Here is a 144,179-nt window from a genome sequence, read left to right as displayed (position 1 = left end):
GTACATGTGATTTCACAGTTTTACTAAGGATTCAACTAAGCAGCCAGAAATGTCTCAAGGAATGTGAATATAGTTTTTTCCTCATAAAACTACAGAAGCTGGGGCTCTGAAGCAATCCAAGGATTTGAGGGTTCCCATTCCTAAAGTGAGATCTCCAATGGTTGTTCCTACTTCTTCCCCATAACTATAAAGATAGAGAATATTTCAGAAAGAAATTAAGAGTTTATCGCCAGCCATCTTTCCTTCTATGTCCTCCCTGTGTTTTTTCTTCCTCCTAAGCAGAACACTTTATAGATGGGTGGCATTGCAAAGTGCCTTCTCTTATTTCCTCATCTATATATTGGGGATAAAACTACCCACCATATAGGATTGTTATATGAATTAAGTAAAAAATGTGTCTGGCATCTCCTTGTGGTGGTGGTGGCGGCGGGGGGGCTCAGTTAATAGTTCCTTCCTGCTCAAAATCTTTCTCTATGACCAAAATAATAATAATAATAATAATAATAGTAATAATAACAACAACCACAACCACAACAACAACAATTTCATGTGTTTTCTGAAGGATTACTTCATGTTTCAAATCAACTTAATATTAGAAGATTAAATATTTAAACTCTCTTCAAATCATAAAGTTGTAGAAAGTGACAATATATTTTTGTTTTAGAAACTAATTTCTGAGCACAGTCTATCCTCTAAAGAGTTTTATAATGCTGATGAAACTGCTCTATTTTCGTAACTATGATCACTTTCTACTCTGGCAGATGCTGGTTAATTAAATGCTCACACCCACCCCTCACCCCATCCCCCACCCAGGTTGAATCAGAATAAGGCCAGGCAGACTATAATGCAAATGATATAAATGCATATTCCCCAAACGAAAAAATTTTTTGATGCCTTGAATATTGTCTGTCCTAAAGTTTTCAAAATAGTGACACAATTTTCCTATACTTGGATATGGTAAAGGTATGGATACATAAATACATGTTTTCTGACTTATTCTATTATCTTTTGGTATATTGGAGAATTTTCTCCCATTATTAAAAAGACACTGGCCAAAGTTGGAAGAAAACAAAAGCATGATTCCCTAGGGTTTAAAAAACGGGGTAGGGGGAGGAGCGGGGAGTGGACTGTGGCCAGTAGTTGTGCACTCCTCTTTTCTTCTGCCTAGTTTTCAGTCTAATAGTAGAATTACTCCTGAGTGCTCATTTTAAGTACATTCTAAATCCAATATATCTAAATTTTTTATTAAACTTAGTTTCATTTTTATCAACTGACTGAAAAAAAAAAATAAGAGTTGGGCATGGTTACAGCCTAAGCATTTATATACCAAATTGAAAATTACTAACTTACCTGGACGATTACTTCTATTTTATGTGAGCTATTACTGAAGTTTCTTGGGTTCCACTTGAGTGTGAAAATAGGACCAGACAAATGAATAGCTTGCCCTAAATGAACTCCATCAATTTTAACTGTGACAGAAGTAATGGAGGATAATGAAAAGGCCAAGACTCTAAAATAAGAGCATATATAAAACACATAGTTTTAGGTATTTATCACTGTTTTTATAAAGGAGAATAACCCTATAATAACCCAAAAAGATATAAGTACAGGCAGAACCATCACACTGTACAACTGTAGGGACCACTATTCTATATGATCTGATTTCTTTCTGAATGGTGGCTTTTGAAATTATATAATTCAGCAAACCTGAATTAGTGAGAAATTAGGAACTATTCTTTTACTTTTTAGAAAGGAAAATCTATTTTCTTTTGACAAATCAAGTTGGAGTAGATCCAAAGTCCTTTCTGAAGAAACTCCTAAAGTCCTGGTTTTTCTCATAGGAAGAGAATATAGGTTAGACGTCTCACTTTGTTAATCTAATATCAAGCCTACCATCTACTCATTTGGTTCTTCTATCTATCTGGAAGAAGCAATGCCACAAACAAGGCTAAGGCTATCAGGCCCCAGAGAATATAAAGCCTAATCTCATATACAGCTCCTATCAAAAAACCTGACTGAGAGATGAATGTTTCACTTTACTAGTCATCAAAAAACATATATTAAAACAGCTTGATACCATTTTTTCCAGATTAAGTAGTAAATCTTTTTTTAAAATACAATATCTAATTATGGTAAGAGAGCTATGAAACTGGCATTCATATTGCCTGGTAACATATAAACTAGTATCCATTTTAAAAAGTATTTGGGGACCTTATCCACTGCTGGTGGGAATATAAAATGGTACAGTGCTATGGAAAACAATATGGCGGTTCCTCAAAATTTTAAACTTATAATTACCGTATGATCCGGCAAGCCCACTTCTAGATTTATACCCAAAAGAAGTAAATACAGGGATTCTAACAAATATTTGTACACCCATGTTTGTAGTATTGTTCATTGCTTCTTGGCCTTTTGGCTAAGATCAAGTGTAGTATCTGCACTTATCAACATAGTAGTATTGCTCATAGTAGCATTATTCAAATTAGTCAAAAGATAGAAGCACAAGTGTCTATTGACAGATGAATTGATAAACAAAATGTGGCATATACAATGGAATATTATTTAGCATTAAAAAGAAAGGAAATTCTGACACATGCTACAACATAGAGGAATCTCGAGCACATTATGCTAAATGAAAGAAGCCAGTCACAGAAGGACAAAGGATTCCACTTATATGAGGTACTTAGAGTAGTCAAATTCATAGAGACAGACAGTAGAATACTGGTTGCCAGAGGCAGGGGGGAGGTGGGTAGGGAGTTATTGTTGAATGGGTACAGAGTTTGTTTTGGAAGATGCAAGTTCTGGTGATGGATAGTGGTGACAGTTGCACAATATGGATGCATTTAATGCCATTGAACTGTCTACCTAAAAATAGTTAAAATGGTAAATTTTATGTTATGTATATTTTACCACAATTTTAAAAAAAGGAATAATGCTTTTAGCTACAAAAAAAAAGGAATTGAACAATCTTTATCAAGTCATATAGGAATTCAAACTCTTTAACTTAGAATCCCACTTCTAGAACTCTATCTAAAGAAATTATTCAAATTAAGGAAGAATCTATATATACCAGATGCTTATCCCTAAATTAGAAAAAAATCTAAAAGGTCACCAAAAAGATACGAAAATGGTTAGGTAAATTGTGGTACATTTTCTCTGTTGAAGTTTAAAAAAAAGTAGAAATTAGAATAGACTGTGCCTTAAGATTACAACTATGTAAAAACATAACAAAAAGAGGTTGCCTGAAAAGGAAAACTCAGAAATGTTATGTTCTGTTGGGGGGTGGGGAGATGAGGAGAAAATACACATATAATCCCATACCCTATTTTCTAAAGGTGGTGGTTGCATTTACTTTTCGAAATAAAATTTTAAAAACTATATATATTAAAAAGAGTGCCCTTATGTTTGAAAAAGGCTGTAAGTCTCTTTAATTCATATTGTCAAATTCAACATGGCAACTGAACATTCAATTCTATAAGGTTTATATAGCTTTTGCTTTTCTGGAAGGCTATGTAGCAAAATGAAAAAAATATTTCTGATATAAAACATAAATTTTTAAAAGTAGGATATAAAAGAATATGTACGTTGTGATTATAGCAATGTAACAACATGCAAATAAAAAGGTGGAATACACAAAAGTAATAATATTACAATTTCTGGAATTTTTTTTAAATTTCAGCATCTTATGAAAACATTTTTTAAACTGAATTAGAATAAAACAGTAAGCAATTTATCTTTATATGTTTAAATTGTTGAAACAACTGAAGGGCATCTCATAGCTGTCACATGGGAATGCAGTGACAATGATGATGTATTCTCCATTAATATCAAACTAAAAGTAAATTCTGAAAATGTGCTACTTACCTGATGTGTGTTGAGTGAAGGAGTCTTTCAAGAGGCTCGTGTTTAGCACAACTATAGAGGAGTGACTTAGGATTGGTGATAAGAACCACAGGCCACTCATCAAAGATCAAATCTGCAAAGCTAAAGAGGTCATGATCAAAAGCAAAGATGCGGTACCTAGAGACCAGAGGACAAGGAGGCAATTTAGTCAGTTCATATTTTAAGAGGTATGAAGGTTATATACAGAATATAAAAATATAAAACTATACTTTCTGAGATCATGAATTTGAATGCAGAGTAAATAATATTGTTTTTCTGTCTTCTTCCCTTGCCCTTATTACTTTATACTTCACATTTGTCACAACAACTGAGATTTCACTGAAGCAATGAATTTAACTGTACCCTACAATGTCTGGTACATAGCATGCACTCTGATTTTTAAATAAATGTTTGTTGAATTAATTCATTTGATTTTTATGCTTTAAGACTATTTTTAACCTAAGACATTCATCATAAAGCTAATACCTGACAGTCTTCATCTCATCAAAAATGCTACATAAAATATTAAAATAAACACAATTAGAAACCTTTCAATCATCTTTTAAATCTTTATTTCTATAATTTCAAAGAAATTAACAAAAGTTAACTTGTCTTGATTTTCTAAATGCACAATGAGAGTTATAAATACTCATTAAAGAATAACCAAAGTTTTGTATTTTCTAACTTTTAGAACTGAGAAATGATTAACTATGGCAGAAACAATAGGGCTCTCCAAATATTCCATGTGCTCCCCTGCATTTCCCAATCTCCCTGATACTAGGTTGAGACCATGTGACTGGTTCTGGCCAATGAGCTGTGAATAGAAGTAACATGTATCACACTTCTGGTCCAAAGTATTTAAGAGTGGGTGTGAGTTCTCCATGCTCTCTTCCCTGACCTGGAATTGAGGTATCAAAATAGTAGCCTTTTAAGATGAAAGAAGTCTGAATCCCTGTCACTCTGTGGAATACAGTTGCCCTGACTCATACCAGATTTACAGACATGAAAAATTAGACGTCTGTTTTGTTAAGCCACTGATATTTCTACATTTGTTGCATCCACAACAAAGCCTAGCCTATTATTACTAATATATTGTTTTTAAAAACTCTTCTATTTCACTAATACAACTCAAACGTATAATAAAGGCAGGTAAAGGTTAGGTCCTTTCAGTAAAGCCCCAGATAAAACCCCAGGGTTGGAACACAAGAGAGCAGGTGGAAAGAGAAAGAAAGAAAATGGTTTTATAATTAACATTGCTTAACTTGAAACTGCATTGTAAGAAATAAAGAGGTTGATCAAGGGTTAGGAAGGCTATCTGGTAAGAGGCAATCCCAGCCCAGCCCACACCCTCACAATCATGGAGAGATAGGTCTTAGCTCAAAGTAATTACAGTAGCCAACTAATTACAGGCTTTAAGCATAGCTTTTACAGATTCTAGAAAAGCCAACCGAAATGACCAAGCTGCTTTCTAATTAATGGAAGTAGTTAAAAATGGAAAGAAAAACATAGTCAGCTCAACGAATATTTATTGGGTGCCTAATATCTTCACTTTGGGTTTTAATTCAATAGCAATTGATAATAGTTATCAATTGAAACAATGAAATGATACTCATCTATACTTAAACTATTTCACTTAAATAGTTCCCTCAAAATGTATAAGGAGATGATACTCATCTATACTTAAACTATTTCATTTAAATAGTTACTATCAAAATATATATTTAGTTTCTTCTCTATATATTAACTACACTGTATGCTTTTGACAGATAAATTGTTTTTTCTTAGAAAAATTTTAACCTTAATAAAATTATCATCTATTTGAAGAGTTTAAATCACTAATATCTTATAGCAATAACTAGAAAAGTAGATATAAGAGTCAAGGGGGTGGGGACATATTTCTAGTCTTAATGTTTCTCAAATGTGGTCCATAGAGCACCTGGTGTGCTTTTTCAAAACTGCAGTTTCTTGGCTCCTACCCTAGACCAATACAATCAAAATCCCTAGAAGTAAGACCTGGAAATTTTTATTTTTAATAAGCTCTTCCATAATTCTTGTGCACACTAGAGTTTGAGAACTATTTCCTAATGGATATGTCTTGAAAATCCAACATAACATAGTGATAGCAAACGTGTAACTGTTGCAACAGTGTTTTTGCATAACAACAAAGATTGCCAGGTACATACATTACTTCAAAAACAGAGATATCACAAGTTTTTCCTTAACTGGGATCACTGATGATAGCAATAAGAACGCTATCATTGCTTTAGCAAAACTTAACATGTATAAGTTTTATTTTGTGGGGTAGTTCCCTTACCTTCTGTTTTGCTTCCAGTCTCCCACCTCAAGTTCCAAAGTGCCCTGGAAGTGACGAGTGTGCAAAACAGGCATCAGTCCACCGAGTGTATGGAGATGCCCACACAAATAAGCTGTAGCCGAACTAACCAATAAAAAATAAATGGAATAATGAACAAAGATAACTTGTGTTGCCATACTAATAAAAACATCTCTTCAGGAAAGCAAGATAGGTAGTACAACAAAAAAGAATTAAAAACAACTAATTTTGTTTTTGGAACCCTGCCTCACCTCATTATTGATCGAATTCCTGGTGATGGAGAAAGAATAGTGGATGTTGTAAAATGCCCAAACCAAATACTGTGGTTGCTCTGACTACTTTCCTTGGCCAGTATTGAAAGCTCCTTCATCCGTTTCTGAAATGGAAGAAAAATAGAAGGATCTTTAATTAGGGCTCAGGCTGAAATTTGATGTCAACAGATTAAACAACTCCCTTGAAGTTTTATAATAATAAGTACATTACGCCTAGGGATTAAACCCTACTAATTAATGACCTGTATGGACATCTGTAAGTTTCAAACTGTTTTCACATACATTATAATTCACTTGATCTTAAAAATAACTGTGCTAAGTAGGGCAGGTATTATCCCCATTTGATAGATAAGGAAACTGAGAAATAAAAAATCTTTAAATTACATAAATTTCTTTATTTATAAATTTTTTTTATTAAAAAGAGCCAGTAATCTTTTCAGCCCTGTATACCACAATGCAATGAATAAAGAAGATACTAAAACTAAATTTCTAGAATAAGAGGAACACATGTCTACAGAAAGCCTATACCTAAATGTTCTTAACAGTTCTACACATAATAGCCAAAAATTAGAAACCATCGACAAATTGCAGTATATTCATTAATGGAATACTACGCAGCAATAAAAAGGGAAGAACACAATAAAATGGATGAATTTCAGAAACATTATACCGAGCAAAAGAAGATAGACATAAGAGTATATACTGTATGATTTCAAATATATAAAATTCTAGAACAAACAAAACTAATCTATGCTGACAGAAAAACTAATCGGTGGTCCCCTGGAACTGGGGCTGGAGACTGACTGCACAAGAGAACTTTGTGGGGTAATGGAATGTTCTGCCTTGATTGTGGTGACAGTTACATCATTTATCAAAATACATTTATCAAAACTCTTCAAACAGTTGAAACAAGTGCATTTTATTGTCTATAAATCATCCCTCAAGAAGCTGATTTCAAAAATAACTTGTGCATATATAAATATACATTAATATTATCAGTGAAGTGCTTATAGCAATAAATTCTTGGGACCCACCCTCAGGATTTCTAATTTGATAAGTCTCAGGTGAATCCTGGGAATCTGCATTTTATAAGACTCCAGCTAATTTTCATGCGGACGATCCTTAAATCACACCTTACTGTTTTGAAGAGTACATTTTAAGACAATAAGTTAATCAACTCCATCTAAAGACACTTGATAGGAAACAAAATATACCTTCGTTAAATAAAATGTCTAACATAACACAATGCATCTAACAACAGTCTGTTCACTTGATTTGGAGCTCCTATGAACCCTCAGATCACTTAGAATCTCATTTAGCACTTAGCAAATTCTGCCTTTTATTATAGTTAACTCTGCATTGGTTGTATGTCCTGTCACTAGATTAAATATTCTAAGAGGCCAGTGTTTGATCTTATCGCTTTTGTATTCTTATATATGGGCATATATGTCACGCATATGGGCATGTGCTCATTAAAAATGTATGAGTTGATACAGTGTAAATATATATATACCTTACTGTTAAAGTGTACAGCTGAAACGTTGGATTACGTTAACCAATGTCACTATAAAAAAATAAATTAAAAAAAATAAAGAAAAAAAATTTATGAGTTGACATTTATTGTACCAAGAAACAATGAGCAGTTCTCAGATGGGACTTTCCAGACAGTTTTAATCCAGCAAGAGTTTCACCTAGCTTACAATAAGTACTTTAAAAGAAATTTATTTACTTCAATGGTTGCCCTTCTCTTACAAAAAAAAAATACAGATCTTTAGTTAAAAATGGCAACTGTGGGGATTTAGGAATATACTATATAGTATACAAAGCTGTATGCCCAGTAGTATATATTTAATACATTTTTATTGAATAAATATAAAATGTGAGGTACTTCTTTCCCAGATTTTAGTACAAGAATAGGGATAGCAATAACAGTGCTGAAGTAGCCAGTGATTTCTTCTAGCCATACTTGTAACTACAGTAAAAATTTTTCTCAAGCATTTCTAGATAAGAACTTGTTTACCTAGGATAACTTTAAGTAAGCTACATGTATCTGAGAAAAAAATAAAATAGGTTAGCTACAAAGGGAAGTGAGATTTTTACTGTACCTCATCTAAAATTCCGAAGAAATTATAGGGTCTTTTAGGCCCTGGATTTGGGGTGGCATCCAAAGAGATGAAAGAATAGTTGCCAAAGGGAGTACTGTGGACATAATGGAAAGAGCCATCCCTATGTACAGCAGAATATTTCCTAAAAAATATAAGGCAGGAAAATTTTAGTGCAATCATAAAAGAATAAGTTCAAATTCCTTCCCTAATATCACACTACATTTTGCCTCCTTTGAAAAGGAAATTTCCTAATTTGACAGAGAAATACACTAAACTAGATCCATAATGGATAAATTGATTAAAAGAAAATTTAAAGATCCTCTCCCATTGTCTCTGAAGACTCAGGCTAATTCATCAGTAACCAAAACACAAGGTTGTCAAGTAAAGCAGAGAAGTAAGGGTGCTATTTTAAGCAACCCACTAAACATTTCAAAAGATATCAATCAGAATCCAGTAAATGATACTTACCAATCATTAAAAAAAGTGAAATCCTACTAAGTACCTACTAGAATTCTTGGTGCAGTGAGATACAAAAGGTGTTTACTTCTTGAAACAGGACTACAAAGGCTTAACTCACAATAAAGCCTTGTAAAGATGATGTAAGTCATCAAGCCAGGAGGAAAATGATAATCTAAGTCGAGGTAAATAAATCTTTTTCAGTTCCTAAAAATATATGGATAACATAACAGAGTCCACGTTCAATAATGAAAGTCCTCCCTACCTTAAGAGTCAATAGTGTTCAGTGTCCATAAAGTGGGAGCATGAAGAATAGAGAGAAAGAATGGGTAATACAGTATACAGAGTAGGCGCTCTTTAAGCATTTGCTGAATAAATGTGAAGGAAAGTATAGATTACATTGGGGTTTGCCTAGGATAATTTTAAGTGAGCTACATGTCAAATGTCAGAACATTAAAAGAAAATATCTAAGGGTCTTATATGATGTTTTACCTAGAAGCATATGTAAAAAAATACAAATAAACTTCTGAAACTTAATGTGCTACCAGGGAGCTGTATTTAAGCCACAACAGCCATCAAATATATCATAAAATAAATATATTATCACAGATATTACAATTAATAGGCAATTAATTCTATAGCCTCCTTTCTTGGTATTTTTAAATTTTCTCTTTCAGGGCTTTTTCCTCATCAAAATTTTTATTTACATTTTTCCTGCTCAATTTGTTTTCAGAGTTATTGCTCAAGGTTTTATAACCTCACGTATTGTTTCCTTTCCTATATTTTTCACACATTAAAATCTATCTAAAAACAAATCCAACTATTTAAAAGCAGAGGCTAAAATATATGATAGTAACATTTTTGAATTCTGGATTTTGGCATTCTTTGGGGCATTCTTAAGATCAAGATGTTTTTTTCCCTCAGGTTGATATCTCTGTAATATCTACATCTTTAGCAAAAATGCCATTTATTAAATTCAGATAGTTTAAGTGGTTAGAAACAAAATTATAAAGGTAAGAAATTTTAGTGACTAACAACTTTGCTTTCTCAATAACCAGTCAGACTCTAAGTACTGTTAATTCTTCTTTGAAAATGTTTCTTAACTCCATTCTCATAGTTACCATCAAAGATAAACAGTTAACAGGGAGTGAAAGATTGTCATCACTGGCCTTTTCTTTTTGCACATTAACAAAAGAGGACGACATCCTTTTCCAAATTATGGTGACTCTAATTATATCTTAGTTAAAATCTTTTACCTATCACCCCCAAATTGATGTCACCATCCCCATACCCGGGAACTTTGTACAGACAAGTCTGTCCTCTATTCATTTCAGGCTCTTTTCATATTATGACTGGACTACTGCAAGACTCTCCTATTTGATCTACCTAACTCCAATCTCTCCCTTTTTTCTTTTTTATTCCTATCTTTATTTTTTGTGCAATCGCCTTTATAAAATACTATTTTCACTATGTTATTTGTCACCTTGGGAACCCATACTGGATTATGAACTACTACCCATCACATCTAAATTTCTATGCTTATCACTTAAGACATTCATAAATTGGCCCCAGGCTACCTATCCAACATCATGTCAGTACTCAATATGAACCTTTATTTTAGTGATACCAGTTTCCTTACTGCCCCCAAAAGCTCATTCTAGCTTTTAAAGCTGTTTTCCTTTTTGCCCAAATATACCCCACAATATTTATTACTTGTCTAAATCCTACTCATCTTTTAAAACTGGATGCAATTTTCACTTCTTTTATAGCATCTTCTCTAATTTGCTACTAGTAGATAAGTTCTGGAGATCTAATGCACAGCATAATAATTATAGTCAACAATACTGTATTATAAACTTTAAAGTTGCAAAGAGACTAGATCTTAATTGTTCTCACCACAAAAAAAGAAATGATAATTATGTGACCTAAGTTTTTAGCTATGGTGATAATCATATTGCAATATATGTGTATCACATGAACATACTGTACACCTTAAACTTACACAATACTATATGTCAATTATACCAAATTAAAAAACGTTTTAGCTAAAAATAAAGTCTTTTCTATGTCCATCCCAAGCTGATCTCTTCCTTTTCTAATTTTCAGAGTGATGATCATATGTAACAAATAATCCAGCATTTCACCAGCCATTCCTTCATGTTCTTTTCTAATTATTTCCTAAATAATTTGTATCTCCCTTAGCTAGACTTCCTTGAAGGTAGATGCTGTATTTTTTAATATTAACTCTTCTTGTATCTCTCATACTATCTAACTAATTATGGGCTCTCAATAAATACTTGCTACTTGATCGGCAACGCAGAACAAAGCTACTGAATACCCTGAAATTGAAAGTGAAATTACAAGCAAAAGAAGAATCTCAACACACTGAAATTAGAGAATTGGTTTTCTAACTCAAAGATCCTTTCACATCCATAGCCTTTTTCATATTCATGGCACATAGAGAAAATTTTCATATTTGTGTGACATACTAGGATGAAAGGACAAAGCAGCCAGGGGTGACCAGTTGGACTCTTCAACCACCCTAGAGGCTGAGAGAATCAGTATCTCAGCATTCCTAAAAACCATAGTACTCTAGTTGACAAGCTCTGATCTAAATGACTTCTGCTATGCATCAATGGGGAAAAAAAAGTCTGTATAGAATATTAATAGTACCATTAGAAAACAAAAAGTATTAAAGTTAATGAAATAAAAAAATTAAAGGAAAATGTCCTGAAACAAAACCAAAAAAACTGAATCTGTCACACATACACACAGAGTCTCCTTTTCTAAATTACCAGAGTTTCTATATATAGAAATCTTATCTGTTAAAAAATGTTTTCACCCATTTATTGAATTGTCTGCACCCTCCTTGTAACACATCATGGTCTGTCTTCTGTTTGTTATAGTACCTGTAATAATTCTCGACACTCTCCAGACTTGGAATGTTGAATGCATCTAATTAAAAAGAGCGAAGAAGAAAAAAAAGAGCAAATATCATCTATATTAAAAAGAAAAATGAAAACATGTTAATGACTAAATAAAAATGACAAATCTTTCAATAACACTTTAAATAGTAGGATGGCAATTAATTAGATTTTTAAAACTTGATAATAGAATTAAGATTATCTGGAAACTTATTTAAGGCATCTAGTAGAATAATAAATACTTTGAATTATATACTATTCAGAATATAAATCAATTTGAAGTTACAAGATTGGACAGTTGTTGCTGCTGTTTTAATCATGTGATTCTGGAAGCCAGCAAAGACTAGAATCTTGCCTAAGTAGATTTATGCCTCATGCTTCTAAACAGCATAGCACTTTGAAAACAGGGTCAAAGCCCCTCTCTTCTTAAATCACAAAGAAGATCTGGTAAGAAGCGAATTATATAATGGTAAAGGTTAAGATTCAGGATGTCACAGAACACTTACCTGGAAATATAATGATTTCCTAGAGTTTGACTGACTGGTTATAATAGTTAAAATTGTTTGACTTCCAAGAATCCACTATATTTCTAATAACCTTAGAAAGTAAGCTGTAAGCCCAATTTAGGCCAAAAGAAATATTAATATGTATATAATCCTCTTGCTCAGTAAGAAGATAACTCTGTTATAGTTCAATTTTAGTAAAGATTAGTTTCCGCTCTTAATACAACATACAAGTATATATACCCATAGCAGAAGCATTCATGCTTATGCAAGTCCAATCAGATTATTATGAACACCAAAGGACTATCCAAATTATTTCATCACAAGAGTCTGTTTGATATTTATTACTTGAAATAAGTCAGCAGCTTGACTTGAAAAACTTTTTTAAAAATACACACATATTTGCCACTTATTGCAAAAGAATTTGACTTGTATCACTAATTAGGATCAGGAAATAAAAGAAATGTAAATATAGCAGAGAAAGTTGTAAGCCAGATATCCTATTTTCAATTTATAATTCCTAGTTGCTTTGTAAAAGGGCAGTTCTATCTGTATTTAACCAGATAGAATTATTGGTTTAAAATGTTATTTAAAAATAAATATAATTAGGGGGTGGAGTCAAGATGGCTGAGGAGAGATTCGAAAGGAGAACTCAGTTTCCTGCATCTGCTGAATCTCAAAAACCCCAGCTAAAAAAAGCTCCAGAGTTCCCTAATTTAGAGAAGCAGAGCTGGTTGATACATCTCCACTATATCCGGAAAGATTATGCAGTGTGCAAGGTTGTTATCAAAGAACAGCTTCAGGAGACCCAGAGGCTATGTGAAAATGCTATCTATGTCCAAGCACTGATATTTCATCTAGAAGGAAATATCCAAGAATCTCTAGAACTCTTTCAGACGTGTGCTGTTCTCATCCCTCAGTGTGTGATAACCTCAAGCAGGTGGCCAGGTCTTTCTTTCTTTTGGGAAAACATAAAGCTGCTACTGAAGTATATAATGAAGCAGCTAAACTTAACCAGAAAGATTGGGAGATCTGTCATGACCTAGGAGTTTCCTACATTTATCTGAAACAGTTCAACAAGCCATAAGACCAGTTGTACAATGCCCTACACCTTAAAAGGCATGATCTGACTTACGTAATACTGGGGAAGATTCATTTGCTGGAGGGAGACTTGGATAAGGCCATCAAAATTTACAAGAAAGCAAATACAGAACTTTAGGATTACTCTACTTACAGCTCAGCATTTAACAGAAGGCATTTGAAAATCTTGAGAATGTAATGACTTATGACCCTACCAACTATAAGGCCATTTTGGCAGGAGGCAGCATGATGCAGACCCACAGAGACTTTGATGTCGCCCTCACCAAATACAGAGTTGTAGGTTGTGCTGTTCCAGAGAGTCTTCCACTCTGGAATTACATTGGAATGTGTTTCTTGGAAAGAAGAAATATGTAGCTCCTATCGGCTGCCTGAAATGAGCCAACTACTTGGCACCCATCGATTGGAAGATTCTCTATTATTTGGGCCTTGTCCACTTGACCATGCAGCGGTATGCATCAGCTTTCCACTTTCTCAGTGCAGCCATCAACTTCCAGCCAAAGATGGGGGAGCTCTACATGCTCTTGGCTGTGGCTCTGACCAATCTGGAAGATACAGAAAATGCCAAGAGAGCCTATGCAGAAGCTGTCCACCTGGATAAGTGTAATCCTTTAGTCAACCTGAACTACGCTGTGCTGCTGTACAACCAAGGTGAGAAGCGGGGACCCTGGCCCAATATCAGGAGATGGAGAAGAAAGTCAACCTACTCAAGGAGAGTAGCTTTCTGGAATTTCACTCTGAGATGGTGGAGATGGCCCAGAAGTTGGGAGCTGCTCTCCAGGTTGGAGAGGCACTGGTCTGGACTAAACCAGTTAAAGATCCCAAATCAAAGCACTGGACCACTTCAGCAAAGCTGCCAGTTTCCAGCAGCCTCTGGGCTCTAATCAAGCTCTAGGACAGGCAATATCTTCCACGGCCACACACAGGAAGCTCCCCTCAGGTATTGGAGGAACATCCCAGCCCACAAAGCCACCGCCTCGTCCTCTGGAGCCAGAGCCTGCTGTGGAAGCAAGTCCAGCTGAAGCACCAGCACAAATAAGGAAAATATAGGGGTTTCTTTGGTAAGGAAGTATCAGATTAGGAACAGTGACATGACATAGGCAAGGTGGAAGCCAGCACCTTCCCTGGGCACCACAGAACACAGAGTGTGTTGTAATGATCACGAGGAGCCTGAGGCCTGTGCAGCCCCCCATTGGCTCCATCACCCAGTAAATAGAAGACAGCCCAGACTGGTCTTCTAAGAATTGAGAGCAAGGCTTATGGCTCGATGTATGTAGCTTCAAGAGCCAGCAGGGTACATGATGCTGTTTGCTTTTGAAAGGAATTTATCTCCTGGCTGGCTGACCCCTCTTCTATGGAAGGACAGTCAGAGGCAGACAGCTCTGCTCTCGGGTGAAGCCTCAGCTTAGCTGAGGTGACCCTCAGGCTGTGGGGAATATCAGCCTCCAAGATACACACAAATCTCCAATTCATAATTGAGCACCAATAGCCTAAATTTAAGAGAAAAAAACAATGATGAAATAAACCTCTGTAAATTGAAGCTGAGGCTGTTGAGTATCCTAGCTGCAGTTGCCCAAGGGATTCCAGAACAAGTTCTTGTGTCTTGTTCTTGAGGGAGGTCAGAGTATAGAGCCAGATCATGTCAGTATGATAAGAAGTAGGACTGAAGGGCGGTCTGATATCAGCACCAAGGATTTAAAGAAAAGGAATTTTCTTAACCAAGGAATTTTTACTTAAGACAATCAATAATACACTGAGGAGATGCTATAATATGTTACATGTACTTTTTAGAATATGATTATGCAACATCGCCCCTTGGAGGAATGTTGTAATTCAAGTACGAAAATGAGAGATCACAATAAAAACTTTTTTAAAAGAAAAAATATATATATAATTAGGTACTCATCAGCAACGAATAATCAAATGAATAGACAAATGAAGTAATCAATAAGAAAAGTCAACCTTCGTAAAACAAACAAACCTACTACCATCAGGATACTTTGGAAGAAGAGTTCATTCCCTTACCAATATGACAAAGATAATCTGAAGAATGGAAAGGGATTATCCATTTCTCTCCCCATGCATTTGGGGATTTATTTGCAATTTTAATTCAGTAAAATTCACTCTCTGTGATGTGCAGTTCTATGGGTTTTGATAATTATATAGTTATATATCTACCACCACAATGGGAACAGTTCCATCACCCCCCAAAATTCTCTCAGGATATCTCTTTGTAGTCAACCTCTCCCTGCATCTCCAACCCCTAGCAACCACAATCTGTTATCTGTCTATAGTTTTGCCTTTTCTTGAATGTCACAGAACTGGAATCATACAGTTTGTAGACTACAAGTTTGGCTTCTTTCATTTAGCAAAATGTATATATTTTTAAACATCCACCTGCATCGGTTTTGGTAGAAGCTTTTCTTCCATGTAAAGAAGAAAGGACCATACCAACTTTCTCCTCAAAAGCCAACAGTGACATCAGAAGTTTTAAAATCACATGTTATAGTTATATTTTTGAGTTGTGGCCTTCAGTATATCTAAACCTATGATACAATGTCTCAATTAATAATTTTACAATCTAAAGCTGCAGAATCTAGGGTACTGAAGGAAATAAAAACATAGTCTTAATCATATGTGGGTCTTGACTCTTACCATGATTTCCTTTGATATCAAGCCACTTGGTTTTTTCCATGACCCTTGTCTTCTTCAGAATACTGTAGTAGGTTTGCCATTCTACCTCATGCTGCATAGATCCCAACATGTCTTTTGTTTTGGCATCTGTCAGATCTCCTGTAGATTTACATAAGAATTGAATCACAATGCAAAATAAACCCCAGAGCATCAATGTTTTTTAATGCACACGGAAGGAACAAAGATCTTAAATTACTCAACATGTATAAGCATAGCTACTTATGAGTCCATTTATGTCCAAAGCAAGCCATCTAGATTTTCTCAGCAAGTGCCTATTTAATCTCCTATGATATTAGAAATGGGCTGGGGAAAAAAATATATATCTTTCAAGAGAGCATGAGACTCTGATAAAATGAAAACTCTATATAAGACAACAGTCTGGGAAGGTGCCTGATATCTATGGCAACCATATTTTCCAAGCCCAATATCAAGATATATAATCTTACCAAGTACTTTGTTTTACAGCAAGAAGCAATCTGGAAGGTGTATTTGGACAATGAGATACCAACATTGCTAGAAAACTAGACAGACACGTGAAATCAAGGGTTTTCCATAAAATGAGGACTGCTACTCCATCATATAAGCAGAGGTGTTTCAGTAGATGAGTGGGATGAATTTCCCAGTAGACAGGACAGATGCTCCTTTAGCTTCTTCTCCAACATAGCTCAGGAGTAAATGGTTAGGGGTTAGAAGACTCTACGGAACCCAAGTCACAGAAGTACCAAGGGATGAGAAAAAGTATCCTGAGTCATTTGAAGCCTCTGATGATTGACAGTATAAGATTAATACTGTAAAGACATGGAAAAGTTAGGTTTTTTTAACCTTTTGATTTGTGGTTAAAAGATTTTCCTTAATTCTCTCTCAAATTCAGAATTGCAACAACAAAAAGATACAAACAGCCGACATTAAGATGAAAACAGTGAGTTGCTTTAAACAAAACCTTGCCACGGCAGGTCTTTTAGCCAGGATCTTGACTCAGTTATCCATAGGCAAAGGGATTTGTAATGTGTTTCTCTACAGGAGGAGGACTCACTTGGGGCTGTGGCTATAGTGTTCCCAAGGTCCCCAAAGAGAAAGCTGAAGCCCTGGCTAGCATTCTACCTTCTGGACCACAGAACAACATGACAGCACAGCAATCTTCCCTACCTGTTGCTAGGACGAGAGCTGGTTGAATGATGTCAATAGTTTCAGAACAGAACTTCTCTAAGTCTATAGCTCTGCCTGGATCACGAAACCTGCTCAGGTGAATGTCGGATATCTGCCGAAAGCAGGTATTAAACAGTGATATCTGAGTCAGGAAGAGGCAGCACTGGCAGAGCAACCCAGCAGCTCTCTCGGGGTGGAAGGGTGGGGGGTAGGAAAAGGTAAAGATGCAGTGCATCAACGAACACCCCCCCTCCCCCGGGAAGGGCCGAGCCCCCCAACTCCGAGCGTGGGAACTAAACATGCACAGGTGGCGCCCCCGCGGAAACTGCCCGCGTCTCACCGTGTGGTGCCAGCTCTGGACCGGGACCGACCCCCACCCCCGCCGGGCTCCCGCTGCGTCACCTGCAGGCCCCAGAAGATGTTGGTGGCTCCAAGACCCGGCGCCGGGTGCGGCCTCCGGGGGACGCGGGGCTGGGGTAGTGGCGAGGGCGAACCGGCCAGGCCGTAGTGTTCCAAGAGCACGGCCGCCAACGACGCGGCTGCCAGCCCCACGACCACCCTGATGGCCAGTGCTGCGGCCATTCCGCCTGCCCGGGCGCGGCCCTCGCCAGTCCCGGGCAGGGACCAGGGACCGCGCAGCGTCCCGCGGAGCGGCTCGGGCGGCACTTCCGGACTCTATGGTCGCGCGATCTCTGCGCAGCGCTGGCACCTGCGCCTGCTCGCGCACCTGCCCCCTCCCAGGGTTCTGGGCTCTGTTTGCTAAAGTAACGCGGACGCGGAGAAGCAAACCGATACCTCCAACGCCAGTCACGGTTGTTGAGGGGTGGCAAGGATAGAGACCTACCCTGGGGGGCGGAGGCTAGAATTCCGGCTCCTCCTTATTCAATCATTCCTGACCTCCATTGAGTCGGTTTCTTACCGGTAAAGGAAAGTTAATACTTCCCATGCATACTTCACAGGGTTGTTGTGAGAATCAAAGTATGTATGAGGACGCCTTTTAAATTTCAGTGCAAATGTGACAGGTGGCTTTCTCTGGCCCCTTCTGGTTATTATCAATGTGCTTCTACAGGTTTTTCCATAGATGTAATAGGGATGTTTTGTTAAAGTTATTTTTTCCTGAACCCGATTTCATGTGCACTTGGTTACATAATATTCCAATACCATTTATTCAATACAATTTAAATACTTCTTATGGGCCAGACACAGGAGATTAATTAGAATTGGCCTGGGGAAAAGAATGAAGAAATAAAATGGAGTCACTGATTAAGCTGCTAAATTATAAAAATCAAATAGGCTCAGGCAGAGGAAACAATTCTGTCTTTGCTTTAACTAGCCTGGGAACTTAAACTTTTGAATTTTTTCAGTTGTGCATCAGTGCCTATATGTACCTAAATTCCATAGGTAAACCTCTGAAGGACTTTAAGAATGTTCATGCCCTGGAGGGTGGGTGGGTGGGTGGGTGTGTGTGTGTGTGTCTGCCTCTGAGAGGAGACCACACTCTATTGAGTGTTACCTCTTTTCCAATAAACTTTCCTATTGACTCTAAATTTGGCATGTGTGTTGAATTCTTTCTTCACTCTCTACCAAAGGACCCTCTTCTCTCTATGCAGGGCTTGGTCTCCCCACCCCCACACCCTCCCTGCGTCACTTGGACTAAGAATGAAGGACTGACTTTTCTAAGACATGTGCTCTTTACTACGAAAACTCCCACCCTTTCTTTTTCCTTTGGAACACTCTGGATATTGCCTACCTGTGTTTTCAATTTACAAATCCTAAGCCGCTTGAACAAAACATTGTCATTTTTAATTTTAGCAAAGCCTCCTGTTTCATTTATGCTTGGTTGGCGGGGCCCTGTCCTTAATTTATCCAACCATTCCCTTTTTGTTGAACTTTCAAATTGTTCGTTACATTCTAAATGTTCCGAATAAACATTTTTATATAAATAGCACTCTTTATTAAACCTCTCTTTTTTGTTTTCATGGGCTATGTTGCCAGTATTGGAGTTATGCCAATTTCAATTCATAAAATACATTTTTAAGTACCATTGGAAGCAAGACATTGATCTAAGCAGAAAACATAAAGAAACAATGGTAAGTAGCTAAAGAGCCATGGTTCGTTATCTTAGAAGTTTATTGAGGAGAGAGAAATACACAAATAAGTTTAATATAAGACTAAAATGCCATTTGCCACAAGACAACCTTATATAAAAGGCTAGAGGAACGTTAAAACCAGAAGAGATTACATCTTTGGTGAGGATCAGGAAAAGTTTAATTAAGAAGGTAGCATACAAAGGATGAATAATATTTTTGAGTGACAGAAATTGGGGGTGGGGTAGGGAGAAGCACTTTCCACTAGGACCTAACAATATGAACCAAAGCATTAAGGTGAGAAAATGCAGGACGTGTTGAGGAGACAATGAGTATTTCATTTGGCTAGGCCTGAGTTATGCCTAGAGGAATAGTAGGAATTGGACCAGACTCTTGGTTTGAGCCACATTGTGGAAGTCCTCTGTAAATGCCAAGAGTGAAGAGAGATCTGGCAACAGCATAGGCAACCGATTGGACAGAGGAGAGTTGTAACAGAGAATTCTGTTAGAAAAATATTGGAATAATACAGTGCTATGATCAGAAAGTATCCCCACAAAATTCGTATATTGAAATCTTAATACCCGATGTGATGGTATTTTAAAGGTGAGGCCTTTGACCCCTTTCTCCCACCTTCATGAATGGAATTAGTGCCCTTATAAAAGAGACTCTAGAGATCACTACCACTTTCACCATATGAGCACACTGACAAGTTAATAGTCTGTAACCCAGAAGAGGGCCTATCCAAACCCAACCATGTTGGCACTCTGATCTTAGACTTCCAGCTTCCAGAACTGAGAGAAATAAATTTCTGTTGTTTAAAAGCATTATACGGTCTGTAATACTTTGCTAATGAATAGACTAAACATACAGATAGTGGGCAATTACAATGGTCTGAATAAGAAAGATAGGAGAGTGTGACATTGAGATTAGAAAGGAAGAAACAGATGTAAAATAATTTTAAAGAAAGAAACCACAGAATTTGATAGCTGATTAGATATTTTAAGGAAGAAAAAAAGATAGTTAAAAGTTAGTGTCAAAATTTGGAACCCTAGTGACAAAAAAAACTAGGGGCTGTGATATATGTGTGGAGAGCACTGTCCCTATAAATAAAGTTTTTGGTTTTGTCTAACATTGCACCACTGGAAAACATCTGGATGGATATCCTTAAACCAGATTTGGAAGATATGGTTGAGATTATCTCGTTTAAAACACAGTGGCATATATGTGGCATATATAAAATACATTTGGGAAGACCTTGCAGAAACCTCAAAGATATGTGAATCGTTTTCCAGAAATGGAATACCACAAGAAGTAGTGTGCTAGATAATAAGAACAGATACACTGTTAAGACATTTTTGACAGAGACACATGGTTTAAAGTCACACGGGCTAGCAGTCTGAATCGAAGACCTCAATTGTAACCAAGCTGCTTTACTCATGGTGCTCAAAGCAAATAGAAATAGAAATTTATTTAAGGATAGTTAATGATTCTCCAGGGAAATACTGGTTTGTCCAGCTGATAACTACAAATCAGCATAAAAAATGGTTCTCAGTTCCTGACAGTCAAAGGAGAAAGGTAGGTTTCTTAATATTTCATAAAGAGAGCAAGCAGCAATTCACCATGAAAACAAACTTTCCTAGAACTAAAGACAAGGGAGAATTGATCAATTTGACATTTCACAAACAAGTAACATTGTCATCAATAGTCATAAATTGAACTATGTGTGACTTCTAAACATGAGATGTAGAAATTATCTTCGGATCACTATTTCTTATACTAACCTTATTCTAGATACCTTGTATAAGTGGAATCACAATATTTGTCCTTTTGCATCTGGCTTATTTCACTTAACATGTTTTCAAGGTTCATTGTATAAATATACCACATTTTCTTTATTCATTCAGCTATTGACAGACATGTGGATTATTTCCACCTTTTGGCTACTCTGAATAATGCTGCTATGAACATAAATATATATCAGACATTTTTAAAGCTTTTACTCCTTAGGAAAACAGAAATTTGAGGAGAATTTTACCTAGGTAGTTAAGGCTCTGTACTAATGAGGGAGACTGAGACACCTGCAAAAAGTAAGAAATCACAAATCAAGAAAATTCTGACACATTCTACAATGTGGATGAAACTTGAGGACATTTTGTCAGTAAAATAAGCCAGGCACAAAAGGGCAAACACTGCTCGATTCCACTTATGTGAGGTACAAAGAGCAGTCAAGTTAACAGAGAAAGAAAGGAGAATGGTGTTTGCCAGGAGCTAGGAGGAGAGGGAAACAAAGAGTTAATGTTTAATAGGTACACATTTTCAGTTTTGCAAGATGAGAAATGTTCTGGAGATGGATGGTTGCACAACAATGTGAATGTACATAATGCCACTGTACACTTAAAATGTATACAATGTACATTTTTAAATGGTCAATTTTATGTTATGTATATTTAACCACACTTTTTAAAATAAAAATAATAAATGAGAAAATAAAGGTAGAAGACTTGCTCTTATGTCACTATTAAATGATCACATTTTTAATTCTATTTTATGAGTGAGTAAAAGAGACAAGAGCCATATAGCCGCAGCCACTTTGGTAAGTCAATCAAGGCAAGTTTGGATAACATCAAATCCATTGTTTACATGTATTTAAATGTATGGGACAGATGGAAAAACAATTATCAGCTTGTCAACTTGTCGGCTTTCACATTCCTGTGATACAAATGCCACTCTGCCATCCTTGCAATGAAGCATGAATCCACAAGCCTTAAAAAAAATGCAGAGGACTGATGCCCTCATCAAAAATTTTAAAAAGCACCAAACTCAGCAATTAAAACCAAAAACTATCAGAAAAATATTTTGGAAACTTTATTTATTTATGTATTTACTATTTAGAAGTTAGCCTTCCAAGAAAAGCTTCTCTCTTAGAATTGTGTGAGGTCACAGTTCTGTCACATAAGCCAAAATTCTCTCCTGAGAGCAGGATGCTGAGAGCTTACAGTTACTGAGTACAGACAGTGAATAAGCTTCATTCTATATGCAGACTGTATTTTTTAGCTTCTGGTCTTCTCCGTGACCAGTGGTCTCGATAGGAGTTTTATGGCCAGAAATTTTTATGTAACTTATATTTTTGAAGAACCTATTGTACATCTTTATCAAATAGAATCCTGGGCTTTAGCCCCCATTAAAAAAAAGTTAGCCTTTATTTCTTAAGCTGGTTGTGGATACACTGGTATTCATTTTATTGTTATTCTTTAACTTGTACATGTGTTAATGTAATCATTAGTAGTATAAAATATTTAGTACAAGATTCTTATAAGAAACATTTAATAAAAAATATAATCCATCTAAGTATTTATCCAAAAACCCCACAATAATTCATGAAGATCTATGCACTCCTATGTTCATGGCAGCACAATTTACAATAGCCAAGATATGGAAGCAACCTAAATGCCCATCAACAGACGACTGGTTAAAGAAGTTATGGGTCATATATACAATGGAATACTACTCAGCCATTAAAAAATATGAAATCCTACCATTTGCAATGATATGGATGGACCTAGTGGTTATCATGCTGAGTGAAATAAGTCAGAGAAAGATAAATTCCATATGATTTCGCTTATATACAGAATCTAAAGAACCAAAAGATCAAACTGATCAAAAACAGACTCATAGATATAGAGGACAATCTGGTGACAGCCAGAGAGGTGGGGGGTTGGGGGACTGGGAGAACGGGGTGAAGGGTTAAAGAAGTACAAATTAGTAGTTGATAGATAGTCACAGGAGATGGGGAGCATAGCACAGGGAATGCAGTTAGCATCAATGCAATGGGTAGGTAGAGAGCCAGAGGAGAAAAAGAGCAAGTAGGGGGATCATTTTATAAACTATATAAATGTCTAACCAATGTACTGTATATTTGAAACTAATAATACAATCAGAAAAAATATATATAATTCATATTTTATTTTAGCCATTAAAAATGAAAAATATTAAAATATGCACTCTATTCGACTTGGTATTTTCTACTTACAATAACTTATCCTAAGGAAAAATATGGATATTTACAGATATTTACCAATAAGTATGTTTGTTAAAACAAAGTTTAGAATAGGAGAAAATTAGATACAAACTACAGTAAATGGACCACAATGTCTTAAAAATAGAATGACACAGCCATGTAAGGGAATACCATGCAGTAATCTTTATTAATATTGAAGAAAATATTACTATATACAGAAATATGTTAATATAATGAGTTTTTGCCAGTAAAACGCCATTTTGTTCACAGACATACATACACATACAAATACACAGAAAAAAGCCTGGAAGCATATGTACTAAACTTAATAATGGTTATTTTGGGAAAGTGAGACTATATGAGATTATAGGTTATTTGTATTTTCTTCTCTTTGCTTACCCATAGATTATGAGTTTTCAACAATGACCATGTAAAGAGGGGAAAAAAACTTTTTGTTTTGCTTCCCTTCTAAGATTTCAAGAATTCTCCCTAATAAACCCTATGTTAAACTCTGCTTCAGAGTCAGCTTCTTTTGAAACTCAACCTCTATATCATGTACAATCCCGTCATCTGTTAAACTAATCCTCATTAAAAGGTAATCTGATAAGACATTATACCCCCTAAACATAACTTGCATTTTAATGAGGTCTCAAACTGAAAACTCTGGTTTTAGAAATTATGTGAGACCAATGCATATTCTGTGAATTGAATTTTTAAGACTGTATTTTAAGAATCATTTATAAATTTTGATTACAATAATTTGTATCTGTGTAGTATTTTAGGTTTTTCCCCTCCCCCCCAGAAATATTGAACATCCATTATCTGGTAGGCAGCCACTATGAACTATGGCTAGAAAGCTGAGACTGCATTCTTGCTCTCAAGAAGCTCACAGTCTAGCAGGTTCAACAGGCATCTAAATAATTAACTCTAGTGACACGTGTGTAGGCCAGAGCCATTTAATGTGCAGTGAAATCACAAAGGGAACAATTCTGCCTGTTGGAGAATAAGAGAATCCAAAAATTTCTCAGAGGGAGTTGTATAAAAACTAATCTTTAGAGTTTAAAGAATAACCATAAATCCTTTATAGAAAGAGGTGTGGGGTGAGAAGGGGGCTCTCTAGGCCAAAGGACTGATGAACCTATGCAAAAGCATGGAAGTATGAGACTGTATGGTATAGGTGAGAAATACAGCGTGGATAGTTTAAGGTGAGGGGTGGCAAGGGAGATTAGAATAGCAAAAATTGTTTCAAACTAAATTGTTAAGGGCTTTGAATGACATGCTTAAGTATTAAATTTTATCTTATAAAGCAGTCATCAATACATTTAGGTAAGAGTCACATGACCAGATTTATATTTAAGAATAATTCTGGTAGGAGAATAGAGGATGAGTATGAGCAAGAGAGTGGAAATAGGGAGACTGATTAGGAAATAGGGAGACTGATTAAGTATTAAATTTTATCTTATAAAGCAGTCATCAATACATTTAGGTAAGAGTCACATGACCAGATTTATATTTAAGAATAATTCTGGTAGGAGAATAGAGGATGAGTATGAGCAAGAGAGTGGAAATAGGGAGACTGATTAGGAAATAGGGAGACTGATTAAGTATTAAATTTTATCTTATAAAGCAGTCATCAATACATTTAGGTAAGAGTCACATGACCAGATTTATATTTAAGAATAATTCTGGTAGGAGAATAGAGGATGAGTATGAGCAAGAGAGTGGAAATAGGGAGACTGATTAGGAAAAAAAACATTTAATACAAGTAATAAATACTAATCAGATTAGGGTGCTCTTCCCTAATCTGGATGAGGGATATCAAGGATTCTTCCAGGCAGGAGGAATCATGTAGGCACTACTATCATCCCATATAAGAAAATATCTCAGAGAAAGAGGTCAGCTGAAATGGAGTCACCCACGGGTTCTCAATTCTTGATTGCTCACTAGGATCTCTTGAGATTAAAAAAAAAAAATACACACATGCGTGAGCACACACACACATACATATACACTTCTTTCTAATTAAATCAAAATCACTAGACTGAGGCCTGACATTGGAATTTTTAAAAAGTTCTAGATAATCCTAATGTGTAATCAAGGTTGAAAACCTCCAATAAAACCCAAAAATGAAGAGTCTAAGGAAAACATAATTCTGAGCATGACTTTTCCAACTGTCATTCAGGGGTGTCAAGAAAGCTAATTAATGTATATTAGTTGTTAATAATACTTTGAACAGTAAAATGGCACTTGCAAAATGACCATGTAGCATATTTACTCAGAAAGATTACTGTGAACTAATGCTAATTAAAAAGAGAAGTATGTCTTTGCATAAGAATTAAACAAATTTATATTCTTGTTCTAAACTAGGCCAACCCATACCTTGGTCTAAATCAGAAAGGAGCAATGATCATTCATGTTTTTATCTATTTTATTTGATTAATGCCCTATAAAAAATGTCTTACATAAATGTACTAGGATATTAAATGTGTACCAAATACCTGATGAATATTTTTATTTAACAATAGACATTACAACATACGAAGTAGTAAAATAGACTTAAAATTTCTTTATAGGAAGTAGGAGAGTGAAGTGGTTAAAGGCACAAATTTTAAATCCAGACAGACCTAGATTTTGAATCCAGGTTTTGTCACTTAGTAATTGTAGTTCTTTAAACAAGCAACCTCACTTATTCAAGCTATAATTTCCTTGTCTGCATAATGATAATAATAGGAACTACATCACAGGATTGTTCTGAGAGTCATTCTTTAAAATGCTTCTAAAGTCCTTAACATGTTAGTTGACATTTCTATGTATACGTCTTGGTTCTTGCACTCAAGGAACAAAGAAATTAGAGAGCAAGATAAGGTAGGGCCATGACAAACTGTAACAAAAGACAGTATTAATACATCATCTAGGAATCTTTCAGTTTCAAAAAATAAAACCCCCCTCTAGCTATTTTAAGCAAAAAGAAAATCTATTTAAAGAATATCAGGGACTCACAGATTCTGCAGGAGGCTGGGGACAGGCTTAGAAAGCAAAGTGTAGAAACCCAATGAACTGCAGAGGATCAAGCAGGAGGCAAAATTATCTTTTATCAAGAATAGTCTGAACGGGCATTGCTGCCTGCGGATAACAAGGAATGAATTCTAACCACGTATATGGGGGCACTTTCTCCTGGAAACAAGACTTCCAGCAATGGAAAGACCTCCCCTCTCTCCTACTAAATTGAGAAAGTGCCACTGGATGCAGGACAGTCAGAAAAACAAAAAACAAAAACATCCATCCTGAATACTATCAGGCATTCTACTGAACACTGCCAGGCATTGAGGGCTTTAGGTAGAGAGTTTTATTAACCTTGACAACAATTATTTGAGGAAAATGGTCTCATTACCACATCTATTTTATAGATTAGGAAGCAAAATCTCAGAGAAGTTATTCGGTAAGGTTACATAACCATCAGTGGTTATGTAAAAGAAATTCAAATCCAGAAAGTTTGATCCCAGAGGCTAGGTATGCAGCTACTAGTTTCTCCCAGAGGAAGGAAAGATCCCTCCACATCTGGCTAGATCAAGGATGCCATTATCAAGGAGGCTTTTTGAGCTGGATAGATTGAGTATCTATCTATCTATCTATCTATCTATCTATCTATCTATCTATCTATCTATCTATCATCCATCCATCCACCCACCAGTTATTTTATCTATCTTAAAAAATGGGTAGATTAAAAAAAACATTTAATACAAGTAATAAATACTTATTGTAAGAAAAACCAGAAAATGCAGTTATGTAGAAAGTAGAAAAAAATTTTCATGATTCTGCAACCTAGGGATAAGCAAAAATAGAATCATACTGTTTTAGTAACTTGCTTTTTCCACCCAATAATATATAATGACTATCTTCCAAAGTCAATAAGAATATCTCTACAATAGCAGCTCTTAAATTATATGGTCTCAGGATTCTTTTTATACTCTTAAAAATTATTGGAGCCCTCAAAGATCTTCTTTTTATGTGAGTTATATCTATTGTTATTTACTGCATTAGAAACAAAAGCAGAAAAAAATTTAAATCAATTTGTTTAAAATAACAATTATAAACCCAATGTATGTTAACATAAATAACATTTTAAAGTAAAAAATTAGTTTTCTAAAACAAAAAGAAATAGTGAAAAGTGTGGCAATGTTTTACATTTTTGCAAATCTCTTTAATGTCTAGCTTAATAGAAGACAACTGAGTTCTCATATCTGCTTCTGCATTCAACCTATATGTTATGCTTCAGTTGAAGTATATGAAGAAAATCTGGCCTCGCACAGATACATAGTTGGAAAAGGGAAGAGTTCTTTAATAGCGTTTTCAGATAGTAGATATTCCTCTTTGAAACTACAGATAGTAGATATTCCTCTTTAAAACTACACCAGAACTGGGCAAATAGTAAAATCTTAAAGATTACTTCCATGTGGAATCTGAAACCCCATCAGTGAAATTTTTGTACTCTCTAACATTAAAATTTATTGATCTATTTAGCAATGTGAAAGGATCTTTTACGCATGTTTGGTTTTATAACACCCTAAATTTGTGATTTGGAAAATATTGTTTTATTAAGTTAAACAAGTCTTCCCAATGTCAACACATTTCATTATAAAATATTTCCCCCTCCAAAAATCACATGTTAATACCACAACCAATTTCATTAGGACTTTGTCAAACTTATAGTGGCAGAAACGAGTTCTCCAGAAAATGTTCACTTGAAAGCTCAAACTCTTTCATAGACAACAAAAGCGTTTTCTTTGAAGAGAAAATTTATTGCTCATATTTAAGAAAATGCCTGCCAAATACCTAAGTCTGAATAACCGTAGGGTATTTGTCAATTGTTCTTTTAAAAATGGTATTCCATAAAAAAAGTGGCTGGTACAGCTAGCAACTCAGTCACAGAAGTGTTTCTGCTCAAGTCAACCATCATACTTTTGTACACAGCAGTAAAGCTTTACATATGCTTCTCATTGCATCGTATGGAATTTTTAAAACTCACAGTTTGAGATTTGATGACATTAATAATTTTTACTCCTTTAGGGAAACAACCTTTTCCTCCTCCTTTTCTTTTAACTTCAAGAGCATGATGGTGAACAAACTACCTCCAGTCTCACTTTGGTGACTAGTTTGCTGCCACTGCCTTGATTTTGTGCTAAGACGCCAGCAGTTTCACCCATCATGACTTCTGCGCCAGTAAGTACAAACACCAACATAATTAAAAGAAAAAAAGGTACATTACTACTTTGTATCGCTATTACCTTGTATTACTATAAAGTTTTATTTCAGTCTTTCTGAGTCTTGGAAACTCACAGGGGATCTATGGACCACACTTTGAGAATCACTGTTCTACAATATTTTTAATAACTGCAGAGTATTACATTGTATAAGTGACCATAGTTTATTTGGCCACTGTCCTTTATTGTTGGACATCTGAGTTCTTTCTAATTTTTCTCCACTACCAATAATGATATAGTTAAAATTTCACTTGCATCCTGAATTATTTCTCTAGGATACAGCCTTACAAATAGAATTGCCGAGGAATATGCATTTTTAAAGAATGGCTTCTGAATATTGCCACATCGCCTTCCAGTAGTTTTACCAGCTTACACTTGCATTTTACATAACAATGAGTATCCTTCCAGCTTACCAACAATGGTTATTATTTTTAGGAAAAACTTACTAAATTTACAGACAATAAATGGTACCCTATTTTTAATTTGCATTTGTTTGCTAGTCAAAACTAGTTTTTCATGTATTTATAAAAATCAGTAAGTTAAATATTTATGAATTTTGCCCATTTTTCTTAGTCTTCTTTGGGATTTTATCTTTTAGTCTGTCATATATGCTGCAAATATTTATATTCTAGTTTTTTAGATTTGTGTTAATGTTTTAAATTTTAATGAAATTACATATAAATCTTTTTATATTTTCTGCCTTTCATGTTTTAAAAAGCCCTCTCCATCCCAATATTATACAAATATTTACTTCTTTACTTTTTTTAGTATACTCTTAAATTCATTGTTATTTTGATATATTTTGAGGTAAAGATCCGACTTAATCTATTCCTGGTTAACTATTATTTCCCAAGTGTTGTTTTATTATTTTTCCCTTTGTTAAAAATACATGTTTAAATGATGTTTTGTAAGCAATTTAAAACAATACAGATGAAGTTAAAGTAGTTCTTGACCACCTTATTCTCCTCGTCCTCAGAGTTTACTATTGGTTTAGTCTCTTCCCTTTGACTGTTTCCTTCGTATTTAAACGTAAGTGTAAATATATAGTTTGTGGCAACTTGATTGTTGTTTTTCCCTCACTTATCTTTACCTTTTCATAAGCTCTACCTTATTCTTTTTAAAGAGCTGCATGGTGTTACATGATGCGGATTAACATGTTTATTCTGTCTTCCTTCTACTGATGAATGACTAGGTTTCCAATTTTTCGATATTTCTTCACTACCACCCCCCAAAAGAAATGCGGCCCGAGTGTTATTGTGCGCATGTGCAAGTGCTCACGGGCTACACTTCTAAAGATGGAATAGTTTTCAGTGCTTTTTCATTTTGTGGGCTCTGGGGAACCACTGCAGGTACGTTGAGAGACACTAGACACCCACACCAAAAGACCCAGAACGGGTTCTCACTTAGCCCCTGACAGTTTTCTTCCTTTTATAATGGACGCTGAATTTGCTTTTTACCTTCTAGACACAACAGTTCCCAGAACCGAAACCAGATATACAAGGAGTCACCCACCAAGCACTATGACTAAGAACTACGGAAGTAAAACCCTACGGGCCGTAACACTTGCTTCCGGGAAATGGACCGGAAGCCGCTGCTCGAGTCTGCGTCAAATTCGACTTCAGGGGCCGTCGTAAAAGTGTCGTCCCTCGTCTCTTGGACCGGCTACAGGTTTCCGCTTGTCTCCGGCCGGGGGTCTGCAACTGCGAGCGTCAGTTTCCCTCAAGATGGCGGACGAGGAGGCTGGGGGTTCGGAGAGGATGGAAGTCAGCCCGGAGTTGCCCCAGACCCCTCAGCGACTGGCGTCTGTAAGTCCTTCTGGGCAAGTTCCTTTTGTACCCGCTAGCCCCTCCCTGCCGCGCTCAGTAGGATGTGGGGTTTTTCCCCTTATGGCGGCTCTAGGGAGGGGGTGTCGTATGGATTGATCTGGAAGGAAGCCACCAAATAAAAAAGTTAGTCATCACCCACATTCCTGCCGGCCAAGTCTATGGAGTATAATGATTTTGTCATTTATTAGTGGTGACGGGCTCAAGCATGTCTCTATCCCGAAGTAGAAAGAGCCGGTGATGTTAGATGGTCTGGTGTGGGGGCTGAGGCGGGGTTGGAGGAAGAGCCATTTTCCGAGAGACGCAGTGCTAACCGCCCCCTTGACGATGGGAGTACGGGTCTCAGCACCAAGTGTTGTATTGCATAGCTGGCTGGAGCCTGATAGTGTCAGGGTGTGCTGCCACTGTCAACTCATGTCAAGGTATGGGGTGTGGGAATTAATGTCCTTCATTCTAGTATCTTGAGAACCCAGGCCTAATTCTCAGTGGAGGAACCTGTCATCTGTCGTTGCTTTTTAAAGGTGAAGAAGAGACTTCCAGACATTTCAAGTTAGTGATACCATTAATTAATATCGGAATCTGTATGTTGTCCTTGCATTTTGAAAGAATAGGAAGACAGAGATAGCAAATTGGAGTCAATTGTCTGGCTACAGGGAGAAAGCTAGCTGAGGAGGATAAGAAGTAGATAACATTAGGTAATATTCTGGATGTCCCTGGGCATCTTAGTGGGGAGATATATAGGAAATATTCAAATATTGATCACTGCATGATGTTGAGTTTCATTAGTTTATCTTTATTCTTGCATATAGAAGAGTGTAGGATATACACCTCTTTCTGGAGTTCCTTTGGTTTGTAGTTTTGATAAAAGCATTCTTGAAGTATTTTAACCTTGCATTGTTTTATGAGAGAGCAGAGTGAGCTCCAGAAATGAGTTGGCCCCAGGGACTGGTGAGACTGACTGGGAGATAGAAACCAGGTGGAGAGGGAGTTGGAATAAGGGTTTGGCCACCAGCTAGGGCAGTGCTTGCAGCTGTCTACCCCAAATAGTAAGGCAACCTCACTTCACTATTTGAGATAAGAAATGAGAAGATAGGGAAAGTTTAGAAGCAGCTGAAACATCTGGTCTTAATGGTAGCTTGTGCTTTTTACATCTTTGAAGGAGTGGAGAAAACTGCGCTGTGGGCAGAAGTGTTATTGTAATTTTGTATTGCCAGAGTTGGATGGAGTTTGTTTAAAGCTTTGATATATTAATTCTCTCAAGGTGGTACAGTAAAACCTCATCAATCTGGATATCACTTACTTGGGATTGGAGATAATGGTATAGGAATCAAGCTAGAATTATGTTGCAGACTCTTCATTTCAAGAAATAATAAATTTCATTGGGTAAGGCTTTCAGTTTTGCAAAGTAGTAGATAGATGCTAAGAGAAGTGTAATAGCCTCAGGGAACTCACAGTCCAGCGACACAGATAAGACAAGTGCTCAAATAATTTTAATACAAGATAGGGTGATGTAAGTGGATGAAGACCTGTGACTGTTAGCCTCATGATCACTTTTTTTTTTTGGCTTGGATTCCTCTATCTACTTGAGGACCCCAGATATCATCCTACTTTCGTCTTCTTTTTAAGCTACCAACTTCCTGACAGTGGAGTAAGATGCTGGCTTTCCAGTTTACTTTTTCTTTGCTGTTAAGCAAAACAAACTCAGAGAATCTTTAATATTTGAATGATTTGTATTTTAAATCACTATTGAGAGGCAAGGAAAACAAAAATAATAAATATGGGACAGTTACAGAGGTTTAAGAAGTCTTACCAACTTCACTAGAGTCTCGTCCCTGGTTATAGTTTCTGCTATCCTTAAATCAAACTTCCTTTTAAGTCTCCAGGTCATTTTTCTGTCATACTTCTATCAACAACTGTGAAGGCTCTCAAATTCCTAACGTCACCTAACATGCAAGTAGGGTGAAATAATAGGTATGAATTATTGGACATTTATAAAAGTCATTGCTTAAGAATAATTAGGGGAATTGATTTTGTAGGTCTGGGGTGGGGTCCAAGAATTTGCATTTTCACAAGCATCCTCTGCTGATTCTGAAGTCCTGGTCTGTGGGCCACACTTTGAATAAGACTTAGCTAGGCATTTGGAAGTTCTCAGTATAGAGTTGACAGTTGAGGTTGTAGTAATGGATAAGATCTTTGAAGAAGAAAGAGTGAGTGTGTGTGTGTCTGTGTGTGTATATATATGTATGTATGTATGTGTATACAGAGAGAGACACACACACATGGAGGGAGGGAGGAGAGACAAATGATTGAATTTCAGCGGCAGAAGATGGAGGAAGAACCAGGGAAGGTCCTAGAAAGGGAATAGCCAAGCCCATAGAATATGAGAGTAGTACAGTGTCATAGGGTGTAGTTTCTAGGAGAAGGTAGTTTATTGGGTATAGGAAGAGGAGGACTGAGAAAAATTGGGAATCAGACAGTATATGGAATGGTCTGACAGAACTTTGACCTTTTCTGTCTTTGACTGGATTTTCTAAAGTCCATCTCAGAAGATTTCTCCTGGCACGGTACAAAGCTCTTTTCTTTTTCCTGTCAACATCCTTTGTCTACGTGATTTTGTTCAGTCCTGTGGCTTTAAATACCATCTGTCTGTGTTCAGTTCCCAAATTTATATGTCTAGGTCATTTCACTTCTGAGTTCCAGAATCAGAAATTCAACTGCCTACTTGACATATCCACTTGGATGTCTGATAAGTGTTTCAAACAGGGGGAGCAATTAGGAAGCTACTGCAGTAACCCAAGTCATATCGTTGGTGGCTTGTACTAGAGAGGTCACTGGATGGTAGAAGCAAAAAGATTTGCTTTTGGATTAGGCATGAAAAGGGAAGAAACATGACATCTGGATCTCCACTTTTTGGCTTAATCATTCAAGGCTGTGGTTGTGTCATATACTAAGAGGAAAGACCTGGTTTGGGGAGAGAGAGAGGCAGAGCAAGAGTTTTTTTATCCCTGTCTCAGTGATGACACTTCCGTAATAGCTCTTGAACACAAACGAATCTCTGTCTCCACTCTACTTCTCCAGTCCTAGCCACCATCTGTTACCTAGGCAACTGCAGTGGCTTCTTAACTGGTCTCTGCTTCCATTTTGTCCTCTTCCAGTTCATTCTCCTCATAGTAACCATAGTAATCTTTAAAACCAAATCACATAATGCCAATTTCCTGCCTAAATTCTTCAGTGGTTTCCCATTGTACTTGGAATAAAATCTAAACTCATTACAAGTCATTCATTACCCTGCCCGATCTGGCCTCTACATCTCCCCTCAAGTATTGTTACTTTCTCCTCATTCAGTTTTAGCCACCCTGACCTGTTATCTTCTAAAACAATCCCACACTCTATCTTGCTTCAGGGCCTGTGCCTTTGTTTGCTGTTTTGTTTTTCCTAGAGTGTTTTCTTCTGCTTTTTTTTTTTTGATATTTATCTTGTTTAAGAGATAGGGTTCTTGTATTCTTTGTCAGAGCAAGCATCCTGTTTATTTCTTTTACTGCACTTATTACAATATGTGATTATTATATTGTCTTTATTTACTTATTTTAATGTCTTTCTCCTACCAGAATGTAAGCTCCATGAAGGCAAGGATCAGACTTGTCACTGATATATCCCAGTATGCACTGATACAGCAGACAATTTACATACTCTTAATGAATAACTGAGGATCAACATCAGTGATTTCTTTTAGCAAGGTTGGTAGTGATTGGGGGAGGGAGGATGTGGATAGAGCGAGAGAGGAGAGAATGAGGGAGCATATTAAGGTAACAGCTAACCTTGGAGTCCAGGCTGAACAGGGAGATAAGAAAAGCCAAGGGAATTGGTGGGATTTGAGGTATTAAAGGTTATGATGTTGACATAAGTGGAAGGACTGAATGTTATGGTCAGAAAGGGGAATTTTGGAATGTTAGAACATGGAGGCACATCAGGTGTTTGTGATGGTAGAGCTAGGTGAGATGTGCCTTTGTGTGTTCCTGTGTACCCCTTTCATACTTTTGTCCTATGTGGCATGTCTTAGGCTATACTTAGCATTGCTGTCTGTCTTTTCTTTTAGACAGTAAACTCTTCGATGGTATGAACTGTTTCCTGTTCACATCTTTATCTCTAGCACTTAATATGTTGCTTCAAAATTTTTATTGAATGTATGAATGAAAGAAAATGAGGAGACATCCGCTAAGGTAAAGTGGAGGTGGAGGCAATAGGAATTGAGGAGGTTAAGAGATAATAAGGCTAAAGAGTTTAAATTGAACAGGGAGGATTTTAAAAACATCATTGAGATATAATTTATGTACAATAAGAATCATCCATTTTAAGCATTTGGTTGATTAGTTTTGACAAATGTATATACCTGTGTAACTACCACCAAATCAGCATATAGAACATTTCCATATCTCTCCAAAGTTATCTTATAACCAAATGGGGAGATTTTAGTTTTTTTAAAAGTTTAATATTTTTTTGTTCGCACAATAATCATGAAAATCAAGGAGAAACAATGAAAATATCTACAATCTCATATAGGCAATATAATATAATCTTTTTGATAGTTAACTCTAAAATACTGAGATAAAGAGGAAGGAGTAAGAAGTTATGTGCTAATTTCAGTGGAGGTGATTTTCTTTAGAAATTTGAATCTATATCATTTTAGACCAGAGCACAGCTTTTAGTAGTAAGGACACACTGAGAGTGAGAAAACTAGGATGAAAACCAAGGTCTCTTGAGTCCTAACTAAAGTGCTTTGTCACCAGATTATAGCAGGGCCTAGTTCCTGTTGTTTTTTCCTCATCATCTCCCAATTTCTGTTGTAAGCAGCTAGGAAAAATTCTGGTTTTCATTACCAAATTCTGTTGCGTCAGATATGAAGTTAGGTTTTACAACTGCAAATCAGAGTGACAGATTATGTCTCACTATCTGTAAGAAGCTAAGGAAGAGTAGTAACAGTGTAGATGAATTGGTGCTGGAGACTGACTGCTTACGTTTAGTAACACATCGTCCTGCAAGTAAAGAGGTTTTTGTCCTCAGTACTATGCAGAGAGTGTCTAGTTAGGTATGTATACAAATCAATGACACAGGATGAACCTGTGCAGTATCCTGCACATCCTTCATGTGTGCTGGCTTTGAGGGTTACCTCAGATTTCCCTTGCCATCATTTTACCCATTTCTTTAAATGTGTTAATCATATGCTATGCTCTGCGAAAGTTTTTTTAAAGTTTTTAACCCATTGTCTTAGATGGCTTAAGACAAAATATTAAGACCTCTTTAGTCTCAGATGATTTATTATGAACTCCTATGTGTTCTAAGGTATTTTGAGTTAACGTGCCTCCTGTTGAAGAAACTGTAGTTATTTGATGAGTTTGGTTTTTAAAAGCATTTGGTACAGCCTTTTTTTTTTTAATGTTAAGTTACACCACTGTAATAAGCTAAGTGCTTATGGAAATATGCTGTACTAAATAAATGTTACTGAAAGACTCCAGAAGAGTTATTATACTCACCAAAGTGCCTACTTACTATCCGGAAATGACATAGGCCCTGTCCAGATGGAGTCTACTGTTAATCACTTGAATGTAATTCACCTTCTAATAGTTTACTTAATGCCATTCTTCAGAACAAAGTTTACTCGACTTGTTTGGAAGAGTAGGGCTATAACCACTTAATACGTCTTTTTGGACTACCTTTGAAAATGCCTTTGAACTTTTGGTATTTATGGGAAAGCTAGAAATACCTTTAGCCACAGAAAGAAAAATGTATTAATTTATCCTTTTTTTTTTTTGTACACACATACTCTGCCTTGTAGTCTAAGGATTGATCTAAGGATTTTAATTGTCTGCAACTAAAGTACTTTAGTTTGTTTGCAAATATATATTCAATACAGTAAAAAGAGATATGTATCCCAGAGTTTAAGAAAGCAGATTTCATTCATCCAAATACTTCAAGGAAAGTTTAGAAAATTGAAGCATGAACCTATGGTCAGAGGAGAAAAAGGAAGAGAATGATTTAGGAAGGACAGGATGTTTTCAAAGCCAAATTCTGACACATGTTTATATATTTTAACAGGAAAGAAAAGAGAGGGGCCTTGTCTGTCACATGACCCTATATTTGACCCAGCCTATTTTATCAATGCCATGAAGACATAGTAGGCTTTCTTATCATACTTACAAACACAAGGCTGGCAGGGATAACAAATTTATTAGAGGACAAAACAAATCTTAGGCTGAATATTGCATTGAAACTAATAAGGTAAAACAATCGCGATGAAAGTAAAGCCTTATACCTAGAATCATTTGTATATAGGACTAGGTCTCTTATGTGTGATTGATATAAAGGTTTTAGTTGTTTACAGCTCACTAAGTCATAAAGGGATATGGCTGCCAAAAAAAGAATGTGATCTTTTAAAACAATTTAGTGCCCTGGATAAGGAAGGTAATAAATAGTTCTATTTCCCTGTATGGAGGCATATTGTATATGTTCTATAAAAGAGTAATCAGATGGAGTGGTCTGGATACCATATCATTTAGGGATGGCCAAATTTCTTTAGTTTCTATGTTCCAGTTTAGCTCCAGAATGAAGAGACTAATGAGAGATAAAATGGTTATCTTAATTTATTTGAAAGGATTTTGGGTGAAAGAGCAGAGTAAATTATATTGGATTATTTCAGGCAGCATAGGATAAAAGTTACAGGAAAGTCGTTTTGGGTTTAATTGTGAGCTATAAGAATGGAAGTTGGCTGAGAGGAAGTGTTCAGACAGACTTAGGGAGCTAACTATCAGATGCATTATGTATAGGATTTCCCTGTGGGGTAACCTAAAGATTTCTTGGTGCCTAAAGATGCTCCAATTACTAATCCAGTACTTGTTATGACCAATTCTAGAGCTTCCAGATTTTGTTACCACTTTTTAAAACAGAAGAATTAGAAAGAGAATTATACACTATACTTAAAGTAAATTTCTTTTTCAGAATGATGTTCCCAAACAGGCATCCAAGTCCCTGGGGATGAGGGGAATGTTTGGAATGTTTGGAAATTTAAATGCTGTGAGAACTTGTTTTCAGAGAACAATAAGGAAAGCCTTCTCTTAACTCCAAATGCTGGAAAAAAGTATTTTGTTTTTCTGGATATTGATACTAAAAATTCTTAATTTTATTCTTGTCTCAAATTGAGGAAAACGAAAAGCAACCAAGCAGAAGAAAAGCAACCTGCTTCAATCACCAACAGTTCCTGAACATGTCACCCAGTAAAATGTATCTGTGTGGTTTTTCTTATCTTGAAAAAAAAGAGAAATTTTAATTAAAAAAAAATTTTTTTTGTGGTTGTGGCAATCATCTAGGAATAATTTTGTGAAAGAGTATAATTGTATTTTATCTCCTATACAAATTCTATAAACAAAGTTTTAGAAAGCTTAATGTCATCAACATTTACTTTGTTTTCTCTGGCTGGAATTCTATAACATTCATCAGTGATTGAGGACTATTGTTAAGTATTTGTGTTAGGCCTGTGGGAATACAGGAATGTGGAAGGCAAAGGTCCTTCCCTCAGGGAGCTGACAATCTGGTTGAAGGTACTAGATGTACTATATGTACACATTTAAAGGTAACTAATACTATCTGGCAGAAGTATAGGTACTGTATGAGTACCTCCTTCATATTGATGTTATGGGAAGAGAAATTTTCTTAGACTGATCAGTGCAATGTTCAGGGAGGTGAGCCTTGAGCTAAATAAATAGACCTTGTGGATTAGTCAAGTGGGATGGGGATGGAAGGACAAAGAGCTACTGGTAAGATCAGTGGAAAGGGCATTTAAGCTATTAACACCCAGACATTCTGCCCAAATCAACCAACTAGTATAAAGATAACATTTTAAACTATCAGTTCTTCACACATGTAATGACAGATATAATTTTTAGTAGTATCCAGGAATGTTAGGCAGTTGTTAGCTAAGAGGCTTCATCTGGAGGAAAAAATTAAAAATAAGGCAAAGCTTTGTTTTATGTTTTGTTTTAGTAATAAAGTGAAAATGAACAAATCTTAAGGGTAAATTTGAAAGAAATGTATGTTTATATTTGGTTAAATAGTATGAGCACTGAACTCTAGGAGTTAGGATACCTAAGTTCTGTTCCTGACTCTGATACTAATTGCATATTGGATCTTGGGCAAGCCAATTTACTTCTTTCCTGTGATTCAGTTTTCTCATCTCTACAATGAGGGGCTTGAACCAGAAGGTCCCTTAGGTTTTTGGCTTTCTTAGGTTTTGACTCTCAAGTTTCTCCTGAAAAGAACTAGTTCTATGCCTTCCATAATTAGGTAGAACAGAAAAGTTTTTTGTTTGTTATATAGCACTGAATATACAGATTTTTTTTTTTTTTCATTTAGTGCTGTTTGAAGAAAAGAACCTTGGGTATACCATAGATCATTAGATATTATATATCTGTTGGTTAAAGTTGTTGCCAGATATGTGGAGAAAACAAGTTACTGGTTTGTGAGTACCCTAGAGAAGTTGGAATTAGAATACTGGAAGACATAGTTTTTAAAAAAAGATTTAAATAAAATATTTTTAATTGTATAATAAAAAAGTTATCCCCAAAATATGAAATCACTGTAAGGATGTTATTCACATTAGATAAGCAAATATATTCCATGAAAATATGCTAAAATCTCTCTACCCACCACTGTTAACATTTTGATATATATTCCTCTTGATTTTTTCCCCATGTAAATACGTATAATATTTAACCAGAATGAGATTTTATACATACTGCTTTGTAAACTGCTTTACTGAACTGTATGTTATTAATGCCTTTCCATATTAGTAAATAAGCATCTTCTATGTCAGTTTTTTTAAACTTTTTATTTAGAACACATTATAGACTTAACAAAAAACTTGCAAAAATAGTGCAAACAGTTCTCTTATCCCTCAAGCCTCTATCCCCTAATGTTAACATCTTACATAACCATACTGCAATTATTAGGGGCAGGAAATTAATATTGATACTAACTAAACTACAGTTCTTATTTTAATTCTACCAGTTTTCCTACTAATGTCCTACTAATGTCCTCTTTTATAAACTGTTACAGTCCCACACTGCATTTAGTTATTTCTCCTTTGTCTCTTCCAGTCTGTAACAATGTATCAATTCTCTTTAGTCCTTTCCAGTTTTTAACAGTGTCATGGTCTTTCCTTGTTTTTGATGACTTTGACACTTGAAGAGTGTTGAGCAGTTATTTTGTACAATGTTCCTCAATTTGGGTTTGATGTTTTCTCTTGATTGGAATGAAGTTATACATTTTTGGCAAGAGTAGTACACACAAAGAAATGGTACCATATTTTTCTCAGTGCATCATATTAAAGGATTCTTGATATCAATATTTCTTTTTACTGTGGTGATATTTATTTAAATCACTTCATTAACATGGTATTAGTAGGGTTTCTCTATTTTATAATTACTATCTTTTCCCTTTGTAGTTAATAAGTATCTTCAGGGAGATACTTTGAGATATTTGTATCATTTTAATTGGGTACACTATATCTTAACAATTTTTTAAAGAGTTCTTTTCCCCTTAATTACAAAAATGTTGACACTTGTTATGTTGTTTGTCTAAGTCAAACAGTATAATATTTTTTCAAATAAAATACGGGCATTCCTAGACCTTCCCCCCAGCTCCTCCTTTCCATGTAACCAACTGTTAACAGTTTGATGCTTCTTCCAGACCCTTATTTTCCACTTAGGAGAGCATATGTTTAGATGTACATATGTTGAATTAGGAAATTCAGATGTGTAGAAATTTTAAAAATATACATAATTTAGTTTTCTTCTTTACAAAAATGAAAATTTTAAAACTTAATTTTTCCAATCTATAGTATTTTATGACATTCTAACTGCATGGAATGATGTAGATGTACCTTTATTGATTGACATTTAGGTCAACTTTATTTTTTCATGGTTACAAGTGACATTATAGTGAATACACTGGAATACATATCTGCATAGTTGGGCTTCAAGTATCGCTAAATGATGATAGATTCCACACTTTTTAAAACTATTTCCTTATTGATGGACATTCATTTTTTTGCTGCTATGAATAACTTAGTACTTTAAATGTATAGATTGGAAAACTTTAAAATGATTTTCAATAGAGTCCATACCCATCTATTCATATATAGATAGATAAATTTTAACACATTTTACATAAAGTTTTGTCTATACACATACATACAGTTACATATAGACATAGTAAAAAAGGGTATACAGCGAAAAATAAGTTCTTTCCAGGGCTTTTCCCACTATTAACATTTTATTTGAATCCTTTCAGAGATTTTCTATTCAAATGGAAATATTTACAGATATATCCCTTTCTCTTCCTCCTGTTTTTCTAAATGGGAGTACACTATACTCATTATTCTTTGCCTTTTCTTTATTAACAATATAACTTGAAGAATGTCATGTATCAGTACATATAGATTTGTGCTCTCTCCTTTTTTATAATGGCTGTATTGAATTTATGTACCATGATTTAGTCAACTCTTGTGGAACATTTAGGTTGTTTGCAGTCTTTTACTATTATAAATAATTGCTATTATAAAAAATTATCTACATTCTAATAGGTTGCATAGGGTTATGTCACTGTCACTTTAATTTTCATTTCCCTAATGACTAATGGTGTTGAGCACGTTTTCATGTGCAAATAAAATACTTGTATATATTTCTTTTTATACATTTATCTATCTGACGAATAAATTCCTAGAAGTGGGAATTTCTGGGTCAAAGGATATATAAATTTAAAATTTTAATAACTCAAAATTACCTTCAGAGAAAACAATCCAATTTAATTCTACAATAATGCCTAATTTTAACGTAATATTTTACGTAAAGTTTTATTAAGTTGAACTTATTGAACTTCAGGAGAGCAAGTCAGAAAGTCTTATATATAAACAAATATTTGTAACTTTCCTTAAAGTTACCTGTTATGGAACTTTATGTAAATTCTTAATTCTAACTTAATTATGTAAACTCTTATACAAGTCAGTTTATAAAACTCCCTGGACAAGTTTTTTGAGTTTATCATAGCTAAACAGAATTCTAATTCCTTTTCTTTGCCCTGAATATTGTTTTTAACACTTCAAGGAGGGTACCTCCTAATTTACTGTAAGATATAGTGAACAAGTATATGTATAGATTGGAAAGCTATCAAAACTTTTCAAAACTTTTAATGATTTTATAAACATCTAGCCTTTATTATTATAAACCAAAGAGTTCTGATTTTCTATCCCTATTACTTTTGCTAGAGTTCCTTCATTCTCTTGATAATTTTTTGCCTAGGTAACACTTTCCATTGACCTGCAGTCAGTCTCCTAGCTTGGGACAGGTTGTTCCTGTGCCAAAAGAGCCAGTGCCTTAGCTATATAATTTGTGGGTTGGTACCCTTTGCCCTATTGGTAAGTTGGGTTAGTGTATGATAAGTATACATCTTAGTTGCCTCCATTTCTTTGTAATTTCATAGAAGGTATAGCTAGATTCAGAAAGCGGAGGCATGTTCATTTTAACATGTCCATTTCAAAATTCATCTTCATTATTTGGTTATATGAAATTTTGAAAAATGCATAATGAGTAGCAGAATTGGATATCAGTTACTCATTTATTTTGAAGATCAAAAGGTTTTAATTTTGATAAAGTTCATTTTATCCATTTTTTTCCCATGGTTAGTGCTTTTTGTGCCCTGTCTAAGAAATCTTGGCCTTCTTCAAGGATGTTAAGAATTTTCTATGTTTTTGTTCAGAAGTTTCAGAGTTTTAGCTTTTATATTTAAGTCTATGATTCATTTCAAATTAATTTTTGTGTATGGTGTGACATATGAGTTGAAGTTCATTTTTTTAAATAAGGATATCTAATTACTCTTTTATCATTTTTTGAAAATACTGTCTTTGAATTGTTTTCCTTTTCAAAAATCACTTGACTATACATATGTGGATTCATTTTTACACTCTCTTCTGTTTCATTGATAAATATATCTATCTTAATGTTAATACCACCCTGTCTCAATTAGTATAGTTTTATAATAAGTCCTGAAATCAGGTAGTGGAAGCCTCTTCTAAGTCCTTTATATTTCCATATTCACTTTAGAATCAGCTTATCAGTTTCTATAAAAAACTTGTTGAGTTTATGTAGATTCCATAGATAATATTTGAGAAATATAGACATCTTAACATTATTAAACATTATAATCAATGAACATGATGTAGCACATCATTTACTAAGATGTTTTAGAAATTTCTTTCAGTGTTTTGTATTTTCAGTGTAGAGATGTTACACATATTTTATTAATTTTATTAAATTAATGCCCAAATATTTTGGTTTTTGATGCTATTATTAACACTTTTTTTTAAATTTCATTTTCCGATTGTTTGTTGCCAGTATATAGAAATACAGTCGATTTTTATATATTGATCTAGTAAGCTTGCTCAATTCACTTGCAATTCTTATATGTGTGTTTTTAAATTAATTCCTTATGATTTTCTAAGAAGGTAATCATATTTTTTGTGAATAGAGACAGTTTTAATTCTTCCTTTTCAGTTGTCATGCCTTTTATTATTTTCTTCTTGTCTTATTATACTAGCTAAAATCTCCAGCACAATATTGAATAGGAAAGAATAGACATCCTTGCCTTGTTCACATCTTTGGGGGGAAGTATTCAGTCTATTATTGCAAATATTTCCTCTCAATCTGTAGCTCTCCTTTTCATCTTTTAAATTATGTCCTTTTAAAATTTACTTTAAAAATTTACGTAAAGTAAATAACTTTTTATTGTACAGTTCTATGAGTTTTGACAATTGCCAACAGTTGTGTAACCATCACCACAATACAGATACAGAATAGTTTCATTGCTTTGAAAAATTCCATCACTGCCACTTTATAGTCAACCTCTGGCAACCACTGTGTTGTCCTCCATCTCTAAAGTTTTGCCCTTTCCTGAATGTTATATAAATGGAATCATATAGTACAAAGCTTTAATTTTTTTTTAAATTTTAGACTATTTAAATGTGTAAAAATATAAAACTTGCTATAAATGTAACTATAAAACGTATGAAATACTAATAAAACCAGAAAGTCAACCCATTTCAAATGAACCATATTAATTTAATTGTAAAGATGTTAACTGCAACTAAATTGCCAGTGTTGGTTTGATAGTAGAGAGTTATGCCCTCCATCTTCTTGTTTTCCCTGCTTCTGTTCATTTAAGCCTGCTTTTATAAGTGACATTAAAAATGTTTGGTTTGTTGGATGGTTTGGGGTAATCAGACCTCACATTTAAGCCCAGATTGCCAGTGAGTAATCCCCAAATGTTTATTTAAATGGGGCATTTTTTGATACTTGTAAAGCTGTCTTATTTGATTGAAGATAAGAGTGGAATGGCAATGTTACTGAAGTTTGCAGATAATGTCTGTTAAACCCACTTAGCTTGAGAATCAGATATTTGGCACAGAAGATGGGTTTTGCTCTATTCACATAGATGCTTTCAACATGAACATGGTTCTAACTGCTAAGAGACAGTACATAGCCTTTTGTGCTTGACTTCTTTTGATGCATTTTGATGCCTCATGTATTGATAATTCATTCCTTTTATGGCTGAGTAGTATTCCTGGTTCGGATGTACCATAGTTTATAATTCACCATTTCCAGTTTTTGGTGATTGTGCATAAAATTGCTGTATTATTCATGTACAAGTTTTTGTGTGAACATAAATTTTCATTTCTTTGGTAGATACCTAAGAGTTTGATTGCTGGGTCATATGGTAAGTTTAACTTTATAAGAAACTGCTAAATTCTTATAAAGTGGCTCTACCATTTTGAATTCCTACTAGCACTTTCCTTTTCCAGTTTTCTGCATCCTTATTGATATCAGTTTTTTATTTTCATTTTTTATTTTTTTACCTACATTCTAATAGGTTGCGTATGGTTATCTTACTGCCATTTTAATTTGCATTTCCTTCAAGACTGATGATGTTGAGCATGTTTTCATGTGCAAATAAGCATGGCAAATAAGCCATCTGTAACAGTTTTTTTTGAAGAGCAGAAGGTTTTACTTTTGATGAGGTTTAATTTATCCATTTTTTTTTTCTTTTTGTATTCTAAAAGCTCTTTGTCACTCATTCATTTTGGTCTCTGCTTAAATGCTTTGATTCCTTAAGACAATTAAACTTAACAGTATAGGGAATTCTTTGGACAGCCTCTGACTGATAATGAAGTCACCTTTACACTGTAAGACTTGGCCATTCCAGAAGGGAAAGGTAATTCTCATCCACCATAGCTGGTCTTCTTTTTCTAGATACCTGTGGTATGTGTCAGCAGCCATTATTTCCAAGGCTTTTTTTAAAAAAAAAATTACCCACTTTGCTTTTGTATTGGTGAAGGATAAAATAAGAATATATTGTAAATCACTTTCTCTAAAATTACAGAATTGTGCCTTTACTAGTGCCTATAAATTTTTAAGAAGGAGCTTGTAACAAAGTCTATTCATTTTTTTTTTCCAGTGGTGGGATCAGCAAGTTGATTTTTATGTTACTTTCTTGCACCATTTGGCACAATGGGTGCCAGAAATTTATTTTGCTGAAATGGACCCAGACTTGGAAAAGCAGGAGGAGAGTATACAAACGTCAGTATTCACTCCACTGGAATGGTACTTATTTGGAGAAGATCCAGATATTTGTCTAGAGAAATTAAAACATAGTGGAGCATTTCAACTCTGTGGAAAAGTTTTCAAAAGTGGAGAGACAACATATTCTTGTAGGTAAGAATTAGAAATTTATGTGATTGGTTATGATTACAGTCTTGGTACTTTGTACCTATTTCATTGGTTTATTACTGTTTATAGTATATTTAATCCTACTTAATTAACTTCCTTTTATTACGCACTTATAAGTATGTTTTTGCCAATATAGCTTGTTTCTGAACATGACTTAACCAATTCTCTCACTTTTTCTTCCTATTCTCCAAAAGTATATGTGACAGATTTTTGCCTTGTTTATTACGTAGTCTCATACTCTTAATTTGAAACCCTTAGGGCCAGATATATTTCAGAATTCTGAATGCTTCCCCAGCAGAGCAAGGCACAATCGTAAAATCAAACACAGCATTTCTGTAAGAAATCTGTGAATATTCACAGCAAATGTATAAGTAAGATCTATAATCTCATGTCATTTCAGGTCATTTTTTGCCACCAAGCAAGATTTGGTGCCAAAGGATTATGGACCTGTGGAGACAGCTGGAATTTTGTTGGATAGAAGAAACCAATGATAGGGAAATTTTAGGGTTTTTGTCCTTTGTGAAAGCAGTTGCCTTAAAACATCATGATAGCACAGAAAGCTTTTTACTCCCTACTTCTGCCTGAAATGTTCAACTTTTAGATCCTAGCAGCACTTTTAGTTTTCTTCTTTTATTAGAGGTAGCTTAGGTTAAGAGTGTTAATTTTCAGACTTTATAAATACAAAGAATTGTTTTTTGCTTCACTATAATTCTAGGTTTTACTGGTTGATGTATAGTTAATATTTCTTTAGGACATACTGCCTTTATCCTATTCTTAGGAAAAAGCCATCTTTGGGCACAATTTTGATATAGAGCATAGTAAGTTTCATTTATCAGCTTAGGTGATAAATGAAAGCTTAATCAGTTTCAAGTAAAGCATAGTAGACATTTGTAGACCTCATTTTTCCAAACGTGTCATAGAGACATTTTTAATTGTCACAACTGAGAGAATGGTACTGGCATCTATTGGGTAGAGGCCAGGATTGCTGCTTAAACATTCTACAATGCACAGGACAGTCTTCTCTATGCCCATCAGATAACCATTTCATTCAAAGTGTCAATACTTCTGATATTTAGAAATCCTACTAAGTAGGTCAGTAGATCTTATGTACTTTAGGCAATCTATATTTCCTATTAGCCTTTTAAAATTCATTTCTTAAACTTCGCAATTCCACACTTACTGTATATTATTCTTAATGTTTCCCTGAAAATGATCGATAAAATAGTACATTTTGAAGGTTGTTATTAGTGAAGAGATTAAAAGAGATTGCATTTCATTCATTCACTATTTGTTGAATACTTACCATTTGCCAGACACTGTTCTAGATGCTTAGAACATATTAATATATCAAATAAATAGAAATCCGTGCCCTTATGATGCTACATTAATGAATTTTGTCTTTATCCAAGCTTTATTTACCAGTGAACGATCAGTATTTATAGGATATATTTATAAATGTAATAGGGTAAGATGATGGTAGATATAAAAAAAGTTGGTCATTTTTCACAAAATGAATTTTTAATTGTAACAACAGTTTGAAACCATATGTAAGCTCAAAGTAATGAGGACAATTTAAGAAACAAAACCAAATACCCAAATTTATACATTCAAATATGGCTAAAATGAGGCTAAAATTATTTGGAATTCAGTTTTTGAAGCATTTTTATATTCAGTTTGTGTACCATTCAGGAAAATCATTCATATTATTAAAGTCATACCTTAAGCATCAGTGGGAATAGTAAATTTTGGAATCTAATTTTTAATCTTTTTCAGGGACTGTGCAATTGATCCAACATGTGTACTTTGTATGGACTGCTTCCAGAATAGTGTTCATAAGAATCATCGTTACAAGGTATGAAAATAGAGCCATAAAATATCTGGATTCATAGGATTCTGTTGGCCATCTACTTAAAATTCCTGACCAGTACTTGAATTCCTGCTATAACAGCTCTGATATGTGAACCTTTAGCTCTGGTTAAACATATCATGTGATAGGACATCTATCACCTCAGGAGGTAGCCTCTTACAATTTTTTTGTGAGATATAATATTTTTATACAAAAGATTATATAAAGTATTTACACAGCTTAAAAAATAACTGTAAAGTGAACACCTGTGTAACCGCTGCTTAGGTCAAGAAATAAGACATTGCCATTTCTCAGAGGCCTCCCACTTGTCTCTTCGGGATCAGAGTCCTCTCACCTCTCTTGATCACCTCTCTCTGTGTTTTGTGATAATGATTTCCTTGATTTCCACTTTAGCTTATAATTCAAATCATATTGAATAATTTTATCTGTTTTTAAGCTTTACATAAATGGAGTCATACTGTATCTTTTGTTGAATAACTGCTTTCACTCGGCATTATGTTTGTAGCAGTAGTTTGTCCATTGACCTTAATAGTGTTCAATAATCCATATTGTCTTTTTTCATTGTGCTGTATATGGATATGTAGATTGTTTCCAATTTGAGGCTATTCTAAACAATTCTGTGAACATTCTTATTTGTATGTTTTGGTATACTGTACACTGATTGTGTACACTGATCGTGTACAGTATTCCTCATTCTTTGGGGTATGTATCTGGAACATATGCATTCTATGGGGTATGTATCTGGAACATATGCATTCTATGGGGTATGTATCTGGAACATATACAGAATTTCTGAGTTCCAGGGTATAGTTCTTTCGTCATAGTATATAATGTAAGACTGTTTTCTAAAGTAGTTATAACAATTTGTAAGCTCTCCAGCAGTATATGAGCGTTCCCATTACTTCACATTCTTGGAAGATTTGGTATTGTCTGTCTTTTTAATTTAAGCCAATCTGGTGGGTAAATTATAGTATCACATTGTAGTCTTAATTTACTTTTCCTAATTACTAATGAGTTTGAGGGCTTTTTACTTTCCTGTTACATTTTTAGGCAACCTTGTTATTTTAAGCTGAAATTTATTTCTCAAATAATAGTATTGGTTCTGTGCTCTGGGCCGAGACAGACATAATAATTGATGTTTCTCTTTGTACATATAACATGCCTAAATTTTTGTGTAAATGTACATAGTATCTTGAAGTTAGGTAGACTGTGTCTTCTGTAGAGTCGAAAGTGCTATTCATGTTTTTGCTGGCCTCAACATTATTGTGCCTATCTCGGGAAGTGATGGGCTTTAAGTATAGGTTATAGGTATTACTATTATTATGATTATTATTATGCACAAGGAAAAACATATTGAGGAGCCTCTGATATAGTGTGGTTAAAATGGTTTCCCAAGATTTCAAAGCTAATCACTGATGGAATTTTAAAATTTGATATTTGGTTATATTCCATATTTCCCAGTCATCTCCATTAATTATAGTTTTTATTATGCTAGAGAATTCAAGAAAGAATGCCAGAAGTAGGGATAAGGAAGAAGTTGTTAATTTCTTCTCATTTTTACTTTGGGAGACTAATGGGGAGAAATGGCGAAGGCTCAAGATCAGAGTTTTCCCAGTTCCTCAGAGTTTTAAAGGCTCTTAATCTTAAGTTTCCCAAACTTTGGGATTTTGTGGGCCAGTACAATTTCAGAAAACTTAGGGTTTTCAAAATTTTATTTGGCCAGGTAAGTTCGATTTTAATTTTTAAAAGGGCACATGAACAGCAACCAAAAAATACCTGCCATCTCCTATCATTTTATAAAGTAAAAGACATTTTAATTTCAAGAAAGTAGGATAATCTCAGAATAAAGAACAGTCCTTTAACCCATTTCCCATTTGCCCTGAGATTACTTGCTGATGGCACTTGTGGTTTGCAGATAACTTGCAGATTATAGTCCTAACCTTACCCCCAAAGTTTGCCATGAAATATCTCACTTTTATTATTATTTTCACATCACTCTTTGGAAACAAATGGCATCATTCTCTTCATATCATTCTGTTTTTAGTAGTGGTACTTCTATTTACAAAATATAGTAATTCTCGATCACTGAAAGTGTCAAATCCTAGAAAACATAGCATCCTACACATGACGTTAAATGAATGCTGGCAGTGAGCTGCACTTTTTTTTTCTAAATGGGAAATGGGTTAAATTCCATACATGTAGTTCTATAAAAGAGCTCACCACATTCTCTCCTTTTCTGACGTTTCTGTGGACCCATAATAACTTGTCTGTTAATTTTTGGGAAACTCTTCACTAAACTACTTTCAAGTATTTAAAGCCTACTAGTCTACATCACCATCACAAAGCACTCTTTAATGATAAGCAATGTTGCTGTAAGCATCTTTATGTGTAAATCACTTTTGCTTACGTGGGATTATTTCCTTAGGATAAGGTTCTCAGAAGTGGAATTACTGGATTCAGAAACATGAACCTTTCAGAGAATAAAAAGACAAGCCACAGACTAGGTGAAAGTTTTTGTATCTGATAAAGAACTGGTATCCAAAATATATAAAGAACTCTTAAAACTCAACGATAAGAAAATGAACAAGCCAATTTAAAAAATGGGCAAAAGATCTAAAACAGACACTTAGCAAGAAGATACATAAATGGCCAATAAACCCTTGAAAAGATGCTCCACATCATATTTCATTAGGGAATTGCAAATTCAGACAACAATGAGATACCACTTCACACCTATTAGAATGGCCAGAATCCAAATGCTGGTGTGGGTGTGGAGCAACAGGAATTTTTATTTATTACTGGTGAGAATGCAAAATGGTACAGCTACTTTGGAAGACAGTTTGGCAGTTTCTTACAGAAGTAAGTGTACTCAAACTATAAAATCCCTTAGTCGTGCTTCTAGATGTTTACCCAAGTGAACTGAAAACTTACGTCCACACAAAAATAATGCACGAGAATGTTTATAGTAACTTTATTCATGTTTGCCAAAACTTAGAATCAATAGGTGAATGGATAAAAAAACTTTGGTATACCAATATAATGGATTGTTATTCAGCAATAAAAAGAAATGAGCTACCAAACCACAAAAACACATGGCTGGGCTTTACATGCATTTTGCCAAGTGAAAGAAGCCATTGTGAAAGGCTAAATACTCTGATTCCAGCAATATGACATTCTGGAAAAGGCAACACTATGGACATAGTAAGATCAGTGGTTGCCAGGGGCTGGGGGAAGGTGGTAGGAAGGATGGAAGGATGAATAGATGGAGCATAGGGGATTTTTAGGGCAGTTAGACCATCCTGTATGATGTTGGTAATGATATATAGATGTTATTATACATTTGTTAAAACCCCCCAAATGTACAATAAAGAGAACTCTACTGTAAATTATGGACTTTAGTTAATAATAATGTATAAACATTGACTCTTCACTTGAAATAGATATACCACACTAATATAAAATGTTAATAATAGGGAAAACGCTGTGGGATGGGGGAAGAAGTGGTATATATGAACTCTGCTATTTTCTGCTCAGTTTTTCTTTAAACAAACTGCTCTAAAAATAAAGTCGATTAAATTTTTAAAGTGGACTTTCAAAGGTTCTTAGTACATTTTGCCAAATTGCTTTAGGAAAGAATTATACCAAATGTACTACAACCAGGAGTGCAGAATCCTGCAGAACCTGCAGAAACCTTTTATAGAAACTTTTTAACTGAAACCTTTCAACTGACCCGATTTTTAAAATAATTTTCCCATTGCTATTGAAATGAAAATTTTCAATTGTTCTTAATGTTGTTTGTATTTGCTTATTTTGGAATGATGAATGTAGAATACTCTTGCATTGCTACTTTGCCATCTTTCTGGATAATAAGAACAAGGTCTTTGGCTGTTTATTTTGCTGTCATCCTTGCTGATAGGATGAAGGTCTTTGTTGTGATGAGTAAATTCTAACAAGTAAAGATCAGAGTAATATAACTTTGATCAACTAGAACCAAAATAGAGGCTGAGTTCACCTAACCGAGAGTTTTCTTGTATCTTAGAAGCTGATATCAAAAACCAGGCCAGCTTGTAACCTTGGTACTCTTATTAAATACATTCTAGAGTCACTTAGAATAAACCTGGAGAGGAAACAAAACCCACTAACAATCTTCTTTTTCTCTATTCTTTTTCTGTGTATGCCTCTATCTTCATTTACTAAATTGCAATGATTTATTTATATTTGTGTGTCTTTGATCCCCATCTCCAGAACAAAGTCCAAGTCTCATATACTTGATGCCTCCTCTGTCTGTTATACTACCTGGGGTAGAGACCTTTCAACAAACATTTGTTGAAGTGTTGGGATCAAAAGGGCTAAATCATAGACAGAATTGATCTAAGATTTAATCGTAGATATAACTATCAGGGTTTATTTTTAACATCAGCTTGCTGTAATCTTACATGATGAGAATTTATATACATATATTGTCTTTGAAACACAATAGCATTAAAAAATGTTTGTTTAGGTAAGCAATGCAATAAAACTTATCTTTTAAAAAATTCAAATAATACAGAAAATATAAATAAAAATTATAGTTTCCTTTCTGCCTCATTGTACTTCCATTGTTAAACTAAACACACTTTAGTGTATGTCCTTACAGATCTTTTTTAAGGTATTTACAAACATGCACACATGTACATGTATTTATACGTTTAGAAGGGGTGCGTATGTGTATATAGGTGGGATCCTACTGTATATTCTTTTTTGTAACTTGTTTTTAACTTAACAGTATATCATAGGAATAATTCTGTGTTGATGCATATAACTCTCTTGCCATACTTAATTACTGTATGTATTCCTTTGTGGAATATATCATATATTTAACCCATCCCCTTTTTCTAGACAATTATGTTCTTTCCAATTTTTCACTGATCAACAAATATTGGAATAGATACACATCTTTGTTTTAATATACACCAGCATTTATATTCAGGAATGCCTAAGTCTAGATTTAGAGTCAGATTTTCTGAATTGAACAGTATATGCATTTAAAATTTTGTTAGATTTTTGCCAAATGTTGTTCTTGAATTGCTGTGCAAATTTATATTGCCATTGAAAGGATAGGAGAATGTTCTTTTTCCACACCTGTCCCCAAACTTTATTTAGTCTTTTTACTTTTGACAACCTGTTAGTCAAATATATTTTACATTATTAAAATAATCTGATTATTTTAATTAGCATTTCTCTTATTACCAGTATTGTCAACATCTTTTTATATTTTAATTGTATGTTTAATTTCTTCTGTGTATTGCCTGTTTCTTTTACTCATTTTTCTATTGTCTTTTTCTTACAACTATGTTATATACCTTACAAATATTTTTTCTTTTACTTGGCTTTTAAATTCTTTTATTTTTAAGTCACATTTATTGAGGTATAATTTATATACAATAAAATCTGTCCTTTTAAATATACAGTTTCATGAGGTTTTGCAAACATATACAGTTCAGTTACCACTACCACAATCAGGACATAAAACATTTACATTATCCCCTAAAATTCTCTAGAGTCTCTTTGCGATCAGTTTCCTGTCCCTTTACCCCCAGCTCCTAGCAGTCTCTGATCTGACCTCTGTCCCTATAGTTTTGCGTTGTTCAGAATGTCACATAAATGTAATTATATAGTATGTAATATTTTCTGTCTGACTTTTTTTACTTAGCATAATGCCTTTGAGATCCTCTCATGCGTCAACAGTTTGTTCCTTTTTATTGCTGAGTAGTATGCCATTGTATGGATGTACCACAATTTATTATCTATTCATCAGTTAATGAACATTTGGATTGTTTCAAGCTTTTAAATAAAGCTGCTGGAAGCATTCAAGTACAATTCTTGGTGTGGGCATTTGTTTCATTTCTATTGGGTAACCTGGGAGTAAGATAGCTGGACCATAAGTTAAGTATATGTTTAAGTTTATAAGATCTATTTTCTGCCTTTTTAACTTGATTTATGCTGTCATTTATCTTACTGAAATTTTAAATTTGTGTGTTGTTAAATTTGCCAGATTTTTTTGTGCTCCTGGATTTTGTACCTTCTGTGGTATTCTGTATTCAAAATTTACGCTTTTACTAAATTTACACCTATATTTTTAGTAATTATGAATGAGTCTAGATTTCTTTAGTTTACTATGTATATGAAGGAAGAAAAATTGATTTGTACATTCTAATTTAGTGCTTTTCTAGTGGTTACCTCTGTATTAATTTTTATAGTGCCCTTAGTTTCCTTGTATTCCCTTAGATAACTTTTTATATCTCGTCTCAGTTTTAGTGGTATCTTTGACTCCCTCCTATTACCTGTATAATAATTGAAGATCTTATGTTACTTTCTCGTTCCTTCTCTTTTTAGTTGTAGTTTTTCTGATCATGAGATTATATAATGTTTACATTTTTCTATTTGTGTCCTCACCCGGGATTTATTCTTAGCTCTACAATTAAATATATAAAATGTTCACCATCTGTCCATTTTCTGAAGTTTCTCCAGTCACCTCTTGGTCAGATGAACCTTATCCTCTAGGGGTTGGTAAACTGCAGTTTGTGGGTCAGATTTGGCTTACTGACTTTTCGTGTGGCCCAAAAGTTAAGCGAGGATTTTACATTTCTAGATGTTTGGGATAAAAGATAAGAAAAGTAACATTTTATGATATATGAAAATTACTTGAAATTACTTTTAGTGCCCATAAAGTTTTACTGAAACATAGCCATGCTCATTCATTTATTGTTTATAGTTGCTTCTGCGCTACTACAGAATTGACTAATTCAGCAGAGATTTATGACCTGAAAGCCTAAAATTTTACTCTCTGTTCTTTCATATAGAAAGTTTGCTGATCTCTGCTCAAGTAGATTCCTTAGGAAGGGCACATGTATACATCGTTCCATAGGTTAACATGTTCAGAATTGTATTTTTATAGATTGGTTGGAAATAATGTCTTTGGTTTGCATTTTCTTTCTTTGAAAATGCTGCTCTGCTGTTGTCTTGTTTATATGTTATTGAGAGAAGTCTGACGTCATTCCAATTTTCTTGACGTTGTGTCATTTCATCTTTTTGCTTGAAGGACTCAACTTTTATCTTTAAAGTCCAATAATTTTAGTAGGATATATTCCTGAGTTGCTCATACTGGGTAAGTTTTTTCTCAGTTACTCATAGGCCATTTTAGTGTGTATATTTAGGTCTTCTTCTTTTTTTTTTCCAGGAAGTTTTTTTAGATTACAGTTTTAAATATGAACTCTGTTCCAATGTTTTGATTTTCTTTTTTGGTGACTGATTATAATTATGTTGGTTCTCTTATGCTTATCTTCTATGTAAACCACTTTTTCTCTGAACTTGTATTTATTTACTTCATCTCTTAAATCCTGCTTTGTTTCAATGCTATTTATTAACTTTTCCATTCAAGTCTATTATCTTGGGCATCTTATAATTTAGAATTAATTTCTGATATGATTTTCTTGTTTTCTAATTTTTTTCCTGAGTTCAATAGAATTTCATTTTATTTAACCTGGTTATTTTGATCCACTTCTGTTCTTAGTTTCTATATTTCTGATTAAAGGTGTTTTAATCTTATTAAGGGTTTTCATATCCCCAAATGCTTGTGCGAGGCAATGTAATTTAGTTTGGAATATTACATTACAGTTTTATTCAGCTTTGTGAATGGATTTTGGCTATTTGCATTTTTTGCCCTTTTTTTTGGTAATAGTTTTGTATGGATATGGTCTACTTTTTCTCTTCTTTTTTATTTCATGGACAGGTTTCACAAATGTTCTCTTCTATCAGATGATGGTGGTAGTGGTGAAACGAGGGGAGGGTTTGGCATGTGTTGTTTCTCTCATTTCTATAGGATTCGTAATTTTACCTTATTTTCTTTTTTACTTACTGCCACATCTCTTAAGGCTTACCATCTTTTTAAGTGTATTCGATTTTCTTCCAAAAGCAATGCTTCTCTGAGGTTGCCACTTCTGGTTCTGCTTACTTTTGGTCTCTTTTCCTACGAACCACCAAGTCTCAACGTGTGTTAAGTATTTGTCTCTTAGCATTGGGTTTTCTCTTTTTGGATGTAATTTTGTCTGTGCTTCATCTAAGCCCTCTGTACCCCTCTGCTTTTTTGTGGAGTCTCTTAAGCTCCCCTCTCTAGTTGTCTACATTCACAAGCCTGAAGTGATAAGCAGTGGGAACTCTGATGGAACAAGTCATTTGAAGGTCATGGTATTTATTTTTTTGTCTCCTAGTAGTGCTGCAAACATGGATAATGTGTGGTTTTATTGCTTTCCTGTTCATTGTATGTTTTGGAGGGGAAAGTTTTGGGGAATATTCAAAATCAGGCCATTGTCATCTTTCTGTATCAGAATTAGTATACTTTAGATTTATTTTCATAAGATCCCTCAAAGGAGAAGTGTTATAAATACTTTTTGTTGCTGTTAGATATCAAATAGATGGAAATACTTTATACATTTCTTAAGTACTATATATCATCATAATGATTTTTATAAGTGTTTAATCAGAAAATCTCGTTACTCAAGTGTTCTGGGTATTGTATAGATTATTTTTTGCACACTTCACAATTTCTTGTTCTCTATTAGTACAAAACTTTAAAAATTATTTAAAAATTAGCATGTTTCAAAATTTTATCATTTTTGAAGGTCCATTTGTATTGCGATTAAGTATTCAGGACTTTTGTTTGGGGTTAACTAACCAAAATGATTTTTGATATATCCAGCTTATTACACTAAAGGCAATTAAGGTTGAAATATTGGGGTGCACTTATTATTTGAATCATCTTTATCATTCTTCTTTGCCTTGTAATGTTTTGAAATCAAGACAAACTTATTTTTCATTTATTAGATGCATACTTCTACTGGAGGAGGATTTTGTGACTGCGGAGACACAGAGGCATGGAAAACTGGCCCTTTTTGTGTAAGTCACGAACCTGGAAGAGCAGGTACTACAAAAGAGGTAAGAATATTAGTTTTTAAAAATTGCTAACTATTTTAAACATGATGAAATTAGAAATAAATGTTATGTGTATGGGTGAACTGAATTCCTTTGCAAACCCTGATTTTTATGTTCTATTGTTTAAATGTAAGGTGTTTTATTCCAATCTAGAAAAGTTAAAGACTTGATAATTTTTTATTTCTCTAAGGAAGAAATGAATTCACAGTGAAAAGATGAACTCAGAATGCTTTTTGCTAAGCAGTCAATTTGATAAGTAAAAGTATTTATGTAAGCCTTAAAGAGCAAATGGAGGTAATTATTGATAGAAGCAGAATATGATAACTTAGAAAACAGCAGAAATCATGCATAAATTTAATCATTGCTTTTCTTAAAGAAAAAAGTCAACGAATTGATTATCTACTATACATCCTAATCAAGAAAAAAAAGTGAGGAAACCTAGATATAGACAATTATTAATGAGAACGAGGAAATAATCATAGCTAAAGAAGGAATTAAAACAATTATAAACTTTTTATATGACTGTGCAAATACATTTGAAAATGGATTATTTTATCAAACAGTATAAAGTGCCATGGCTTATTCAAAAACAGAAAACTTGAACAACAAATAACCATTGAAGAAATTCAGAAAATTGTCACAAGAAGTACTTTCTAAAAAATGCTATGTTCAAATACTTTCACAGAAGAATTCTTTTCGAAATTTCAAGGAATAAAGAGTTTTTGTACCTTTTAAACTGTTCTGGTTAACCTTTAGCAGTGAACACCCATAGGGCCTAGATTTTGATCTCTTAAGTACCATTTCTCACTAAAAGAAATCAGGGATTGCTGTAAAAATACCAGATTCCAGATCTGTCAGGGAATAGTTAAGCTTGTAAGGATGGATTTGTGTCAAAAGGGCCTAGGACCCAGCTTGACCAGAGTTGGACAGTAGGAGCATCAAAAAAATTATAATCGCTATATTTGATACACTTATACTGAATATATAAAAATTCATGAGTTCCTAATAAAACTCCCATGAAAACTAAAATGAATAAATGAATGTTGTTACCATGGTTGTGGTTATTATATCAATTCTTTACTCTAAAAATTGGTAATTAAAGGGAATAAACTAAGCATTGATTCTGCCTTTTAAGTAGGAATTGTGTTTCATGGTAAACAAGTATTTCCAGTTTAAGAGGTAAAGCTCTTTTTTCTAGACGAATGCTAGCTAAGAGAGAAGGGATAATAGAATTAGAAAAATCAACATTTTGCAAACCCTTGGGAAATATATGATTTAGACAAGATCATTAATGGATGCTAAAACCATTAATAACTCTAGTTGATGAGGAACAATATTTACATGGTTCTAAATTGTCATCTCACAGATTACTTGCTAGTCATAAGGGGAAAAAAGTGAAACTTTACAATGGAAGTATCATACTATCATCATTTGCAACCAGTCATTAATATCAGCGTCATTACTAATAATGAGATGATGTGGCATAATGAACTTCATATGTTGTAAAATGAAGTACGTAGTTTAACATCTGAAAATCGATTAATATAATATACCATATAAATAGAATAACAAAACCACATGATCATCACAGTAGATGCAAGAGCATTTGACTAAATCCAACACACTTTCAAGATAAAAAGACTTAACAAACTTACCATAGAAGGGAACTTCTTCAACCTGATATAGGGCATCTGTGAAAAACTCACTGGAAAGTACTAGATACTCTCCCTCTAAGATCAAAAACAAGACAAAGATTCTGCTCTTCCTAAATCTATTCAGTATTGTATTGGAGGTTCTATCCAGGGCAGTAGGCAAGAAAAAGGAAGAAAAGGCATCCAGATTGGAAAGGCAGACGTAAAACTAGCTTTATTTGCAAATGACATGATGTTGTGTATAGAAAATCCTAAGGAATCCACTAAAAAAATTGTTAGAACTAGTAAATGTTCAGCAAGATTATAGATGCAAGATGATTATACAAAAATTACTTTTATTTCTATACATTGTAATGAACACAATCTGAAGATGAAATTAAGGAAGAAATTCCATTCATTAGACTATCAAAGAGAATAAAATATTTAGAAATGCATTTAACAAAAGAAGCATAAAATTGATATTCTGAAAACTAAAACATTACTGAAAGAAATTAAAGATCTAAATAAATGGAAAAACATTTTATTTCTGGATCAGAGAAGTTACTATTTTTAACGTGGCAGCTCATTGTTTTTTGTTTTTTTTTTCTCCCTAAACTGCCAAGGCATTAACTCACTTCTTCGCCAGCACTGATCACGTGTCCCACAAATTTATACTGGATTTTTTTTCTTTTTTGCCTTAAGGAGCGACTATGGTTTTTTTTTCCTGTTTACGCCTTTGTTTAAACAGCTTATTGAGCTATAAGTTACATTCCATTTAAAGTGTACAAATCAGTGCTTTTTTAGTATAGTCATGGAGTTGTGCAGCTTTCACCACAATCAATTATAGAACATTTTCATCACCCCAAAAGAAACCCTATACCCATTAGCAGTCATTCCCTATTTCTTCCAAACTCCCCAACTTTAGGCAATCACTAATTGAATTTCTATCACTATAGAGTTGCCTTTCCTAGACATTTTATATAAATGGGATCATATAATATGTGGTCTTTTTGATTGGCTTCTTTCACCTCAAGGTTCGTCCATGTTATAGCATGCATTTCATTCCTTTTTATGGCCAAATCATGTTCCATTTTATAGATATTTACTACATTTTATTTATCCATTTATCAGTTGATGGACATTTGGGTTATTTCCACTTTTCGCTGTTATGAATAATACCTGCTGTGAACATTTGTGTATAAGTTTTTGTGTGGACATGTTTTTATCTTGGATAGATAGATATTTAGGAGTGGAACGGTGGGTTCATATGGTAACTATACTTAACATTTTGAGCATCTGTCAGACTGTTTCCAACTTGGCTGCACATTTTACATTTCTACCATTAATGCATGAGTTCAGATTTCTCCACATATGCAACACTTGTTATTATCTGACTTTTTGAGTATAGTCACCCTAGCAGATGTGCAGCAATATCTCATTGTGGTTTCAATTTCCATTTTTTAGCTGATAGGTTTGAACAAGCCTTCTATTAAAGAGGTCGTTCTAATGAAAAGAACTGTTTTTATAGGTGTCAGAAGATCCAGGTTTTAGTCTTGCTTCTACTATTTATAGGTACTTTGACCATGGATAGGTTCCTTATCCTTTAAATGTCATTAATTCTCTGCCTTTCTTACAGAGTAGCTATGAGAATCAGTTGAAAGAAATTATGAAAAGATTTTGGTAAGCTATCAGAGATGACCAGTAGTTCTCTAATATTATCCTAAATAGGTTACTCAGAAAGGCGGAGAACATTCATAAGGGAGAACATTACTAAAAGGTTCTGTCTCCTTATCTTTCTGTTATCTCTAGCACCAACTTGGCCACAGGAATTAAGCTAAACTGATATGAATAGCAACCCTATTGAGGTCAACTTGTTTCATTCCTGGAAGATGATGTAATGAGCAAAACAATTATAAATTAATAACATTATCATCCTCATTCACTTATTTGTATACAGTGTTAGTAGTATATTTTTCTCTACTTTCTTACAGAATTTACGTTGTCCATTGAATGAAGAGATAATTGCCCAAGCCAGGAAAATATTCCCATCAGTGATAAAATACATTGTGGAAATGACTATATGGGAAGAAGAGAAAGAATTGCCTCCCGAACTCCAGATAAGGTGGAGAGATATTTCAAAAATTAGAAGTTTTAGCAGTGATTGTTTATATTGCAAAATAAGTTTTGGAAAAATGTTTTTTGTTGTTATTTACTGCTTAATTTATTATCATTATGAAAACTTTATAGAGAATTATCTCTTGGAAATACTTCCAAAATGTCCATTTATATGAGATACTCTTCTAGGCACTATACAGAAGTTAAGCCAAAAGAGCATAATCTGGAGCTTCTGATTTTTAAGAAAAAAACATTTTTGATGTCTTGTTCTAAATAATTTATAAGGACCTAACAGCCACTTATGCCAGTAGGGAACTAATTGCCCAGTTCAATACTGGCCTGGACCAACTTTGAGGTTCTCCAGAACAGTGTGTCTTTAGCCCAGGTCTTTATGATAAAAGTTTGATGGTGGAAACGAGGAGATAGCCCTTAGCCCTGTGCTTTCATATCTAGGATTATTTCAGTTGGAGGTATTTAACACTTTTAAGCCAAAACCCAGCAATTCCTAACAGTCGTGAATAAGTCTTTGAATGACCACAATATTTGCTCTTAACTTACAAATGCAAAAGGGAATTCCAGACCTCATATGAAGATACAGTTTGGGCCTTGTGGGAATTTTTTTTTATCAGTGTAACCTTAGGTCACAAAATTGCATCAGCAATATAAATACCATTTTTCTTTGAGTTTACTGGGTTTTTTGGTTTTATTTTAGAAGGAGAGAGAATTAAGACATTCAGTTTATGAAGACATTAAATGTGTTGTTTTGACTCTTGCTAGGTCAAACTGCTTGGGGAAATAAAGGTCATCAATGATTGTGTCCACAAAGGTTTTAATTTCAAATACGCGATAACATCAGTTAAATCCTTTAAGAAACTTTGTGTTGGTAACATAATTTGGTTAGCAATCTGCCTGTCTAAAAAGAGAGATTTGCTTGACTGTGCCTGTGTATGTAGGCAACATTGGACTTCAGATTCACAGATCTGAATTCTAGTCTTTCTCGTGGCATTGGAGAAGTCTTTTTGAGCTTCTTTATCCTAAGCTATAGGAGTTCCAAGAAAATCTGCCTCTTACAGTTATATGAGGATCGATAATTTTATTATAAAAGCATATCGTAAACTGTTTGATAATAACATCTAAATTTGTGTAGCCCATGACAGCTGTTTTCACATATTTTATAAGATCCTCACTCTACTTTCAAATGTAGATATTATACTCTTCTTAAAGATGGAAGACACACTGTCATCTCAATAAGATTAAAAGCTTAAGTGACCTACGTGTTTATAAGGTCCCTCAGTTAAATGGTAGTTCTGGCCCTCTAAATTTATACACTTTTAAAAAAACTTACATGCACTATAAAACCAGAAATATAAGATAAAACAAAGAAGACATAAAGGTAATTTTTAAATTCAATAAAAACTAACGGTTAATAAAATCTTACTATTTTTCATTGCCCGCTTGAAGGTTCTGAGTCTGAGGCCTATGTCCCTTTGTCATAAAGACACATGTGAGCTAAAGACACAATGTTCTGGAAAACCTTGAAGTAGGTCCAGGCCAATATTGAACTGGGCAATTAGTTCCCTACTGGGATAAGTGGCTGCTAGGTCCTTATAAATTATTTAGAACAAGACCCCAAAAATGTTTGGAGATTAGCAAGAGTTAAGCATAGTATTAGAAACATCCTGTCAGTAAATTGAGAGTAATAATTTACATCTAGAAGTAATTCTTAAAATAAGGGGAAAAACATAGAAAAGCTAATACTTTTATCAGGGTTTTTAAAATTTCATGGCACTATATCACTTAAAATAATTTCCTATTTCAGTATTACATTGGTATTTTCTTATATGTAAGAAAATACACAGTGCTGCTTCAGTATAGGTCTTATATTATTTTAGCCTATTTTTCACATTTTCCTTTGTTTATTTGTTGCAGTGTCTAAGTGTATATCTTTTTTTCAAATAGGGAGAAAAATGAAAGATACTATTGTGTCCTTTTTAATGATGAACACCATTCATATGACCATGTCATATACAGTCTACAAAGAGCTCTTGACTGTGAGCTTGCAGAGGCCCAGTTGCACACTACTGCCATAGATAAAGAGGTTTGTGAGCTTCACTTGATTTGTTGTGCTGTCTTACATCAACTTCCTGGAAGTCAGATGTTAAAAGAGCCCTTGCTAAGTGCCTTAGTATTGTGTTAGGTCCAGCCGTCCTCTTTACTTATTCATTATAGCCTAGGTAAATTGGTTAAAACTTGATTTTTCTGGCGTATATCATAGTTGTAGATAACTATAACTTTCCTCTTTTATTCTAAATAATTAGAAAGTTAATGTATTTGGCAAAGAATGATTAAGAATGTCAGCTCAACTTTAGTCTGTGTCTGTAATTATTTATTGAATAAATGAATAAATGCATGAATTACGAAAAGTTTATCATATCTGAGGTTTTAACATTATTAAAACTATTTTTAGAATATTATTGATTTATGGCTCAGCTTTTATTTAATATCCATCCAAAGCAAAATGTGTTCCTAGGTATATAGAAGGAATATTTAACCTAATTCTGTTCTTGAGAGGAATATAGTATAGTGGAAGAAGCAGTATGGTGTTAGTAATTAATATTGTAATCCTAAGGCTTGAGGAATCAATATCCTGGCCATACCTCTGACCCACTAGTGGACCTCAAGTGTGTTATAGAACAAGTGCTGAGGAACTTTAGGTTCGTTCATGAGAAGTATTTAAAACATATAGCAGACGCTTAGTAAACCTAAGTTGTTATTATCAGGCAGGAAATCCAAAATCTTAAAGTATAGAAATTCTCTGCTAGTGGTATTGAATGTTCTGAAGCTACATATAGGTGTTAAACATTTGTTTATTTTCCAGGTATTTCCCAACTTTTGACTTTTAGGTAATCGACAAATGATTAATAATTAAGAGCTGATTAGGTCTCTGGGCTATATGTTACTTATTGATTGGGATTGTCATTCTACTACTTAATTCTCATGTTTGTCTATAATTAGGGTCGTCGAGCTGTTAAAGCAGGTGCTTTTTCTGCTTGCCAGGAAGCAAAGGAAGACATAAAGGTAATTTTCTGGATTAGGGACAGAGAAAATTTAAGAAAAATGCACATTATTAGAGCCTAGGTAGAATAACTACATTGTTGAAGTGGTTTGACATACTAAGTAAAGATAGGATTGAGGCATGTAGAGCCAGAGATTTGGAATTGCAAGGTTTTTTGTTTTTGTTTTTTTAAATATACTTTCATTTATAGAGTCATTCAGAAAATGTCTCTCAACATCCACTTCATGTAGAAGTATTACATTCTGAGGTTATGGCTCATCAGAAATTTGCTTTGCGTCTTGGCTCCTGGATGAACAAAATTATGAGCTATTCAAGTAAGCATATAGCCTGTTTTTCTTATTTCTCATAAAATGCTTTTAAAAAAAAATTTTTTAAATGTCATTGCATATAAAATAAGATTTCTCTCTTTTTCTGGTTTATTATACCTTTTGATTAATTTTCAGGAGTGTATTTCAAGTGCTGTAAATAATATTGGCTTTTGACTCTGATGTTGACAGAATTATTCTTGACATCAAGTGTGGGAAGATTAATGTTAATTCTTCTTATATGTTATAGGAAACATACTTTTAGGAGAAATTATAAGAATAAAAATTATGTGGCTTCATTTTTTTATAGGTGACTTTCGACAGATCTTTTGCCAAGCATGCCTTAGAGAAGAACCTGGCTCTGAGAATCCCTGTCTCATAAGCAGGTTAATGCTTTGGGATGCCAAGCTTTATAAAGGTAGGTAGATATTTGCTAATGCTGCTTGCCATTAAGCAAAGGGAGATTATGACCTTAAAGTAGAGTCATAATCTCCTTTGTTTATTAAGTCAGCAATCTTGATTATATTTTAAGGTAAGGTTAGCCAATCAATATGTATTCTTCTGTGTTAAAACCAGGGGTATTGCCTTTTTAATTACAGTTCCTTTTCATTTAGTCAGGGCAGGTAAAAAGAGTATATATATACACATATATATTTTATATACTTACATACATATATATATGTATTAATGTAATAGTACCCTTCTTAAAGCTATGCTAATTTTCATTTTTAAAATCTAAACAAAGAACAAAAAGTAAAAGATGAAAGGAAGGCTAAAGGAGATGGAAAAGGGAAGATACAGAGTAAGAGTAGTTTTGAGTGAACTGGAATGAAAAGGATTAAAGGAAGGTTGAGAGAAGTAGAAAGAAATAAGATAAAGTGGTGATGGGGCACAGAAAAAGGGAAAAAGACCATATATATGTATTTTATATTATATTAAGGTAATAAATGCTACTCATATTTGAGTCCTTGAGGTCTACCAGCATGTGAAATATTTTTATAATATTCGGCCACTTGTAATCACTGTAATGTTTGTTTGTTTGTTTGTTTGTTTTGCCTTGATGATACTCCCGTCTTCCCCCCAAAATGATCTATAGGTGCCCGTAAGATCCTTCACGAATTGATCTTCAGCAGTTTTTTTATGGAGCTGGAATACAAAAAATTCTTTGCTATGGAATTTGTGAAGGTAATTGTTTTTTATAAGTAGATATCAACAAACCAAAATAGAAAATGTTTTTGTAAATGAAGTAATGAAACAACAAGGATAATTTTGAGTCAAGAATTTAATTTTATGATTCATTTCTTTGTCAAACATTCTTTTATTTTCGCATTCAGTAGTAGGAAACTGGTCTGGAAGAGGAGATAGGTTAAAAATGACCTATTATTTGTCTACATAGAGCAATAGGATATCACATTTATTCATTCTTCCTAATTATTTTCCTGTTAGTAAAATTATTACAAGAGTAGAAGTGACTAGTAGAAAGGCATAGCAGGGAAAAAGAACATATATAAATACTAAAGGGAGGCAGGAATTAGATTGTCAAGAGTTATACTAAACTGAGGCTGAAACGTAAAGATAAAACTTAGAGCTTTTATATATTGTTTTATTGATCTATTGTGTATTCTTTACATTGTTATATATTTTCTGTCTATCAAGTTAGTTTGCAAGATTACATAGAACAGGGACTTCTTTGAATCTCCCACTTTGCCTTATATAGTATATTCAATAAGTATTTGTTGGTTTTCTCTGATTTTGAGTTGCACGCAGTTTTTGTAAAACTGAAGACAGTACAAAGGTAGGACCCAGGATCGAACTGGAAGCTGAGAGTGACATAGTGATTATTGAAGGCATATGATACTGTGGCATAAGATACCTGCACTCCCTGGATTTTAGAAGTAATTTGTTAAAAGTAAATAAGATATGTGGTTTCTCGAAAGGTGATGACAAATCAAGTTGTCAACTCTATTTTAAAACTTCTAAGAGGTGTAATATTGGATTATATGTAGGATCTGAAATGAAATTTTTTTCATGTACAAAATCCGTTCTCCTTACTAAAATGATATTTTTCTGTATACTATGGTTACCTCTTAAACTTTGTGGTAATTCCGGTGGATAAAATTAAATACATAGCTTAAGGATCCAGCACTGTGCTTGATATATGACTGAATGTATTATTTTTGTTCTCCCAACATGTCAGAGTTGATTTTCAACTGGTATTCACCAATATGGATAAGAAGTTATGTACAGCCAGGATCTATTCTGTTTAAGGCTGGATTGAATCTGACTGCTTGGTTTTCTTAGTCATCAGTTTTTAAATACTTGGAATATAGTCCCTGCCCTATATCGTTGGGATAGAATTTGCTAATGATTGCCCCAGATTCTGTTTGGAGAAAGGATATAACTGCACCATTTCAGTCCTCTCACTTTTACTTGTTTGTGTGTTTTGTACATTTTGGCTTTTTTGTACTTCTCACAGATCTAGATTGGGTAGCTGAGTTCATGTTTGGTCTTTTGTTCATTATTCTCTTTCTAAAATATTTTTGTTGACCATATTATTTCCCTTAAGAACTGGAAATTATAACACTTTTCATCTTATACATAGAAACAAATTTGCAGCAGCTGTTAAAATTGAGATTTTAAGTTTTCAGTAGTCATTTATAATTGATTCTCGATTTATTTATTATATCTTTCAGTATTATAAACAGTTGCAGAAAGAATATATCAGTGATGATCATGACAGAAGTATCTCTGTAACTGCACTCTCTGTTCAGATGTTTACTGTTCCTACACTGGTATGTATTAATAATTTTTTTGTAATCTTTCTAAGTAAAACTTGTTTTGCTTTTTAAGTATTTTGCTTAGTATTGAATCAAAATAATGTCAGAATCACTATGTTGGGCTAATTCCATTTGGGAAGTTGAATAATACTTAAGTAGTATCTGCGTGTGAATGATACATTAGTGGTATCCCAAGACTAGATAACTTATGAATTGGGAATGATTGGCACTACCTTTGTCCTAAAGTTCTGATCCCCGCAAGTGAATTCCAGAGCTGGTTTCTCAGTTTCTAGAGTAATTTAGGAAGAACAGGGCCTTTTCAATACCAAAATAATTTTTTTACGATTTTTTGTTCTTTAGTTTTTGGTTCGTGGTTGGGGGGTAGGTGGGAGGGGGTGTGTGTGTGTGTGTGTGTGTGTGTGTGTGTGTGTGTGTGTGTGTGTGACGGAGTAGATAGATTAAGGTGAAACAAAGCAGCAAGAGAGTATGACTGTCAAGCATTTGCGTGAGATATGGTGCTGCATGGGAATGGGAGGAAAGTGGAGGATTCTGTTTTGTTGTTGTTGTTGTTGTTGGGAGGAGAGTGGAGGATTCTGTGTGGTGTTGTTGTTGTTGTTTTGTATACTTTTCCAATTTCTTCTGGACAGTTTGGCTAACTATTTCTGCTTTCCTGTTTCCAAGTCCAGAGAAAAGGATGGGGAAGAGACATTGGATTGGGAGTGAGGGGAAGGTGCAAGAATAAATAATAATGTTATAGAAGTCATGAAGTATATCTATGTTTGTTCTACTTTTGCTCATTGTGTGCTTACTGAAGGCAAACATTGTAGATAATCTGTGTAATAGGCTTGGGGTGTCCAGACAGATGTTTTCTAGTTACTGAGGTATAAGGAATTTTTACTAGAAAATAATTTCTCAGAAATTGCTTTTCTGTGAAAATGAGGACTGTGATGTTCAGTAAACATATTAGAAATTACTTACTGACCAACTGAATGAACGAATATTGTAAGTTAATACTATAATGAGTTAAAACTAAAGACAATATTCTTGAAATACTATACAGGCTCGACATCTTATTGAAGAGCAGAATGTTATTTCTGTCATTACTGAAACTCTGCTAGAAGTTTTGCCTGAGTACTTGGATAGGAACAACAAATTCAACTTCCAGGGTTATAGCCAGGACAAATTGGGAAGAGTATATGCTGTAATATGTGATCTAAAGTAAGTCATTGGAGACAAAAGGTGAGGGTACCTATTAAATACAGTGTACTTATTTGTTCTGTCTTATAAATAAACTTCTGATCTTTTTGATTAGATAGGATTCTCTTTATAATGAAAAGAAGTACAAAGAACTGTAAACTAATGTCAATAAGTGTTTTAAGCAGAGGCTTCTTATAGAGTTAAAACCAAGTTAATAAAGAAGGCACTGAGGAACTTAGGGTCTGTTGGAGTCACTAAATGAATCTCCATCATAATTACAACGTCTTCCACTCACTTCCACTCATGCACTTTGGTTCTTTTGTTCTTGTATAGATAGTCTCTTTGTGCATCATTTCAGATAATCTGCTTGGTTTGAATTATTTTTTAACTCCCTTTTTCATACATATAAACCAAGTTATTTATATTCATCAGGGATTTCTTAAGTTTTTCTCCCTGCAGAGAATGGAGAGTTTCCTTTTAAACTAAAGTGGGAATCACATGATAGATCACATTTGAGATTGTTGGACCTAAAAGGAAATAAATTTCTATTTATTTTAGAAATCGATAGTGAATATTATAAGGGTTATGATAGCAATTCTTCAATAAAACATAAACTTAAAATTATTTTCTTTTAAGAATATATTAGGATGAAATATATTTCATTTTGTTTGTTATTTAAAATAAAGAGCTCCAAGATATATATAATTATTTATTTCTAGCACTTAGAGGAACAAAAATCAATCTAATTTTGTCTACTTCCTCTACTGAGCATGTAGAGTATAGAGAGGTAGAAACAAATAGGCTTCCAAACCAACCTAGAAATATATTTAAAAAATACATTTGATTTCTAGAAGTATGCATTGGATCCTTGATATTACTGAGGAAAATGCTTCCAGACCGTTTCAAATTCCTCAATTTCTAAATATGATTTTGACATATAAATTAAAATTCTGCAAATTGTTTTATCGCATCTTTAGTACAAGTAGAAATGGTGACTGAATTCTGTAGTAAGTCAGCATTTAGCAAGTGGGAGTCATAAATTATACATAAATTACATGTTATGCAAAACAGACAAACAAAATACACAAAACTCCAAGTGGCAGTATTTATTTATTTATAATTATATATTATATTATAGAGACATTGGTTAACGAATGTCTCTATAATATAATATATAATTATAAATAAATAAGTTTCAGGTGTACAATTCAACAGTAAGGCAAATGGCAGTATTTAAATTATCAGTGTAGTCATTTACAAATCTCTGGCCATTGCACACACAGCAGCAACAACAAAGGGATTGAGTCTTCTTAAGACCAAACTACTTTACGCGTTGCAAATTTTCTAGAATTCTCATGCCTGCACGCCTTTGAGGGGAAAAATGTATAATTTTAGTGTACAATAAATATTTTATAGTTTATAAAATATTCTGAAAGAGTTGGTTTATAGAAACAGCATACATCCTGCATATGCAGTTTTTTAAATTAATTAATTAATTCTTTTTATGGTGACATTGGTTAACGAAATCCAATAAGTTTCAGCTGTACGACATATGCAGTTTTGAGGCTGAAGGTATTTCAGCTGGCCCTTTGGGCAAAGTCGTAGAAAATCTGTACTATGGTTATCCAATTGTGACAGGCTAAGTTGCTTCTAGGTTCACTTAATCAGACTAACTACTGAGTAGGGAAGTCAAGCTTAGTTTTGACTTCTGCCTCTTTTAGAGAGTTCACATTTTGCTGGTATAGTTTCTAGCTCTTCCCAGAGCTTCTAATTATTGTAAGAAATTAGAATCTCTAATTTTGATGCATTAACATTGTTTATAGCCCTTGAGAACCTTAAAATTATCTCAAAATAAGTAAAATATTTCTTTGTCTCTTAAAATTATAGGTATATCCTGATCAGCAAGCCCACAGTATGGACGGAAAGATTAAGAATGCAGTTTCTTGAAGGTTTTCGATCTTTTTTGAAGATTCTTACCTGTATGCAGGTATGATATAGTTCTTCTGTATATCAGTAAGATATATTTATTTTTAAAAATGTAACCCCCAGTCTTTAATTTTTTTTTAGCAAATTGTGGATTTTATTTGAAGAAAGATATATCTAGCAAAGTGGAAATAAAATTTAAAAACTGCCTGATCCTGCTTTAATAGATCTTTCTATCTACCTTAGTTAAGTATGGCTATTGTTATTAATGTTATTGATTGCTTACCATGTGATACTGTAGTAAGCATGCATTATCATGCATTATCTCTTGAGCCTCATAGCAATCTTATGAGATACTTACTATTACTATTCCCCTTTATACATATAAAGGAATTGCAGCTTAGCAATAATTTGACCAGAGACACACAGTGAGAAAATGACAGAGCTGGGATTTGAACCCATGCATTCTGACTAGTATAACAGCCATGTTAAAAAGCTGTGCATATATGTGTGTGAATCTTGACAATTTTTTATATATTTTACCAGTGGAGGAGCAAAGAAAGAGTGCCCATATGTGCCCACTCTTTTTTTGCAGGGAATGGAAGAAATTAGAAGGCAGGTTGGGCAACACATAGAAGTGGATCCTGACTGGGAGGCTGCTATTGCTATACAGATGCAATTGAAGAATATTTTACTCATGTTTCAAGAGTGGTGTGCTTGTGATGTAAGTAAAAGTTTTAGTAGGGGCAGTGCCTTTTAAAGTGCTCTTATAGTTAATAATGTAGTTTTATGTTGCAACTTTCTTGATGTGAAGTTTTATTCCTTAAGTAGTTTCTTATATATTTGAATTTGTCTCAATAAATTTAGGAGAAAAATACAGTTTTTCACACTTAATTCGAAAATATGCTCTATGGTAGTTTAATTTACCTTTGGGAATATAGGGGTTTAAATAATATAACACATTTATTTATTTATGTATGTATTATTTCCTTGGACATAAATATAAATAATATGAAAATTAGGACCACATAGATTTTTAAATATTCCAGCAATGGAGAGGGGTGGTTATTTATTCAATTAAGTGCTTTGTTATATGTTAAACCATTAAAATTAATTTCAAAATATAGAACCAATGTATTTCCTTAAGCATTAGTTTTAGAGCATAACTCTCTTTAAACACACAATCCTACCTACTCTAGATTCTCTTTTGTGAATATTCTATTCTGATAAAATTGACATTATCTGAGTCAAATTTTTTCCTCTTCTCCAGTTTCTCTCTACCTCTCACCATAGTCTTTTCACTAAGTTTCTCCATATCTTCATTATTGGTCTCTTTCTTTTCATCTTTTTCTTTCTGAAACTAATGTCTCTACCTAGGCGCTTTGTCTCAATCCATATTACTTATTACTGTATTCTCTCTCTTTTTTGCTTTATTCCATCACCAGCAGTATGTCACAGGTTCAGAGTGGCAGTCTTACTCACAGACACAAAAGACCTTAATGTAGCACAGTAGCTTTAAAGAACAATAAGGACAGGAAATATTGTCCAGCAACTAGCCACAGCACATATTTTTTGGCTCCCCTCATTCTTCTGGAGGACATACATAATTGTTGGAAGTAAGGGCAGAGTGTCTGTTGTTTATCTTTACATCTTCCAAACCTTCTTTATTTACTATTGTTACTCTTTAGCTTTTAAAACCTCTTTAGAGTCTGGAGTCCGCACTTACCAATTGACAGGAACTGCTTTTTGAATTTCAAAGGATCTATTTAGTAACCAAATTCAGAGGTCTTCTCTAAGTACCAATCTTCTGTAAAAAAATGTCTGTAGCATTGTATTTTGTTGAATATCTTAACCTTTTTGAAATTTTCTTTCCTTCTGATTTTCACAAACCTGTATTATCCTAGGATTTCTATTGTGACTATTCATTTCACAATAGTGATTGCCACTTTCCTCCCAATTCCTTTTGCCTACTAAATGAGACATCCCCAATATACTCTTCTCTTTCTTACAGATCTTTTATTTCTGCCACCTCAATTAAAACTTCATAGAGATGACTGTCCCAAGCTATAATATCACTTTTGTTTGTGTGCTAGACTTTCTAGCTTAGATCTTACACTTATATTTCAAACTCAGAATATATAAAATTGATTTGTCATCATTTCCTTCTACTTCCAACTTGCATTTTCTCTTCTTGACTTCCCTTGTTTTATTAATGATACTCTGATTCATGCATACATCCATATAGGAAGTCTCAGAGTCATTACATTCTCTGTTAAATTTTAACAGATCTTTGGATAGGAAAATAAGTTCTATGTTCATATAAGATTGGGAAATGCTAGGTTGAACAAAATAAAGCAGGAATTTTTTAAGACACAACTTCTCAAACCCTTTAATTATGTGCAGCTTTCTAAGACAGCATTACTTTTTCAAGATAAAATCAGTATGATAAACACTGTCTTAAAAAGTGACCTTTGACTCCTCCCTTCCTGCCACACTCACGCAGATTTGGATCTTTCTTATCCTAAATTTTTTTCAATAATCCTCTTATTTCCTATGGGTTCATTCTTTTTTGCCCTGACTTCCCCTACTCTATAAAAGTTAAGACTTTTATCACCTTACACTTCAACTTTGTGGTAATCTTATTGGTTTCCTTGGTTCCTAATATTACCTTCTCTACTCTGTCATCATCAGTGACACCCTGAAGAAGTGCATTGAGACACTATCAGTGTATTCACATGCCAATGTCAAGGCATGCTTCTAGTTTAATTGTGCATTAATCTCATCCGTAAACCTTTTGATTTATCTAATTTTATTCCTCTCCACTGCCTGAACAGGAGTTGTACTTCCCTTTATTTCTTTATCTTTGTTTACAGTGCCACCATTTCCTTATATTTTCCCCACTTAAATTCTGCATATTCTTTAGACCCCAGTCAAAAGTTGCTTTCACAAATGTCTTCTCAGTTATTTGTGATTCTTTTTTTTTTTTTTTTTTTGCCCTCTTAGGGTAATTTCTATTATTTACGTGGTACTTGCAATTTTTCACTTTGATTGTGTTTGTGTGTGTGTGTCTGTCCATCCGTCTGTCTGTCTTTTTGATAGTCTGGTATTTCCTACTGGTTTGCAGATCCTGTAGAAGTAGCCCTAGTAATACATATAACAATTTCGTGCTTATATTTAGTATTTACTGAATGAGGCAGTAAAGTAGATAATTTGTCAATTTATTCACATTTTTATTTTCCTTTTAGGAAGAACTCTTACTAGTGGCTTATAAGGAATGTCACAAAGCTGTGATGAGGTGTAGTACAAGTTTTATGTCTAGTAGCAAGATAGTAGTACAATTATGTGGTCATACTTTGGAAACTAAGTCCTACAGAGTATCTGAAGATCTTGTAAGCATACATCTGCCACTCTCTAGGACTCTTGCTGGTGAGTGTTTATGTTTTGCCTGTTTCTATTAACTTTGTTTTCTAGATGTTAGAGTAGTAGAATCATTTCTATTTTTGTTGTGTGCTCAATATGTATGGACATACTCAGATCCTGCAGTTAAGAGCTGTCACCAGAACATCTAAGGATGCTTATTTACCCAGGTCTTTTTATCTGGGTCAAGTAATGGATTCTTATAATACACACTTAAAGACTAACTTGGTTACTCCTCTTCGACTCAAATTTAATTATAGTAAAATCTTGCTGCTGATTTTTACTCTTTTCTGCATGATTTTCAGCATGTTGTATGTCACTGTTTCATTCACCACTGAAAGAAAAAAATAATAGATTTTCTTTAATCATTTTTTGATTTGCATTTTCATGTAAATTGGTCCTGTCAAATTTTTTTTTTTTTTTTAGCAATTTTATGGAAATATATGTATTTATATTTTAATTGTGGTAAAGTATACATAACAGAAAATTTACCATTTTAACTATTTTAAGTGTACAGTTTTGTGACATTAAGTACATTGTTATTGTGCAGTATTACTACCATCCACCTCCAGAATTTTTTTCATCTTCCCAAATTGAAATTCTGTACCTATTTGACACAACTCCTCATTCCCCACTCTTGCAGTCTCTGGCAACCACCATTCTACTTCCTATCTCTATGACTTGACAAGTCTAGGTACCTCATGTAAGTGAAATCATACACATATCCTTTTATAACTGACTTTTTTCACTTAGCATAATGTTCTCAGAAGTTATCCATATGGTAATATGTATCAAAATTTTCTTCCTTTTTAAAGTCGAGTAATACTCCATAATATGTATGTACCACATTTTGTTTATCCATTTATTCACCAATGGATGCTTCTGTTTCCACCTTTTGGCTATTATGAATAATGTTGGTATGAACACAATGTAGATATATCTGTTTGAGCCCTTGTTTTCAATTCTTTGTGGTATATACCCGTAAGTGGAATTGCTGAATTTTAAGATAATTCTCCTTTTTAATTTTTTGAGGAACTGCCATACTGTTATTCATATCAGCAGCTGTACCATTTTACATTGCCATCAAGCACAAAAATTCCAATTTCTCCATATCCTCACCAACACCTGTTATTTTTTGTGTTTTTAATAGCCTTCCCGAGTATGAAATGGTATTCCATTGTGGTTTTGATTTGCATTTCCCTAGTTATTTGTGATATTGAGCATCTTTTCCTGTGCTTATAGACCATGTAGATATCTTCTTTGGAGAAATGTCTATTCAAGTTCTTTGTCTTTTTATTTTTGTATTTTTTTCCTTTGTCTTTTTAAATCAGATGTATTTGTTGTGGTTGAGTTGTTGGAGTTCTTTATATATTCTAGGTTTTAGCTGCTTATTAGATACACAAGTTACAAATATTTTCACCCATCCTGTTCATAGGGTCCTTTTATGAGCAAAAGTTTTTGATTTTGTTGTAGTCTAATTTATTTTTTCTTTGGTGATTTGTGCTTTGGTGTTACATATCCAATAAATTATTGTCAAATCTAATATCATGAAGCCTTTTCCCTATGTTTTCTTGTAAGAGTTTTATAATTTTAGCTCATGTGTTTAGGTCTTTGGTTCATTTTTAATTTTTGTAAATGGTATAATTGACGTGCGATTTAATGTTGCTTCTTTTTTTATAAAAAAAATACTTAGATAAGCTTTCATTTCTTTTGATGCTTGGTTAAGAGCAGAATAAGCATATCTTGAGAGACAACATATTTTATATAATGTACAAGCACACCTCGTAAAGTGTAGGATCTTAAATATGTTAATAACACTTTCAAAATGAGAAATCAAAAGTTTGCATTCTAAGTTATCATTTCTAAAATGTATATTTAAATCTAGCAAGTTTCCAAACTTGATGAATTAAACTAGGCAACAAATTAACTGGGTTTATTGCTTTCTCATTTTTCTTCTTTTTTTTTAACCTTTAGGTCTTCATGTGCGTTTAAGCAGGTTGGGTGCTGTTTCAAGATTGCATGAATTTGTGCCTTTTGTAAGTGACTCTCTCTTAAATGTGGATTTGCTTATACCCTATTCCAACCATCTCTTGGTTGATTAGTGGGAAGAAAAGTAACATTTTGAAACCCACCTGAATAATTCCCATTTACTAATTTTACATATATATGTGTGTGTGTGTGTGTGTGTGTATATATGTTACATTGAAATCTGAATCACAGGGACTTAAGAGTCATCTAGTGCAAGCCCTTCCATTTTACAGATTTGAAAAATGAGGAGTATATAGTACCATAATTTTGAGACACATCGAAACCTAAGAATTAATGAAATTGACTTCACCCTATTTCAGGAGGACTTTCAAGTAGAGGTTCTAGTGGAATATCCTTTGCGTTGTCTGGTATTGGTTGCCCAGGTTGTTGCTGAGATGTGGCGAAGAAATGGGCTTTCTCTCATTAGCCAGGTATGGCAAGGCCGATTATTCATTTATGAATGTGTTCATTTTCTGATTGTTTTTTCTTTTATATAATTTTACTTTAAGTGCCTGGATTTTGCTGACTATATGCTTTCTGTTTTCTTGTATAAAATCGGAAATGAAAGTTCTATTTTTTATCCTATTGAGTGGATAGATTAGGTGAAAGCTGGTAGTACTACTAGAAACCTGCCTATGAAGATAGGTCTTTTCTGAAGATTACCTCCCTTGGGAACCTGTAATCTTTCTACCACCTGACTTAGTTGAAGGCCACTTTATAATTTTTCCTTCTGTTTTAGAGCAAATAAGAAGTGCTTGTTCTTCTTCTGGACTTGTAAATGTACTCCTTGGGGGGAAAATGGTATTATGATTGATTGTAGAAATTGATTTACTTTATTGAAGTGGGTATTTTAAACTTAGAGGAAATATTTTTGTTACACATGTTGAGAGTAATAACTAGAGCATTTTTAACTCTGAAGTATTTTCTTGCCATATTATCTTACTTTATGCTTATAAGTCCCTTAAAATGATTTGTAGAGTAACAACTTTTTTAATACTAAGGAGTTCTTGAGTTTTCTGGTGCAGAGAAAGTTTTAAGAATAGGTTTTGTTGAGAATTCTGTTCAAAATAAAATAATTCTTTTAGCTTCCATCCTATCTTTTATTTTATAGGTGTTTTATTACCAAGATGTTAAGTGCAGAGAAGAAATGTACGACAAAGATATCATCATGCTTCAGGTACCTATTTAAATTACTTCTGATAGTTATGTCTTAACCCTTCTCCTTAGATTCATCGTAAAAAGAGAAAATATTGTAATTATTTTTAAGTTTATTAAATTTTTCTCATTGTTAAAATATGGTATTATAGAAATGGAAGAGACTACTATATTATCTTCTATAAACCTAATGTTTCTTCATTTAATACACTAGAACCATGATGCTGTATTTCTTTCATAGATTGGTGCATCTTTGATGGATCCCAACAAATTCTTGTTATTAGTACTTCAGAGGTATGAACTTGCTGATGCTTTCAACAAGACCATATCCATAAAAGACCAGGTAAGTAACATAAACTGATATGCAAATCAATTCCAAAGGAAATATTGTTAACAATTTTAATCATATTTAAGATTTTTATTCTCTTCGTCTATCTACAAAAATAACAGATACATATAATATGCATATGTATTTACATATATATACATATATTCTTTTTACTCTATAAAAATTAGAATATATAGATTAACAAAAAGGAAAAATATGAAACACTGCCTCCTAGAAGTGATCATTGAAAGTTTTGGTGTCTTATTTTTAAAGAAAAATTGGTTCATTCGTATATACTATTTAGTAATTTGCTTCCTGTGCTTAATGAAATATTCTGATAGATTTTTTTATCACTAAATAAATGCACAATTACATCATCACTTTTTACATGATCATTTTTAATGGCTGTATAGTATTACACTGTATCAGTATATTTGTACTTTAGTCCCTTATTGCTGAAGAGGTTTTTCTAGTTTTTTGGTTTTATAACATCTCTGTACATCAAGGTTTAACACTTACAAATTATTTTGTTAAGATAAATTCTTACAAGTGGATTTGCTGGAGGAAAGAATCTATTCTTAAGACTCTCAATACATGTCAGAATGCTCTCAGAAAAGTTACTCTGATTTAAGCTCTCTCTAGCAGTGTATATATCTTTTTTTGCCTTTCTGGACTGTGTACTTATTAAGGCATATATTCAGATGTTCTGAATTATCTTTTAACACTGCACTGCACATAATTTGGCACCCACAAAAAACAAACTGCAAGAATGGAATGCTTTAGTAACAGTCAACTGCGACAAAAGAAATTTAACAAACAGGCTAAAAATGTGAGCTTCCTTTGAAAATGCAAAACAGCAATCACAATTAAAAAAAAACTTTGGCAAATAAATATGAATTTCAAAAATGATACTACAAAATAGCATTCTTAAATTACATATAAAGTTAGAATTGGTAACACAGTAATTGTTTCCTTTTTAACAATAGTACCAATTGACCTTTGTATGGGCCAAGAGGTTAAATTGAATATAATAAGTAGGTACTTAGATAGCAAATAGAAAATAAATTTCTACTATTTTATTGATGAAATTAAAAATAATAATAATGGTGTATACTTTTTTGGTAATAAAAGTCTAAGGGAAAGAATGGATTTTTTTTTGTTGTTATAATATGTTACTTAATTTTGAGGTTCGATGTTAGTGTTCCCTAACATCCAATTGATTGCAAATGTTTTTTTATAAAAACCCTTAGCTACTAGAGCCATACAAAGATAGGCTGTTGGCTGGATTTTGCCCGCTAGCTACGTAGAGATTGCTAATCATTGTATTAGATCCTTGAGAGAAGACTAGCAAAGCACTGTCCATGAAAGAGCAAATAATAGTTAACCAGTAATATCCCTTGATTACTGCTTTCCATGTGTCGTTACTGGGTCCTGGTACTGAGTTAGATGGCACTGGTATTTTTTATTCTTTGTTGATCTGATAGGTGAAAGATGGTGTTTCATTTTCATTTGTAGTTCTTTAATTATCAGTGGAGTTGACCATGTTTTTATGATTTATTAGCCTTCCCCACTTTTTGTTAATGAATCGTTTGTTCCTACCTTTTACCCTTTTTCTGTTTTTATAAGAGTTTCCTATTTAGTATTTATTGTATTTGTTACATTTTTCACAGTTTGTAATTTGTCTCATGGAGTTTTGTCACATCTTCATTGTTTTAATATTTGATACCAGTTTAAAAATTAGCTCTTACGAAAAAAAATTATAGAGGCTTTGTTCATTCCTCTTGCGACCAAATCAAAGTTGTGATGGAAACATGGAGCAAACAGCAAGCAGAGTTGCCTGGGATCTAGATGAACAGAAGCATTACAACTAGGGAGAAAAATAAGAAATCACCCTGCAATGGTAGAAGGTAGAAGAGGATGAAGACGTGAGGCTGCCCTCCCAAGAGACTGAGTGGGTCAGAAGCTATGGCAGCACAACCGGCAGCTGCAGACACCTCTGAAAGGGGCCGAGTCTGCGAGCAGAATTTCATGGTAATGGACCTGCTCGCTCTGAGCACCAGCTCCGGGTCAGCTGCTTGGAGGACACCAGGGACTTACAGGGGAACAGTGAGTTGTCATTTGCCAGAGGCGACGCGCTCTCCCAGGCAGAAGTCCTGGTGGTATCCATTGTTCCTCTCTCACACCCCCAACCCTCCCAGTGTGTGGACGCAGCGCCGCCATAGCTGAGACATTATCGAGTTGGATAACAGGTTGATCGGCCCAGAGGATTCCCTGAATCTCCACTTCCCCCAACTCACAGTCCTACCCAAGCTACATCCATTTGTGTACTTGATGAGTCTGGTATTCCTTGCTGAGCCAACTCCAGGACTCACACTGGTGGCAGTGGACCGCAGTTTCTGACGTGGCTTCTTGAGGCAACTATAAACACATTATCTGTGAATTGCTTGCTGAATGTTAACAGGTGGCCCCAGAGGGGCACAGGCTGGGGCTAAACTTGGCCTGCAGCTGAACCCCTCTCAGGACTGTGCCACTGGACACCTACTACACAATGCTACACTAAGACCGGGAGACTTAGGAGCTTTGCTTAGTACATAGAAACAGACACAGAAAGGCAGCCAAAATAGGAAGACAAAGAAACAGAAACCATATGAGAGAACAAAACAGAGATCCAGGAATAATGGAGTCAAGCAATCTAATAGACGCAGAGTTCAAAACACTGGTTATAAAGATGGTCAGTGAATTTAGGGGAAGAGTAGATGAACTCAGTGAGAACTTTAACAAATAGATTAAAAAAAAAACAAACATAAAAATAGAAATGGAAATTATAAAAGGGAACCAATCAGAAATGAACAACACATTATCTGAGATGAAGAGTATATTGGAATCAACAGAGTGAATAAAGAAGAGAATCAAATGACCTATATAGAGGATGGGGGAGCCAAGGACAATCACTCAGAACAGCAAAAAAAAAGAAGCCAAGACTATAGTAATAATTTAAGAAGTGTATGAGACACAATTAAATGTAAAAATATCTGTGTCATAGGGGTACCTGAAGGAAAACAAGACATTGAAGAGCTATTTGAAGAAATAATGATGGAAAACTTCCCTATCCTGGTGAAAGAAATAGACATACAACCCCAGGAACCTCAGAGAGTCCCAAAAAAGATGAACCCAAAGAGACCCACACCAAGACCGATCATAATTAAAATGCCAAAGTATAAATACAAAAAGAGAATCTTAAAAGCAGCAAGAGAAAAGCAGTTAGTTACCTACAGGGGAGCACCCATAAGACTGGTAGCTGATTTCTCAAAACTATGCAGGACAGAAGGGCTTGGCACAAAATATTCAACGTGATGAAAACCTAGGATCTACAACCAAGGGTACTTTATCCAGCAAAGCTATCATTTAAAGTCGAAAGATAAAGAGCTTCCCAGACAAAAATAAGCTAAAGGAATTTATCAACACCAAGCCAGTATTATAGGAAATGTTGGAGGGATTTCTTTAAGAAGAAAAAACATGTATCAGAAACATGAATAAAGAATGGTAATAACTACATTCCTATCAACAAGTACCTCAAATGGAAAAGAATTAAGTACTCCAACCAAAAGATAGAGTAGCTGAATAGATAAGAAAACAAGACCCCTACATATGCTGCCTACAAGAGACTCACTTCAGATTAAAAGACATACAGAGACTGAAAGAAGGGGATGGAAAAAGATATTGCCTTGATGGACCTAGAGGGTATTACGCTGAATGAAGTAAGTCAGGTAGAGAAAGACAAGTATCACATAATTTCACATACATGTGGAATCTAAAGAACAAAATAACAAAAATGAAAGTAAACTCATAGATACAGAGAATATTTTGAGGGGTACTAGATAGGAGGGGGGTTTGAGGAAGATGGTGAAAAAGGGCAAAGGGATTAAGAAGTACAAAGCGATAGTTACAAAATAGACATGGAGATATAAAGTGTAACATAGGAAAATAGTTAATAATGTAATATATATGTAGGAGGAAGAGGAGTACTAGATTTTAATGGGGTGATCACTTTGTGAGTTTTGTAGATCTCTAATCACTATGCTATACAACTGAAACTAATAAACCACTATATGCCAACTATGATTTTAAAACCTTATCAAATTGTGCAATGTAAATACGAGCAACTAATTGTCTATTATATTTTAATAAAGCCAGAAAAAAAAAAAGTAGCTCTTGACTACTTTGAATTTATGAGTCACATTATTTTATTCTTTCAAATTAGGAATCATTTGCCAAGGACCAAAGAATAGTATATAAAATGCAAAGTAATTTTTAGTGATGTTTTATACTTAGTGAAAATGAATATGTAATTTACTACAGTGCTTAAACAAGAGGTGTGTTAGAGAAGGGTACTCTCACCATTGTTGTTTGGTATCTGTTTGAAGCCACTATCTCACCAGCCCAGGTAAGACGGAAGCCAATAGTAGAGGAAAGGTTAAAGATTAGAATTAGTTTGTTGACTTGTTTTTATGGGGAATAACGATAATGAAAATGATAATATTTAACAATTGTTATTAACTTCTTATTATGTGTCAGGTATTGTGAACCTCATTGAATTTGATGTTGGAAAATAAATTATTCACCTCATAATTCTCTGTTGCTGTGGTCTAAAAGAAAATACTGGACTGGGTGGACCATGAGTTTGATCCAGAAATGTATGTTTTATAGAGGTTTTTGGTTCGCATGCAACTAATTTATTGTTTTTTGATTCTATAGGATTTGATTAAACAGTATAATACATTAATAGAAGAAATGCTTCAATTCCTCATCTATATTGTGGGTAAGATTAAAACGTTTTGAAATAGTACATGGGTTACTTTTTATTTATTTATATTTATATTTATTTTTATTTTTATTTTTTTTATTTTTTACCCTGCTTCCTTGCCAAAATTTTACCGTTTGTTTGGGGGCTTTTAATAGAAGGTCTTAAATAAGGTTTTGTTTTTTTTTTTTAAGAATTTTTTTAAAAAAATTTAAGTTTATTGGGGTAAATTGGTTAATACAATTATATCATTTTCAGGTGTACATTATCATTTAACATCTGTATATTCTATTATGTATTTACCACCCAAAGTCTAGTTTGCTTCAGCTACCATATATTTGATCCCCTTTACCCACTTTACCCACCCTCTAAACCCTATATTTGACCCCCCATTAACCCATGTACCTCCCCCCATCTCCCCTACCCCACTAGTAACCACTAGTCTATAGTCCTCTGGTAACCACTAGCCTATAGTCCATGTCCATGAGTCTCTGTTTGTTTGTCCTGCTCATTTGTTGCTTTTAAATTTATATCCCACATATAAGTAATATCATGTGATTTTCAACTTTTTCTGTCTGGCTTACTTCACTTAGCATGATTATCTCGAGTTCCATCCATATCGTTGCAAATGGTAGTATTACATCTCTTCTTATGGCTGAGTAATATTCTACATGGGTTACTTTTTAGAAAGAACATTAGTAAGAGCTAAAATTTATCATTTTACTCTTCTCCCAAATACAGCATAGAACTTAGTTACATATTCATGTGACTAATATGATTAATGTGTTTAGAAACCCAGCTTTAAAAGAGCACAGCTATCTTTATTTTGGAATATAATTATTATAGTTAGATAGAAGTGTAGATGAAAAATACCAATATATTGAGTGCTAATAATGTTATATATATATATGAAATTTCAATGTAACATAGGTCTAAGTAAAATACACTTTCATTGTGTCAATCTGTTGTTTTTTCATGCAAATATTGGCTATACTTTTACTTTAGTATATTCTATGTTATAGTCTCTGTTAGAGATTTTACCAGCTAAGTAAAAGTCTTTGACTTCTCGTTCTGGCTCTTGCTTCTTACTGCAGCAGACTCTCCTTTGTATTAATATTTCCTAGTGGAGATTCTAGCCACTAGTTAAATCTGAAAACATGGGTTTGTTTATTTTACTTGTTTGTCAGAAGGCTAGTTGTAAACTAGCTGCTTATCTAAGCAGGAAGTGTGGTAAGCTTTTATTGCTAAATGAGATATAAATCTTTCAGGTACTAACTCTTCTTGTCTAGAATATTCCATAGGAAACCGATGGGAAAAAATGGAGAAAATCTGTAAAAATGTGTAAAAGATTTTTAAGTTAATGATATACATTATTAAATTATAAAACTTTGAGAACTTTTGTATTCTTAGAATGCTATATGAAGAATCCTATATAGTACTGTACTATATTTTTGCTGTTTTCTCTTTTTACTATTATTTTTGCTGTTTTATGTTTTTACTATTTGATTATTGCTTCTATTTTGCTTTTGCTGTGTTCACTCAAATTGTTTTGGGTTTTCCTGCTATGTGATTTGAATTTTAGTTAAGACTTGCTATATTCCTAAATTCATCAATTTCAGGAGTCAACCTTATAAAATATGTATATACATATAAATGCATATGTATATATATGTGAGTATATATGTATGTGTATGTGTGCGTGTGTAGCCTCTAATTTTGTAATGGGAAAAAGAAACATTAAAAAGTAGGAAAAGATTGAGATTAGGAATCAGAAGATCTAGTCTTGGCCTGGCTATCAGCTGTCAAGAGCATGCCATTTATATTATTTAGGTCTCAGATTCCCAATTTGTAAAATGTGAAGGTAATCTACATGATCTCTAAGGTTCCTTCTAGCACTAAACTTCTAGAGGATTTTGTTTTTGGTGGAAAAAAATTAGAAAATTACAAAGTGCTTTACAAATATAAAGAAGAATGAGTCTTGAAAATGAATTCATTTAACAAAAAGTCATTCTTTGGCTAATTTGTAGAGTTTATCAAGTCTGTTAGGCAAAGGACCTTCTTGTAGATATCATAGGACATATGTTGTACTATTGAAAATCAGTAGTGATGTAGGGCCAGATATTGTAAGCCTTCTAGTGGCAATGAAAATTAGGTGCTTTTAACACCAATGACATTCCTGTACTTAATTTAGCTATTTTTCCCTACATTTGACAGTTTATTGAAATGGAAAATGGAAATCTGGTCACGTGGGCATTTTAACAACAGCGGTCATTTCTGATACATATTACTGTTTTGTCATCTAACCCATGAAGACATTATTAAGTATTTAGTTTTTCAGTTTTTGTTTTGTTCTTTCTTAAATAACAAGTAAAGACAAAATTGAGGAAGATCTTGAAAGCTGTTGTTTGGCAATCACCACTGCTCATTCAATGCCATCTGCCTTGTTTTCTGGATTAGAAACACATGCTACTTTAATTGAGGGTCTTTGTTTATAATGTGTGAGTGTGTGTGTGTGTATGTGTGTGTAAGAAAGTTAAGTGAAGGCCTGTGTTTTTCAGATCTCTTAATTTTTCTTCATCTTTTAGCAAATAGACTTGTGTTATTCAGATTTAGAAACGTGTCTAGATAATTTTCAGTACTTCTTTCATAGACTTAGTTTAATGCAGTGTTCTGTGCATAGTGCTCCTGGTGGGACAAGATTTAAATAGCAATTAATTGTTTTACTTTTTATTGTTTATATTAGGAGAACGATATGTACCTGGAGTAGGAAATGTGACCAAAGAAGAGGTCACAATGAGAGAAATTATTCACTTGCTTTGTATTGAACCCATGCCACACAGTGCCATTGCCAAAAATTTACCTGAGAATGTAAGACCAATTTTATTTTTTACTCCATTTACATCAGGATGGGATAGTTGTTGTTTTCTTTTTCTTTGGTTAGAAGCTACTTTGAAGTTTTAGGAAAATTTGTTTAGCAAATTTTTTAGATGTAAAACTGTTACCATTCATTTTTTTAGTGGTATAAACTTTAAGTCTGGGCTTTTGGGCATTGGGAAACACTTTAGAAACATTCTGGCTAATTAGGAGACTTTTTAGAGCAAGAAACTCCCTGACTTTTTGTTTACTTTCAAATAAGATTTCTCTAAAGGAAAAGGGGGCTCCCTGAAACACTGAGATTATTTGGTTAGTGTGTTAGTTGAAGTCTTCTGAAAAGCAAATGTCAAGATAAAAACATTTAAGACTTGATTAGGAACAATGCCTATGAGAGAAAATGGTGAAGAAGCTAAGAAAGGCTGAGGGAGCCATCAGACTGTGATGCAAGTATGACTCCAGGTGAAGGAAGGAGGGGAGGAAGTTTAAATAGATGCATCCTAGACTGCTGGCTAGCCTAATCAAGGTTTGATGCCTTTCCATGTCTCCGAGAGTGAGCCTGCATTAGTACCTCTCTTCCTTTTAACTGGAGGTCTGCAGGGTGCATTCTCATGGCTGCCATGGGTGATATTTATGTTTTTATATATCCTGATATTTAAATAATAGTCCTAAAGATTATGAGTCTCATATTTTTTCTCCTGAGATTTAACTTTGAATTAGAATACTATGATTCTTAAAAGAGAATTAGACTTATCTGTACTATCAGGGCTTTCCAGAGAAGTAGAATAGAGATAGACTTTGACTATTGGTCATTTTCTCCCCAAATTCTTTGTATCTATTTCCATTCATTGTTTTAAAAAATTAATTTATTTTCCAATTACAGTTGACTTACAATATTATATTAGTTGTGGGTGTACAACATAGATTAAACATTTATATACCTTACAAAGTGATCACCCCATAAGCCTAGTTTCAGTTTCATTGTTAACTGATTCTTAAACTGTAACCATTTAGCATATCACTTTCATAATTTTTGTATATCCATCCACCAATTTTATAATTATGAATACATTTTAAAATCAATTTACTTACATTTTCCTTAACATCTTTATAAGCAATAATAGCAGTGAAATAGTAGGCTTGATGTTCTGGATTATTTTTTTACAAATACACATGAAAACAAGGGAATAACTATTCAGAATTTTAAAACTACATAACTGTGTGCCACTAAAGTAATTTCACATACTGCTAGTGATAGGCATATCATACTTTGCAAAAAATAAAATGCTTTAGTGCATACCCTAACTTTTTACTGCCTACCCCAAGTACCTTTTTTTAAAAAGGAGTCTAAATTTTTAAATTTTTATAGGACTCTATGATCTTAGTTTAGTATTTTGACTAGGTTCTTATCCTGATTTTAAATGACCTTATTAAAAAAAAAATCCTTGTTCAAAGAAAAGTTCAGGTCAATCAGACAAAAAAATTTTGTAATTGTAAAAGCCAGAATACATTTGGACATCTGCATATGTGTTTTGCTGTACATCTTATTTATTTTGTTACCTTGGTTTAGTACATAATGGGCATGTGCTTAAATGATGTGGATAATAAATATACTACATAAAGAAAAGTTCTTTTTCTTTGAACTATCGGTAATGTGTGGTGTGTGTGCGTGTGTACATGAATGTGAGGACAAACTTCGATAAAATTTTTTCCTTAAGCAATTTATACATAGGTCATAACCTTTGTTAAGAAATTAATCTCTCCAAACAAAGCTAATTGGGTTTAGACCAAATTTTTTATATCGAAAATTGATCTTTTTTATTGTATACAAAGTGCTTCAGGAATGTTGCTGAAAATGTATTTCAGTTCACAATAAGATTAAAAAAAGTTATTACATGAAAGTAAAAATGACAAAAATATTGTTTCAACAGGAAAATAATGAAACTGGCTTAGAGAATGTCATAAACAAAGTAGCCACATTTAAGTAAGTACTTTATGTTTATTCTGAGAGGTAGAGATATTTGTTCTTATGCTTTGGATACTTTGTAGAAGCGCTGAAGTTCTTGACTCCCAAGAACAGAATGAAGTTCAGATTAGAAGAACAAGGGACACACAGTAGGCACTTAGTACATGTTTGTTGAAGAAATGAGTATTTTTGGCAGGTGAATGAGAAGTATCCATTTGTGATATTAGGTGATTTAGATAGTGACAAAGAAACTTTTCCACTAGTCTCTTTCCCATCAACTAAACCATGACTTCATTTATTCTGTTAATTTGTATTTTACATACTAATTTTAGACTTTTCTTTAGTAGATTTAAAACAGTATTTTACAGTCCTTCAATTCTTTGAGATATATAGAATGGAAATAAGATTTTAAGTGGATTAATTCTTGAAATTTAAAAAGCTGATACTGGCAGTGAATTTCTACTTGTTATAGTATTGTATTTATAGATAGATTACTAGTTTCAAATAACTTTCAAAATAGAATGTAGCTTTTTTAATGCTCTAATAATGTTAATGAAATATTTCACTTAATAATTAGATAGAAACCAAAAGCTATTTAAATGTACAGAGCAAATATGGTGTACTCCTTTTGGCCTTGATACAGTATAGAGGATTCAATACTGTATCTTCATCTACAGTGCAGTATAGAGGATTCAATACTGTATATATCTTTATAGTGCAGTATAGAGGATTCAATACTGTATCTTCATCTACAGTTTGCTGAGGACATGATGTCTCACTACCATTTTAGATTTGATCTTAGATAATGCAGTATATTTTAGTTAACAGGTAACCTTTAGGCTTCAGAGGCTAATAAAGAAGCCTTCGGGATTTAAGAAGAGCATTGAATGAGTTATATATAGTATAAAATAAACTTTCTCAGATTTATGTAATTATGACACATAGCTTAGCTATTATCAGAACTTTGAGCTTACAGTGTAGGTTTTTAGTTTTACTATTGGAATGAAATTTATCATTTCAGTTTAAGCAAGCTGAATGAGATATAATTGGTTTTTTCCTCTAGATTTTGACTTAGATTATTTTTTAGTTTCTTATTTTGTCTGTGTTTTGTACTTTCAGAACACTGTAGTTCATCTCTGTGTTTTCTGTTTATTTAGGAAACCAGGTGTGTCAGGCCATGGAGTTTATGAATTGAAAGACGAATCATTGAAAGACTTCAATATGTACTTTTATCATTACTCCAAAACACAGCATAGCAAGGTAGGAAAAGGTATCCTTCAAAAAATAAACCTCAAATGTTTTATGCTTTCTAACTCCATTGAAAAATTCCTGGTTTTTCTGTAGTGTCATACTGGTTCCTTAATAGAGGCCATTATCTCACCCAAGAAATTAAAATTGAATCAATAATTGTTATTTAGTTTATAGACAATATTTACATTTTCTCCATTATACCAAAAGTAGCTAAATATTGTTGACTGAAAGAATGGGAACTAAATTCTTGAGGAGGGATATTACCAATCTGTTCTGCAGTGGCCTTACCTAGGACAGCCATTTTGTTTCTGGAAGAAGGTAGCATTTTGAATACTCACTTTAGTATATAAAATATTTAGGTAGGTTGGTGGATCTTTATTGCCTACTTCAAAGTATTCTATTTGTTTCATGCTTGCCAAGCAGTATATTTAAAGATTGACCTTTTGCAGAAGAAAAGGAGAAAACAAGAAAACAAAGATGAAGGTAAAAAGTGAGATTCTGAATTGACTCATTTTGACCATTTTCTGTGGTTTTGTTATCAGCCAAGCATATAGTGTTTTGTTGTTTATTGAGAGTGGGCAACTACTGGAAGTGCAAAGAATCCTTTGTTTCACATATTAAGATATGGCCTATATCAGTGATGATAGGATTTTAAATTTATAGCAAATGGAATTTATTTTGGGTGATTGATAGAGTTACTTATATTTCCCTTGACATTGATGTTTTCAGTGCTTTAAAGGTAACAGAAATTATGTGTTGTTTTTGCATGTAATGTATGATTTTGACATTTGAAATTTAGCATGTAGGATAACCCAGATAAATAAAAATGTACCTGTTTGTCTCTTCTACTATCCATCTCCCACCCTCTATAGCATTACCACCACCACCACCTCCTGAATTCTGCCCTGCTTTCAGCAAAGTGGTAAATCTTCTAAATTGTGATATCATGATGTACATTCTCAGGACCATATTCGAATGGGCATTAGACACAGATTCTAACCTGTGGACTGAAGGGATGCTCCAGATGGTACGTATACCTTAAATATTTTCTCACCTCATAGAGTTCATGGGGGTCTGAAGAAGATCCCTGGTCTAACTTTCTAACTTTAGTCAGAACCACAACTAGAGCACCTGAGACCTTGGGGTCCATTAAAAACAGCCTAGGTGCGATATAAATTTCCTTAGTGACATATTCTCATGTTTTTAGCATCTTTACTCTTGGGAACCATTCATTCATTCATTCATATATTTGTTTCATTTTGTTTTTTTAAAATGGCTGCTCTTCCTAATAATGGCATGTTACTATTGCATCATAATTTTCTATATTTTTTATTTCACTTGTATTATGAGGAGACAGTATAATAAAGATTTGAAGACAGACAGGTCTAGGCTTGAATCTTGGTTTAGCCCCAATTTCTGTTTAGGAGGAAAGAATAATTTCCCCACTGGTAAAATAGGTATAACTAGAATTATTTCATAGAATTGTTATGAGAATTAGATCATTAAGTGGAAGTAGCTATTTTTTCTTGATACCGTTACAGAGAAATTACTCAATAATGTCACTTTTGTTAGCTATAACTGAATATTTACTTAGCACCTGCCTAACTAAATTTTCTTTTTTCCTTGGCTATTGTTGGTGTGGAGGCTAAATGCTGTCATACTGTATGTGTATCTCAATTTTTGTTATAACAGTGGAAAATAACAGGCAGTAAAAAATTTCACACCATAGCTATATTTGCAATCAAAAGTTAGAATTTCTCTCCCTGCTTCCCAGTGCTCTGCCTAGGAGATAAGCATTGTTAAAGTTTTGTATCTTCTGGAAATCATTCCAACATTAGTGCATATAGGTCTACCTCATTCTTAATAGCTGCATATTCCATTGTATGGGTATCTATAATGCATTTAACTAGTCTCCTGTTAATAGACATTTAGGTTGTTTTTAGGTCTTTGTATAACAAAGAACACTAAAATGAACATCCTTGTACAAATATCTTTGCATATTTGAGTGTATCTATTATACTAATTCCTAGCAGTGGGTCTGTACCTTTATATTTTTGTTAGATATTGTCAAATTGGCCTCCAGAAATTGGCCACTGATTTACTTTTCTATCAGCAGGGTGGTAGAAAGTCCTGTTTCCCAACACTTTTGCCAGTTCTTTATTTTACTAAATGTTAAATTTTTTGCCACTCTAATAGGTAAAAAAATAGGCTGATGATATTTCAACTCACATTTATTTCCTATTTATTTTTAACTTTTTTTTACGTTTATTGGGGTAACATTGGTTAATACAATTATATAATTTTCAGGTGTTCATTATAATTTGATATCTATATATTCTATTGTGTGATTACCACCCAGAGTCCAGTTTCCTCCAACTACCATATATTTGATCCCCTTTACCCACTTCGCCCTCCTCAAATCCCCCTATATTTGACCCCGTTTACCTTGTCTACCTCTTCCCTCCTCCCCTACTCCCTACCCTCTGGTAACCACTAGTCCGTTGTCCATGTCCCTGAGTCTCTGTCCTGTTCATTTGTTGCTTTTAAGTTTATATCCCCCATATAAGTGATATCATGTGATTTTCAACTTTTTCAGTTTAGCTTATTTCACTTAGCATGATTATCTTGAGGTCCATCTAGGTTGTCACAAATAGCAGTATTTCATCTCTTCTTATGGCTGAGTAATATTCCATTGTATATATGTACCACAGCTTCTTTAGCCAATCATCTATCATAGGACATTTCAGTTGCTTCCATGCCCTGGCCACCGTGAATAATGCTGCTATGAACATCGGTGTGCAAATGTCTTTTCAAATATGAGTTTTCAAGTCTTTGGGGTAAATACCCAGTAGAGGGATTGCTGGTTCATATGGTAGATCCATTCTTAGTTTTTTGAGGAACCGCCATACTGTTTTCCATAGTGACTGTACCAATTCGCAGTCCCACCATCAGTGTATGAGGGTTCCTTTTTCTCCACATCCTCTCCAACATTTGTTATTACTTGTTCTGTTGATTATAGCTATTCTAACAGGTGTGAGATGGTATCTCGTTATGGTTTTGATTTGCATTTCCCTAATAGCTAGAGAAGTTGAGTATCTTTTCATATATATATTTGTTGGCCATTTGTATGTCCTCTAGGGAGAAGTGTGTCTGTTCAGGTCCTCTGCTCATTTTTTGATTGAATCATTTTGTTGTTGTTATTGAGTCATATGAATTCTTTGTATATTTTGGATATTAGGCCCTTATCGGAAGTGTTGCTTGCAAATATATTTTCCCATTCAGTTGGTTCTCTCTTTACCTTCTTGACGATTTCTTTTGTTAAGCAGTAGTCCCATTCATTTATTTTTGCTTTTACTTCCCTTCCCTTTGAGGTCAAATTCATAAAATCTTCTTTTAAGTCCAAAGTCCTTGTCAACTCACGTTTCTTTAATTTTAAGTGAGGTTGAAGATTTCTCATATGTGTTGTTAGCATTTCTTTTTCTTTTTTTGTAAACTGCTTGTTTTTAATCTTTGTCCATTTTTTGCCTGTCAGATTGCTTATTTTTATATCTCCATTTAAAATATATTTACCTAAAGAAGCACAGTTTTAAAAATCTCATACTTTTCTCCTTTAGGCATTTCATATTCTGGCATTGGGCTTACTAGAAGAAAAGCAACAGCTTCAAAAAGCTCCTGAAGAAGAAGTGACATTTGACTTTTATCATAAGGCGTCAAGTATGTTTTAGTCTAAGTGAATGATAATGTGTTCTGTTTGCACTGTTTTCAACCTGGAAGAACAGGATAAGTTTAGATTAGATTTTTATTAAGTGTTACCTGATTAAGGATTTTTTCAAAGCAAATTCCAGGTATATTGATTATAAAACCAAGAAGAGAAAAGCATCTCATTTTCTATTTACACGCTGTATTTTTTAGATCTTTGAAGACATCATAAACCTATTCAGTTTGTTGATATATCAGTTGCCACTTTCGTATTTTTGGAGCTTTGGTTTTCATTTAAGTACTTTTACTAGATGGTGAGCTCTGTGGAGGAAAGGCAAGAGACAGATAATTAAGGGTAGCTTTCACTTTGCAGCCCCAGGGGAAAATGTATAAGAGAGAAAGTAATTCAAGTTTTTCAAGTTTTAGTACTTAGTACTTCATGTAATTGTGGATTCTTCATTGAAAAATTAATATAGTTAAGGGATCAATTGCAAACTCTGGTTTTTCAGTGTGAATAACATAACTATAAATTATAATTTTTGTATAATTATGAAGATATATATTTATGACAAGTAATTTTTGTGTTTTAAAAAAGGATTAGGAAGTTCAGTCATGAATGCTCAGAATATACAAATGCTTTTGGAAAAACTCAAAGGAATTCCCCAGTTAGAAGGCCAAAAGGACATGATAACATGGATACTACAGGTAAACCTGAAAAATAAACTGATTATATCTTTGTTTAATTATTTAAGAATTCTCTCTTGCCTCTAAAATTATACCACTATAGTTTTCAATTGTCAAGTCATTTACTACTGATTTTCATGGTAACTCCTGTATTTTCATGTTAGTAATTCTATTTTCCTTATGTTTTAATGGAGGAATTAAAATGAATTCATTTGTGTTATTATTCAGTCGCACATATTGAATGTCTGTTATGTGCTGTGCTTATTTCTAGACTCTGAACAAGGCAGATAAGGTGCTTGCTGTCATGCAGCGTAGGTACTACTTGAGATAACAGACAATAAACAAGAAAATACCAGGATAATGCAGTAGATGAATGGGGGTAACTTTAGATGGGTAATCAGAAAAAGCCTCTCTTAGGAGGTGACTTTGGAACTGAATGACAGGAAACCAGTCTTTCAAGAATCTGGAAGAGTACTCTAGAAAGAGGGAACAGCAAAGCAAAAGCTCTAAGATGGCCAGAAAGGCCAGCCTGATTGGCGCACAGTGGTGGGGAGGGAGAGAAAGGTAGGCAGCAAGGTCAGAGGGGCTGCCAGGAGCCAGGTCATATAGGATGTTACAGGTCAGGGTAAAGTGGTAGATTTTATTTTTGAGTTCAGTGGGAAGCCATTGAAGGATTTTAAGTGACATTCTATCTTTTTACTAGATCACTTTGTCTGCTATGAGGTAAATGGATTATAGGGACAAGAGTAAAATCAGGGAAATCATTAGAAGACTGTTGCACTAATCCTGGTGAGAAATGAGTGTAACTTTGGCTAGGATGCAGATGGGGAGAAACCGGACAGATTTGATGGTATAATCAGGTATAATTTGATGGTAGAATATATAGAACTAGCTGATAGATTTGATGAAAGGGGATAAGGGGAGTCAAGTTGTCAAAGATGACTCCTAGATTTGGAGCTTGAACTATTGGATAGATGGCCGTGCCTTTGGGGAGGAGTGAATAAAGATTAGGGAGTGAGGGGCCAGAAATGTTACTTTAATTGAAAACCCTCCACTTGTAAACAAGAAGTCAAGGTTATGGAGTTTCCCTTCACTGTATTTATTAAAATATCCTGATGTTATCAGCTGGATATTGTTTCGGTTGTTGGACTATAGAGTGGTTATTTTCCACATTCATATCAGTTGGAGATCTTTGTACTGATTTGTACTTCAACAAGTCAGCCCTTTTTATTATTTAGAGACATTTCTTACGCAAGCTTAATTGGACATGTAACTCTAAGATAATGATATTAAGATTTCCATTAAAGTAGATTTCATAAATATTTAGTATTTGTGTTAATTTACCAACATAATCATTTAAAAATAGAAAAACAAAATAGAAAAGCAGTTAACTATTCTACTTTATTAAGAAAGTAATTTGAACTATCATTTAGTCCAACATTTCTATCCTATAGACATGTTTTTATAAATTGGGAGATCTAATCCTGAAAATTTAGTTTCTAGAATACCACAGTTCATTGTCGAAATTTACAAAAAGCACAAGTGTCTGCTCTTAGAAACATTAGGTATTTTATCCAAATGCTTAATTTGACTTTGTATTGTAAGTTCCTTGTGGGAGGTTTTTCCACATGAGACTGAGGCTCCTTCAAAATATCAATAAGTTCTTGGAAATACCATCATATTGCCGAAACCTTGATATTTGTTAAAAAGAATGATATAGCTGTTGTTGAAACATCTCCAAAGATAAAGTGAAAAAGGAGGGTAGGAAACTATATATATATAGCAGGATCGCTTTTTATGAAACTATATTTAAATATAAAGACTTAAAATATTTTTATTTTCCCTGGCAAAAGTGGAGGTATGGTCCCACCTGCAGACTATATCAGTTGATTTTGCTACCTGTAACCTCCTCCTCAGCTGGATGCTAATCGACTAGGAGAAGTGTTTGTCATAGTCAAGAGTCACTTTGTGTGTGCGTGCGCGCACGTGCATGTGTGTGTATCTATACACACATATATACCTGTATACATATAAAAATAGTTTAAGTCAAAGACATTTGGAAGCATGATGGAAAAATCAGGTTAGTAAATTTTTCTATTTCTCATCAATCGAATCTTCTTTTATCATTTCATTTGTTTTTGCAGATGTTTGACACAGTGAAGCGATTAAGAGAAAAATCTTGTTTAATTGTAGCAACTACATCAGGATCAGAATCTATTAAGAATGATGAGGTAATAACATTATGATAATGTGACATTTATCTCTTTGAGTTTTGCTAGTATGAGGGAGCTGCTTATTTTTGTTAGAAGGAACCTCTTGTAAAGTATGTGAGATGTCTGTCTTCTTTTGTTCATTGTGTTTCTGTACTGTAGGGATTAGTAGTACTCAACATGTGGTTATCCAATATAAGACGTGTATTTTACAAAAATCAGAGGAAATTAATGTGCAGTAGAGCTCTGTTGGAAATAACCATATTAATTTTAAAACTTTTAATATCTGAAATTGGGATATGTCTTAACAATTGATGGCTCCTTATAACTTAATCAGCAGCATTCTCAGTGATATCTTAGACTCAGTGAAATAAAGTAATATCGAGGCCATTGATTTCCATAATATAACGAATCTGGTTTTGATGGTTTTAATCTTAAAATTATTAGAATATTATTACTTATGGTTATTAACTATCCTTCCCAAAAGGAGAACAGTGGGCTTAAGTGTTAGAATAAACAATAAAGATACCAGTACATCTCATTAGTATTGCTAAAATTGTCAGTTTTAACAGTGCATCTAGGAGTAACTGTTAAACATTATCAAGTTGGCCTAACTTGATTAAATATCAGTGATTAAATGATTTCAACAAATGATTTAAAATTTTTGTTTTATTTAATTTTTTTCTTACTATACCTGCATTGAGTATAAAAGGCAATTTATTAGATTTTTAAAGTTCTTGGCCTTTATGTTAAATTATTGAAATAACCAAAGAAGCAATTAGTTGTGTGATGTGATAGAGCCTGTATGCTAATTCTGAGGCATCACATTGAATCTAGGCTTAAGAGGGGTGGCGTAATCAATTTTATCAGACTCTTACTCTAGGAAATTTTGCCTGACTGAACAGTATATGTAAATTGTAACAATGGCTCTTACCTAATTTTTGTGGTTTCTCAATACCCAGATTACTCATGACAAAGAAAAAGCAGAACGAAAAAGAAAAGCTGAAGCTGCTAGGCTGCATCGCCAGAAGATCATGGCTCAGATGTCTGCCTTACAGAAAAACTTCATTGAAACTCACAAACTCATGTATGACAGTACATCAGAAATGTCTGGGAAAGAAGACTCTATTATGGAGGAAGAGAGGTAGAATTAAACTAAAAATTAACAACTCAGTTTTTTGTTTTTTGTTTTTTGTTTTTTTGAGGAAAAATTACATATTCACTCTGAGTAATGTTTTCCCAAAATATATTTTATAGTGAAAGAAATTACACTATTATTAAGGTAGGAAGGGGACAGTGAAGGCTCTAGGGTACTTATCGAATATAATTTTATGTTGATGAATAGTTCAGGTGCTCCATAAAGTTTGTTGGGAACCTTTTTGCTCAAAAAGATGAGAAGACGGGAACAGAAAAAATAGAAATCAACTGTTATATACATGAAGTTTTTTAGATACACGTGTGTATATCAGTTCATATATTCTATATCACTTTTATGATTTCTGATAAAAGTTACTGCAGTTTACAGATTCAGAAAAATCCTTCACAAAAAGGTGGTTTATATTAGTTTTTCTTTTTTTCTTAAAGAGAAAGAAGATAGTGCATATAGTTACAATCTTTGATAGCCCATTGGAATGGGAATCAGTAAATCTGATTTTCTGAATCCTGACTATGATATGCCCTTGGGGAATTTAATTAGCCTTCTGAGAGCCATGGTTTGTGGGCTGTTATATAGATACAATGAGAAAAAGGAGGAGGCAAAATAACAGTACTTTGAAAGACATTCCAATATAAAATATTGAAAATACTTCCTATGCCTGTTTTTAAAACAAGCCTTTATTGCTCTTTAAAGCAATGTGTGTTGTGGATACTTCTAGGAAATTGTAGTTTTGCAATAACAATAAAAACTTTATATAATATGTCTGTAATCCTGAAGCTGAGTATGCTAACAAAAACTACAAAGAATAAATACTATATATTTTAAAGATTGAAAAAAAAGATATGAAGGGAAGCTATTCTTGGTTGGCTATAGAAATAAAACTAGAAATTAATTCAAAACTTAACAATGAGTAAAAAGTTCCAACCCTCATATATTACATATTAACAATGTACCATTTAGAAAGTAATGAAAGAGACTACTGTATATTTATCTAAACAAGAAGATGCAAGCAAAAGTATCTTGAGAGTTAAGTAATGCCTTAAATGCTTTCATTATTTATTTTTATTGCCTGATTGACTGCACACATAAAATTATGAATGTGTTCTCATTGAAAAACAATTCAGATAATTGTCCATCCTCTATATTCCTGATCTTTCTCCACAGATAACCATTGCTATAAATAACTGTTGTTCTAGATCTCTTCCTCTGCATTTATAAACATGTATACATAAAGGAATAATGAGTCTTTTGTTTTTTTAGTGATTTATTTTTATTTTACTATACCTTTTGTTTTGCACCTTGCTTTTTCACTCAATGTCTTATAAATTTTTTCATGTCAGTATGCATAGATCTATAGTGTGGATTCTACATTATTCTTTATGACTGCTGCATAGTATATCCCACAGTGTGAATACACACACACACACACACACACACACACACACACACACATTATTCTTTATGACTGCTGCATAGTATATCCCACAATGTGAATACACACACACACACAATTTTATTTATCAGATTTTGAACATTTAAGTAGTTTTCCCCTTATTTTCCAATTTTCCCTTATTAGAAAAGATTTTTTGTGTGACCTTTGTATAATTGTATAAGTGCTTCTCAAGGGTGAAATCAAATAAGTGAAAGGGCTGGGTCATTATTATTTAAAATTTTAATAGACGCTGCCACATTGTCCTCCAAAGTAGTGTTACCAATTTCTACTCCCAAGAGTGTTATGAGAATGCCTGTTTTCTTCATTCTCACCAATACTTAATATTATCAGTACCTGAAAATATTGGCTATAATCAAAATTATAAATTTGTGCCAGTCTGAATTTCCCTAATTACTAGTTATTACTAGGTCAAACATCTTTTCATATGATTTTTCACTAGCCTATTACATTTTGTCTTCTGGAAATGCCTGTTATCCTTTGCCCATCTCTATTGAGTGCTTTATTGATTTGTAGCAGTCCTTTAAAATTGTGGATACTAAACTTTGTTGCATGTTCCTTATGTTTTATCCGTACTTCTTTAACATTAATTATGAAATTTAGCCATAGAGAAGTTTTCAGTGTTGATAAAGACAGATTTATTCATATTTTTGAATTTTAACTTTTTGTATCAGTTTAAGCAGGCTTTTCCTATCCCAGAGTCACAAATATATTCTCTTACATTTTTTAAAACAAAATTTTAATTACACAGTTATATTAATACATTTTCCTTTAAAACTCAGATGTTAGAGCTGAAGTTCCATTTCAGCCTGGCCCAAATGCTGGACCCCTTTCTGCCCTTTTTCAGAGATACTCTGGTTATAAGTTTTATGTATATCATCAGAATTTTTACTATGTTATTACATACAAATATATGTATCCCTAGAAATCACATAGTGTCATTTAGCCTTTTGTTTTATTTGCATAAATGGTATTATGTACATATCATTCTTTAACTTCCCATTTTCACTCAATAGTGTGTCTCGGAAATGTATATATGTGCTTAAATATAAAGCGTTTCTCAGTTTTTCTCAGTCTCGGCATTTGGGCAGCAGTTCTTTTTCATGTTCCATGAATTGCAGGAAATTCAGCATCTCTGGCCCCTCATCCACTAAATTCCAGTAGTGTCCCTTACCAAAAAGTAAACCTTACCCACACATTGATGAATGCCTAGAAGGTGGTACCACAACTAGCTGAGACCCACCTTTTAAAAACTTTGTATTATTCTGTATTATATAATTTTATTCACATTGACAGTGAAAATTTAAGTTATTTCCAGTTTATTGAACGATCTAGGACATTTCAGGGAGTTTCTTGCACAAAGAGGCAGCAGTATTGCAGAGTAGTTCAGAACGTGGCCTCTGAAGTGAGGTCACTTGCGTTCAATCCTGGTTCTGCTACTTCCTAGTGATAGAGTCATTAAGTAAGTCTCTTCCCATCTCTAGGCCTCAGTTTCTTCATCTGAAAAATGGAGGTAACAATAATAACCTACCTCATGGGATTATTTGAAAGATTAAGTGGGTTAAAATAATGTAAAGTATTTGAAAGAGTGCCTCACATCAAAATCAGTGCTTTATAAATACTTGCTATTATTTATTGTAGTATTGCACACATTGATTATAAGAATTGCTGAATTATTAAAGTGTTTTTTTATTTTAATAGCTATCAAAATAGAATAGAAACTTGAATGCCTAATAAGAAGGAATAGATAAACCATTATGGCACATGTAATAGGAGTACTGTGCAGCTATTTAAAAATAATGTTCCTGAAGAAATTTAATGACATGAGAAAACAGCTAAGATATAAGTGAATAAATGCAGGATGTAAATCTGTATATGTAATATAATCTTAATTATGTAAAAAATAAAGCAGATTGGAAAGATAAAAGTGATTATTTGCGGGTTGTGAGAGTATAATACTCTTTATTTTTTATACTTTTCTAGATTTTCCATCATTTCTTCATAAGCTTGTATTTTATAATCGGAAAAAAAAAAACAGATAACCCAGCTTCCTGGTACAATAAAGTGTAATCATAACTTGCATTCTACTTTATGATCTGCTTTTTTTGTACTTAGCAACACAAAATGTATTTTCTAATAAGCAAATTAACTGGTAAAAGCCAGAAAAATCAGAGGGGATGATTTTAAGCTAATATTGCTAAATATCATTTTCATTTGTTTTTATTCTTAAAGTTTTTGCCCTACAGTTACTTAAAATCTACCAAAATTTAAAGACAAGTGACCAAAACATGTGTCCTCATTTCTGGTCATTTCTCTTGGTAGCACCCCAGCAATCAGTGACTACTCTAGAATTGCTTTCGGTCCTAAACGGGGTCCAAGTGTTACTGAAAGGGTGGTGCTGACATGCATCCTCTGCCAAGAAGAACAAGAGGTGAAAATAGAAAATAATGCCATGGTATTATCGGCCTGTGTCCAGAGATCCACTGCCTTAACCCAGCACAGGGGAAAACCCATAGAACTCTCAGGGGGTATGTATTGTTTAATAAATATCTTTTTGAGCATTTCTTTTCATGCTTACGTAATTAGAAAAAATACTGTCTGAAAGTAGTTTCAGAGTGGGATTGTATTTAGCCTTATTTTGTCAGGTCACAGTTAAGCCATGTAAAATGTACTCTGGATTTTTACATGCCATGTTGGCTCCTTTGTTTTATTTTTTATTTCAGTTTTTATTAGTGCTTGGCCCCTCTGCTCATTCTCTCTCTCTCCCTGCCTCACTCCCTGCCCGCCCTCGACTTCCTCTCCCTATTTCTCTGTGCTCTACCATTTGAAAGTAGGATGCAGGCATTATGACAGTTCATCCCTAAATATTTACGCTTTTTTTTTTCCTTTAGGATCCAGACATGTTTTATGTATCGCTTTATTTATGGCTCTTTTAGTCTATTTTAATCGAGAATAGTCACTTGTGTTTTTTCTTTCCATGATAACTTTTTTGAAGAATGCAAGCCAGTTTTCTTATACAGTGTCTTACATTGTGGATTTGTCTTATTGTTGCCTCATGATTAGGTTCATGTTAAACATTTTCTTGGCAGGAATACTAATTAGCTAATGTACTGTATTTCTTACATCATATCAAGAGTTAGCTGCTATATCTTTAAAATACCCTTTGAATGATAATATTGATTTAAAAAGGCTAACATTTATTGAATACTTACATGTGCCAGGCACAGATTAAGTGCTTCTTGTGTATTTACTCACTTAATCTTTACAACAGCCCTGTGAATTAGGACCAATACTGGCTCTATTTTATAGATGAAGGAACTGAAGCACAGAAAAGTTAAGTAACTTACCCAAGACCATGAGTTAGAAGTGATGAAACCACATTTTGAACCCATCTATGTTTTTATCCAGTAGATTATAACGACATTGAATACCCCTTTTAGTTACCCAGTCAAATTACTCTTAAAAATTACAAAAGTAAATTGTGCTTGAGTCATAGAAAAATCACTTCAACAGCCAAGATAATGCAACTTAAACCTAAAGTTAAAGATAAAAATGTAAATATCAAGAACTGAAGTTGTCATTAATGCATTCTAATTTTAGAATCATACCTGAAACTTTAGTTTTATATTTTCCTGTTTCTAGTTTCTGTTAGGAATATATACCCTGCTATCATGATATTGTGGTGCTTTTCTTAGACATTCCTTAGAAAGTTTTTAGTTAGAATTTTAAACCTGATAACCTTTTTTTTTTCTTTTCCTTTTTATGACTGTGGGAGAGATGAATACATATCTCTTATTTTTGTCTTCCTATACCAGAAACCCTGGACCCACTTTTCATGGATCCAGACTTAGCATATGGAACTTATACAGGAAGCTGTGGTCATGTAATGCATGCAGTGTGCTGGCAGAAGTAAGTTGTCTTTCTGACACATTCTTGAAAGAAACTAGGAATATTGGCATTCACTAAAGGCATGATTTCCCATGCCTTTTTCTTTCCTTCTTTCTTATTTTAGTAATTGAAGCAGTTTTAATTACGAATTTCATTTTCATGATAATCGTTATATTATCACCCTTAGAAATTGGTATGTAGAATTATAAACTTAAAATTTTCACTATTTCTTTGTACTTGCTCTCCACAGACTAATTAATTGCTCTTGATCATTTTTTGTTTAAAATAAACAGTAATCTTTATAAAAATCTCATTCTTCTCAAAGCATAGAGTAAAAAGTACCCTTGAGATAGAATAGAACAAGAAATTCTAGTCCTACCTCTCTCTGGAAGCAATAAAAATCCAGAAATATAATTCCTGGGAAATCTTTTATATAGGGTTCACTCTTTTGGCATTGCATTTAAAATACATAATTTTCCTGTAATGGTCAATGACTACTTCATTTGGTCATTGAAAGCTGAGGGAAGTAGTGTCTACATAGTATTTCCATGGTGTTGAGGCAGGAGACAGTTAGGATTCAGTAAAATTATTTAAAAATTTTTTCTACCCTGACGAGTCTTCCAGTTTTCCCCCAAAAGAATGGATATCATAATATTTCTTTGATAATTATGTATTTTTGCATGTCTGTTTTAAAGACATTTATTGAGGCACGAATTTCAGATTTTTCTCACTTGGATTAGAGCAAAGATACATGTATAGTTCTGAATGCACCCATGTCTTGGAATTTTGCAGATATTTTGAAGCTGTACAGCTGAGTTTTCAGCAGCGTATTCATGTTGACCTTTTCGACTTGGAAAGTGGAGAATATCTTTGCCCCCTTTGCAAGTCTCTGTGCAATACCGTGATCCCCATTATTCCTTTGCAACCTCGAGTGATAAACAGGTATATTTTAATATATGTTTTGGTTAATTTTATAGAAAGCTGTCTAATATTTTCATTGTGCCTGTTTTGGTTAGGTTACTAATTTTTTTTGCTATTTAAAGTAATTAATACTTTTTCATTTCATAACATATTCAACTTAAAAATATGATTAAAATTAGCTCCAATATTTGTTCTCTAAAACAACTGCTGTATTCATTTACTCAAATCTCTATGTCGTGTGTAAAACTTCCAACTGCAATAGAACTTTGATCTCTACCTTAGCATTCACAGAAGAAAAGTTGGAAATAAGATTCAGTCTTTTCATATATTCCCTTGCCACAATTAGAGTTGCTGTTTGGAGTTTTTGTTTCTCTAAAGGTCTTTGTAGTATAATTTTTAATTCTGCTTTTCTGAAGATCTAAATGCTATAGTTTTGGAGACACAGACAAAATGTTAACTATAAAAGTAAATAAAAACACCTGACTCATCATATATCTTTGGATAGTTTTTGAACATTTAGACTAAGTTTATATTCTGACCATCTGTAAATGGAGTTTAACTATAACTTTATTCGTTTTTTATGGCTGCAAACTTTTTTGTATATTTCTTTATTTTCTATATGATGATAACAGTACTATGGTTATTTCAGTTTCTTTAAAACTCATTGAATTTGTAATGATGACCTAAGTTGCACTAAAGAAAATGTTTTTGTTGATAAAATAAACACTTTAAATATGTTTCCATGACAAAAGAATTCAAAAGTGATAGGTTTAACAAGCAGGGTCAATAAATAGTTGCTCTATCTTTACTATTCCATTTCATTAGAAAACCTAATTCAGAAATTGACTCCTGCTCAGCATATTGGGACATAGAATGTCATCTTTTTCGAAGAAGGCAGCATCAGAAAGATTTATCTTTTTTTTTTTTTTTAAGTGACTGATATGTTCTAGGCACTTTACTAAGCACTTGCTCTATTATTTTTAATACCCAAAATAGTCTAATGAGGTAGGTGCCGTTATTCCCATTTAAAGGTGAGGAATTGGAGACTATGAGGAGTTAGTTGTTACTTATCCCAAGACAGACCCAGGATTTGAACCCAGACCTGACTCCAAAGTCTTATCTAATTATACACATGAAGACAAAGATAAAATAAATCATAATACAATATAACGACTTTCCAAATTCTCATTAGTCTACAAGCCTTTTTTGCATACCAGTTCCCCAAATAAGGATTATCTAACATGTAAATTATTCTCAAAAAGAATATTTAGCACCTTCTTTCCTGATGTCTTTAAGAATATGATGCTTCAGAGTAATAATTCTGAAGTTAGACTGATCCTTGCAACTGAGTCTCTTCAAATTCTGTGATGTTTTTAATCTGTAATAATTCTCTTAGGATATGAAATAATTATATATTACATTTTTATTAGGCACTTGAATTTTCCTGTGTAGTTGATTATATTTGCCTTTTTTGTTTTTAGAAAATCAACAAGTATGATCTAAGATTTTAAAGTTGATACCATATGAAACACTTTATCAAAACTAATAATAAGCTATTTTTTTTAATTAGTCATAACCAATCATAGTACACTTTCATTTCTAAACCTATAAGAATTCTTAGGTCAAGTTTGTGCCCAGATAAGAGAATTTTGGCACAGTTCATTATATATTTTAGCTTCACTTAAGGCTGTCCTTTCAGTAAGCAAGTTCCTATTTTATAGCCCTTTTCAGTAACACTGTTTCTGGTCCCCCTTGGTTGTTAATAACAATTTGGATCAAGTCCCTGACCTTAAGGAATTTAGATTACAGAGAGGAGAGACCAATAATAAACATATAAATTCAAAGTATTGAGTAGTGAAAAATATTATGAAAAAACTAAAGTGCTGGAGTAAAGGGTTAGAGACAGACCAGTGCATGAGACTTTTTATAGACAGAGTTGCCAGGGAGCTTCTTTCCAAGATGTGAATGAAGTGAAGGACAAGCACAAGCACTGTCAAGAGCAAAGGTTCTAAAGTAAGAACACAGTCAGCATGTTCAAGGCACAGCAAGACGGCAGCATGCTTAGAGTGGAGCAAGGAAAGAGCCAGATCATAAAAGGGCTTATGAACTAAGATTAGAAGTTAGAATTATATTTTATGTGTGATGGGAAACCATTGAAATTTTTGAATAAGAGAGTGTTATGATCTGATTTACATTTTTTAAAGATCTCTCTGCCTCTGCTGTATGATGAATACATAGATAATAATGAAACACAGTTGTAGAGGCAGGAAAAACAGTTAATATATTGAAATAGTCCAGGTAAGGGATGATGTAACTTGGGTTAGGGTAGTAATGGTGGAGGAAGTGATCAACTTGGCATATATTTACATGGTAAAACCTGTAAGACTATCTGATAGCTTAGAATGTGGGTTGTAAGGATATCAGAAATCAGTGGCAACACCTCGTTTTTGACTTGAGCAACTAGAATGGTGATTCCATTTACTGACATTAATTACTTCTAGATGATTAGAAGTAATCATCTAGATTACTTCTAGATGGGTGGTATCTTATTTCTTACACTTTTAAAATTCCCCTCCCTCCCAAAACTACTTTTTTAAACACATGTATTCTATGACCTAGGCAGTTAATCTGGAGCAATTTGACTTTTTCATAAAGCCATTTATCCAGGGAAGAACTCTATAGGTTCAGCTTTTCAATTTGACTTTGTGCCAATGGCTTTAATAATTTTTAAATATCATTTTTCAGTGAGAATACAGAAGCTCTTGCTCGACTTTTGACCCTGGCACAATGGATACCGACTGTTCTGGCCAGAATATCAGGTTATAATATCAAACATGCTAAAGGTGCACTTAAAATTATTTTATATTTCGCTATATGGAATTTAAATGTCAGAATCTTTTTTAAAAATTTTTGGAAAAAAGTGCTTAATCTAAAATATGGCTCAAATCACTTTACTTGATTTAATAATTTTTTATACTGGGAGACAGTATAGACAGTGATTAATCTGGAGTCACATTGCTTAGATTTAAATCTGATGTCCATCACTTACTGTCTTTGTCATCATGGACAAGTTACTTGACCTCTTTGTGCCTCAACATTCTTATTTGTAAAATGAGAATAATAATAGTACCTGTCTCATTGTTTGAAGGATTGAGTTATCTTGTGTAAAGTAGAAACGTGTATAGTACATAGTAAATACTATATGTGTTAGCCATTATTATTACTAATATTGCTAATTGCTAATATATTGTCAGTAATAGCAAAAACATTTTAAAACTGTTACCTCACATATATTGTTTATAATTGAGAGATAGGTCTACCTAAAGATTGAGAAAAATAACGGCAGGCAGATTGGGGAGAGAAATCAAAATTTAAAGAGTGATTAATACAGGCAGTGAGTTTCCTGGTTGGGGGGCGATCCTTTATTTCCCATCATTGACACCAGAGTAGCATGAGTCACAGAACTGTGCAGCAAACATGAACAACAATAAAAGTAAAAGAGATGCCCTCTTTTGGGTCAGAGGACCAGGAAAAGAAGCCCCACAGAGCTGGAGAGTGTAAGGGCAATTCCTGTTGTAGTTTTTTCCCCTCTTCTGACCTCCTGAGGCTAGCCTCAGTCGTGGAGTTGCACCACCATGGTGGCCACATAAACACTTAAAATTCCAAGAGAAAAACCAGTCTCTCTGGTCAAAGGAAGTGGGAAAAAGGGACCCTTGTGTTCCAAAGAATGCAGGGTGAATCCTCAACTATCAATTTTTTTTTTTCTGTCTTTGCCTCATAGCGTTACCCCAAAGAGTAGCCCTGGTCACATGAATCGCAGTACACGACAGCACAGGGGACTAAAACTGAGAGAAATTTGTCATTTTGACCAAAGGAACTAGGAAAAAGGGTCCTTGGGGTTAGAGAGTAAGGGAGGAGTTCCAGACAGGAAAGAGCTATAGAATAGAAATCTATTTTTGAGACCAACACAAGTCCTGGGCTCACCTCCAAACTGCACATGTATAAGAGAGGTGCCAAAGAAGTATAGCATTAGCTTTGATATTGAAGCTATGTTAAACCACCAGTAAAGTTCCAGACTAACCCCTGAGTAGTTTGTGTCCTAGGAGACCCAAACAGTATAGTAAAGGCTCTGAAGACTAACATGGGAACCACTACCACAGACATTGAGACAGAACTTGTTAAACCTTAATTGGGTTCATTGCCTACTAAAACAAAAAAGTACATTTTTTCCAGGGAATTTTAACAGTGAATATTATCCAGTCTGTTAGAATAGACAGAAAAAGCAAAGGAGAAAAAAAAAAAAGCCTTAAAGAATCATTTTTTTAAAAAAAATCCAATGTTTGTATCATTGAAGTCCCGAAAAGAAAAAGAATGGTACAGAAAAAAAGATTTGAAGAAATAATGGCTTGAAACTTACCAAGTCTGGTGAAAGACAAATTTACTGATTTAAGAAGTTCAGTGAACTTCAAAAAGATGGACTTAAAACCATACCCAGAAAGATCATACGCAGACTGCTAAAAACCAAAAATGAAGGTAAAAATCTCAAAAGCAGCCAGAAAAGAACAATTCATTTCATATAGGAGAACTACAGTTCTAATTTAATGAGAAAATGGAACTACAGAGAGGTTTAGTATTCACCCAAGGTCTTAGTAACAATCAGTGGCAGAGCTAGGATTGAAACCCAGGTAGTGTGGCTACAGATCTTTTGTCCTTATTCACTAATGTATGCTGCCTTACTAATAAAATACTACCTATGCATTCATTAAAAATGAAAATATAGGTGGAGAGTTACTGATATGGAAAAACATTTCTGATATATTGATGAAAAAACAAGATACAGAACAGTACTGTAGACATCCTTTAAAAAAATATAATATGTAACATTTATATGAAGAACAGAAAAGTATCACCCAGATGTTATCTTGGTTATCTGGGTGGGGAAATTTTGAATGATTCTTATTGCTTATTAACAATTTCTCAGTTTTCTGAAATGATCATATATAATTTTAAAAAGATACAAAGGCATGTGTCAGACAATTCTCATAATTTTTTTTCTTTTTTCTTTTATTTTATAAGGAGAAAACCCAACAATACCAGTTCTATTTGATCAAGGAATGGGTGATTCCACTTTTGAGTTCCATTCTATCCTGAATTATGGAGTTCGGTCTTCGTAAGTACCTGAATGATTAAAAGAAGTTTGTAAATGATTGTGAAAATTAGAACAATCCTTCTTTGCTTCCATTCTTCCTTCCCCCTTTATTTTAAAAGTGTTTCTTTATCCCACTTTTATCTCATTTCTTTTTCCTTGGAGTTTTATTTGTATTAATAAAATTAAGTGGTTTGAGATATTGGAGTAATACTGGAGTAATAATAGGATGAACCATGCCTATAATTAACCATTTTTGACCAACAAAAATGCCATTTCTATATTGTCCAACCCACAAGAGCAAAATTTAAGAGACTTCAGTTAAAGTCACATCTAACTTGCTCTATGACTTCTGAAAAGCCTCAGGTCACCTCCCTCTGTCCCCAATTCATTTTTCTTGTTTGTAAAATTGAGACAATGGCCTCTTAACTTACCTCATAAGATTATAGGAAAGATATTTATATGAAGACCCTTTGAAAAATATAATGTATCTAAATTATGTATTAATGAATATCATTTGAGGTACATTTTTCTATTTGCGATTCTTGTTTATATTAAGTATCCCAGTGCTACTGAAAATACTTGTTACAAATGGAAGTTTAGGAAACCAAAATTTATCTCTCCAAGTACATGGTATTATCACACAAACACATACGCACACCCTGTCAACACAAAAATACTTCTGGGTCCCTTCTCTAGACACTAAAACTTACTAGGTCAGCTCTGTTTTCTTTGAATTTTATTCCTTTTCTGTCTAGTCTCTGTCCTGTAATTTGGACCTGGACCCTTTTTAACTGTGATCACTTACTGTATCTTTCACAGAAAATGAAGTTATATGGGCCATTATCATTTTGTTAAATATATTTCTACTTATAGGAGACACAGTTCTGCTTCTTTCAGTTTTTCTTAATGAGTAAATCTTCTGCAGAGGCTCTAATCTCTAACTGGACAAAGAGTTGGATTTTATTCTTGCTTTAATACCTAACTTGACTTCTCAGTAGATAGTCGCTTTTAATAAGTCATTGTATAAACTCTTCCTGTTTTATTTTTAGGATTAAGTATTCTAATAGCATCAAGGAAATGGTCATTCTCTTTGCCACAACAATTTATAGAATTGGACTGAAAGTGCCTCCTGATGAAACGGATCCTCGAGTCCCCATGATGACCTGGAGCACATGTGCTTTCACTATCCAGGCAATTGGTAAAGCCTATAGAAGAATTGTTTTGGAGGTTTCATAGAAACAGAGTTAACACAGATCAACTAAAAAAGTTTTCCCTTTTTTCACTGATGGCCCCCAAAAATTTGACCTGTTTGAACACTTAGTATTTCCGTGGATTAGTGTGTCCTGATGTCATTTAGTCTGAGAACTTTTTGAACTGATCTCTTTTTAACTACAATAATGGCCGTGTACAACCTCAGCTAAAAAATATTTGAAAGGGACATCATGAAGCAGCTAGATTCAAAATGTGGCAGATTTACCACACTAGAAGTTCAGGAAAAAAAGACAAAGGAAAAAGAATCACCTAGAATGTTTCAGTAATTTTTATTTCTTTTATACTTTGAGAGAAAAAGAAAGGGAAGCTAAAGTCACCTAAAAAGGGAAAGGAAGTCTACGGTGGTCAGAAGAGACAGATGAACAGTAGGAAGTCTACTGTAAAATTATCTGCCATAATGAAAGCTTTGTAGAAAAATGTAGCAATCAAATCAACATGTTGTACACCTTAAACTTACATAATGTTGTACATCGATTATACCTCAGTAAAGCTAGCGGGGGGAAAGTATAGCAGTGAAGAATCAGTTAGATTTTTAAATTAGCGTATTTGCTCATTACAGTCATGAGATGTACATTACTATATGAAAAAATAATAACTAATTCTTTCATATTGTTTTTATTCAAGCCATTTTCAATCTTTCTTTCCAATATATATTTTCAGCAGTTGTTTTTAATGGAGTAAATCACATTTTTTTTTGTTTAAATATACAAGATACTATTTGATGATTTGAGTTAAGTAACATGAAGTCATTTTAGCATCGGTCTCTATGAACAGATTTTAGAAGTCACTTCCAAACCTGTCAGACTTGACTTGTGGGTTATCGATAACACACAGGTTTATATTTACTAAGATTAAATAAAATGACAAATAATAACAATAGGTTTAAATAAAATAAAATCTGGCTTTCTGTTGAAGACTTGCAGGTGTTTTACGCTTTATGCTTTTTGGGAATAAAATGTTAGGATCAAGAATTTATATTTAGACACTAAATATTTAAAAAGGCCAGTTTTATCATGAGAGATGAGAAATTCAGTAGAGAATAGGACTGAATCTTCACATGTTGTTTTTTAACCAAGTAATTGGACTCTAGTTGATAAAGATAGTGTTACGTTGTTTTCACTAGTGCTTTTTCCATCTAATGGACATAATGCTGTACTTTATTCCTAGTGCGTAAGCTTCTAACTTACCTCATTCCCTATGAGTATGGAGAGACATGTACTGGGTGTATTGGGATATTTGGGAACAATAGTTGAGGAATCAAAACAGAGGTCTTTTTATTACTATTCTTGCAAAGATGGAAAAAGAAAATAGGAAATTAGCCTTCCCCCCTCATTGATGTATTGACTTCTGAGAATTAGTGGGGCAGGGGGCTGGCGGAGTAATTTAGCAATAAGTGCTCTAGCCAACAAGGCAGAATATATATCTGAGTCTTTTTTTTTTTTTTTTTGGTATTTTCAATTGCATCTTTTTTCCTATAAATATATCCTAATTCTTTTTTAATAGTACCTATAAGAGTAATAAAGTTACTTGCATCTGCCTTATGTATTATTTTTCAACATAATAGATTATGACTTGTATGTCAACTGTAATTTTTAAAAGGTTGTGACTATATATAAAAATTATTTAAAAATTTTTGCATAGAAGAGATGTTAAAAGGAGGAAAAATGAACCAAGATGCTTTGTTTTTCCCAAGTATTCTTTATAGATTGCTTCAGGGACTTTATTATTTATAGTAGCAATTTGTTATTTTGATCTATATTTGCTTCTATAATATTCTCACTCAAAAATTTGGAAATTTTGACATAGAGTTAAACATGAAACTTTGAAGCAAAAAGTGTAGATCATCTGATCTAAATGTAATTAGTCAAAGACCATCTGATAGAAACCAAGTATACAATTGTAGTGGTAGTCAGGATTTATTATTTTTGTTTTTTTTACTATTTGAGAAAACCTCTTGGGAGATGAAGGAAAACCTCTGTTTGGAGCACTTCAAAATAGACAGGTATGTATATTCCAATAGGATACATATAACTCATGGTATGCTTTTTTTTAGGGCATCCACACTTAATTTATCATCTTAAAAATTCTTTATTCACTCCTTTTTCTGTAAAAATTCATAGAATTCTATTTCCTTTTTTAAAAAAGAGCTACTTCAGTCTCATAGGAAAGCTTACCCCATCCTGGTGGTTAAATGTAATTCACAGAGAGATTACAGATGATGCTGGTTAGTTGTTCTCCCCTTCTCTGTTTATTGCCAAATCAGAAACCTACATTTTTCCTTCTCACTGACTTTGCACCATCATGTAACATTAAGTATTAATGCTGACATAGCTCTAAATAAATCATCATACTAAATTCAAGAATAAAACTAAGCCATGGCTCCTTGATGGGTATGTCCTGACACTACAGGACACACGTGGGCCCTGAAAACAGTACTGAAGAAGTGCGCTCAGTAGCCCTGTGAATACATAATAGGCGACTGAGGATTCCCTAGACCACCCCGCTCCTAGCCATTATGTCTTTTTTTCCTAACAGGGGACTTGTAGTCCACAGTATGCTTCCCTGAATCAGTAGTTTTCTGCCATCATTTTAGAATTTCTATTAATACAGTTATTTGCATGGCCTCAACAGAATAAATTTGTTCAGACATTTAAGAAATTTATTCTGGGGAAAATGAGTATTTCAATGAGAATTGAAATGATTATAGCTTTGATACCTCTTTGTTATGGGGAAATCAATTAAAATTTGGTGAGGTCATAAAACTTTTTAAAATTATTAAAAATATTGTAATTTGCAGGAATGTGTGAAGTGTATAAGTCCGCAACTAATTCTTGGAGACTGGGATTGATTTTTACAGTGAATGACTTAAGTCTGTTGTCTTCCTTTATCTTTTTTATCTTCCCCTGTCTTACAATCTAGCATAATGGTCTGAAAGCTTTAATGCAGTTTGCTGTTGCACAGAGGATTACCTGTCCTCAGGTCCTGATACAGAAACATCTGATTCGTCTCCTATCAGGTAGAGTCTCCTCTGAATTATTATTATTGTGTTATTATTTACATGTCTTTTTCCATTGCATTTCTGTCAGTGTATTATTTCATTAGGAAACAATACACTGCACTAATTCTGAACACTCAAAAACAAAGAATAAAACATAGCTGCCCCTGTAATACCTGCAGTTTTATTTTAAAAATCAGGTATTTTCCAAATATTTTCAATTTATGTTCCTTATATCCTAGGGGCTTTATTGAACCAACATCCACAACCACTAATATTCTTGTATCCCAGTCTGGTTAGAAAAGGGAGCAATGACATGGCTAGATTATTTATAAATATGTTTAGTTTTGCTGGTGAATCAAGGTCAAAGTCAGGTAAAATAATAGAAATGTAATAATCTCAAAATGCAGGTTTATGCATTTATGCCCTTTTCCTTGAGAGATAGGCTATAACAACTGGTTTTCTTAGATTCTAACATGCTAGAACTAAACTAAGTTCATCTGGTGTCCTCAGTTAATATGAAAATTAAAAGAAGGATTAGAGATTACACAGTAGTAGAATGATTTGGCTTTGATGTTGGTTATCTGCATTTCCCTTTGGGTGTTTACATTACAGGAGCTCCTCTGTACCTAAACAGATCTCATAAGTCTATTTGTTCATGAGTTCAAAATATCACAGATAGGGGAGTTTAAGCTTGCATTTCCCAGGTATGTTTCTATCAAAGAAGAGAATCACTCTGTTAAACTATAAAGCTAGGCATACTTTTCTTCTAGCTGATCTAACAGGTTTTTTTTTTCCTCCCCAAAATTGACCTGCTATTTTACCTTGAAAGTCTGTTGAGACAAGTCACTTTCCTCCTTGTTTATCCCCACAAGCTTCTTAGGGAGCTCTTCCTGAGGATCTTTCTGCTCGTTCTATTGGTGTGGTCATTCCACAGCTCCATCCAAGGCTGCCGCCAAAGTTTCATTAGAACTTCCACCATACTTTTACATTTTCAAATTAAGTTCCAGCTTTCTCTTGAATTAACCTCATGCTAATAGGACTCTAATACTGATGCTTTTCTCCTAGCTACACACTTAATTTTTATTTCCTTTTTCCTTCATTTCCTTTTTCTCTTATTGGTCAGTTGCATAGGCCCAGAACTTTGCACGTTATACATTTGTTCTTAAGACCTTTGTTCTTAAGACCTCTTGCTGTTGTTGAAGTTTGTCCTATCTGCATGGTACCATTTTGGTTTTGTTTTTAAATTTTTGGTATCTCTTTTTATTTCAGTCATAATTTGGATACCTTGTTTTACTAGCACTTCCAAATAGTCTCCTTGCTTTTGCATTTATCACACATTATGAGATTTGTGTGATATTTAAAATACCTCAAAATAAGCACCAAACAAGGAGACTCTTTTATATCATCGTGGATGGTAGGGACTAAAATAATAGTGCATAATCTGTAATTAGCAGCAACTAACAGAATTGATGTGCTTTTGCTCTCTAGCTGTGTGCCTATATATGTTTGTAATGTGAAATTTTTTTTAGCAGGAGCATCTTTATTTGCAAGGTGGTAGGGCTGTGAACTATATATTGAGGTAGAAGCTATGTTCCCTGCCATTATTAGGTTTATGATTGAATTAGAGAAGCAGAATCTATGAAAACACATTATAAAGTAGCCAAATGCCAGATGTATGGTGCAAATATGTGCTTCAAAAAATAAGACACAGAAGAGATCACTATAAGGTTCTGCTCTTCTCTGATAGGGTGGGATTTGAAATGAGTTTTTCAGGGAAGGTTCATAAGGATACATTTAGAGAAACAACATTCTAAGCACAGGGTACAATTTGAACAGAGATTGTGGAGGTAGGAAAGTATGTGGTATGTTCAAATAGACAAGTTTGATAGAAGTAATGGTACCTGTAGGTAGAGAAACTTGAAGTTATGATTAAAATAAAGGTCTTAAAAGCCTCAGTGAGAAATTTAAAATTAATTTTTTAGCTTATTAGGGACTGTTGAAGTGTTTTGGGAAATAGTATTCTAAAGTTAATTTGTATATTGTATAGGTTGGATTGGAAAAAGGAAACATATAAATATCTGGATATAGTAGCAGAAATTAGGGAAGGAATTGGGATGGGACGGGCAGGGACAAGATTTTGAATTAAAATGATTAATAGTGATTGAGAGAAATAGGGAAGTCCACAATAGAGAGATATTTTGTGTGAAAGCTAATGAATATTGTTTTAATATGTTGGTTCTGCAGTGGCAATAGGACATACAATATTCACAGCCTAGTATGTGCTAGGTACTGTACAAGGATCTCTTTATATAATCTCATTTCTTCTAACCATCATCATTGAAAGAAATCATTATCCCCATTTATAGATGACAGATCTGAGGCACAGAGAAGTTATATGACATGACCAAGGTCATAAAACTAGTAAGAGGCAAAACTAATATTCTAACCCAGCCCTGACCATAAAGCCCAGGCTTTTCCTACTGTATCACATAAATTTTGCTGAGATGTTTAATTTGTTATAAAGATAAGGTTTCATTGATAGATGAAATGAAAATATGTGTGCCAAAATTACTTTTGATTTCAAAGTAATTTTAAAATAATATATTCAGCAGCCAGAAAAAAAAGTTTCACAACTGTCTAAGAAAAATTGATTACAAAAAGAGTATTCCACTGACAGAAAAGGTGATAAGACTTCAAAACAAGGGATTTGGAGTTATTAAAATGTCCTGAAAGCAGAACAGTTTGTAACACTGAGAAGAAAAAAAGATAGTGTCATGGACATGTTAACTGATATATTTAGAAATATTACTGAAAATTTTAATATGAGGAAGCGAGAGCTAGAAACAGTGACTTGTTAGGAACACACAGCTAGTTAATGGCAAAGCCCTGTGATCACTTTAGTTTGTTTTATAAAGCCAATATTAATAATAATTATTGAATGGTTACTATATGCCAAGCTTAGGATAATAGCTTTAGAAGCATATGTTAATGAACTTCCCAACAATCTTGTGTATACTGTAGACTTAGAGAAGTTAAGTCATTTGCCTATGACAAATAAAACCAGAACTGGAACCCATTTCTGACTCTAACACCCATGCTCTTAACTTTTATGCTTTTTGTCCAGACTCTTGAATTTGGGGTTAAGAAATTGACCTAGTCTGAAAAGAGTCTTTCTCCTTATTTTTAAAAATATAATTAATTCTTTCATTGTTATATATACACAACTCTTAGTATTGTTTTGAATTCTTTATTTTTCAGTTCCTTTTCACTCTTTCCCTGACTTGTGAATTTAGAGACTGACCAAATTAGAAAAATAATAGCTTTTGAGCTATCTGCATTTCCTTCCAATCATCAATTTATGTAAACAAATTTTGTTCAGGAGAATCTGCTCCATCCTCATTTAACTTAAACTGCTTTCCATGCTCCCTGCTCCCCACCTCCCAAATCTATTCACATATTTTATGCATCACAGAACATTTAGAAATGTATAGTTGGGTTGTGGGGGGGAGTGGTAGAAACATTGTATAACACTAATTCTTCTTATTCATTTAGCAAATATTTATTGAACAATCTCTCTTTAAGTTATCCTAGTTTGTTTACCTTTTCCTCCTATATCTTATCTTTCAACCTTTAAATTGTATCCAAGGCTTTCTAGGAGCCTTTTTTCAGTTTAGTTTCTATTTAATTATGGTTCTCATATCTTAAAGGTATGATATACTGGTTTATCAGTTTCTTTATTTTATAACCCTGTTGTATTTTTGTTTTAAATGCTTAGATCTTGCATTATATTTAACTACATTGCTGTCTTACTGACTGCATTACATTTATTTATTTGTTTGTTTGTTTGTTTGTTTGTTTGTTTTATTTTAGTTGTTCTTCCTAACCTAAAATCAGAAGATACACCTTGCCTTCTGTCTGTAGATCTATTTCACGTTTTGGTAAGTATTAAATTTTATTAAAAAGCACTCAAATTTATAATTTCATATGTTTTCCTCATTTAAATTCATGGTCTTTGTTCAAGATTATAAATTATTGGTGTTCAAACTATGAATTTGTTACTTTTGTCGATATTATTTACAAATAGGTACAGATTTGACTTTAAAAATGAAAGCACATTTACTCTTTACATTGTAATAGGTCTTGTTCTAGTTGTTTATATTTAGTTAGTGTCTATACAAGCAAACGTTTTCTAATATGTAATGCTTCCCCCTTCCCCTTTTTCTTTACTTGTTTACATTCTAAGCAATGAGTGACTATAGGAGCTATCTTAAAATCATTAATTATTTGGTGACAGGGACCCAGCCTTGGACATAGCTAGGCTTCTCCCAAACATCTGTGGATGGATGGCAGCTTTTTGTGAGTTTCTTGTAGACCTTTTCCATCCCTGTGATGGTTCCATTCCTTCAAAACAAGTTCTCTAGAGAGAACAGTGGTAAGATTGAGAGTGTGGAGTTTGTGGATGCAGAGTTAGCCAGTATCCTTATCCCTCATTATCCAGGCCTCAACCCAGTGGTTGTCAACCCTGTCTTTCGGAATCTCTTGGGAGAATTTTGAAAAGCATGCTAGTAAACTGGGCCCTAACCCCTGAGATTCTGATTTGGTTGGACTGCGGTGGGGCCTGTGTATCAGTGTTATTTTAAGAGTTCCCCAAGTGATTATAATGTTGAATCTTCTGAACCCCACAGGATTGAGACTACTACCTAGAACAGAATAAGTAGACCCAGCAAAGGAATAACCTGTTTGGTGATGACTTTTGTCCTTCATTTATGGTACATTGTATTCTAAGATGTTCTGTTGAATAATTAGGGGAAATTGGATGTTTATTTAAAAACAAAAACAAAAACAAGAAAACAATGCAGCATTGGTGCCCTTTACATTTAGTTATGAAATTAATTTGTATTGGTCTTTGTTGTTACCCATTTGATGTCCATTTTTTCTCAGGTAGGTGCTGTATTAGCATTCCCATCCCTGTATTGGGATGACACTATTGATCTGCAGCCTTCATCAATTAGTTCTTCATATAACCACCTTTATCTCTTCCACTTGATCACCATGGCACACATGCTTCAGATACTTCTTACCATAGACACAGGTAAAGCTCCCATCAGTTGTTAACTATAAATAACATTTGCCCATCATTTATTAACAGAATTAATTGTGCTTGTGATGAATCATGTATTGCTCAGTTCTATGATTCTTGTTGCAGGATCATTCATTTGTTTCTTTATAGATGCTGTTTAAATATATATAATAATAAGTATTCATTGAATATCCATGTTTAGCAAGGCTCTGATTCTGCCCTGTTTGTTTCTCCAGCTAATATACTGATAGATTTACCTAACAGTTTTAATATCAGAATTAACTAGTTAGTTAGAGAACAAGAGATAGAACCTCACTTGAGTTAGCATTGTTTATTATCCTGGAACCATGAAATTGAGGTATAATTTATAAATTGAATGCAAATTTATAGATTTATCTTTCAGAATTCCTTTTTCAGGTCTCCCTCTAGCTCAGGTTCAAGAAGAGAGCGAAGAGGCTCGTTCTGCATCTTCTTTTTTGGCAGAAGTTTCTCAGTATACAAGTGGGTGAGTAGCAGTCCATTAGTCTAATGTGTTTCACTTTTGTTTTAATAATTCTACGTCTTTGTTCAGTTGTTTGGCAGTATAACTTTTGAACTATTTTAATACCAATTTTTAATATAAATTAAGGGCTTTTAGAATAATAGCTAGCCATTTATTTGTTTCTAAGACCAAAACAAGTTTGGGCACATCTTTACTCTTGTAAACTATTATGGGAGCATTGGCAAAAGATGATAGAATTTTAACAAATGGCGGCATTTCCAGTTTAAATAAATATAGAAAATAGAAAATAGGTTGTGTTTCGAAAGCAATCCATACAGTTGACGCACTTAACTAATTAGATGTTTTTTAAGGCTGTTATGAGTAATATGTGAAATATATTGGCAATGCAGAGATTAAAACAAGAAGTACATAGGAGTGATCTACTGAGCTTCACCTGCTACCAAGTTTCTCTCTTTGTTTTCATCTTCATAAGTTTTTTTTTTTTTTACATTAGGTACTCTGTGTGTGTATTTTTGTTAATAAACTTTATTTTTTAGAGCTGTTTTAGGTTTACATAGAAATTAAACAGAAAGTACAGAGTTCCCATTTACTCCCTCTCCCCACCAGTTTCTCCTGTTATTAACATCTTGCATTAGTGTGGTACATTTGTTAAAGTTGATAAACCAATATCGATGCATTGTTATAAACTAAAGTGTATAGTTTACATTACAGTATTGTCTAGAATAGTTTCACTGCCCTACAAATCACCAGTTAATTTTAATACAAAAATCAAGAAAGCATCAATTTTTTTAAGCGAACTTAGCTACTTTGGTTAGTTACTGATAAATATATCTGCTCTACATTTCAAAAAAAAGAAAGTAGTTCTTTGTCTTAAAAATCTACATAGTAAAAGATGCACAATTTGTGGGTTTTTTTAGGAAGCTATTAGGAGATTTAAAGACTGAAGCTTTGGCGTTAAGTATTTTATGTTAAATGTTTAAAAATTGAATGAATAAAAAATTAAATACTTAGCTATGTTTTTAAAGGGGGATGTGTTTATAATCTAGGATTTTAGTCTGATCGGTATTCTGTTTTGAAATTATTGCCTGTCAGGTACATTGGGTGTGGTATTCCTGGCTGGTATTTATGGATCTCATTGAAGAATGGCATCACCCCTTACCTTCGCTGTGCTGCATTATTTTTCCACTATTTGCTTGGAGTAACTCCACCTGAAGATCTGTTTACCAGTAAGTAGGAAATGAAATTGGAGTAGTAAATGACTTTTTTTTCTTACCTTCAACTTTAAGAATGCAAGATGAGAGCAGGCAAAACCAATCCTCCATTTCCTACTTCTTTTATTAGTATTCACTCCAAACAAGTGTGTCCCAGCCCTGGTGTAGGTTAAAAGTCAGGCCAAAAACTGGATCAGCCTCATAATCCATAATTGTACTCTTGGCTCTTTCCTATGTATAATTAATGAATATGTGCTTGAGCTTATAAAATGCCTGCATGCAGAATATAACTGATAGGGTATAAAGAAATGGGAAATATGCTTCCCTTTAAGGAAGAGAACTGTTCAGCTACATAAGAGGAAAACTTTACAGTATGCTCTGTTATTTGAATTTTGAACATATATTTATTAAAAAAGAATTGAAATGCAGCTGGGAAAGGCCTGCTATATCAAACCAAGGTCATGTAATTTAACAGAATCATTTTCTTTCTACTTTACTTGCCTTAAATATAGATCAAAGTAGAGAAGACTTCCTTGTGGCTTTAAATGGATAGAAAGCAGAACACTTGTATGATTTTGGAAGATTCACCAAAATTGCTCATAAATACTTCCTTTTTGTCTTTTGAGATTAAACTGACCAGGTCAGCTTTACTGGCTATTAGCTTCTTTATCTTGAACTCAGTTCAGTAGGGTTTATTGGATCCAGATTGGTCCCGATTCTATATAGAATAGGATGCTACTTTCTAAGCAGTTACCAGTACAGATTTGTCATTTACATTTTTTAAAAATCATGTATTTATTTATCTAGTCGGTCTTATAATATGTAAGTTAAAGTCCTTTCTATTATTGGAAGGAGATCAAATATAAACAGATAAATAGATAAAATGTCAAATGATAAGTGATGCAAAGAAAAATAAAGCAAGTCATGGGAATAGAGAATGCTGGGGCCAGAGTGGGTAATTCTTTTAGATAGTCGTGGAAGTCTTCTCTGTGAGGAGACATTGAGAAAAGAGATGGGGTTGAACTGGTCAGAGAACTGAAGGAAGAGTATTCCTAAGCAGGAAGAGCAATAAAATGTAAAGGCTTTACCTGATGTAGTCAAAGAATAATACAAAGATGAACGTAGCTGAAGCATAATGAACAGAAAGTGGGTGGTCAGACTTGAGGTCCAGAAGGCAGCCAGGGGCAGATGATGTAGGGCCTGTATGCCACAATAAGGACTTTGTACTTTATATCATGTGATGGTTTGATATTGGTGACATCTTTATGCTTTTAAAGGATCATTGTAGCTTATTTATCACCCACAATTTTTATAGAGTACGAGATATACTCTATATAAAGAGAGTGTAGAAATGAACGAAAGAATGAAGAAACTCTATTAACAAATTGACCAGGTAAGAATAATGTTCTTATTAAATGTATTTTTATTCTCTTGCAGATTCTGCAGAAGGAGAGTACAGTGCACTCTGTAGTTATCTATCTTTACCCACGAATTTATTTCTACTTTTCCAGGAATATTGGCATACTGTAAAGCCCCTCCTTCAGAGGTACTATGGGGACAAAATATCATTGTTGGGATGTTATGCAGTTTGGAAATTTTTTACTGAAATTAACTTGCTTAGTTTTTAAATTAATTAGCATTGATTAAACGGGACGGCAAAAATTTGGGAGACTCCTAATTCGCACACGAAGGAATTGGGGATAAGACTAACAGCCATGGGCAGCTGGAATTTCTTCTCGTTCCACCATGACTACCATTCATTGTAGTTATTTTCCCCACAGCTGCTGTCTCATCATCCTAGTCTGAATTGGGAGGGGAGCTATAAAAGTCATGTTGTCAGCATCCATAAAGTCACAATTACATATCAAAAGATCCCCAGTTGAGGCTATATCCAAACCATAGCCATATCTCACATGTTGGCACACATGCCAGGAGGGTGACTGAGGAAGGAAAAAAAGTCCTTTGGTAGATAAAAGATGTATCAGTTAAACTTCCTGGGGAGTGTATTTCTTCCAGAAAAACTCTTTTTCTATCCCATTACTTTCTGGCCCTCCTGATCACTCTCCACCCTCCTCACCTTCAGTCTCCTTACCCATGTATTTGCTGCCACCATTTTCCATCATTTTTATAATCAATTCTCACTGTGTTACTCTTACTTTATTTCCCCCATGACTTCCTTTAGTCTCTTCAGTTTTCTATCTTTTTCTTTAATCAATGTTTTTTCCTCTATGCCCATGTCAGGATTTGTGTGAATGTCTGCTTGTTTTCTGTCACCATTCTCTGTACTCTCATCTTTTCTGTTAGGTTCTTTTCTGTGTTTACTCATTTCTTACAAGGTATTCTGATCTCTAGTGTGATAAAAACGAGTCAAAATGGATCAGAAAAATAAGTTTCATGCTTTGTGTTGGGTACAGTCACAATAGGTTATACTAGTTTTACTTTTATGTTCTTGGAATTGATACATTTTGTACTTGCTATTCTAGTTTAGTTAAGTGAAAAAAATTCAAACTTTGAAAAAGAAAGTTTTTTCCCTTTGTACCATTCTTGTCCCTGCTTGCCTCAGAGCCTTTTCTCATCCTATGCTCTACGGTTCAGGGAACTGACCCTGCAGGTCTTCTCAGTCTTCCTTATTGTGGAAGTTGGCTTCTGCCTGTTACTCAGCCAGTGAGAAATACTGGCAGGATATTGGAGGCCAGGGGAATGAGAGAAGCCCATGTTTCTATAGAAGTGGCTATAGCCCTTCTCTGGCTCCAGTTCCTACGAGGCAAAGCTGCTATGGTTCCAATTCCACTGGTGACCCCAGCCCCTGGGCTCCAGTAATAAATACCACTATTTCTTTTTGTTCCTCCAGCCTGGGAAGGGTGGGAGCTTCCTCTTATTGGTTAATCCTTGGGTTACCTTGCCTTTTTGTCTCCTGGTTGGCTTCTCAGCCCTTCCATTACCTTTATTATCAATTTCTGGTATTAAAGCCCCTCTTGTTGAAGTACTCAAAATGTTTTTTTGTTTTTCTAGTAGGACTCTGATTAATAAATCCTTTAAAAATAGAAATTAATAGAAAGGGAAAAAATAAATTGGAAGACACAAAAAGCTAGGGGACAAAAGAAAGGGGGAAGAAAAAGGGTACGATGTAAGATAAAAGAAGTCTACAAGAGAGAACTTTGAAAGAAGGAATAGAAAGATTTGAGAGAATGGCCCAGTGATGAATATTGTACTGAAGTTGTGATGACCTATTTGTTTTGTCTCTTGGCTCCTCATATAGGTGGTGTGCAGATCCAGCTTTACTAAACTTTTTGAAGCAAAAAAGCACCATAATCAGGTTGGTTTTTACTTTTCAATCCTTTTCCTTCATCTACAAGTTGATTTTTCCAAAGTAGGTGGTTTGTTGAGCATTCTTTCTAGTCTTCTTCATTGTCACTCAGTACATTGTATCTTACATTTGTTAGGTCTTTGCCAGAAATCAGATTTTTCCTACAATTGTGTTTTTCTTGGAGTGGTTGCCCTTTTCCCAAACAGTTTAATGCCAGCAGCTCCTCTTCCTTAAACTAATGCAAGTCTATTAAAAGGCAAAAGAGGAGATAGCATCCTGGAGCTGCTGGTATATGAAAATCAGAGGGTGATGACAGTATTTCTATAAACAGTTTTTTCCCTTTGAGAATGCAGTAAGATATAAATGAATTTTTTCCCTCCTCCTCTTCCCTTCCTAGCTATATGCTTAAAGACTACCCATAACTTCACTAGCTCTCTTAAGTTATGGCTCAGTCAAAATCTACCTCTTTCTCAAGAATTAATTCAAGTATAACCTCCTCCCTGGAGCCTATTTTAATATGTCCTCTCATATGTGTATGTTCACATGTGTGCATGTGTACCTGCCAGCATTCTACATCATTAAGCAGTAAACTCAACAAGGGCCAGAACTGCATGCTTGTCTTCTGTGTATCCCCTCCAGGGCCTGGCTTGCATTACATCCAGTGTCTAACTTTTATTTGAATTGAATTGCATCAATAAACAAGCAGAGTTGTTGACTTCTCAGCCTTAAATACTGACACCAGTACTATTTTTCTATGGCTAAAGTAAACGCTGTGAGACAGTGTACATTTGTCACCTTCTTTTCTCGCTTTTTTTCACCCCTTCAACTCTTTAACCTTCACTATAAATGTACAAATGCCGTCTACCCTTTAACCCAGCTTTAGTAATTTAGAGATTACAGATCCAGCTCCTGTGCTCATATGCTGTAGTGTTCATATCACTAAGAAAAGAAAGATTTTAGAATAGAAAGAAAAGTTTAAAAGATGAATACATATTTCAGGACTGTTAATCTCATATCATTTTTCCTTTATTTCAATTCACTGTGTGCCTTTTAAACATGTTTGCTCAGCGTAGTACTAAAATACTCTGGGAGAATTAGAAGACATAACACGTAATGGGTAATTTATCATCTAATTATGTATATAAACTCAAGACAGAAGAGAAAGTTTAATAACATATGGAATATACTGTTAATGCTATAGAAATTTGGAGTAAAATTCTTAATGATGCGACATTAGTCTTAGAGAACATAAGTTTTAGCTGAACATAGAAGGAATTATAGAATTTATATTGCTCAAGGCTTGAAAACAGAATTCCATGTTATTCAGTTGACCTTTTCCAAGACATGCAAGCAAGGCTTTTGTTGTATCTACTAGTATGGTGAGAATGAATAACGTTTGCGAACATGTATAAAGTACTAAGTATGTTATGTTTCACTTCAATATCTTAATGAGTCCTCAAGAACTCCATGAGATTCCTTAATACTATTGTTCATATATCATTTCTTAAATCAGCATGAGTCATTTATGTTTCTCCTCCCCCACCCCAAAAATGTGTTATTAAATTGACAGTGTGCCTTATGATTGATAAAGTATAATATATTCATCTTCCTCAGTTTATAGATCAGAAAATATAGGCTTAGGTTCAGTGACTTACCAGATGTCAGAGAATTTAGGCTTTGTAACTAGTTCTGTCGTATTTCAAACTGTTTTATGTTACCTTCCTAGACAGTATAGAAATCTAGCGAAAACAATTTAGTCTTAGGAAATAGTGGAAGTTGCATTACAAAGGAAGCTAGCTGATGAAAGATTTGGAATTCTAGGCGAGAAATTTGGATTTAATTTAGTCAATAGTGGGAATTACTATGAATTACAAGTATGGATCCTTTTGTTATTTTTAAGACATTCTTCTGTTGGTCAATTTTTGATGTAGGTTGTTTACTCATAAATAAAATTGCCTCTTATGTTACATTTTTAGATACCCTAGGAAAAGAAATAGTTTGATAGAGCTTCCTGATGACTATAGCTGCCTCCTAAATCAAGCTTCTCATTTCAGGTAAGAAGAAATACATATTTAATTTTTTTTAAGTGTGCAATTGGTATACACTATTACTAGCAAACTTTTTAAAAATGACTACTGAGCATCCTCTAAAAGTGATTGTTAATCTTTTTCTTTTTTTTTTTGAGGTGAAAACCACATAATATACAATTAACCATGACAAAGTGTTAAATTCAGCGGCATTTAGTGTATTCACAGTGTTCACCTTGCTCTAGTTAAGAAATCATACAATATATGACCTTTTGTATCTGGCTTCTTCTACTTAGCATAATGTTTTCGAGGTTCATCCAAGTTGTAGCATGTTTCAGTACTTCATTTCTTTCTTGGCTATATAGTATTTCATTGTATGTATATACCAGAGTTTGTTTATTCATTGATCCTTTAATGGGCATGTAAGTTGTTTCCCTTTATGATTATTTCGTATCATGCTACTATAAACATTCTTTTACAAGTTTCTATGTGGACATATATTTTTGTTCATTCATCCATTAATGGGCATTTAAGTTGTTTCCTCTTAAGACTATTCTATATCATGCTACTATAAACATTCATTTACAATTTCTATGGACATATATTTTCATTTCTCTTGGTTAATTTTACCTAGGTGTGGAATTGCTGGGTCATTATGGTGATTCTATGTTTAACTTTTTGAAGAACCACTAAACTGTTTTCCACATCAACTATAACGTTTTACAGTCCCACCAGCTTCTATTTCTCCATATCCTCATCAACATTTATTTTTTGTTTTTTCATTAAAGCCATCCTAGTGGGTGTAAAATAGTAGCTCATTGTGATTTGATATATAGTTCTTTAATAAACAGTGATGTTAGACATATTTTCATGTGCTTCTTTCACATTTGTCTATGTTCTTGGAGAAATGTCTGTTCAAGTCCTTCTCTAATTTTACAATCGGACTGTTTGGTTGAATTGTGACAGTTTTTTATATATTCTGGATATTAAATTCTTATCACATTTTTAGTTTGCAAATATTTTACCCCATTCTCCAGGTTATGTTTTCATATTCTTCATAATGTCCTTTGATGCATAAAAGTCCATTTTATCTATCTTTTTTCTTTTGTTGTGTGTACTTTTTTTGTCAATCAATACAAAGAATCCATTGCCAAATCTAAGCTCATAAAGATTTTCTCCTGTTTTCTTCTAATAGTTTTATAGTTTTAGCTCTTATATTTAGTCTGTTGGATCCATTTCAAGTTAATTTTTGGAATAAGGTAGGAAGTCCAACTACATTCTTTTTTCAACTGGTTTTCAGTTGTCCCAGCACCATTTTTCAAGAGACTCTTCTCCCCACATTGAATAGTCTTGGCACCTATATTGAAAATTAGTTGGTCATAGATATTTAGGTTTATTTCTAGACTCTCAGTTCTGTTCCTGTAGTCTATATGTCTATTTTTATGCTAATACCACACTTTTAATTATTGTAGCTTTGTAGTAAGTTTTGAAATTATAATGTTTTAAGACTTTCAGCTTTTTCCTTTTCAATATCATTTTGATTATTTGGGACGCCTTGCAGTTACATATGAATTTGAGAATTGGCTTCTCCATTTCTGCAAAGTTTTCCTTGAACTTTGGCATCGTGAATGTGAATGCCTTCCCATATTTAGGCCTCCTTTAATTTCTTTCAGCAATGTTTGTAACTTTCAATGTGCAAGTCTTTCCCTTTTTGGTTAATTTTATTCCTAGATATTTTGTGTGTGTTTTTTTTTATGCTATTGTAAATGGAATTGTTTTGTTAATTTTCTTTTTGTATTGTTCATTGCTAGTATATTGAAACACAACTAATTTTTATGCGTTGATCTCATACCTGCAACTTTGCTAGGTATCCATAAGGATTATTCTTAACATCCTAAATTTAGTTTGAATTGATACCACTTAGTTTCAATAGCATACGTTAACACTGTCTCTGATTATAATGTGTCTCAGTGTCAATCTCTGAATTTGTCTTCGTAGTTCAGTTTCACTTTTGGATGTGTAGATTCATGTCTTGCAAAAAATTAGGGGAGTTTTTGGCCATTATTTCTTTAATTCTTTTCCCCTTTCATGTCTTTATGAGACTCCCATAATATATGTGTATCTTGGTATACTTGATGGTATCTCATAAATCCCTTAGGCTCTGTTCCTTTTTTTTTTTTTTTAATTATTATTGTTTCTTACTGCTTCTCCGACTCAGTAATTTCAATTGGCCTGTCTTAAAATTCACTGAATCCTCTGCCTGCTCAAATATGCTGTTGAACCTCTCTAGTGTTTTATTTTAACTGTTGTACTTCTCTGTTTGTTATCTTTTCATAATTTCTCTTTACTCATATTCGTCTCTCATACATTTTCCTCATTTCCTTCAGTTCTTTGTCACTGGTTTCCTCCAGCTCTTTGAGAGTTGATTTAAGAGAGTTAATTTAAGGTCTTTGTTTATTAAGTCTCATGCCTGGGTTTCCTCGGGGATGATTTCCATCAGTTTCTTTTTTTTCCATAAATGGATCATACTTTTTTGTTCCTTTGTAAGCTTTACAAGTTTGTTAAGAACCGGACATTTTGAATATCTTAATCTAGTAACTCTGGAAATCAGATAATTCTCCCTCCTCAGGAATTGCCATTGTCACTTGATAAAGGCTGCAGTTAACTGTTTGTTTAGTGACTTTTCCAAACTTTATTCCTTGTGTGTTCACTGAAGTCTCTGTTTCGTTATTTCTGTGGTCAGCCAGTGAATTGACAGATTTCCTAAGTGCCTGGATCCAATAAGAAAAGAGAAGAAAAAAATATAAAGAATATTCTCTCTCTTTAAAACCCCTCTGCCATCACTGCAAAGGAAGCTACTTCAGCCCATGGTGTTTGAAACAATAGCCAGTCTCTGTACCAGCCCCTTGGTGAACTGCCAGGCAAAGTTAAATATACACCCCTGATTTTTGAGGACAAGGTTCCTATAACCCATCCTAGCTCCAGCAACTGCATTAGAATTACAGGCAGCCACCCCCATAGCTACCTGCTATGGGGCTGGGAGATAAGGGATGGTAGCCGCTACACAAAACAGCACAATTCACCAAAATTTACAAGTCTCTTTCTTTGTCAAATCACTCCTCTGGACACTGCAAGTATTCATCTACACTCTAAAAGTTCCAAAGTAGTTGTTTCAGACAGTTCTTGCCAGTTCAATAGTTGTTTCAGTAGAGGAACTGATTGCTGGAGGCTACTCCATCATCTTCTGTGACATCCTTCCTCAATTTTTTTTTAAAGATACAAGAACTTTTTTTTCTTAGCAGTCGAAGAATCATTGTTTATTCATATATCTTTATACGGTGTTTTATATGCAGAACAGTGTGGTCAGCATATCCATTCACTGAAATAACACTATTTTCAACTTCACAAGTGAGTAGAACTCTTAGAAATATTTTTTATGCATGTGTCATTAAACACTGTTTTACGTGCGTTACAGTGTGGTAACCACCTTCATTCACTGAAATAACACTAAGGGACCCTTTTTTCCCCCAAACAAAATCTTATATGGAAGCTTATTATAACAGTAAACAGATAATAACATTATAATTCTGGTTCAAGCTTGGCCAGTGGAGAGTGGAGTACACCTCTTTTGCTCATTTTGGCACCATCACCCCGCTACCTCAGTCAGATTAAACACTACTCTAAAGCAGTGTTTCTCAAACCTTCCTTTAACTTTCTTTTCCTTTTCACTGATCACTTTCAAATTAAAAAAATACTCAATAGTTAGGACTGGAGAGGCAAAATTAACAAGTTATATTATACTTATTACTAATACCATGTATGAATTACCTAATTAGTTACTTTTATAAGAGAACAACATGAGCTTAAACACATGATTCTCTGTGACAAAATAATGTCCTATAAAGTTAACAGTAATTTTTGTTTTATACTTATCTTGCTATAATGTAAGTTATTTGAATAACATAATTTTATGAGCAGAACACCAGTGAAATGTCACTGAGTGGAGAAATTATATTCATATCTGCTTTGGCCATCGGTATGTGAATATTTTTCATATTTGAATCACAATGCTTCATGTCTTGAAAATAATAAGCCAAAATTATTATTGATGCCATTATATATCCTTGACACTCAGATGTCATCACATTACCACCCATTGCAAACCAGATTGATAATGATGACATGAAACTAGCAGTAACTCGTAATTAAAAGGCAAGAATCTCAGCAACCTGAATGCTAGAGCCATCAACGTCATTGATGATATACTGATAACAGAGCATTTTTTTTCCCAAATTGCAGGAATTACAAAGATCAGTTAGGAGTTTTGTAATGTTACTAAGCATTGTGCAGCAGTCAAACTTCTTAGCAAACTTAATTAGAGCTCCCAGTAAATATAAGTAACTCTTAAATTTTGTTTTAAGGATATCAATTAATCATTCCAATTAACTGTTTTGGTGAACAAGGTGACTATTAGTAGTCCTTAGCCATATGTTAAATAACTTGCTATCATTTGAAGGAACCAAAGTAAGGGACTGCGGTTTAGGATCATTCTGAGGGCTTGAAGAACCTAACATTGAGTCACTTTGAGAATCACTGCCCTACAGAATGACTGAGGAATGCTCCGAGCCAGGAAGCCAGGGATTAAAATGGCCCAGCTGGGACTTCGGCAGCCTATATTCCAGCCTTGCATTGACCTTGATGTTAACTCCTTTACTGCTGTCTCATGCAGATTAAGGTCAGCCAACTAAAGTGGTTGAGCTACTTTACCTCTTAGGCCTCAAAAATAGCTAGATATTTTCAAAGATTGCTTCCAGCTCTGAATTCAGTGATTTTCCTTACTATAGGGCTGCAATGCTACCATAGAAGCCCAGCGAATAGGTATTATCCTCCAAGCATTAAAGGTTATTATGCTGTTAGCTCTTACGACGATCCAAAAAGAGCGTTAGTCATTAATCAGTGACAATCCTCCTGGATGATATTACTACTTACTGGTTTCAAGTAGAAATGAAAATAAGTCCTACGATCTTTTTTAGTTTTATTGTCACCACTAGTTTACAGTAAGACTATCTCTAATGTAGGGTATCTGCTTAGTTATTATACTTTAGGCATCACCCCCATTTTTCTCTATAGGATGGCTAGTGACTCTGACTCAGCCATTCGGCGCAAAAGTTGAAAGATGTTGGCTTTATCGAAAAAGAGCTATAAATTATGTTCTGAAGCAACACCCTGGAAGTGAAAATAGCCCTGTCATCTACTAGAGACTGGCATGGAATACCTTTGCACAGAGTCCCTTTGCTTCTTTGTAGACAATTGTGCGTTGTTTTTATCTTGCCTAAGAAACTGGGGATCAGAGACTAAAATGTTAATACGCTCTTGGAGATTCTTTTTGGTGCTCTTTATTCTGATCCCATTGTGGACCTTGCTGGACTTTTCTTGTGGTTTCATTTACTTTTTACTGCCCAAATTAAGGAATTCTTGATGTTTCCATTATGTCCAGTATATAGCAGATATAGGAGCATGGGAAGCATTTAAAAAAAAAAAAAAGATAGCCTTGATTCAGAGATTGATACCCTTTTGGCAGTGAGGCGGGGGGGTGAGGGGTGCTGGGGGGGTTGGGTGGAATTATAGCAAGGCCATACCATGCCACTATGTAAAATAGTTGGATCTCAAAGTACTACTTGGTTCAATTCCGTCAACTCTCACTTTTTTCCCCCTAAGACTTGCTGTGTTTCCAGATGGAAAGGGACTTCAACTCAAAGCCTGCAGTCTCTAATTTCAACACTAAGGATCATAATACCTTAAAGAAATGGGGGAGAAATGTGTTTTAACCCTTACTGCATTTCATGATTTTTAAAACAAATTGTGCACCTACTAAGTCATAGTCCTCCAACATCGAAGACACAAGCTTGACTAAACCAATCAAGAGGAGACATTTGACTATAAATAAGTTATGTCAGATGAAGACTGGATTCTATAAGTGCATCTCGATCTCAAGGCATATTTAATTGCCAACCTTTATGGGAATTATCAGGATACAATATTTAATAATGAATTTTCTTACTATGGATTAATCAGAAGATTTTTTTGTTAAGTTTTCTTAGGAGAAAGTACTAAAGAGAAATCATCTAATTAAATGTTTCCTTATGTTTTAAAGACCTTTCCTTGCGGCAGAGCAGCCAGTGATGAAAATGTGTTTCATTGCTAAGTAGATATATCAGACTTTTTTGTTTCTCCGCCATACTGAATGTTTTCTTCCCTCTTGAGGTGCCCACGGTCTGCAGATGATGAGCGAAAGAACCCTGTCCTCTGTCTTTTCTGCGGAGCCATACTATGTTCTCAGAACATTTGCTGCCAAGAAACCGTGAATGGGGAAGAGGTTGGAGCTTGCATTTTTCATGCACTTCACTGTGGAGCTGGTGTCTGCATTTTCCTGAAGTGAGTAGTGAATGATCTGGAAGCTTCCATAATGAACTTAAGAAATTGAGGTCCAATCTGGAGGCCATTATGGCAGGACAGTATGTTGATAGGAAATGATATCAGAAGTTAGAGTATAGACCTGTTATTCACATGAGATAGCATTTGAGAAGATAATACAGAATAAATAGTAAAAAAATAAATAAATAAGGATTCTGCTCACATTTTCATTATTTGTGGAAAATCTTAAACAAATATGATGACTTTATTTTGATTACTCTGGTATTATGTAATACTCAGATATAGCGAAAGAGCTTGCTGTTCTAAAACTTACATTGAAAAAGTACTTGAAATTGTTACTTTAGGTTGTCCTTTGATTGTTCTAGTTTTCTTCATTTCCTCTATCAATCAACCATCATTTTCCCCGGTCTGTCAGCAAAAGACTGAGAGTGGAACAATAGTCACTTATATTTATGAAAAGAAGAATACAAGTTGCCTGAGAAAGAGATAACATTTAGAATGAATGCTTGTGCTTTTTCTTTCCATTCTCCCCATGTAATATAGCTTCTGTTTACCTCACTGCCTATGGATTATATAATTGTTGTGTGCAGGCATCGATTGGAATAAGGGGAATGAATGTATGGAAGCCAAACTCCAACACCTATTTTCTTCTAGGGACCCTACAGCGAGTAAACCCACTATCTATCTGGCTGTTTATAATTTCTCTCTATAGTACTCATCACTATAAGAACTATAGTACTTATTACCTCTGTACACATGTACATAAACATTATTTTTTATGTCTTCATTTCTCTGCTGTAAGAGTCCCAAGTACCTTCAAGGTAGCAGTGGTTCTTTTTAATCTATACTATTAGAGGCTAGTTCTACCCAGGAAAAGCTTGACATTTTCCTAAATGACCACCTTTGTGGCCTGAGGTTATCAGACTGGGAAATGTGGTTCTTTTCTTCTGTTAAGCTCCATCCCCACTCCAGGTCATAAGTCATGAAACGTAACTACTCCAATCACCATTTTCCAGGGTATCTGTGGCTCAAGTAGGACATCATTCCTTTCTCTTTTCAGTATATTCAGTCAATATTATTTCCCTAAGTCCGGGGATCCTTTCCCACAGCTTCAACAAAAGTTGCAGTGTTCATTCTCTTTTGTTTAAACAAAACACAATTTAGTCTATTTGTTTACATTTATATTATCTTTACACTGAATTCCTAACAGATATTGGCCATGTCTTTTCTCCAGATTAACTTTGATGCAGTACCTATCATTTGCACACAAGCACTTAATAGTTCCTGTTGGCTATTTTATCCTTCAGAATCAGAGAATGCAGAGTGGTCCTGGTTGAAGGTAAAGCCAGAGGCTGTGCCTATCCAGCCCCTTACTTGGATGAATATGGAGAAACAGATCCTGGCCTAAAGTAAGGGTTTTTGTTGTTGTTATTGTTGTTTTTTAATTTTAGTCACGTTATTATATGTGGATGGTAATAGTTCTTTAAACACAAAAGCTAATGGTAAATATTGAGAGATACTTTTAAATAACTGCAAATTAAAAATATTAAATATGTAACAATTTTCAACAACTTTGTGCTTCTCCAAAACTTGAGGGTAATACTTATCCAAAATTTTTAAAGATACCAGCCATCCTAATGTTTACGTGCTCTTACTAGTTTTAATCAACCTTTTTTCAGAATTACTTAGGAGGTTTAATCGACACTGACATATAAAAAAAGAAATCTGTAGTGTCCAGTGAAGGACTTGGGTTTAAAATGGATGTTCAGTGTTTCCATTGCAATACTTGAAGCTTTTTAATATCAGCTTTCTTTGCTTTAGCAAAGCAAAATATTTAGAATCCTAAACTTTTCTATATCTTTCCTGGTGTTAGGCACAGTGGTCCCAAAAGTACATATTAAGATTAGAACCCTTTACCATAAACTGTCTCTTTTTGTTTAACTGAAATTTCATTTTTTTTTTAAATGTTGCTTGGAATAAATAGTCTTACTACGTAGGATTTGGGCTGCTTTGATCATGCAGACGTTTGTTTTTATTGTGACAGCATTTGACCTGTATAGATAGTCTTCGGATAGAGAGAAAAAAGACCTGAATGGTGACAGTAGTAAATGACTGATGATAAGAGATCTGAGTTATTCCAAAAAGGTACAAAGAAGCAGAATTTTTAAATTAATTAGGTAATTTGAAAATATCCAACTAGCTGAGACGCTTGAGTGCCTCAAGAATGAGCATCTCTCAGTTCTTCATGTTAGCAACAGCCAAACGTTAAGTCATTTGAATTAGCTGTTACATAGTGTTACAAACTGCACAGCCTTAGAATTGTTGTGAAGTAATTTTATTGAAATATTTGCTAATCGCCAGCAAGTTTGTTTTGTCATAAGGACAACTATAACTAAGTATTTCTAAGGACCAGAATATAATTGGAGGGCTTAGTGTTTTATCTCAGACCTAACCTCTACTATGTGAAGATGAGAAATCAAAGGTAGATAGACTACATGAAGCCCAAAAGCCATTAGAGCACCACTCACTAACCACCCAAAAAAGAATAGAGCTGCTTCAAGTTAGAAACCTTGCTAGCCATTTAAATGAGGTGCCATAATGCCCATGGTATACTTGATGTATTTTCTGAATAATCGAGAAGTAAATTTCTGCTTGATTAGCTAATCACATTTACAGTGATCAGTGGTGATGGGGAAAATATCCCTTTTAAAACCCTGTCCTGGTGATTTCTCTCAGCTCTAAGAACATTTCAAGAGTTCAGAGTAATTTAAGCAATAAAGTGTGGCAGTTATTTGATTCAAACTTACATGTTTTTGGCTCTTTTTTCCTAAAGGAGGGGCAACCCCCTTCATTTATCTCGTGAGCGGTATCGGAAGCTCCATTTGGTGTGGCAACAGCACTGCATTATAGAAGAGATTGCTAGGAGCCAGGAAACTAATCAGATGTTATTTGGATTCAACTGGCAGTCATTATGAACTCCGACTCTGCCTTGGGACAATCACGAATGAAGACAGTAAAGAAGACTGATTCAAAATTATGGAGACCTTTTTGAGGGCTGGGGAAGGGTTGGAGGGTGTTTTGCTCCTTGTCCAGTTGTGTCTAGATTCATATAAATCAATAAAATATTCCTTAATGGAGTATTACTTAAATTAGTGAATATATGCTTAAAGGGATAAATAAGAACATAGACCAATATGTCTTATGTTCTAAAACACTAAAGAAATGATCCTTCACCCCAAGTGACTGATTCTGCTAAAATTTCAGAAAATTCATTTCCCTTCTTAATCTATCCCATTCCATTCCATCTCCTTGGTCAATGAAGTCACATGAAGCAGTTGTGGACATTTTTATATGTTAGTTAACTCTTCTACAGTTTTGTATTTGGTGTCCTCTCCTATGCCCCCAGTTTAGTTTAGCTAACATTGGATCACTGACAGGATTCTAATAATCTGTGATTGTCTTCCTTGCAGCTAAAGAGGAATTACAGAACCATGCAGTATACTTCAATTGAGAAAGTTTTCAAAAAAGTAACATTTTTATCATTTTTCTTTTAAGGAAATAGCCTCAATATGCCACTTACTGTTTCAGCCAGAAATTAAACTAAATCTCTATATGGACAGATTTGCCATTTCCAAGGCAAATTTCTGCCAGTGTGGGAAAGCTTTTTTCCCCACTGTAGACCTCAAGAAGAGTTAGGATAATGTAGTCATTATTCATCCCTAATGGGACAAAGAGCCTGCCATCTGCACTTCTGACCACAAATAGCTTTGTTGAGTTTTGAAATTATACTTTCTATCTTCCAAAGGCAAGTTTCTAAAATGAGTTCACTTATCTCTTGTGGCACCATCCTGTTTGACTCTTAGAAACCTGATGCAGTTCTGATGTAAGTTATCTATAGAACGAGGAAAAGAAAATTCCCTCAATGAATGGAGCATGACAGCTGTAAATTAGAACAATCAAATTTAAGCCAATTCTGCAACCTCCTGTGTCTTTGTAAAAGACAAATCCTTCATTCGTTATCTGTGTGTAACCTTTTCATAAAATATGATTTTATGACTAGTACAAACAACCAAAAAGCCATGTGATCAATAGTCTGTGTCCTGTTATAACATGCTGTGGTTGAGCCATCTTGTTTATAATAATTGAGCTCTCATAAATCTGTGCAAACTACCTTTTTTTTTTAAATCAAGACCTTGTGATGTAAAACAGCAGCCAGAAGATAAATTGAAATCTTTCATTTTAGCTTCTGTTGTCTCTAGGGTAATGTTAGGAGTTTGAAAGATACATTCAAAGACTATCTTATTTTGCCTTTGGTCACTACTGTCATATATGTGTGTAAATGTTTTCCTACCTTTTTGCTCAGCAAAGGCAAGCAAATAAAAATATATTTGTGAAGTGATTGATGATGCACATTTGGGGTTAGATTTTTTTTTTTTTTTTTTTTTTTGTATTTTTATGTAGAGAAAAGGTGGATTTTGCAGTAAGGGATTGGCATTAACAGGCTTCAGAATCACGATCTTGATTTTCTACTTGAATAATTATTGAGAAGGTATCAGGAAATAGATTCAACTTTACTGAACGATTTGTAACAATTAATGGGTGAGGATCAGAAAATTCAGTATTCAGTTTGTCAAGTTTGCCAGTATAATTAAGTAATCAGAACATTTTCTTTATTTCTTTAGAATTTTGTTGGATGGATTGGCTCACTGTGAAGTCTGAGCCAGAATAGGCAACAGAAGATGCTGACTTCTGCCCTAATTGATTGGCCCCAGTTTAGCAAAGATAAACTGACTTTTTAGTTCTAGCGTTTTTTACATTCACTTCATAAATCCTGGAGTTAAGCTCTCAAGCTGCCAGAGGGACTATCCTGCAATGGCCAGTCAGACCTTTAGTGCCAAAGAACCCGTTTCACATTGAGTTCCACTTATTGAGATTGATTCATATCTCTGCACTGTAGACGAACATATGTCTCAGTGCTGCCCCCAGCCCAAGGGATTTCTAATTCAAATATCCTGGTAGTTTGCTTTCCTCATTGCAAACAATTTAATTATGCTTATGAAGTTTACTTACAAAATGAGTAAAAAGTCACTTTATTTTCTTTGGTGTAGTATGTGGAGGAACTAGTTCAACAAAACTATGTTTTTCTAATGTTTGATGAGGGGCTAGCAGGAATTTTTATGATACAGTGAAGAAAAAGATATCTGTATAATTAATTTATTATGTTGGTGTATGGCCTGTGAGTTCACCCTGTTGTGGTCATTTGTCATTTCATAACAACTATGCATTTGGTTCACTGTGATGATGATCTATCTATATTTAGTGACTGCTACATGTTTATACCACTGATTGAAATTCCATCCATGACGAAGTATACAAATAATGCATATATTGATATCTTTTATTGCAAAATGTAAATTTAAAACTTGTATAATGTTCTTGTGCTTTTTGAAATAAAATATCTTATATGTGTATATTTAAAAAGAAAAAGGGACCTCTCATGTTTGGGGATTTGGGTTTGAAGTATAAAAACCTATATCTAGAAAGGAGCTCTAGTTAAAAGTTATCTTTGTCAGCCCAGACAAATTCTTTAAAGAACATAGGTATTTAGTTTAATCATCTCCAAACTTTTTAACCATATACTCCATCAGAAAATAATTTTTAAACATGCATTATATATGTACATTTTTTATATTCATGCAATACTGTGCTAATGCATTAAGTACATTGCCCCAAAATAAAAATTTCAAAAATTGATTGAAAAATAGAATATTTCTATTTAAATAGCATCCAAGTGAATCTATACATCCCTTTGGGTATGCACACCTTCTGTGGGGACTACTATTTAAAGCAGGACTGTCCAGAAGAACTCTACAATGATGGAAATGTTCTTTATTTGCACTCCAGTATGGTAGTCACTATCCCCATGCATCTGTAGACATCTAAAATGTGGCTAGTGCAATTGAGGACCTGAATTTTTATTTAATTTTAATTAAATTTAAGTTATCTGTGGCTAGTGGCTTCTATATTGGACAGCGTAAGTGTAGTGTAATAGTTCCTAAACTTGACTGTGTGTTAGAATTACCTAGAGAGTGTTAATAAAATACAGTTTTCTAGTTTCACCCAAGATCCTGAATCAATCACTTGGGATTGAGCCTTAAGTTAATCAGTGTGATCTGTTTCTAATCCATGGCTCTTCACTTAAAATTTAGAGCTTGCTTTCTTTTTATCACAGTGATTTCAGACTATGTATCAAAAAGCATGAGACAAAAGTAGACCAGAGAGAGGAAAAAGTGCCAAACTTAGATAGTTGTGATACTTCATTTTGAGTTTCTACATAAGTTTTCATTTAAGGAAAAGGTATCTGGAGTTTAAAAAAAAAAAAAAAACCCATTGCTTTAGTTTTAAGACGTTAGAATATTCTAGGAGGGTAACACTGAAGGCAAAGAAGAAAGGGTTTTGGGGTGAGGAGCTGGAAATACCAAGGCACTTATAATTGGTGGGGAGAGGTCACCAAGGAGTCTTCTCCATGCTTATACTAGAGTAGCTGGACACTATTAGGAAAAATAAATTATATAATCTGACAAATTGTTCACAGCTTGACTGCATTAAAATTTAAAACTGCTGTACAACAGAGGGCACCATTAATAAATTTAAAAGATATCCAGAGTTGGGTGGTATAATCATGTCAACATTATAGTTTCTGAGTCTCCTCAAAACTTCCTGAAAACCATGTACACTATGCAGGATAACAAAAGGAAAAACCCTAGTTCAACAAAACTAGATAACAGAATCTCCATGAATTCCAGAGTATGGGCAGATAGACTCAAAACACCAACAGCAGCAGGACTTATGCCGTGGTAGTGGTGGAAAGTGAAAGGATACTGAGTAAGAGCTACAGAACTGAAAAGTTGCCAATGACCCCAAAATGGGGAGAACCCCACTCAACAGGAAACCTGGACAATCAGGACTGAGAATTATCAGCCAAGCTAAGAGAAGTCCTTACATGCTTTAAATTAAACTGTTATTGAGAGAAATAATTTGGTGGTAGTCTAAGCCTTATACACTTATTTAAATAACCAATAAATACTGCCTTCATTAAAGAAAAAGCCTCACCCTGTGGAAAACTGATAAAAAATAGAAACCAGATTGGGAGTAGCAGCAATACTATGGGTAAGAGAGATGCAAAATTCAGATTGTGTGCATGAGTGACATATAAAGTACTATATTAGCAAAATGCAGCATTTAAAGATATAAATACAAGAAAGTACTGTTTAAGTACTCGGCATTAACAAAAGAGGGAACCCTGGAGCCGTGAAACTAAGAAGGTTTTGTTGGCCCATTCCTGCCCATTTGACAAGCACCTCCTTCTAATGGTCCAGAAAACCCATCTCATTTAAAAAAGAAATATAATTGCGGTGATTAATTTTGAGTCAACTTAATGGGCCTAAGGATGCCCAGATAGCTGGTAAAACAGAATGTCTGGATGTGTCCATGAGAGTTTCTGGAAGAGATTAGAATTTGATTCAGCAGACAGAGCAAGGAGATTCATCCTCACCAAAGTGGATGGGCATCATCCAATCCATTGGGGGCCAAATGGGACAAAAAGGTTTCCTCTCCTCTAGCTGGGGTGTCCATCTTCTGCTCTCAGACTTCAGAGTTCCTGGATCTCAGCCCTTTGGATGCTGAATTATACCACTAACTTTCCTGGTTCTCCAGCTTGCAAATGGCAAATTATGGGACTTCTCAGCCTCCATAACTGTGTGAGACAATTCCTATAATTATTTCTTGATAACGACTTGTGCAGTGGAAGTATATGTGTGTATTTGCTATTGATTCCGTTTATCTAAAGAACTCTGACTAACAAAATAACCTAGCCCCAAACAAATTATTACAAGAAAAAGTAAAAAGGAACTTAGTAAAATTGTAACGACTAATGAGAATACAGTAGAAAATTGTGGCCCTAAAGGAGACAAGAACTGTAACCTAATATTCAAAATGAGTTATAAGAAATTAAGAAAATGATAAAAGCTTTGACTGAAGAGCAACTCAAATGTAATGGAAGATCTCAAAAAATATGGTAAGAGAACAGGAGGATATGAAACTCAAGCAAAATTAGGGAGAATTCTTAGAAATGACTATATTAGAAGGCATGCAAAAGTTGAAAAGTCAACTATGGAAAGCACAGCAAAGAAAGAAAAGATGGAAAGAAAAATCAAAGATGCAAAGTATTTGAGATAAAGCAATAGATACAAAAGATAGGCCAAGAAGATTCAATATATGTTAACTGGAGTCCTTGAAGAAAACCAAAGCAATGAAACAGAACACAATTCAATAAAACTTTCCTAAAAAAAAAAAAAGAAAGAAAAGAAAAACTTGAATATGTACATTGAAAGAGAACGGAACACTAAAATTCAACCCAGAATAGTCAACACCAGGAATATCCTAGTACAGCTGTTAGATCTTAAAAATAAGAGGGACATCCAGGCAAAAAGTCCAAGTCACTTATAAAATAAAGTTAGATTGGCATTAGATTTCTTGGGAGCAACATTTTAAAGATACTTAATAAAAGGATTTTCAAGGATTATTATTCCCAGTCAACCTGTCTAAAAATAAAGTCCACACAGGTAAGTTAAAAGCATGTTTAATACTCAGGAAATATTTTTTTCCCCATGAACTTTGAGGAATTTACCGGAGAATAATTTTCACAAATCAAAAAATGGTTATAGAAGCTTTGGCATATAGTCAGGGGTGGGGAGGGTGGGAGGACGGGGAGGTGATAAGTGTTGCATAAAGGAGATAAAATCAGATGTTCTGATAATGTAAAATTAATACAACTAAAAAAAATGGGAAGAAAAAGCCGAATAGGTAGAAAGTTAACACTGATTACATGGTATTAGCTAGAAGTGAAAAGATTACATTTGAGCTGACAGATAAAAACTTAAGTGTGCAAATCAACACTAGGGTAAAACTAGTGGCTAGATCATAAGAAAGAAGGGGCCAGGTAAGAAGCAGTTTCAAAATTGCTCATATTTTAAGAAAGCAACAATATTTAAAGAGAGTACTAAGTATTACGTACAGATATTGGAATAAACTTTGCAACTAGAACTACGGTATAATACCAAAGGGGAGGGGAGGCAAAGGAAATAGATTACATAGTGAAACAAGAAAAATTCAGACCAAACAATAAATGTAAATGGGCTTAACTCACTTATTTAGAAAAAATATCAAATGAGATTACAAATAGATTCAGGCGAAAATAAAGAAATATACCTAATTTTAAAATGGGCAAAAGATTTGAATAGATATTTCTCCAAAGAAAATATACACATTTCTGAAAGTATATGAGAAGATGCTCAACATCATTATTCATTAGGGAAATGAACATTAAAACCACACGATACCACTTCATACCTGCTAGGATGACTATTGTCAAAAAGACAGACAATAATGTGCTGGCAAGGATATGGAAAACTCAAACCAAATGCAGGCAGTCCTCACTTTGTACAGTAGTGAATTATTGTGAATGTTGTCATGCAAGCTGAAACCATATAAAGCAATCTTAACAATCAATGGGAAAGATTACTATTGTTCTATGGTCTTTAAAAATTTTGGTCAAAAACTTTCTGTTAGTTATAAATATACAGGAAAATGAAATTGGTAACACTAATATTTGTTACAATGTAATTTATAACATTAGAAACATTGAAAATTAAAGTGTTTTATTTCTTTGAACTTAAGAAAAAATGTCAAGAATGCTTGCCTTCTCTTTGTATAACTTATACCGAGTGAGTGTTTTTTCTATGCCTTGGCAACTTGTCATACTTTCTAAGTGTGGATCAGATTCCAACATTGTGTCTTTTGTGTTTTCAATATTGTGAAATACTTCTAAGAGTTCTCTTAATGTGAAGTTTTTGCCAATGTCATTTCTTCTGAGACATTTGTCATAACTACTTATTTATTTGGGTAAGTTTGCCTTCACTAAGTTCCTCTGACTGCATACTAGAGTCTCTCAAATAGCAGCTGTGTCAGCAATTCCACAGTTAACTATTTCTTCTATAACTTCTATAACATTTATATTTGACCCGAATTTCACTACCAGCATTATCACTTTAGTTTCTTTGATGCACTTTTATCTTTGTTGGCTACTTCTCTCTATCATTCATTTTTGTAAAATGTCACATGGCTTTATTACTGAGAGACAAAAAGGTAACATAATGACATGCTTTGCTCTGTCCCTGCACTGAATTAACAGATGTGCAATGTCCAGTCACCAACAACCTTTGAAAGTAGTGACATGATTGGACACTGATCATGACACACATCTGTTATTTAGTGATTTGTGGACTGAAGAAAGAGCTACAAATTTGTACTTTATGCAATTACTCATAGATAATATACCATTGTAAGTGAAATTTGAACTATGTTGACAGACTAGTGTTAATTAAAACATGGTAACTGAAAATCTTACATTTAGGAACCGTGCAAACTAAGGACTTCTTGTATAGAGCAGCAACTTTCATCAAGCAAAACTACAGGATATAAAAGGATAAAAAGACATTAATAAAGGAGACGTTAACAAACATCTCCCAAAGTTAAATAGATAAAGTGGATGAAAAATTAATAAGGATATAGTAGACCTGAACAACATAATCGGTGTTAGTTCGGTCCTATAGTAAACAAACTGAGACAAATTTGGAAACAAAAGCCTTAAGTAGCTGCACTAACACATTCAGTCATAACTGGGCATGGTAGTAGCAAGAAGTGTCATGGTAGATCATCTAAATTCCCTGCTCTTTTTAACTTTCAACAGCCCTTACCTTCTCTGCTGATCTGTCAATTACCTCTGCCAAGATGATGACTCCTCTTCTTACTTGCTAGTCAGTAGTTACATGCAGTCTAAAAGACCCAGTCTGCAGCCATAGTTTGTGTCCCCTCAGAGACCATGACTTCTAACCCTGAAGAACTCAGAGCTGCAGGAACAGGAAGCACAGAGTCCTCCATGGAGTCATTGAGAATGATGTTAAGTAAAGCTGCTCCTTGGTTCCTGAACCTCAGATATTTTCCTATTGGGAACAATACCATATAAAAGTTTCTGATTCCACGCATGCAGTGTGTGACACCCCACCCTCAGAGAGCATTGCCTCTAAGCTGACACTTCAACTACACCTGTCACAGGCCATTCCAACATTCTACAGGCCCAGCTGTTCCTAAAAAGTGCAGTATGCAATATGACCAGTGTGTCTCATAGTCATGGGCACAGTCCTGAACCTCATTACCTTGAAAGTGGATTCCCTGTTTGCATGCTATGTTGTGTGGAATTCTGTGCTAGTGGAACAGGTACTCTATACGCCCCAGATAGTGGTGCTACCTGAAGCTCTGTGGGCAGGACAGGGAAACTCATACCCTGAATAAGTGTCTAATCTTGTGAGAATGAAGCACTGACTGTTCTAGGATAGAAGCATCCTAGTGTAGTCAACTTGCCACCAAGTAGCTGGTTGATCTGATCTTGAAAACAGTGCCCTGTCAATAGAGCGATGGACTCTATTGCTGACAGGTTGGACCTTCAAGCGTGGCAGTAGCTCTAAGAGCCTTGGTAAGTGGAAATCTGGGCTGTTGGGCTTATGCTTAATCTTCACCTCTGCATTTGTGTGCCTGTTGTGTCAGTTACCAAGGGTGCTAACTTCTGAGTTATTTTGACTACTTGTTTAGTACCTTTTCTACAATGGATAAATTCTGGTGAGCATTCATATCTAATGCAAAAAAATTTTGCACTTTGTGCACGTACCTATATGTCCATCCATAATTATACAGTATGTATAATTATGTACTCTTTGTGTCTAGCTTCTTTTGTCATTGAGATCATTTTTGTAATCTTCCTCATCAGGTCTCTAGAAATTATAAAAATCCCTAGTCACTGGATAATCTGCTTTGATTAACAAAATAGAAGCGACCATTCTGTTTTATTTCAATACAGCTAGCATTGGAATACTGTGATCACTAGGGTGCACTATAGCTTTACTACCCAGTTAGTCTTCCTGGCAGTAGAGCCAAAAAATCACAGAAAGCTAGCTGTCCAGTGTTTGAAGTAGCTAGTTAATCGCTGAACCAGACTGAAAGTCTCTAAACTTTTTTCAGACTGTTGCAGGCACACATCAGAAACACAACATCATCTCATCAGCTTCTCATTTGAAAATTGTGAGTTACAACAGTAATATGTTAATGAATGACCTTTTAATAAAGATAAATCTTAAAAGACAGAGTGAATATGTAAAATTCACTGTTCTAATAGAATAAAATTTGCAAAATGTTAACATTTTAATGGTATAGTTGTTATGTATTTCACAAAAGTTAGGCATAAATAGGAAGTAAATCAAGAAATAACTATAATTAGAATTACTTTTGTAAATGCAAACTTTTAGTTTATTTTCAAACATTACTAGTTCAAATCAGTGTCCGTCTTCTCTCATAGTAAGGTCTATTTTAATAATCATCAAACACAAATTGATATTCAATAAGTTAGACCATAGACTCACATACCCAAAATTGAGATTACTTCCTCCCCTTCCCCAGTTTCTTTTACCTTATTTTGTTTGAAACTTCTTTTATTAGAAATAAAGGATGAAGTTTTTAAAAACACACTTAAGGTAGTTAACATATTTGGTATGAATGCATTTCTGTCAAAAGAGGTCAAGCTCTCAGAGGACCCCAACGATTTGGCCTGCAAGGGATACTTTGCTGACTGACCCCTGTTCTAGAGCATCTGTATATGCTACATAATATGCTTGATTGCAGTTCATTGTAATAGAATTTACATATTTGCTAATCTGTTGTGAAGCCCGTGAGGACAAGAACTGACTTTATTCATATTTGTTTTTTTCAGTGCCTAGCTGAGTAGTTGGCATTAATAGGCTCTATATTTTTTTGTTTAGTAAATTAGCTAATATTCAAATAGAAAACTGGTTAGATCGATAAAAAATGAAATAGCATTGTTTGCTGGTTTTTGGAGCAGTTGAGAACTAGTTCACTATTGGGGTTTATGATTCAAAGGACTGCAGTGTTTTAAAACAGCTTTACTGAGATATAATACACATACCATACAGTCCACCCAGTTAAAATGTACAATTCTGAGATTTTTTAATTGAGCTATAATTGACAGAACACATATTATTTTCAGGTGTACAACATGAAATTTGCTTTTAAAGAGGGAGATGGAAAGCAAGAGGAGTCTCTTTTCCTTGAGTTGCACACTAGTTCATACTGTGCTGTTGTCCCAATAATTATGAAAGGAACCCATCCAGATCATTTCCTCTTCGGATTAGGGGAAGATTCGAAAGTAGTACATCATTGGATATCTAAAGACAGCTGGAGGAGGCCACAAATGGAGAAAAAGGGATTCTCCAATATGTTCTTTATTCTGATAGGAGAAAAGCTGTGTTGAAAGGGGCATTATATTCTGTATTGGGACTCAGTATAAATCTGAACTTCGCTCATTATCCTTGAATATACTCTAAGACCTATCCTAGGATCAGAGTCTCATTCTTTCAGACTTAGTCTGAAAGCAACAGTAAATATTTATTATATCACATAGTTTCTGAAGGTCTGGATTTGGGGAGTGGCTTAGCTGGGTGATTATGGCTTAGGGTATCTCTCAGAAAGTGGCAGTCAAGATGCCAACTGGGCCTGCCATCTTCTGAAGGCTTGCCAGGGGCTGGAGGATCTATTTCCAAGAATGACTCACAAACATGGCTGGCAAGCTGGTGCTAATTAATTGGTGTAATCCCTCAATTCCTTGCCAGGTGCCCACTCCAAGGGACTGCTTGAGTACCCTCATGTTATGGCACTGGTTTCCCTCTAAGTAAGTGATCCAAGAGAGCATAAAGTGGAAGCTACAAAGTCTTTTATGACCTAGCCTTGGAATTTGCACACCATAATTTTGAAAAAGCTTATCATTTACACAGGTCAGCCCAATTCAGTATGGGAGAGACTATTGTGTAGGGAGAAGATATTAGGAGCCAGGTATCATTGAAGGACATCTTATTTGTTTTTTAACATAATATACTATATATATGTATGTATTTCAAGGAAGATTCCTGAATTCAGGTACCAGCTCTTGAGTAATATATTACTTTTCCATTTATCATAACTAAAAAAAAAAAAAAAATAGCTCTTGGGACAAACCAATAATTCTTAAACAGAAAAGTCCAGAGAAAATAGAGGCCTGGGAAGCTGTTTTTCTTGGGCAGTCCAAATATCCCAGGATTCCTACTCCTGTGGCATTAACTTTCACAGTATATTCATTCTTATACTTCCCCTACCCTGAGATACACTGTTGCCCTATTCTCCAGATATTCATCACAGAACACTTCCTTCTGTACTTTTTTTCACCTCTTTCTTGACATACAACTACTGGACTGCTTTCTCACTCTATCTTATCCTTCATGGATTTGCATATGAGAGTTTGTCATGAAATAACAATCAGAAAAATAATCATCTTTCCATCATTTGGAGAATCTAGCTGTACCTACTGACTCATTTAAAACAAACACAATAGTAGTTCAACAAATTTATTAAAACCCTTACTCCTAATAGCAGTGATTATATTTGGGTAGCTGGAAGAGGACACATTATATTTGCTAAGTGAGTGAAAAATATTCTCCTTAAATAGAGAATAGCTATTTGAAATATTACTAGGCATATTGTCACTGAATCTGGACTTTTTCCCCTATAAACTTAATTTTAAGGAAAAGTATTTACAGAAACTCTAATCCTTTCCAATTCAAATTGCTTGCCCAGTCAATACTCTGAAATGAACTATATTGTTAAAGTAATGGAAAAATCAACTTGTGGTTTTAATCAGTGGAAAGAAAATTTGGCAACTTCAAGTTTGGATAGAACAAGATGAGCTGCATCGTGACTACTTTAATGTACATTTTGTCCTGCTTTTTATCCAAGGATCTAGACATGACAGACAGTAGAAGTGCCTGCTGTTTTTTAAATAATGTCAAGAGGCTGTGGCATTTCCTGAACAAGAAGAAACAGTTCTGAGATTGAATATAGGATTCATATTTAACCCTTCTATATTC

General features: G+C 34.0%; 2 protein-coding genes, 1 long non-coding RNA gene and 2 pseudogenes across 4 annotated transcripts in view; 4 read left to right on the top strand and 1 right to left on the bottom strand.

Annotated features, from left to right (window-relative positions):
• The window catches only part of TMEM62 (transmembrane protein 62), a 29,413-nt gene extending 11,265 nt beyond the window's left edge, over positions 1-18,148 (bottom strand). The window contains exons 1-9 of the mRNA XM_011355162.2: positions 17,815-18,148; positions 17,413-17,524; positions 16,228-16,365; positions 11,957-12,002; positions 8,592-8,733; positions 6,466-6,590; positions 6,197-6,319; positions 3,865-4,020; positions 1,351-1,510 (exon numbers count right to left, since the gene is read on the bottom strand). Of these exons, the coding sequence (XP_011353464.1) occupies positions 1,351-1,510; positions 3,865-4,020; positions 6,197-6,319; positions 6,466-6,590; positions 8,592-8,733; positions 11,957-12,002; positions 16,228-16,365; positions 17,413-17,524; positions 17,815-17,994 (1,182 nt within the window). The 5' untranslated portion in view covers positions 17,995-18,148. The remainder of the gene's footprint in view (positions 1-1,350; positions 1,511-3,864; positions 4,021-6,196; positions 6,320-6,465; positions 6,591-8,591; positions 8,734-11,956; positions 12,003-16,227; positions 16,366-17,412; positions 17,525-17,814) is intronic.
• On the top strand, positions 2,397-2,505 carry LOC111736425 (annotated as a pseudogene).
• Positions 12,065-15,578, top strand: LOC105288682 (annotated as a pseudogene).
• Positions 18,149-30,035: 11,887 nt separating the features above from the next.
• UBR1 (ubiquitin protein ligase E3 component n-recognin 1) lies at positions 30,036-132,105 on the top strand. Its single transcript, XM_011354982.2, has 48 exons — positions 30,036-30,127; positions 30,243-30,583; positions 45,158-45,414; positions 47,203-47,281; positions 56,159-56,269; positions 59,889-60,019; positions 61,972-62,110; positions 63,028-63,090; positions 63,279-63,402; positions 63,704-63,811; positions 64,490-64,578; positions 66,087-66,185; positions 67,231-67,388; positions 69,255-69,354; positions 69,886-70,014; positions 72,536-72,716; positions 74,682-74,743; positions 75,056-75,166; positions 75,847-75,912; positions 76,132-76,233; positions 80,974-81,037; positions 83,763-83,887; positions 85,822-85,874; positions 87,014-87,116; positions 87,542-87,590; positions 87,980-88,134; positions 90,722-90,821; positions 91,402-91,511; positions 93,635-93,721; positions 94,663-94,844; positions 98,629-98,834; positions 100,122-100,215; positions 100,987-101,136; positions 103,861-103,958; positions 106,192-106,285; positions 107,314-107,462; positions 109,483-109,538; positions 110,456-110,552; positions 114,405-114,472; positions 115,476-115,626; positions 116,032-116,119; positions 117,209-117,342; positions 118,765-118,873; positions 120,587-120,643; positions 122,611-122,688; positions 128,926-129,096; positions 130,404-130,505; positions 131,930-132,105. Exons 2-48 carry the CDS (start codon positions 30,503-30,505, stop codon positions 132,069-132,071), a joined length of 5,262 nt encoding a protein of 1,753 aa, XP_011353284.1. The 5' UTR covers positions 30,036-30,127; positions 30,243-30,502; the 3' UTR covers positions 132,072-132,105.
• Positions 30,734-39,997, top strand: LOC111736289. 2 transcript variants are annotated; one of them, XR_002779156.1, is made up of 4 exons: positions 30,734-31,984; positions 32,478-32,572; positions 34,210-34,338; positions 34,698-39,997. It is a non-coding gene; the product is annotated as an uncharacterized LOC111736289 (long non-coding RNA). The 2 variants fall into 2 exon arrangements; XR_002779155.1 differs by having other exon boundaries at positions 30,734-32,572.
• Positions 132,106-144,179: the final 12,074 nt, after the last annotated feature.

This window comes from Pteropus vampyrus, unplaced genomic scaffold (genome assembly GCF_000151845.1).
Source record: "Pteropus vampyrus isolate Shadow unplaced genomic scaffold, Pvam_2.0 Scaffold19, whole genome shotgun sequence".
In the NCBI taxonomy this organism is placed as follows: domain Eukaryota; kingdom Metazoa; phylum Chordata; class Mammalia; order Chiroptera; family Pteropodidae; genus Pteropus; species Pteropus vampyrus.
The sequence above is the reverse complement of the archived record's forward strand: the minus strand, read 5'-3'. Positions and strand labels throughout refer to the sequence as shown.

Excerpts from the sequence above, each read along its gene's own strand:
- UBR1 (XM_011354982.2), top strand. The coding sequence starts at position 30,503 with ATGGCGGACGAGGAGGCTGGGGGTTCGGAGAGGATGGAAGTCAGCCCG. Across the intron at positions 56,270-59,888 it reads GAGCAGGTACTACAAAAGAG|AATTTACGTTGTCCATTGAA; the intron begins GTAAGAATATTA and ends ACTTTCTTACAG. Across the intron at positions 130,506-131,929 it reads GAAACAGATCCTGGCCTAAA|GAGGGGCAACCCCCTTCATT; the intron begins GTAAGGGTTTTT and ends TTTTTCCTAAAG.